Source organism: Mesocricetus auratus, unplaced genomic scaffold, assembly GCF_017639785.1.
Source record: "Mesocricetus auratus isolate SY011 unplaced genomic scaffold, BCM_Maur_2.0 Super-Scaffold_100007, whole genome shotgun sequence".
NCBI lineage: Eukaryota > Metazoa > Chordata > Mammalia > Rodentia > Cricetidae > Mesocricetus > Mesocricetus auratus.
The window spans coordinates 73,072,169-73,198,960 of record NW_024429191.1 but is presented as its reverse complement, the minus strand read 5'-3'; the positions used below and the strand labels follow the sequence as shown (position 1 = coordinate 73,198,960).

At 47.2% G+C, this 126,792-nt stretch overlaps 2 protein-coding genes and 1 long non-coding RNA gene across 5 annotated transcripts; 1 reads left to right on the top strand and 2 right to left on the bottom strand.

The window, feature by feature from the left end:
• Nucleotides 1-21,962: 21,962 nt before the first annotated feature.
• On the top strand, nt 21,963-59,786 carry Kat7 (lysine acetyltransferase 7). Of its 2 annotated transcripts, XM_040749540.1 has the most exons (15): nt 21,963-22,630; nt 26,915-27,062; nt 29,573-29,749; nt 33,242-33,481; nt 38,349-38,431; nt 41,692-41,781; nt 43,873-43,971; nt 45,473-45,583; nt 47,414-47,605; nt 50,511-50,600; nt 50,812-50,952; nt 53,545-53,638; nt 56,285-56,431; nt 57,471-57,577; nt 58,147-59,786. In XM_040749540.1, the coding sequence occupies exons 1-15, from the start codon at nt 22,616-22,618 to the stop codon at nt 58,246-58,248; spliced, it is 1,836 nt and encodes a 611-aa protein (XP_040605474.1). In that variant the 5' UTR covers nt 21,963-22,615; the 3' UTR covers nt 58,249-59,786. The 2 variants fall into 2 exon arrangements, with proteins under 2 accessions (XP_040605474.1, XP_040605476.1); XM_040749542.1 differs by lacking the exon at nt 41,692-41,781.
• Nucleotides 59,787-64,945: 5,159 nt separating this feature from the next.
• Nucleotides 64,946-73,263, bottom strand: Tac4 (tachykinin precursor 4). 2 transcript variants are annotated; one of them, XM_005076014.4, is made up of 5 exons: nt 72,903-73,258; nt 69,407-69,500; nt 67,567-67,599; nt 66,485-66,544; nt 64,946-65,419 (listed from the first exon to the last, which is right to left on the bottom strand). In XM_005076014.4, exons 1-5 carry the CDS (start codon nt 73,020-73,022, stop codon nt 65,262-65,264), a joined length of 465 nt encoding a protein of 154 aa, XP_005076071.2. In that variant the 5' UTR covers nt 73,023-73,258; the 3' UTR covers nt 64,946-65,261. The 2 variants fall into 2 exon arrangements, with proteins under 2 accessions (XP_005076071.2, XP_040605473.1); XM_040749539.1 differs by lacking the exon at nt 67,567-67,599 and having other exon boundaries at nt 72,903-73,263.
• A 1,171-nt stretch (nt 73,264-74,434) lies between these two features.
• Nucleotides 74,435-76,171, bottom strand: LOC121141469. The gene is made up of 2 exons (XR_005878400.1): nt 75,972-76,171; nt 74,435-75,809 (listed from the first exon to the last, which is right to left on the bottom strand). It is a non-coding gene; the product is annotated as an uncharacterized LOC121141469 (long non-coding RNA).
• Between the last annotated feature and the right edge of the window lie 50,621 nt (nt 76,172-126,792).

Here is a 126,792-nt window from a genome sequence, read left to right as displayed (position 1 = left end):
ATAATGACTCCATTAGGAAATTTTGGTCTTCCCAGCTCAGAGCTCTCTGACCTACAAGTCAAAGTAAGAACGGATGGTCCCCAAAGAGAATACTTGCATTGTGAAAATTATACGGTATATAAATACATGTGAAGGCATTTGCAGGAGGGGGAAAGGCATTTAAGATATTATTAAAACATATTGCTTCTCAAAAGAACAATAGAGGGGCTGAAGAGATGGCTCAGAGGTTAAGAGCACTGGCTGCTCTTCCAGAGGTCCTGAGTTCAATTCCCAGCAACCACATGGTGGCTCACAACCATCTGCAATTCAATCTGGTGCCCTCTTCTGGCATGTAGACAGAACACTGTATATGTAATAAATAAATAAATCTTTAAAAAAAAAAGAACAATAGATTACCCTTGGTATTTTGTTCTATATATGGCAGACACAAAGTCAACCAAACCCGAGTTGTCAGTGAGAAGGGACCATCCAAGTAATTGGATAATTCCCTCTAGATTTATATTTAGTTATGAATTCTAATTTTGACCTTGCTACCGATTTGTCTTTCTATTTCGGTCTTTGCTGAGTTCAGTGTTAAAAGAAAGGCATTCCCCTGGAGTCACACTTACTAATCAGAGGAGAGGAAGTAAACTAGGAGTGTGCTATGAGCGTCACTGTGGGATTAAATACTGAAAGCAGATAATACTCAATGTGGGAATTCAAGAGTTGTTAGATATTAAAATCAGCCTATGAACATGGAACAAATGGAGGCGAGAGAACACTCTGTAGAAGTTTTCCTTTGCAAAGACACTACTATCGTGTTTGTTGCTTCAAGATCTGACATGTAGATTCTTCACAACTAAAGAGAACTACCCCCTTTCCATGAAGAGGACAATCTTATCAAATGCAGATAGGAATGAACAGAACCTGATGATCTGAATTAAAACCCAGCCACTATCAAGTCAGTTCAGCTTAAAAATTATACATCTTATGTCTGGGAATGGAGGTCAGAGGAACAGCCCTTACCTGGCATGCTTAAAGCCCTAGGTTTGATTTCTGGCATGGGGGAGGGGGGGTAAGGGCAACTTGTGTTCCCAATTTCAATTAGTTCAACATTTTGTACACCCTCACGACTATCTGATAAGGGTAAAACATAAATTGATACATGGTACAAGCAGAAAAACTGAGGTTCAAAGAGTTCTTTTGATTCCTATCTCAGTCCTCTATGGAGTCTTAGTCCACTACTGTGCCTCACACCCTCACTAATAAAATCAATACCAAACAGCATTCAGTCTCTAGTGGGTTCCTTTCTCTGTGCCAGGTAAATATCAAGTACTGTGCACATTATCCTATTTAGGGCTTATGACTGCAACTATAAGGTTCCTATTATATCCACTCTACTGAGTCTTTGAAAAGAAGCATCAGGCTCATGGCTATCCTGTAGGCTGACCCACAGAGCTGAGCCTTGCTTGATCTCTATGCTTATAAAGCTTTTTCATTAACTTTTTCTCTAGCACTACATATCTGGCTGGCATGCTGACATCTGTCCAGTGCTTTACAGTTTTCACATCATCATCTTTGTTAATTCTCACAACAGACATGGAATGTAGAAAATGCAAATGATTGTCTTCACTCTACAAGAGTTAGGTCACAGTGGCTGGACTACTTGCCCAAGATCTTTCAGGAGACACAGAAATTACAGCCTAGGTTTTTCACTCCAGCTTCAAATATTTTCCCAACTAACACTCAACTTCCTGACCAGTAGAACTGTCTCTTTAATAGTTGTCTGATAATGTATATTTTAGGACTCTTCACGTGTATATATATACATATATATATATATATCCTTAGAGAGTCTCAGGCCATGATGAGTAGTTTCTAATGGATGAGTATTTTAAGTGTGTGTTAGTGATAAAAGCCTTGAACTGAGGGATTTCGAAACACATTAGGCAAGTGGCTTCTTCTCTCTGTGCAAGAATCACCCCCATCCATCAACATTACAGACTTGTAAGAATAAATAGACACATTACTTTATAGATGTAATTTTGCCTTGGAGAGAGAAGTTAGACAGTTCAGAGAAACAAAATTTAAAAATTTTTCCAAAGCCAAGGTAGCAGTATTGAGAAGCTGGATGATAAAGTGTTACTAAAGGTGACACAAGTGAAGAGTTGGATCTTCCGAGTACAGAAAGCTATGGTCTTTCCTGATAAGTTGCTGGCAAAAGACACTGAAGTTGACCCAAGTTCAAGGCATAGAAGAGCAGGCATGAATATAACTCTTGTCCTCTATTAGGTATCATGCCCAAACAGCTGTCTCTTGTTCACTTCTCTAACCTGATAGCTTCTCCTAGCATGGGCATGATGGCAGGATAAGGACCTCATCTGAAGATTGGCCCTTGTCTGCTTCTACTAATGACAGAGTCCAAAGTCAAGGCTCTGGAGAGGCTGTGTGATGCTAAGGGGAGATGCTTCCCATTACAAAGCACCTTCTTGCTTGTTATTGTTTTCATTGTTATCCTTATTAATATCATTGCCAGCAATTTCTTCTTCACAGATTTGCTGAAATGACCACTATGAGTCATATTCTGAGCTTATGGAATAGCAAAAATATTCCCAGGACCAGGGAGATGACTCAGCAAATACCATCAAGCCTGGATTTGATTGTAGGTTTGACCCACATAATGGAAGGAGAGAGCTGACTTCCACAGTTGTCCTCTGTACCTCCAAAAGCATGTCAGGGCACACACACCCACAAAGTAAATCTTTAGAGAGAGACAGAAAAAGGCCATCCTAGGTATTCTATGTTTGAAACTTCAGGTTTTGCATCTCTCAAAGTGACCTTTAACAATGCCAAGAGGAGCCTGGTATTGGTGGCGCACACCTTTAATCCCAGCACTCGGGAGGCAGAAGCAGGCGGATCTCTGTGAGTTTGAGGTCAGCCTGGTCTACCAAGCGAGTTCCAGGACAGCTTCCAAAACAACACAGAGAAACCCTGTCTCCAGAAACCAAATATATAAATAAATATTAAAAAAAAACAATGCCAAGAGGACTTTGCAGCAGTACCTGAAGGGAATACACTTTTAAAAGAGGAGACTGAGCCAGGCATGGCATTTAATCCCAGCACTCAGGAGGCAGAGGCAGGTGGATCTCTGTGAGTTTGAGGTCAGCCTGGTCTACAGAGTGAGTTCTAGGACAGTCAAGACTATACAGAGAAACCCTGTCTTGAAAAAAAAACAAACAAAAAACCAACTAATTAACCAAAAGAACAACAAAACAAACAACGGCTGTGGTTTAATAAGAAAAGCAGATTCTTACTGAGTATACCAAATGAGAATTAGGGAGAGGGAAAGTGAAGAGGGAAGGAGAGGGAAAAGTGAAAAGAACTAACAGAAAAAGACAGATTGTGTGGGCCATAGCAAGGAATGAAATGTGTCAGAGAGAATTTAGAAGGTCAAAATCCAGGCCAGCTGGTTATTGTGGGAGTAAGGGAAGGGATACAGGGAGAGAGAAGCTACCAGAATGGGAAAAGTTGCTAAAGGATAGGACCCCCCCCTTCTGTTCCCATAACCTCATTCATTTCCTTAACCCTCCTTTCCAGGCCCTCTCAGGCTGCTCTGCTCCTTTAGCTCTGACCCCATTTCCTCAGGATTTAGTTCCCTGAGGAGCTGAGCCTGACATTTCAGACAGAGGCTGAGAAAAGCAGGTAGGTCAGAAAGAGACACTGAGTGTCTTCGTCATCTTATATTCTGCTTTATTATTTTTGGAACTATGGGGCCGAAGATGTAAGCATGCAGACATTTGCTAGGAAGTTCAGAGCTGGTTCCGGGGGGGGGGGGGGGGCACGGACACGGCTATCAAGACTTCTCTACTGTCTGCTGAACAATTCATTGCTACTGGTTGTCATATTTTGGAAGGTAGAAATGCCATATTTGTGGCATAAATGGACAAGCAGGATAGAACTCGAGCCTTCAGGATTGTGATGTTCTCCTTGGCTATGACAACTGTATCCTTTCTTGATCCCGTGGCCACTAGGTAAGGCCTCCCTGCTGACTCTGACCTGTAAGTTTTCCCAGAGCCTTTTTATCCTAGGCAATCCCTCAGGGTCTTCTACGGCCCCAGACCTTTATAGTGTCTGCTTGAGGTATGGCTATCCTGACTATGCCTGTAGGAAAAATAAACCCAGTTCCTTGAGTTCTTATCTGCAGCAGCTGTGGGCATCCCAAGAGCAATCTGAGATTAAGGGTCTTCTGGATTTGCTGTTAGAACCCCTTAAACACAAGGTGTGGCAGTACGCACTTTCAATCCCAGCACTTGGAAATCAAAGGCAGGCTGATCTCTATGAGGCCAGCCTGCTCTATATAGGGTTTCAAGCCAGTCAGGATTCTATAATGCGACTGTCTAAAAAACAAACAAAAGTCTTAAACAATTTAGTTTGCAATAGATAAAAGACTACTGATCTACATATACTTACTGTATGTAACCCTCCACTTCTGATGTTCTGTAGTACCCGATCTCAGTTGTTATTGTTCTTTTTGTTGGTAACAGAGTCTGATTCTCTCTCCCTCCCTCCCTCCCTCCCTCGCTCCCTCGCTCGCTCCCTCCCTCCCTCCCTCCCTCCCTCCCTCCCTCCCTCCCTCCCTCCCTCTCTCTCTCTCTCTCTCTCTCTCTGAGACAGGGTTTCCCTGTGTGGCTTTAGAGCCTGTCCTGGAACAAGCTCTTGTAGACCAGGCTGGTCTCAAACTCACAGAGATCCACCTGCCTCTGCCTTCCAAGTGCTGGGATTAATGGTGTGCATCTCTATGACTTGACACCTTTTTTTTTTTTTTAAGACCAGGCTGGCCTTAAACTCACAGAGATCTACCCGCCTCTGGGATTAAAGACGTGCACCACCACTGCCCAGCTGTAACAGAGTCTTATGTGTCCTGGAATGGCCAAGGATGATCCTAAACTATTAATCTTCCTTCCTGATCCTCCGTGCAAGACTAACAGACATGCGTGAATAATCATACTCAGTTTGATGTGGTACTGGGGATGGAACCCGGGAGTCAAGCATTTTGCTGACTGAGCTACATCTCATCCAAAGTCTCTGAAAGCAGAAACCACATCATGACTTCCTATTGGAATAGTACTTAGCCTATACCATTCCTATGTAGAAGCTTCAAAACCTGCTGGGCTATGAATCCCACCCAAGCTAGGAACCGCATCTTTTTATTTTTAATTGTGTGTGTGTGTGTGTGTATGTGTGTGTGTGTGTGTGAGTGTGTGAGTGTGTGAGTACACATGTATGCAGGTGCCAGCAGAGGGTGCGAACCATTTGCATGATGTGGAGTGCTAGGGACTCAACTCTGGTCATTTAGAAGAGTAGCAAGTGCTCCTAACTGCTACTCCAGCTCCAAGATTTCTCATTTTTGAAACTAGATAAGCTTCCTAAGAAAAGGTTATCTTGCTTTTGCTTTATGTGTATAAGCATTTTTAGTGCATGCAAGTATGTGTACCACATGAGAGTCTGGTGCCCCTGGAGACCAGAAAAGGGTGTTGGGTAACTCCACTGGCATTAGAGTCATGGACAGTTGTGATCTACCATGTGAGTGCTGCACCTGTGTCCTCTGCAAGGGCAGCAGTCACCCCTAACCACCAAGCCATATTTCCATCGTCTTGCTTTCATGTTTGCTTGTTTTGGGAGACAGAATTTCTCTATATTGCTTTGGAGGCTGTCCTGGAAGTCGATCTGTAGACCAGACTGGCCTCAAACTCACAGAGAACTGTCTGCCTATGCCTCCTAAGTGCTGAGATTAAAGGTGTGTGCCACCAAATCCTTATAGAGCAGGCTGCTCTTGAATTCCTGATCCTCTTGCCTTCACCTCCCAAGAGCTACCATGCCCAGCTTAAAACAGGTGTCCTACTCATTACTTCAAGCCTATCACTGTGACCAGCATGCAGAGTGTGATTCACGACAAAAATAAGTTAAAATATACTTTAGGGCAGGTGATACGGCTCAGCAGGTGAAGATGCTTGTGGCCAAGCTTAAAAACCTAAGTTTGGGGCTGGAGAGATGGCTCAAAGGTTAAGAGCACTGGCTGCTCTTCCAGAGGTCCTGAGTTCAATTCCCAGCAACCACATGATGGCTCACAAACATCCATAATGAGACCTGGTGCCCTCTTCTGGCCTGCAGGGATATGTGCAGACACAACACTGTATACATAATAAATAAATATTTTTTTAAAAAACCCTAAGTTTGGCCCGGCGGTGGTGGCGCATGCCTTTAATCCCAGCACTCGGGAGGAAGAGGCGCCCGGATCTCTGTGAGTTTGAAGCCAGGCTGGACCAACAGCCTCCAAAACAATACAAAACCAAAAAAAAAAAAAAAAACCTCACAAAAACAAAAACAACAACAAAAAAAACAACCTAAGTTTGATTCTTAGAACCCATATGGTAAAAGAAGAGAACCACTGGTATGGTGTGGCTTGCTTATGCCCCTCCCCCACGTGTGCTAAATAAATAAAAATACACTTTAGGGAGCTGAAGAGATTGCTTGGCAGTTAGGAGAGCTTGTGGTTCTTACAGAGGATTTGAATTCAGTTCCCAGCACCCACATCAGGTGACTCACAAACTCTTGTGACTCCAACTCCTGGGAGTCTGATGGCATCTTCTGGCCTCTGTGGGCACCCACAATCACATGCACATCCTCAAGTACATATGCACAATAAAAAATAATAATCGTTATAAGTACACTTTAAAGCTGGGTGTGGTGGTTCGTGCCTTTAAATCCCTGCACTTGGGAGGCAGAAGCAGGTGGATCTCTGTGAGTTCAAGGCCAGCCTGGTCTAGCCAGGACAGGACTGGCTGTCAGCCAAGACTGCACAGAAAACAAAATAAACAAACAAGATGGGAGATGCCATTCTGTAAATCTGTCTCTTATTGGTTGTTGAATAAAGCACTGTTGACCAATAGGAAAGTAAAATAGGTGGGACTAGGAGTCGAGCAAGATTCTGGGAAGGAGAAATACAGGGAGTCATCATGTAGCTGCCATAGGGGTAAGAAGTCCAGACCCTTTTCTCCCGTAAGAGAAATACTTAGATTAACAATTATGGAGTAAATACTTAAGTCAGAGCTAGCCAGTAAGAAACAAGCAAGGTCAACAGCTTCATAATTAATATAGCCTCCAGTGTGTTCATTTGGGACTGATGCGGCTCTGGAACCAGGCTGGTGGGAAGGCTTCCTCTACATATAAACTGTAGGTTCATCATGCTACCTTGGAGGAAGCAGTTGGCACCAGCACCCCACATCTAACTCCTGCTTCAAGATGGAAGTATACACGTGTTGGTTCAGTGTGCTCTCAGGGGACTGTGTATAAGCCAAAAGACATACTTGCTTGGTCCCTACTTTAGAGTTCTCTCTACTCGACCACTGTTCTCATTTATATCCTTTATGTCTGCCTCAAAAATGTAATTGCCCCTGGGGCAAAATGCTGCAACACTCCATCTGATTTCCCATGCAGTCTCTCTCTTACTCTCATACCATTCATCAAGTCAGGCATCAAAATCCTATCACAGACACTGTAAGTGTAACAACAGGGAGGAGGGTTTCAAAGTTTGTTTTTAGTCTGATTTCCTTCACACCCAGAGCTTAAGCTTGCAGCTCACTTATGGAACCCAAATTATTTTCTACATGGGCTTTAGGAGTTAGTAGCATGGTGCACACCTTTAACCCCAGAACTTGAGACATGAAAGCAGGTGAATTCCTGGTACTTCGAGACCACCCTGGTTTACATAGCAAGTTGTAGGCTAGCCAGGGCTACACAATGAGATCTTGTTTAAAATAAATAAAATGTAAAGACTTTTGTAGTAAATAACAGTGGAGTGAAGGTATAGATTTATTTATTTATTTTTGAGACACAGTCTTGCTGTGTAGCCTTGGCTGGTCTAGAACTTTTGATGTAGACCAGGCTGGCCTCAAACTCATGAAGCTCTGCCCACCTCTGCCTCCCGAGTATCAGTTTTGATCTCCTGAAGCTTGATCAATGAGCATTTGCTCTGTGACTCTATCTTCTTCAACACTAATTCTTTCCACCTCTATCCCAGTCTCTACACGTTCCCTGGCCAATTTTATCAGATACTAACTATCCTCTCGGGACAAAGGGACTTTATAGCCTGTTAATTCATTTCATACTAGCTTCTAGGCACCTTTATTACTTCTGCCAAGCATAGTGTATGTGTGTTTGTCCTTTCTCTCTAACTCTGAGTAATGGGACCTCTGCTATCTCATCGGCAACAAATGCAAGCCCCTGCATCCAGCAAGGCTGAGGTGATGTCGGTTAAGTATCTATTATTTCTCTAACATTTCTGGAAACTATTGGATGAAAGCTAAAAAAGTTATACAGACCAAAACCAAAGAAGGCTCCAGGTTTTGTGAGGTCTAATGTTATTATTGATTATTTTTCTCTTCTCTCCTCTTCTGCTCCTCCTTTTTCTTTTGTGTATGCTAGGTAAGTGCTCTACCACTAAGCAACAGTGCCAAGTCTTAAAGAAAAAACATCCGTGTGTGTGTGTGTGTGTGTGTGTGTGTGTGTGTGCGCGCTGTGTGTGTGGTGTGTGTGTGTGTGTGTGTGGTGTGTGTGTTATGCACATGTGTGCTTGTGGATGTGTGTTCCCATGCATTTTGGGGATCTGCAGGAAGTTGCCAGGTGCCCTGCTCTATCATTTTCTACCTCATTCCCTTCTTAACGAACCTGGAGCTAGACTGACAGACAGCAAGCCCCAGTAATCTCCACACCCTTAAAATGCTAGAGTACCAGGCACCCAGATATGCCTGGCTTTTTACATGGGTGTTGGGGATTTGAACTCAAGTCCCCAGCAAGCATTCTCACCCATGGAGCTATCTCCCCAGTCCTAATCCTAGCTCTTGTGGTTTTGTTTGTTTGTTTTTCCAAGACAGGGTTTCTCTGTGTAGCCTTGGCTGTCCTGAAACTTGCTCTGTAGATCAGGCTGGCCTCAAACTCACAGAGACCAGCCTGCCTCTGCCTCCCGAGTGCTGGGATTAAAGGCATGTGCCACCAATGCCTGACCTCCCAGTTATTTTTCTTAATCATTTTGGTGTTCCTCATAAAACCCTTTTAAAGTTATTAATGTAGAATTAGGTGGAGAGCCTTGAAAGAGACCTTCCACACTGTTTCATTGGCATCTTGGTAAATCTGTTCTGACTGAAGGAATAAAGCCTGCTTACATCCCAGCCAACTCTTCAGATCGGACTGAATTCAGTGCTTATTCCTGGCTTTTCCTGTGGATTTCCTGTACCCAACACATTTATTCCACAAAACGGCTCTGGCACAACTAAAAGGCCTTGACAGCCAAGTCTCTGGCTAATGAAAAATCCCAATGTGCCAGGTTACCACTCCTCCTACTTAGGTTACCTAGTGGCACTTAGAACAACGTTGTTTTCAGAGCAGGTGGCTTGTCCTGCTACATACAGGAGATCTAAGAATGGCCACTCCACCAGTGGTCTCCAAGAGGTCCTGCTTCCATTCACCTCTGGCAGAAGCCTCATAGTTTATGGAGTAGTTTGTATTCTGTTTGGGGAGGAAGCAGCTTAGCCTTGCTTTTCCCATGCCACTTTGATAATATCACACAAGCTGGCACCTTTCCTGGAGATCCCACCCAAATGTTCTGTCCAAGTCTCTGGCCTCCTGAGTTGGCCCAGAATGTTGAGTCAGAGTACAAATACCAACTCTTGTTTGGTTTCATGGCTCTAAACACCCAATTCTGAATTTTCCCAAACACATTAGAAATCCTAGGCTTCCTGATTCAGTGAGAACATCTGTGAAAGCTCAGGGAGCCCCTCTACCTACATTAACATCAGGCTCCAGACACAAGGTAACTATAATGCCATGCTCTATGAGCCCCTACCTCACAGAACAGAAGACAGTAAGCCTCTTGCACAATATCATATTTAATTATCCTGCTGTCTTCATGATTACTCTATATAGCAGGCACTGTTACCCTCAACTCAGGGAAGTTAGGAAACATAATGATGAGTGACAAAGTGACACTTCCACCCATTTTCAAAGGCTGCGGCATAGTCACTACTTGAGGAGACAGTGTACTGGATCAGAGGCACCCAGACCCACAGGTGTACTCCTGACGCAGAGGTAAGGGTCAACATTAGGCCATACAGACCATACTAGTCACGATATAATAAAACTCCTTCTGTGTCCCATACACCTAAACTCTGAAACTCTAATTTTGTTTATGCTGCTCAGAAATTATGGAGGCGCGTCTGATAAAATCTAACTGCTCTAGGCACAGGAGTTTAATTTCTCCACTAAAACATTGTGTGCTTTGGTGGCTAGGTTAAGGTCAAATCCATTTTTCTCTGATTCCTACCTTGGAAAAGGAGAGAAGATTGGGAGTAGGGGGTTTACACTAAAGAGAAACCAGAAATAGACCAAGGGAGTCAGTAGCATAGTGTAGCATAGTATGACTCTTTAAGGCCTGCCAGAACAATTGAGCCAGAACTCCTTAAGAAGCATAGGTCGTGTGCCAGGGCAAGTGGGAGAACTCATTGTGGGATCAAAGAGAAGCTGTTAGAGGAAGCCCTGGGAAAGGCTTGGATGGGAAGAATCACAGTGAAGAGAAGATTCTATCCAGATTCAGAAGGCAGAGGCAGGTGAATCTCTGTGAGTTTGAGGACAGTTTGGTTTACATAATGAGTTCCAGAATAGCCAGTGCTACATAGAGAGCCCTTGTTTTAAAACAAAACAAAAAGAATCCATTCGGGGATGAAAGTGTGTTTTAACTCTGAAACCACTATAAATTAAAAGAGAAAAGGATTTGTCCCTTCATTCTGTCTCCCTATCTTGAACAGCAAAGCCTGATTGGACTGTGTTCCCTCCAGAGCCAGAAAACCCTGGCTGCAGTGCCTGCCTGGCCTGCCAAAATGCTGCCAGGCATAGTGACTGGCCACCACTCTGGTTGATAAGTGAAGGGTACCCGTTTGTTGCCTTTCTCTTTGCTCCCTGCTTAGTGTACAATCTCTGCCTGGCAGGGAGCCTCCAAGCAGGGGTTGTAGAGTAAGACCCTCCAGACAGTATTTAAAACACAGTGATTTATGAGCTCCTCTAAGGGCCTAGGTGAGAAAGCAGAGAAGACTCCAGACTAGTTTACACAAAGTTTCAGCATCCCACTGACAAGAGTCAAGATATTCATCTTGATGCTTGTGACTTCAGGCCAACTTTGGGTCAGAGTATAACCTTCAATTTTCCTAGGACCCAAGATCCTGGTTCTGTGATGAATAAGACCAGTGGAACTGGCTGGAATAAGACTAATGGGTTTGTGGAAGTCCTTAACCTTGAAATAAGTAAAGTGAGCAGCCCAGTAATTCGAGTTTTGTAGGATTTTTTTTTTTACATGAAAGAATTCTTTTGAACCCTCCATGGCTCCAAGAAAAGCTATTTGAAATGTCCCTTCTTATGGGGCCATAGGGTTAAGTGCCAAGGATGGTAGGCTAAATGCCAGGGATGCTGGTTGCATGGATCTTGGGAGCAAGGCTAATGGCATCCCTGCTGTGGACTCAGGAATACCAAGCCCAGGCACTGGTTGCCCAGAGAGATGCAGCCATTTTGACTTCTAACTGAAGGACACTGCCTTCTGGGATTTCCCCTTCTGTGGTGGGAAACAGAGAAGCAGATACCCAAAGGATCAATGAGACCTATACCCCAAGTGTACAGGCTGGGAAGGAGATCACGTGAGAGCCCAGGGCAGGGTGATTTATGTAGTTCAGAATTCGGTTCCTGCTGGTGGAAAGAAGATGCATTTGTGAGTGCTGCATGGTAATTGCCCTTCATAAGGATGATCTCAAAAGGTCAAGGGATGGGTCTTCAATAGCCCTAATGTCCCTGAAACAGTCCATTGTGTAGCTATTGTCTATATATGTAAAGGAACTCTTCTTGACCCTATTCATACTTTTCTCTTTGGGGCCCCTGAGTTTCCCAAGAGAATAATTACATACTACGTTATTCCAGAGCAAAGTCTATCTCTTTTCAACAAAAAATAGTTCAATGAACATTTCTTGAGCTCCTACTATGTATCAGGTATTATGCTAGGTTATGGGACATACAGATGAATAATACATGCTCATCTTTGGAGGAAGTCTGAACCCTGATTTTCAAAACATTTCCCAATGACCTTTGGAATTTAGTGAGCAAATCTGCATCTATCCCTTTCTATTTCATACACATGGATTACAAATCAGCCTCTGTCCCCCTGTAATCCTTTTAAAAAACTCTTATTTATGTGTATATGATTGCATGAGTTTATGTGCACAACATTTATACAAGTGCCCACAGAGGCCAGAAGAGGATGCTAGATCCTAGGGAACTGCAATTCCAGGTCATTGTGAGATGCCTGATGTAGGTGCTGGGAACAGAATCTGGGTCCTCCACAAGAGCAGTAAATGCTCTTAACAGCTGAGCCATTGGTTCCGTCTTACAATCTTTTAATTTGGCCTCATATGGTAACCTTCACTTTGATGAATTTGGATGGCTTTCTCTGTACTCTAATATGTCTTCCTTAGCAGACAGGGTAACCAGAATTAGGCACTATCTTTTAAATGCAAATACTATGTGTACATTGCTAAGTGAATTTATTTCCTTTATCCACTCCTTATTCATTTATATACCAGCAGTTATTGAATGCCTGCTGGGTGTCATGCACTCTACTAAGTGAATGTAGTAGACACCAACTTCATGGAAGCCACCATCTGGGTATATGTTTGGGAAATAGAAGGTAAAGTCTCTAAATACTACACAAATAAATATGTAACTACAAACTGAGACAAATGTTATGAAGAAAGTACAGGGTGCTATGAGTGTGAAAGTGCTATGTGGTATAGTCTAGAAGGCTTAGGGAAGGGTCTCTTGAGGAAATGACACTTGAGTTGAGATCTGGAAGATTAGTGGAGAGAGAATATTGGAAAGGATGTTCCAAGAGAAGTGAAGAGCACATACGAAGGTCCTGTGAGAAGGTGAAGCAGTGAACCTCGAGAACTGCAGGAAGCACAGAGCATGGTCAAGGCTGTATGAGAAGGATATGTATGGAAAGTCAGCCAGAGCACAGCCCATGAACATGCTACAGGTCTTTCCCACTGTGCAAAGGCACATGCAATGAATGTTTGTACAAACAGAGTCAAAAGTCACTCCCTCCTCAGATTATTGTTGCTTTGAATCGCTAAGAACTTTCCTAGTGTCCTACTATAGTGTTGCTATGCCTGGGTGGCAGAAGATGCCCCCAAACTATTGGGTCAGTCTCTGCCAATGTGGACAGAAGAGCAGGGCGGAGGGTGGGTGGAGTGCTTTGCCGGTGGTATCAGCTCCACAGTGATGTTTGGAACGGCCCCAAGACTATAGTCCTTCTTCCCAGATAACTCTATCGCATGTGCCCTCCCACCCCCACTGAAATGCTCCACCTGCCCTGCCTCCCTGCAGCAGCTTTGCTCCCCACCCAAACTGGGGAAGGCATCCGGATAAGAATTCTGACTCTGCCCAGCTCCTTGAGTCTTGTTCTGAGGAGCTTAGGCCACAGTTTTGTTGGGAAGTGTGTATATATACATATCCTTAACTCTTTCCCAGAGGTACTAATGGAGGCCATTGGGAAAGAGGGTCATAATGGTCACATTTGGCTTTTGGAAAACCCTTCCTCTCATCCTGACTTATCTTGGGAGAATGTGGCTTTATGCAGTGACATCTGCTGGCAAGGCTGGGCAGGTAATAAAATGACCAGATGCCCACTCATCCTCATGTGACTTCTAGAGTATGTCATCACAGCAGACCTGATGGTGTAAGCTTGTCATCCTAGCTATGCACAGGGAGAGGCAGGAGGGCAAGTCCAAAGGCCTGCCTGAACTATGGAGTGAATTCAAGGCCACCAAGGGCAATTTAGTAAGATGTTGTCTCAAAAAAAAAAAAGCAAAAATAAATAAATAAAAAAGTTAAGGATATATATTACTCAGTAGTAGGGTACTTGCCTAACATTTGTGAGGTGCTGGGTTCAATCTCCAGTACCACACATACTTCTGAGATTGGACTGGAGCCAGTTGGTTGGTACAAAGCTGAGGGGACCAGGCTGGAGAGATGGCAACACTCACATACATACATTTTTTAAAAATAAAGAAAAGAAGATGAAAGGAAGTAAATGAACAAAACATATCCTAAAATAAAGTTTTAAAAGGCAGAAAAGTCTAAAGCTGTAGGCGTGAACCATAAACTAGTTTGTGTTAAGTGATGAGAATGCCTTTTCTAGTGGTAGCTCACAACTCTCATGTTATCCAGTTGATTCTCATTTAGGTACAGTTAGTCACAGAAGAAGTTTGGGTAAACACATGTAAATGACTCAGGAGGATCCATTCCTACTCATTTCTGGGAAAGTTTATTTCCACAAATAAAAAGGCTCATATTTTAAAAAATAAGAGAGGCCAGGCGATGATGGCACACTATTTCAACCCCAGCACTGGGGAGGCAGAGACAGGTAGATCTCTGTGAGTTCAGGCCAGCCTGGTCTACTGAGTGAGTTCCAAGGACAGCCTCCAAAGCTGCAAAGAAACCCTGTCTTGAAAAACCAACCAACCAATCAATCATAGAAGACAAAGTTTTTTTTTCTATTTTTAATTAATGAATTTATTTTTATTTATTGAGACATAATCTCTCTGCAGTTTTGGCTGTCCTGGAACTCTCTATGTAGACTAGGCTGGCCTCCAATTCACCGAGATTCACCTATCTCTGCCTCCCAAGTGCTGGGATTAAAGACCTGTATCACCATGCCCATCAAGTCTATTTTTTTTTTTAATTTCCTTGAAATAGACCAGTTGTCAACCAAACATTTTCATGGTTCTTACAATGGATAACAAGGATGCAGCTTTTTGTTTTCAGTCCTGGGGATAGCACCTCACAATAGGCAGACAAACACTCCATCATGGAGATATAACCAGATCATCTAAGGTGAACCCTTAATAGGATGTGGAATAATATATAACCCGCCTCTCTGATTTCATGTGCTTCATGTATGCATTCTGTTCAGTTACACTCATTATCATCATGCATAGTTGACAGAGTTCAGCAGTGGTGTGATTGGGAAGCCAAAGAAAAAGAGAGAGCAGATAATACTAGAGAAATAATTATGAAGCAGATTTTCTGTCTTAGTAACAATTCCTCTGTAATTAAAATGGCCACCCCAGCCTCAATCTCTATTTCTCATTCAAACTTAAGAATCAAGAGTCTACTCGAGAAGTTAGAAATGAACAGGATTTCACAGAAGTCTCTCTCTCTCTCTTCTCTCTCTCTCTCTCTCTCTCTCTCTCTCTCTCTCTCTCTCACACACACACACACACACACACACACACACACACACACACACCCCTAGAGTCCCATCCTACTAAGAAACTAAACCAAAAGTACATTTGAGAGACTGGCGATGTGGCTCAGTTGGTAGAGAGTGCTGGGCTCGATTCCTAGTACAGTATAAAAACAGGCGTGGTGGCATATGCCTGTAATTTTATCACTTGGGAAGTGGATGAGTTTGAGATCGGCCTGGGTGACATGAGGCTCTTCCTCATTAAATAAATGTATAAAATAAAACAAATAAAACCAATATTTTTGCACTATAATTTAAAATTTTAATTCTGGAACTATCTTTGGTTTTTTTTGTTTGTTTGTTTGTTTGTTTTTCGAGACAGGGTTTCTCTATAATGTTTTGGAGGCTGTCCTGGAACTTGCTCTGTTGACCAGGATGGCCTCGAACTCACAGAGATCCACTTACCTCTGCCTCCCGAGTGCTGGGATTAAAGGCCTGCGCCACCAACGCCTGGCTCTGGAACTATCTTAAATGGGCACCCTTACACTAGTGACTACACACAAATCTTCAAGGGAAGAAATAAAAAAACACATTTGAAGGAGACATAAAAGCTGGAGGGAGCCAAAGGTGCAAGCAGACACTGCAATGTTCTGACATAAAAGACCCTTACCACCAGGGAAATGAGAACACATTATACTTCAGAACCATAGTGCAATGACACATGGTAGTCACAGCTTCAGTTATGAAGACCATAGAGAACTATAGAAGACAATGAGTGTTCCAGCTTGCTTGTTACTGTGGTAAACTCCAGGACCAAATGCAATTGGGGAAGGAAAAGGTTCATCTGGCGTACAGGTCACAGTTCTGGGGAAGCCAAGGCAGGAACTGAAGCAGAGCTTCCCTTGGCCACCTTTTTTTCACACAGCCTAGGATGACCTGCCCATGAGTAACACTGCTCGCTTTGTGTTGGGCCCTCCCACATCAACCGTACCCCATAAGAGGGCTAGAGAAAAGGCTCAGTGGTTAAGAAGGCTCACCAGCTGCTCTCCCAGAGGACCTGGGTTCAATTTCTTGCATCTATGTGCTACATGGTGGCTCACAACCATTTGTAATTCCATTTCCAAAGGACCCAATAATACCCTCTTCAAACCTCTGAGAGCATCAGGCATGAACATGGTGCACAAACATACATTAATCAAAGTATTCATACACATAAAATCTTGCCTGCGTGCGTGCATGTGTGCGTGCGCGTCTCTAAAGCAGCAGTACACTTTAGAAAGTCTGACTTTTCTCATCAGCTGTCTTGTGTTGTTACACGGGGTTAACTTTGGAAGGCAGAGGGCACTGCAGGAGGTGAAAGTGGTGCTTCACAGCCCCTCCTCTAAGCAGTTCTCCCAAGCTGATGACTTATTCGCTGTGTATTCTCAGTTCCCAGCTCAATGCCTAGCATATGTCAGATGCTTAATATCTGCTTGATGAATAAATGAAAATGCCTGCAATCTACAGTCTCAATCTATGCTATGTGCATTCCACCTCGAAGTATAAAAAGGAATCCAAAAAATGAAGGACCATCCATAATGACAATTCCTTGGTCTTCTTGATAAGTGAATTTGGGCACAGAGAACCCTAGGAGAGACAGTCTGTTAGAGAAAACCCAATTATGCCGAGGAACATATGTTGCCCTGAGGCCTCTGCTGCCATAACAACATCATGTAACTATAACTACAGCCCTGGAGGGCCCTGGCCCCGTCAAATATGGAAAAGGATGTCTTCATCATAAGACAGCTTTGTGCTCGGATGACTTCCCTGGAGGGCTTGGATCAGGGAAGGGAGATAAATTAAGTGGCAGAAAAGGGGGGATGGAGGTCAGGAGAGAAGAACTGCTCTAAAGCAGCATAATGATTTTTTTAAAGCAATTTTCAAAACGTGGTTATTTGACTGTTTAGCTTTGGTAGTTATTTATAACCCCAGCTGGAGAGGCGGGAAGCTGTGCTGGCGCCTCCTGGGATCTATCCAATAACTTCCCCCAGGGTGGGCTGAGAGTGGGGACTAAGGATGATACAAGAACCAACTTACCCAGTGATTAGAACATTAAGAGAAGCTCCAGGCCATATCCAGAAGGGGAAAGAAAGGCCCACCACTGACTCATTTTTGTTTTTATTCTTTTGTTAAGACAGGGTCTGTCTAGCTCTTGATGACCTGGAACTCCATGTAGACAAGGCTGGCCTCCAACTGCTTGCATCTGCCTGCTGGTGCTGGTATTAAAGGTATGAAGTACAACAACTTGCTATCCCCACCACAAAGCCCTCTCCCCTTTCAACTGTGTCTTGCTATGTTAAGTCTGGCAAATCTGGAACTTACTGTGTAGATCAGGCTGGCCTTGAATTTGCAGTGATCTGAACTTGTCTGTGCGTTGAGATTGCTGGCATTAGAGGTGTGCTCCACCAAGCCAGACTGACCCTATTATTAAGGCAGATGTAAAGAAAAAAAGTTTTAATATGAATTATGGTGACATCAGCAACCTCTGAGATTCTCTTAAAGGGATGGAGGATAGATCAACACTTTTAGCTAGAAGTTAAAGATGAGATGGGTCTAGTTACAGTAGCATTGTCTCGAAAAGGTTCTCTTACTTTACAAGACAGTATCTGCACACAGAGGGGATATCTTCTCCCTAATCCTGCCAAGATATACACCTGGTCAGAGAAGAGAGGATGACTAGTTATTTGCAAGTCTTTCTTAGCTAGTCATCCGTGGCAGTGGGGTCAGGAACATTGAATTCTGCACTACTCCATTTACTGAGTTCCTTAGACGGCAAGCAGCAAGAGTGAAGCTGGAGACTAGGACCAGCCAAAGTTCCCAGCTTTTAGGAACTGGAAGGTTTCTGAAGCAGGCAATGAACAAGTACACTTGTATTTGAAATAAGGTACCTATCGTTTTACTGGCAGAGAACTTTTTTTTTCTCTTTGAACTACTTTTAATAAAATCACTTTGTTGTAATGCACTCACAAATAAAACATCACACAGCTAGACTAAGGAAGCTGCTCAAACACTTGCTGGGTCCCAAACTCTCTCTCAAGCTCAGTGAGCTTCCACAGTTGGAAAGGCTATTCAGAAGCACTGAAAGTGGGCTCAAGATTTTACATTTTCACTATCAGATACATTTTTTATTCACCTGCTCACTGAAAAAGAAAAACTATGATAGAATTGAAACCAGGGAAAAAATTAGCCATATACCCTCTTTCACGACTCCTGTCCTTCCTTGTCACCTAATATTACCCTTTGTTGGTAGATTTTAAAGGAAACCCAGGAACTTTTTAGGGCACTCAGAAATGTTAACTGAGGAAACAAGATACAGATACAAGTAAAACAATATAAAAGGTGCGTCTTTGGCTAAGGAGACTGCAACATCATTTTAACTAATCTACTTTGGGCTTCCCTGCCACTGTGATCATTCCTGTAAAAGCTGTCAGAAGTAAATCTCTAAAACGCAAGTCTGATCATGGGACTTCTCTGCGTAAATAGCTCAGTACCAGCCCACTACCTCCAATCCAGTCTCCCGACCAAGGCATAGAAAATTCTGCATGAATTGGTTCCCAGCACCATTTTGGCAAACATCTCACTCCCTCTTGCCAAGTAAGTTACCCCAAACATGATGCTTGCTCCACACCTCACTTCTGAACATGATGTACTCTTTGCATGGAAAGTCCCTATGTTCTGTGTCATTCTATTAAATTCCATTTTCACTCACTCTTTTTATGAATCTTCTCCTAAAGTTTCAAGACGAAATACTCCACCCAATTCTCTGTAGCCAGTGGAGCTTCCCTATCCTTCTATTTTTTCATTCTCCATAGAATTTTAGAACTATGAACCTACTGGCCAGTTTCCTTCACTAGACTCACAGCTCCACTGAGGGAAAATGGTGTTTTCTGCATCTGGGTGTGATGTGATGTCTGCATTAATTGCTGGGTTTTTAAAGCTGAAGAGAACTTAAATAGATAATTGCAATCACTGACACCACGTGAAAATACCAAACATTAGGATGTTGTAGTCATGATTAGGGAGACTACAAACACAAAAGATGTGTTTTGAGTCCTTATTCTATCTCAGGAACTTGCTGAGTATTTCAAAACATTCATTTCCTTTATTGCTTACAACCACTTAGTAAGCTAGCTGGTCATTAGCACTGACAAAGATGAGAAAACTCAGATCAACTTAAAAACTTGTCCAAGAGCAACACAGAAAAAAAAATGATAGAGCTTATTCAAATCTGTATCTGACATCAAAGCCCTGGACTCAATGCTAGTAAAGTTGATGGGTGAGGGGAATAGGAATTTTATTCCTCTGGGCTGTGAAATGAGTGGGGAACAAAATATCTACCACACTTTAAGAGAATGTACAGTAGTCACTGCAAAATAATGTCACTATGCTCTATTACCTTACAAAGAGTACACCAGGACAGGCTTTCTGAAGAAAGAAAAGCATTTATGGAGGGTTGGAAGATGCATCCAGGCAGGAAAACCATATAAAGAATAAAGGCAGGCAGAACAGAAGGGAGTGCTTAGGTGGGCTGCCAGATAAGGACAAGTAGAGGCGTCTGGGTGAAGGATTTGAAACCAACAGTCATAATGAAAATAACTCTTAAAGATTGTAACTGGAGAGAGTGGAAAAAGTAAGATTTAAAAAGAAGAGAGGGAGAAAGGGAGATAGAGAAAAGGAGAGAGAATGAATGCAAGAGAAAATACCTTTAAGAGTCTACTTTCCTTATTCTAAAGACTCCTAGCTGATCTACTTTCAAGAACACTTTTTTTTTTTGCCATATGATCATATTTCTATCCTAGTGGTGTTAGTTTTTTTCATCTTTTCTACAGAGTACATTTTCTTGTTTTAAATTTATTTGGTTTTATTTTATGTGCATTTGTGTGAGGGTGTCAGATCCCCAGGAACTGGAGTTACACACAGTTGTTAGCTTCCATGTGAGTACTGGGAATTGAACCCAGGTCCTCTGGAAGAAAAGCAGTCAGTGCTCTTAACCACTAAGCCATCTCTCCAGCCCCCACAGAATACATTCTCAAAAGATAAGAACCATATCTAAACAAGACTGTAAACTGACAAAAATACTGAACACCTGTAATGATGTAAGTGGTAATAATTATCTGATTGAGTAGCAAGTATTCACTGTGGCTTGAACATGGACTGGGGATTCTAGAAAGGCTGGTACAGAAAATAATACATGTATTTCTCTTCTCTTTTGGCAGAAGGGAGTGTTGTTTTTTGAGACAGTGTCTTGTGTAGCTCAGGCTGCCCTAGAACCATATAGCTGATAACCTAATTAAACTGAATCTCCTACCTTCTGCTCCAAGTACTAGGATTACAGATGTGTAATCAATTTAAAATGATATCATTCAAATACAGTTAGAACATTTAAGAACAGTAATAGCATGGAATTAAACACACAAACGCTCAAAAAATACAGAGGAAGAAATGTGAGCTACTTTCAAAGCAGGTTTTTATGTGCAGTGCAGCTCACATAGATTAGTCAAAGGTTATTTATGCTAAGAACTAAATGTGAGATAGGAAATGCTGCCTGTGTCAACAATGGCTCAAGCTACCCCCAAGGAGTGTGGTTAAGGGTTTGGAATTTTTAACTCTAAAGAGTCCTCTGCTTAGCATATCAATCAGGTGTTTGTATTCTGTTCTTTAACTCTCTCTCCAGAGGTTAGCTGGGCTCAGATTGAAATCCTGATAAGGGGCTTGTGAAATGGTTCCTTGGATAAAGGCACTTGTTCTTTCAGCAAGCCTGGTGACCTGAGTTTGATCCCTGAGACCCCATAAAGGTGACAGGAGAGAATCTACTCCACAAAGTTGTTCTCTGAGCACTAACCCAGTCATGCGTGTACACACACTCGCGCGCGCACACACACGCGCACATGTACACACACACACACACATAAACAAACTTGGAACCAGAATACTAATTTGGTAACTGACCTTGCTTTGATCCCACCAAGTCACTCCTGGCCAAGCCCCAATTCTCTCAAGTCTCCTGAGGTTAAAACTTCAAGGCCTGCTAACCACTTTCCTACTTTTTCTATTTTGAAACATGGTCTGGCTTGGGTGGATCAGGTTAGCCTTGAACTCAGAGATCTGCCTGCCTAAAAAAGCACGCACCGCCACGCCCGCCCGGTTCCAGGCTTTTCTTATGGCTCTTCTGCCAGCCTTTAACCTACTTCCCTTTCCTATGACCTTTTATTATTATTTATTATTTAGATACCCATTCCTCTTTGGGGGCTCCAGTGCCTTTAAAAATGCTACTTCTTTCTCCACCTCTCATCCCTGATTCTTGGCTCCTGCAGTTGGGCTACGGAGGTCCCAGGGACTGAATGGAGTCCAACGCTTCTCCGACTTTGACACATCACCTCCTCGCGCTCTCTCCAGCCACCCAAAGCTCGCAAACCAAAGCAGAAAACTGATAGGCCGGGGGCGTTTCACCGCAGAGCTAAAGTGGGAATTTTTTGGCGCTACGGCATTCGGAGAACGGCTCTGCATCGTCCTGTAACGTGAACGTAACTTACTTGCTGTTCTCTTAACGCAAGGACAGTGTCTCCTCTACCAGACAGGAAACTTCATGACCGACAGAACCCTGCCAATCCTTTATTCAAACCCCATTCACCCCACTGCGGCACACAGAATAGCTTAGAACAGTTCCTTCGGCAAAATGTTTCTTCCCAGCTCGGAGTTTACATGATAAACGGAAACGTCCTTTGATCGACTAGGAGACGAAAGGGTTAAGGCTCGACAACCTGATGGATTCTGAGGTTTTCCTTCCTCCACGCCAGAAATTAAAACGACCAGGAAGGGAGATTTTGCCCAAGGTAAAGATGAAAACGGTTAACTTCAACTGTCAGACGTCTGCCCCCAACAATCATGGCTACCTAATCCCACAAAGGATGCCACACACCTATCTAAAAATGGCTTGTTCAAGGTTTCTCTACCCGTGTCGTTTCCTGCCCAACTCCAAAATGGCGCTCGCGGGCCTCTCTGAAAGTTGCAAGCTTCCCAGTATCCTCTCCGGCCTAAACGTCAGGTGACGCGAGCCTCAGCCGGAAGTGAAGGAAAAAGCGCTTCAGCCCGCGGCGCTTGCGCAGAACGCTTTAGACGCTGAGAGGCAGGAGGCACTTGGGATCGTCCGCAGGGTTTGGGACTGCTACAGAGGCCGCCACGGAGCCCGCCGGAGCCCCCGTTCCTGCCGCTGGTGCTGCCGCCGCCCGAATCGGAACCGTCGGGCTGCAGCCGCCGGCAATGCCGCGAAGGAAGGTGAGAAATGGCAGAGAAGGGCTGGCGGGTTTGAGGCGAGCCGACTGAGCAACGTGACGCAGCTGGCCACGCCTCGCAGTGGTTGGGTTCCAACTTCCCGCTCCCCCAAACCTAGCCTAGCCACCCTGTCTGCTCTCGGTACCAGACAGAAAAAAGTGGGCCCGACCCTGGCCGCGGCCTATGCTTCTAACTATTCCCGCCCTCTGCTTGCCTGGGTCGGAGGTGTTCTTCCTGTTAATTGGTCGCTGAAACGTCTCGAAGCATATTGATTGGATGGTGACGCCGCCTATTTGGGCCCAACGGTCACCTCCCCGCGTGCGTGGGCGGTGTCTGGCCCCGGCCCCGGTGCTCTGCGACTGGCTGTGGCGAACCCTCGCCCTTTTCCTCATTGGCCCAACTTCGCAGTCTGTTCTTGTGGCGGGTGCGATTTAGCAAGGCCTGGATTGGGTCGCACAAGGCTCCGCCCTTCCGGATAGAGATGGCGATAGGTGCAAAGGCGAGTTGCGGAGACCACTTTCCCTTCCAGGCGGGGGGCACAACAGAGCAGAGGAATGGGTGGTGGAAAAACCAGCGCCCACTCCCAAGGGATACCTTGCAGGCCTTTTGCTTTCTCAGACATATTCTTCCACTTATTTCTTCAGTTTGACATTTCCTGGAAAGGGCATTCTGGAAAAATAGCACAAAACTTCGTGGAATTGGAAGGGTCTTTGGAATTTTGAAATCACACAGGAAATGCACGATCCTGTGTGTGGTGCATGCACTTGAGTGTGCAGGCGCGGGGACTGACAGGGTGCCAAGGCCTGAGCTGGACAGCTTCCTCTGTGGCTTTCTTACTCATCCAGAAGCTAGGTTGACTGGCTTCAGTGCTAGGGTTCTAGGCTCGTGCAATTTTTTTTTAATGCGTGCTGGGAATCTGTACTGAGGCTTTTGTGCTAACAGCAGAGCGTGTGCTCTCGTCAGCTAAGCCATCTCCGCAGCCCCGACCTTGCTCTTTGCACTCTACAGTTGAACATAGGATAGCTGAACTGCGTCTAGACTGCTTGTCAAGCAAAGGCAAGCCAGAACTACAGAACAGATGTAATGCAGGTCCACAACTTGCTACAGGTTGGTTGCTAGGGATTCAGGAATTATAAGTGATCACAGTTGAGCGGAGAACACAGGCAAAGAAGTAAGCACAGAAGGCTGCAGTACAGGCTCTGCCTGAAAATTATCTACACTGTAAGAGAGCAGTTAACTCAGGGTTAAGCCAGGTAGAACTGGTGGAAGGTCATGGATTCCCATCTGGGTCATTGAATGAGGTGACCTTAAAGATTGCCTTTTATTTTAGTGATACTCTGTGACTCTGGAGCCTTTCCTCGTTTATGGTCAGATTATGAATGAAATATATGGGTGGATAGGTGGTTGGCATTCTTATTTCTGCAGAAATCATTCTTCATGGAGGCTTTGCAAGTTGAATATTTACATTAATGTCTTTTAAAATGACTGGAGTTGACAGGTTGTGTTTATGACCAGGCAAACCAAATGAAGAGACATACAACATACATACTGGTTATGTTGGAATAGGTCCAGTTTCCTTTTAACATTTTCCAAATAACCAGAGTCCTGGAAAATGTAAATTTTTACAGGGTGTTAATGGCACAAACCATTAATCCCAGCACTTGGGAGGTGAATCTCTCTAGTTCGAGGTACATCTGGTCTACATGCTGAGAGAGATCCTATCACAAAAAGAAAAAGAAGAAATGTAGTGGTACACACATATAGTCCTAACACTCTGGAAGCGGAGGCAGGAGGATCACCATGACTCAAGGAAAACCTGGGCTATGTGGTAAATTCCAGGCTAGCCTGAGCTATGTAGCAAGATCCTGCCTGTCTCAAAACCAACAAAACCTAAATGTAAATATGTTAGTAACTTGTTTGATGGCAAATCTTTCGTAAACTATTCTTAGGCTATTTATTTTTTATATGTCTCATTTAGTGTAACACTACATTTGTATTTGCAATAGAAACATTATTGTGTTTAGTGTGGGGGTTATTTGCAGAATATGTGTTCTTTCTAAAAATCTAAGAATGATTACCTCCAAACATACTTGGCCCTCCTACAGCTTATTGTGTGAATAACAAAATTTTGACCTGGAGCTAGGGTGTAGCTCACTGGTGTGTGGTTAGCGCCTTGAAGCCTGAAGTTCAGTCCCCAGTGCATCCCATTCCCTGCCCCTCGAAGATAAGAACTGAAGTTTGAGGTGTTGTAGTGATTTCAGCAAATTTTCTTCTAGTTCTGGCCTAGAAAAGGGCATAGTTAAGTTCTTAAAAGATAAAAGTAATTGTGGGGCTGGAGAGATGGCTCAGTGGCTAAGAGCACTGACTGCTCTTCCAAAGGACCTGGATTCAATTCCCAGCACCTGCATGGCAGTTCACAACTGTCTAACTCCAGTTATAGGGCACCCCCCCACACACACACACCCTCACATAGATATTCATGCAGGCTAAACACCAATGCACATAAAATAAAGGTAGATACATTTTTAAAAAAATAATCTTAATGACTAATCACTCCTCAGGAGGCTATCTGACAATTATGACTGGGCTGTGAAGTGGGTTTTCTAAAAACTGCCATATGGGGCAGATGGGATGGCTCAGTGGTTCAGAGCACTTGTTGCTCTTTCAAAGCACTTGGGTTCTGTTCCAGTACCCACATGGTGGCTCAAAACCATTTGTGACTTCAGTTCCAGGGGGTTTGACAACCTCCCTTGAACTCTAAGGGCTTGTATGTGATACACAGGCATATAGGCAAAACTGTCATTGAATAAAATCTAATTTTTTTGTTTTTTGATTTTTCGAGACAGGGTTTCTCTGTGGCTTTGGAGGCTGTCCTGGAACTCACTTTATAGACCAGGCTGGCCTCGAACTCACAGAGATCCGCCTGCCTCTGCCTCCCGAGTGCTGGGATTATAGGCGTGCGCCACCAACGCCCGGCAAAATCTAATTTTTTTTAAAACCTGTTTTTCACTACCTGTAAGTCTTTACTATAAATTCCGTTTCCAGCACTTATAACATTTATGTGGAGAAACTTCAAAGACAGGTGGCTAAGAAAATAATTTGTATCTTTTTTCTGCATAAATTCTTTTGGAATTAGAGTTATAAACCCTAACATGTTTATTTAGCGTAATGTTTTTAAAGATCTTTTTGCTTGTTTAATGTTTGTATGTGTATATGTGTGTGTATATAGGTTCATCACAGATATGTAGAGACGCTAACCACACTGCAGGGGCCAGAGGAGCTTGTTGAAGCTCCTAGAACTGGGTTACAGGCAGTTGTGAGTCACTGTGTGGGTTTGGAATCAAACCCAGGTCGTCCGCAAGAGCAGCACATGCTCTTGACCAGGGAGCCATCTCTTCTGCCCCAAGACCATATTTTGAAATGATGTATTTTTGAATGTGGTTTGTTTTTGTTGTTGTTGTTGTGTGTTTTTTGTTTTTGTTTTGAGTCAGGATCTCTTGTAGCTCTAGTTCTAGGTGTTCTGTAACTCATGTAGACCAGGCTGGCCTAGATTTCACATAAATCTTCCTACTTCTGCTGGGATTAAAGGCATGTGCCACCATGTCCAGCTAATGTGATTTTTGTTGATGGAAAGTTTGAACAAAATTTACCCTGAAGTTAAAAGGGGCCCTGCATTAACATTTTATACACTGTCTTGAACTTTTCTTTTTTTAAAAAAGATTAGTTATATTTTCTTAACTCTGTGTATGTATGTATGAGTACAGGTGCCCCAGGAGGTTGGGGGCATTGGTTCCCATGGAGCTGGAGTTGCAGGCAGTTGTGAGCCACCATGTAGGTGCGGGGAATTGAACTCAGGTCCTCAGTCCGAGATGTATACACCCTTAGCCACTGGGCCATCTCTGCTTTTTCTTTTTCTTTTCTTTTTTCTGACATGGCTTTGCTAGCCAGACCATTTTGATTTGGATGTTTTGTTGTTGGGTTAGATGCTTTTATTTCCAATTTGTGCTAATATCTTATGAGAGATCTAATGATTCAGTCTGAATTGTTTCAGAATTAGGGATAATACAGTAAAAATCACTTCTGTCTCCAAGTTGGTTTACTTGTAGGTTATCCCACCAAAGTGTCTGAAATGAAGGATAGTTCCTCTGAGCAGGGAGGGAGATTGTGGTGGAGCCTTTCTTACACTGGAACTTGGTGCTTCAGCCTCACGGTTCATTTTACTTCCAGTGCTGATAGAAACCCGAAGTAAATTCTTCCATGCTAATGTCTGGATCTGTGGTATTACAGAGAAATGCAGGCAGTAGTTCAGATGGAACCGAAGATTCCGATTTTTCTACAGATCTCGAGCACACAGACAGTTCAGAGAGTGATGGCACATCACGACGATCTGCCCGAGTCACCCGCTCTTCGGCCAGGCTAAGTCAGAGTTCTCAAGGTAAAAGTCTTTTTTTTCTCTCACTGTTCCTCACAGTGGACAGATTGATACCGTTTTAATGTGCTAGTTCATAGGGAGATTGGTCTTTTGGCTTTGTGTAGGTGATAGAATGTCAATGTGTAAGGCAAATTCAAAAATACCTGGTCTTCAAAATTATTTCTGTCAGATACCATGCTCTGTGTATAGGCAGTGGCTTGCATAAATGTGAGACATGGGTGTCTTGAGTCTTTTTTTTTTTTTTAAGATTTTATGGTGTTATCAGTTATTATAAGTGGCAAAATGACTTAGGGACCTAGATGCCTATTGAATGTATTAGTGAGGCTTATTGCTTCTAAAAGCACGCTTACTTTAAAATGTAGACTCACATTTGGTAGATATAACAGTGTGTAAATAAATACCCAGAATTTTGCTTTGGTAGTGAAAAAACAAAAGGCGTGTGTTTCAAGGTAAGTGGAAGACTCTAGTGTACTTAGCCATTTGGGCTTATTTGGTGGGTAGCCTTTTGCCCCTCAGTTCTATTCAGTGTGGAAGAAAGGTTTTAGCTAATACACAAAAGTGATTATCAATCTTCAGTGATAGAGTAAATAGAAAACTTATAACATGGGGCTGGGTGTGGTGGTGCATGCCTTGAATCCCAGCACTTTGGAAACAGAGGAGTGCAGATCTCTGAATTCAAGGTCAGCCTGGTCTAATAGAGAGTTCAAAGCTAGGCAGAGATACATACCAAGACTCTGCCCCCCCCCCCAAAAATACCCAAAAGTCTGTTTATGTATGTATTATCTATCTCTGATAGCTATAGGTATATGGGTGGGTGGGTGTGCATGAATGTGCGTGCCCAGATAAATGTGATTTGTTAAGGAATCCTGTGGAAACCCAGAGGTGGGGCAACTGTATTGTTGTATGGTAAGAATCTAGTAGGATTTTACAAATTGAAAGATGCGAAAAATGTTTTAGGTAGAAAGAACCATATATGCAAAGAATCTTAAGGGTTTCTTAGAAACTGTAATTAGCTGTGTCCTAAAGGTTATGGTATTCAAAACAATTAGACACATAAGCTTGGCAACGCCTCCCCCACACTATTATTTTTTTTCCTAGCCATGGAGCTGCACAACTCTTGAGCATCAGCCACAGGATAAGACCACCCTCCCTAATGCCCTCCCTAATGTGAAATTGTGAAATATAGACAGACTTGTGAAAAGAGCCCCTGGAAATATATGGATTTGGGAACCTGGCTCTGTACTCATTTACTGTCTCCTGACAGCTTGAGAATTTCAACTCATATTTCACATATTTTCATACGATGTTGTTGTTTAAAATATTCTTCAGTTTCAGTTTTAAATCTATTTCCTTGTTGGAGATGTGAAAGGTCTATGAAGGCTTCAGAGTAGGTTTCTCTATGGGAAGAACATAAGGGGCTGAAGTGATGGCTCAGCGATTAAGACACTTAGTTGCTCTTTCAGAGGACCTGGGTTCAACTCCCAGCACCCATGTGGTGGCTCATGCCATTAGTAACTCCAGGGAATCCAATGCCCTTTTCTGCTCATACACACAAAAATAAAGCTTAAAAAAACCTCACACGAGGCAGAGGCAGGCGGATCTCTGTGAGTTCGAGACCAGCCTGGACTACCAAGCGAGTTCCAGGACAGCCTCCAAAGCCACAGAGAAACCCTGTCTCGAAAAACCAAAAAAAAAAAAAAAAAAAACCTCACACACACACATGCCAGGCGGTGGTGGCGCACGCCTTTAATCCCAGCACTCAAACTCAGAGACCAGCCTGGTCTACAAGAGCTAGTTCCAGGACAGCCTCCAAAGCCACAGAGAAACCCTGTCTCGAAAAACAAAACAAAACACACACATAAAACACACACACTCACAAAACCAAACTTATATAATCTTCTTTTGTTTTGTTAGGTAGCCCAGGCTGGCCTGCAAGTTACTATCATTCTGCCTCAGACTCCAAAGTACTAGGAATACTTAGGTCACTGGGTCTGTCTTAAAAATTTTTGTACATTTAGAATCCATTGTGACTTCAAATAAGAATATAAGGGTAATCAGAAAGAATAAGTATCCCCCATACAGTATTTATGTATTATTCTGTTTTAGGATATCTGTATTATGATGGGTTGCAACAAGGGAATAGGTAATGTAGTTAATACTGGTAAAGAGCTTTCCTCACAATAAGCTTGAGTAGTATGTTGCTTCTCTCTCTCTCTCTCTCTCTCTCTCTCTCTCTCTCTCTCTCTCTCTCTCTCTCTCTCTCCCTCTCTCCCTCCTTCCTCTCTCACCTTCACTAGAGAACCTAAATTCCCATGTTCTGTTATTATATTGTTACACCAGAGCTAAACTCTTTTGTCATGTGTTATTTAGTGAGATCGATATATTCTAAGAACTTTTTGGTTTTGTGAAATATGAGAAGGAACTGCACTTTTATTAATCATGTGAATGGGAATAAAATGTTTATTTATTTTTCTTTTTTCCTTTATCTTATGACCTTTTAAAACTGGGATCAGACTCCAGCCCTGTTCGAAATTTGCCATCTTTTGGCACTGAGGAGCCCGCCTATTCTACCAGAAGAGTGACCCGTAGTCAGCAGCAGCCCAACCCAGTGACTCCAAAAAAGTACCCTCTTCGGCAGACTCGCTCATCTGGCTCTGAAACAGAACAGGTGGTTGATTTTTCAGATAGAGGTAAGTGGGCATGTATGACCTGTTTGTCAGAGGATCTGGTCAGTTTTCTTTTAAGGAAGGCTTTGGCACTGCAGACAGATACTGTCAGACACTGTTTACCTGATTCCTTTTTGTTTGCTTGTTTGGGGTTTGTGGTTTATAAAACAGGGTTTGAAGTACATATCCTCAAACCTGTGATCCTCCTACCTCAACTTCCAGAGTTGCTGGAACTACAGATGTGTGCCACCATGCTCAATTTATCTAATTTCTTATTGTCTTGCACAGTCTATTTTGAATGCTAGTGTTAAAGTCCAAGCAACTGGAGTGAATTAGATTGGATGTATAATTGGGAAAAGAAGGTAGAGCCTCCTGAACCCCAACATGAAGAAGGTGTGACCCAGATTTTATTAGAGCTGTGACTACTAGTCCAGACTGTTGACTAGAAGAGACTTTGGGAATAGGCAGTGGTAAGTTACTGACCACTGTGACCCTGTAGTTGAAGAGCCTTAGAGCAGGAGGCCTTAGGAGAGATCTATAAGCTACTGAGGTTCTTCAACCCAGGCAACATGGTTGGTTGGTTTGCACAGTTTCAAATGGTTCGCCCAGTTTCAGATTTCTTTTTTAAACTCTTGGAAGTACAAAAATTTTCATATAAAAATCTGTACTAATTTTTAAATTTCCGTTTAAATTAAGGTGTATTGATGTTTGGTCTGCACGTAAGCTTGTGAACCACATTTATGCCTGGTACCCATGGAAGTCAGGAAAGGGCATAAGATCCCTTGGGATGGGAGTTAAAATTGTGGGTTCCTGTGTGGGTGCTGGTAATGAAACCCAGGTAGGTCCTCTGAAGAATAGCCCCAGTGATCTTAACCAATGAGTCATCTTTCCAGCCCCAATACTTAATACTTGTTATTTGTTTTGTTGTTTTGTTTGAAACAGGATCTCTATGTAGCCCTGGATATCCTAGAATTCACTATCTAGATCAGGCTGACTTTGAAATCACAGATCAATAGTTAAAATTAATTTTTATTTATTTGTTTTTTTTTTTTCCCGAGACAGGGTTTCTCTGTACTCTGTATTGTTTTGGAGGCTGTCCTGGAATTCGCTCTGTAGACCAGGCTGCCTCTGCCTCCCAGTGCTGGGATTAAAGCGCCACCACCGACCGGCCAATAGTTAAATTTTAAAACAGGAAAGATCTGGAAATATTGGGTGGCCATTTATCCACAGTAATTATTATCTGGAGCTGAATAGTAGTTGTCACCTTTGGATAGACAATGAGATTGTTTGGCCATGTCCAACCCTGTAGTAATCTGGATTGTAATCCTTGATTTACAGATGTGTTGGTGCACCCCTTTAATCCTAGCCCTCGGGAGGCAGAGGCAGACAGATCTCTGTGAGTTCGAGGCCAGCCTGGTCTACAAGAACTAGTTCCAGGACAACCTCCAAAGCCACAGAGAAACCCTGTCTCGAAAAACCAAAAGAAAAAAAAGGAAAAAAAAAGAGTGAAGTTTCTGGGGCCAGAGACATGGTTCAGTTGTCAAGACCATGTACTGCTCTTTTTTTTTTTTTGCCACAAGGGGGGGTCTCTCTACATATCCCTGGCTGTCTTGAAACTCACTATGTAGACCAGGCTGGCCTTAAGCTCCCAGAGCTCTGAATGCCTTTGCTTCCCAAGTGCCACCACACACAACACAAACAGTGCTTGCTCTTATAGAGAATCTGTGTTAGGTTCCCAACATACATGTCTGGTGGCTCACAACTGCCTGTAACACCAACTCTAGGACATCTAACACCCTGTCTGGCCTCTGCCAGCATCTACATTTTGCCCACATACACATAATTAAAAATAAAATCTTTAAAAGAAAAAGAAGAGTATAGTATCTTTAAATTGCAGCATTTGGGAGGTAGACGCAGGTGGATCCCTATGTGTTTAGGGCCATCTTGCTCTACATAGAAAGTTCCAGGCTGACCGGGGATAAATAGTGAGATTCTGTCTTTTTTAAAGAAAAAAAGAAAAAAGTATGAATTTCAAGATGTGAGATCCCAGTAACTTCAGAACCAGACATGTTGGTAATATACACATATGCATTCAGAAAACATTAGTATTAAAAAATTTAAGTTTCGCTGGGCAGTGGTGGCACACGCCTTTCATCCCAGCACTCGGGAGGCAGAGGCAGGTGGATCTCTGTGAGTTCGAGGCCAAGCTGGACCGACAGCCTCCAAAACAATACAGAGAAACCTGTCTCGTGAAACCAAAAAAAAAAAAAATTTAAGTTTCATTTCTTTTTTTGTGTGTGTGTGTGTGTGTGGTGTTGATTTTGAGACAGGGTCTTTCTTTTTTTTAAGTTCAGAGGTTTTTTAAAAATATTTTATTTATTTATTGTGTATACAAGCCTTCTGCCTGCAGGCCAGCAGAAGGTACTAGATCTCATTCAAAGTGGTTGTGAGCCACCATGTGGTTACCAGGAATTGAACTCAGGACCTCTGGAAGAACAGTCAGTGCTCTTAACCACTGTCTCCAGCCCTGTCTCCAGCCCAAGACAGGGTCTTTCTATGTAGTCTTGCTTTGTTGTCTAGACTGGCCTTGAACTCCCATAGAGAAAGCCTGCTTCTGCCTCCTGAGTACTGGGATTATAGGAACATACCACCACATCAAGCTTTTTTTTTTTTTTTTTTGTCTTGTGTATCTCCAGGAAGGGAAATGGATTGGTTATTTATTTACTTTTTTTTTCCAGTAAAGAGCATAATATTAACACATTTGGTGAATTTGTAAAATGACAATAAATAGTCTTGTTTTACTACTAAACAATACTTGGAATGGTGAGAACACAGTTTTATCCTACTTGGGTGCTTTTGATAATTTCTCAAAGACTTTATTTATATTCAGTTTTTGATTGCTTAGGAGAAACATAGAGAAGTAACATGTAGTAAGGGAACCCCAAATTTACATTCGGCAGAATGTAAAGTTACACCAAAGTGATGATTTCAATGTCTTATAGCAGATAAGTAAGTAAAAATTACTGGTTAGATCTTGGAGGGCTATAGATGTAGCTCATTTGTAGACTGCTGGCATAGCATGTATAAGGCCTTGATTTTGTTCCCTAGCACTGCAAAAAACTAGGTATGGTGGTACATGCCTGTAAGCTCAGAAGTAGGGCAATACAAGCAGGAGAATCACATATTCAAGGTCATTCTTAGCTACCTAGAGAGTTTGGGCTATGTGATACCTTGTCTTTTAAAAAAAGCTGTAGGTCGCTGGGCGTTGGTGGCACACGCCTGTAATCCCAACACTCAGGAGGCAGAGGCCAGCAGATCTCTGTGAGTTCGAGACCAGTCTGATCTACAGAGCTTGTTCCAGGATGCCTCCAAAGCCACAGAGCAAATCCTGTCTCTGACCCCCCCCCCAAAAAAAAAGCTGTAGAAAAAGACTGCAAAGTTCATAAACTCTTCAATCCAGAGACTCTTCAGGTAAAGGGACCCACTCATCAGCTCTACCAATTGCTTTTCGTTTAGAAACTAAAAATACGGCTGATCATGATGAGTCACCACCTCGAACTCCAACTGGAAATGCACCTTCTTCTGAGTCTGACATAGACATCTCTAGCCCCAATGTGTCTCACGATGAGAGCATTGCCAAGGACATGTCCCTGAAAGACTCAGGCAGCGATCTCTCTCACCGTCCCAAGCGCCGTCGATTTCATGAAAGCTACAATTTCAATATGAAGTGTCCTACGCCAGGCTGCAACTCTCTAGGTGAGTGCCCCAGCTTCGTGACTGTTCTGTGGTACAAGGATTCCATTGTGATCTAGCTTTTCAGACCCTTCAGTGGTTGTGTATTCAGAGCAATCATGAAGGAAAACTGTTCTTGGCCTATTGTCTGTGCATAATAACAGATTTCGTTATAAGAAAGTATAACTGATTAACCGTTCACTTCAATGCGTGCTTTTCCCAGTGAAAAATTCCCACCTGTCCTTAGCAGAAATGAAAATGGAAGACAAGTTCTCCTGAAATGCCTCATCATGACCTGGGCATTGGTGGCACACCTTTAGTCCCAGCACTTGGGAGACAGTGGCAGGTGGAACTCTGTGAGTTCGAGGCCAGCCTGGTCTACAGAGCGAGTTCCAGGACAGGCTCCAAAGCTACACACAGAAACCCTGTCTTGAAAAAAACAACAACAAGAAAAAGAAATGCCTCATCATGAGGCACATGATCCATGCTGATGAAGACTGATTCAGTGTAAGATAAAAACTAATAATGAATTCATGACCACAACTAATAAGGAAACGAGGAAAACAGAGTTCCTAAGAGGCCATACATCTAAGAGCATATGCCTGAGACCTGGCCTTTTAATGACCAGGAGTTTCTAATTCCTGTGGCTTTGTGTAATCAGTTAGTATAAATGACAGAAACTTCTCTGATAAGTGTCTTGTTTTCTCAAGGCTTTCAACTTTTAGTGAGTCACTTTAGGAATTCTTGTAGTGATTTAAAGATTATTTGTACTACTTGAGTGAGCTGAGGGGTAACTCTTGTGATTGAGCCTTTGCCTGAAGTTGGAAGGTGCTGGCTTTTCAATATGGATTTATCTTTATGCTTATACTGTGGTCTATGAAGCATGCCAGCAGTGTTGTTTTTTAAAAGTAAATACTTTTAAACATGCTTTGTTAAAGATACTAGTGATTAGAAGCAGTTGGGAAATTGGTGTCACCAGACTTGCTAAACTACTGCAGCAACCTTCAGTTTGTAAAACATTCAGCCTCTGAAAGCAGGCTTACGAAGTAGTGACACTATACTCGATATGTGGTGTTTAATCAGAGATTAGTTTTTCTCTGTCTTAAGAAATGACCTCATTGCGGCGCACGCCTTTAATCCCAGCACTCGGGAGGCAGAGGCAGGCAGATCTCTGTGAGTTCCAGACCAGCCTGGACTACCAAGCGAGTTCCAGGACAGCCTCCAAAGCCACAGAGAAACCCTGTCTCGAAAAACCAAAAAAAAAAAAGAAATGACCTCATAGCCAGGTGTTGGTGACACACACCTTTAATCCTAGCACTCAGGAGGCAGAGGCAGGTGGATCTCTGTGAGTTTGAGGCCAGCCTGGTCTACAGAGCGAGTTCCAGAACAGCCTCCAAAACAATGCAGAGAAAACCTGTCTCAAAAAACCAAAAAAGAGAGAGAAGGGGAGAGGGGGAGAGAGAGAGAGAGAGAGAGAAGAAATGACCTCATAGTGCTTAATTTGTACAGAGACTCAATACACTCAACATATATGTGATGGTTGCTAGTGTAACTTGGATGCTGCTTCACTGTAAACTTTTTTATTAAACAGAAAGACTGAAATAAGAATGAGCTGGTAGAAAAAGAAACAAAACAAACAAAAAAAGAATGAGCTAGTATGGTGGCAAGTGCCTTAACTTCAGCACTCGGGAGGCCTAGGTAGAAGGTGGTTGAGTTCAAGCCTGGTCTGGGCTGTCTAGTGTGACTGTCTCTAAATAAATAAGAAAATGATGGAAAATATAATGCTCTAAACCAATAACATAGTTGCTAATGTTGTTAGTCATTATGTGCTGTGTATATCAGTGTGACCACAAATACATGAGCTGTGCATCCAACTTTATAGTTGTAGCAGCCACAATATCATAAACTGATAGGAACTTTTCAGTCTCACTATAATATTATGGAGCCCTCATTTGTATGATCTGCTGTTTTTGTTTTTAGAGGCCCATTGTTTACTGAAACATTAAGTAGTGTGTGACTGTAACGGTGTGCCTCTCTATAGTTATAATCTGTTTCCTCTCATCTTAAGTTTTTGAGATAGATTCTTGCTATTTGGCCCTGACTGGCCTGATAGTCACTGTGTAGCCTACACTGACCTCACATTTATAGAAATTCTCTTTTTAAAAACATTTTTTTGTTGTTGTTTTTAAGATTTCTTTTAACATGTATATTATGTTTTACCTGTATATATGTATGTATACCACACTTGTGTCTGGTTCCTGAAGAGGTCTAAAAAGGTTGTGGGATCCAAACCAGAGTTTACAGGTGGTTGTGGTGCTCAGCTCCGAACCTGGGTCCTCTGGAAGAGTAATAAGTATTCAGAATTTCTGAGTCATCTCTCCAGCCCCCAGATAAGTTGTTCCAGTCTGCCAAGTTCTAGCATTACAGGCATGTTCTACCATGCCTTGCTTACTAAAATACAGTCCCAGAGAACTGACAGCCTGAATGTCTTAAATACCATTCCTTCATAATTAGATTATTTTCATCCTTCAAAGCTTACTCTATGGATTATGCTGTGGTTTTTGTTTTTTATTTATTTTTGAGAGTTTCATGCTACATATTTTGGTCATATCCTTTCCCTCAACTCCTCCCAGATTTAACCCCACTTCCTGCTGTATCATTTTTAAAATTCCAGTGTTTCCTAACCCAAAAATTACAATTTTTCACCAGGAAAGAATGGTGAACTTTTTGAAAGAAAATAGTGTGGTGTGTGTGCAGATGTATGAGGCAAGTGCACACCTGTGGCAGCTAGACGAGAAAGCTGAGGGTTCTTAGAAAGGTGAGGGTTTGTGTAGGCTTGCAGTTTAACTTGACAAGTATCTTCTTACCTCATTAGCATTGTCTCTCTGCTCTTTGAGTCACTGGTGTTTTATAATCCTCTTGGAAGAGATGGGTAGCAAGGAAATAATGTTGGGTTTTCTGTATTTTTGAAGTTTATTATATGTGTAGGGTGGGTACACTTGTCACAGCATGGGTGTAGAGGACAGAGGACATATTTTTGGAGGCTGTTCGGTCTTTCACATTTATGTGGGTTCCAGGGGTCGAATTCATGTTGCCAAGTTTGATTTTGGACAGCCAGAACTAGAGACCCTGTCTCAGAACAGACAGAGACAGACAGACTGCCTGAGGGACCCAGGAAGATGGCTCTGTGGGCAAAAGTGCTTGCCTGTGGCAAGCCTGGCAATGGGATCCTCATAGAGTATTCCTACTACTCTGATAGGAGGCAGAGATAGGACTCCTGCTGGAAGCCGGAGAGCCAAGGATATCGATACACAGCACCCAGAACAAGAAAGATCTTGCCTCAACAAGTGGAAGGCAAAAAAACAAACACATCATGTTCTCCATCATCTTCAGATCTTTTTATACATGTAAACAAATGTACATATGGGCACAAAGTAACATGAAAAACAAGAAAGGGTAAATATTAAGTGAAGGACTAAATGCAAATAATGGATACTTAAGTCACAAAAGAGGATATAAAACTAATTTCCTAGTTTTAACTCTATCATGGGTTGTTTTTGGTTGAAGATAAGCACATATATTTAATAGTGAAAGTGTAAAATCCAATGTGAAATTTCACACCTTCAGATTGGTTATCCTACTGTACAGAAATTCATTGGAATATCTGGTTGTTCCCTGTGTGATTTTTTTTGGGGGGGGGGTTGGTATGCAGGCTCTTTATAATATAAAGTTTTAATAAATTATGAACAACAACAAAAAATAAAACCACCAAGGTAGAAGGTAAGAACTAGTTTCCAAAAGTTATCCTCTTCAGCACATACACTCATTGATGATAATAATAACACCTGTCCAGCTCAGTGTGGTGGCACACACCTTTAAACTCAGGAGGCAGAGGCAGGTGGATCTCTGTAAGTTCAAGGCCGGCCTAGTCTTATGGAGTGAGTTCCTGGACAGCCAAGGCTACACAATGAAAGTCTGTCTCAAAGAACAAAACAAAAAACTGTCTGAAAAATATAAAAATGAGTAGAAATATAGCTCTGTGATAGAGTGCTTGTCTAGCTTAGGCTAGGCCCTGGGTTCCATTCCCACATGCCACTGTGAAGAATAAAAAAGAAGGGAGAAGGAGCAAGAGGAAGACTGCTCTTTAGTTAGAAGTGTTTCCCCCAAGAAAGACTTAGGCTAATTGCCCTGTCTTAGAATTTAGGTATAAGGCGGGCGGTGGTGGTGCACGCCTTTAATCCCAACACTCGGGAGGCAGAGGCAGGTGGATCTCTTTGAGTTCGAGGCTGGGCTGGACCAACAGCCTCCAAAACAATACAGAGAAACCCTGTCTCGTAAAAACCAAAAAAAAAAAAAAAAAAAAAAAAGAATTTAGGTATAGAAGTCCAAATCTTTAAATATTCATTCTTTAAAAAGAAGTGTGTTGAATCTTGTTCAAGATTATCAAAATATGTTTCCATATTGTAGAGATGGCCGTTTTCTTCATTTTTTAATGAATTTCTTTTGATTATTGAAAGGAGTTAAATACTAGTTTTGCATAGTAGAAAGAATAGTATACTTCTTTTAAATTCCTTAGACTGGATTAATTTAACAAAGGGTTTGCTTGTTTGTTTTTTGAGACAGGGTTTCTTTGTGTAGCCCTGGCTATCCAAGAATTCACTCTGTAGACCAGGCTGGCCTCAAATCAGATCTGCCTGCCTCTGCCTTCTGAGTGCTGGGATTAAAGGTCTGCACCATCACCCAGTTACAAATCATGAACTTCACAGCACTTCCTTTTGGTAACATTTATTTGTTTAAACAGAACAGTAAAATAACAGATTTGTTGTCAAGACAATCTCGCTTCTAAGTGTGCATGTTCTTCCTGGAAATTAAGTTTTCCCTCCTTTAACAGGACATCTTACAGGAAAACACGAGAGACATTTCTCCATCTCAGGATGTCCGCTCTATCATAACCTCTCAGCTGATGAATGCAAGGTAACTGTTCTTTATTCAGAGTGTGCTGATTGCTTGCTACTTGACTGGCACTTTGCTAAGCACTAAGGGTACAGCAGTAAAAAGGGGACAAGGTCTTGCTCTTACATGTCAGTAGAGGAAGCTGTGAAAAAATGTTTTTTAAACAGAAGTTAGCTACATAAACAAAAGAATTATGTGATGAGTGTTAGGGAAGAAATTAATAGGGAGATTTGGGAACTTCATCACTAACACGTTCATTTCCTTGGTAACTGACTTCATCTTCTGCTAGGGATAGATCTTTTCTACTCAGGCAGAATTAGAATTTGCATAGTTAGCTGACCCCTGTGTTTTACCTTACGTTTTAACAAATCTGTGAAGTTGTTTTGCTTTTCAACCATTTTCAAATGTTCCTCTTCTGTTCATTTCTGCAGAATACTGTTCCTCTCTGTTCCTATTAGTCACATCTGTTCTTGGCTAGTTCTTAGATTGTTCAAAAATACAGTTCCTGAATAACCTGGGGCACTTGGGATTGATGTGTTTGATACTCAAGCCTAAGGTCCTGTTTTGTGCATGCCTGTGTGGGTTCCCGCTACCAGGGTGGAATCATGCTAATTATGGGGAAGCAAGAATTGCAAATAGTAATTAAATAGAGGTCTCAGGTAGTCTTTGGACAAGTTATCCAAACTAAGTACTTTGACTACACCAAAGTGTTGGTTGCCTTTTTGTTGTTGTTCCTTTGCTCACAAGGCCTGGGTCACAGGTTTATGCTTGTGTGAGCAAGTCTCATTTGGAAAAGAATTCAATTTCCTGTTCTCGTTGCTTCAGGAACTTGTTCATATTTACAAGGTCTCGGGATGGAGTTGGGAAAGTTGTTTCTTCACATGTTTAAATGTTCACCAAGTAAACCTTGAAATGATTACATCATGTATTTTTCATGTTGTTAAAGACCCTGCTCTTTGTTTTCATTCCAAATCTATCTGTAGGAAACAGCTTCTGTGTTGTCTCTTCCTTTTGTCTTCCTTCAGCTGCCTGAGAGCAGCGTGGCTGTGTCAGCACCGATTCAGAAGCTGACCAAACACTTGTACTTCTTTCTCTGAAAATAACTGTGATAGTATTTTATAATGTGCCTCTATTGCTTATCTGATAGTGCTTTGTTTTACATCAACCTTCCTGAAGCATAACTTTGAAGAGCATGACTTGAAGCAATATCTATAAAAGTACCTTAAGCAATTTATTTTAGAAATTTGAGGAAACTTTCAGACCAGGGAAGAAAATCCTAAATAAAGGGAAACATTTCTGCCGTAAATTTTTCGTTTGTGTCCTGTGTGAGGAAATGAGATGACACCATCCTTTTTACTGCTGGACTGTGTGCTTGGAGGAAGGCACTGGGTGGGAATCAGGGCCTTTGTACATGCTAGGCAAGGCTGCCAGTGTTGAGCTACTACCCTGGCCTGATGAAAGCTCTTAAATTTTAAATGGCATGCATATACATGATTGCTCTTGCATTTGCTAGTAAACCTTTTTGTTGTCTTACATTTTTTTTGTGACTGCATGTAACTTTTTATGGATAACAAAGGATTTAGCTGATGAAGATTAAAAAAATAAAAAACTGAGCCAGGTGGTGATGCATGCCTTTAATCCCAGTACTCGAGAGGCAGATCTATGTGAGTACAAGTCCAGCTTGGTCTACAAAGTGAGTCCCAGGACAGCTAAGGATACATATATAAAGAAACCCTGTTGTTGTTGTTGTTGTTTTGCAAGGGGGGGTGTCAAAAACCTGTGATCTAGGAGTTTGCATTCTCATGGGAAACCTGTAAGTTAATAAGTAAATACAAGTTTATGTAATGGTAAACACCATGAGAAACAAAAAGAGAAAGAGAGGAAGTTTTCCAAAGTGGAAGTAACATACTGCTTTTGGTAGAGGAGGTCAAGGAAGCCCTCCCTGAGATTGGCATACAATCTAGAATGTGGATGATGTCAGTAAGTAACAATATGTAAAGACCCAGGAGTGGAGATAGCTAAGAAGATATAGTAAGTGCTGTAAGTAGGTTGTGTGGTTGGAGCATGATAGGAGATGAAGAAGCAGGAATGAGATCATAAGGGCCTGTAGACCTTAGCACAAGGATTATGTTTTTATTCTGATGGCAGTGGAAGCATTTGGAGGGTCCTCTAGCGGAAGAAAGTGTCGTTGAAACAACTGTTGAGCATGCGGAGAATGACTGGGAAAGAAAGCAGTGACGCAGAATAGATGGGTTGGAAGCCTTACTTGTTCTTGCAGGAAGTGGTAGCTTGGACTAGTGTGGTGTTGATAAAATGTCTAAGAAAAGATTGGATTTAGGATGTGTTTTGGAGGGGAGCAAGCTAGTAAGAGAAAGACATGAAGAATTACATCCAAATTTTGAATTGATCAGCTGTTGAGATGGTGCCATTTGTTGGTATTGGAGAGAAGTGGAATGGAGCAGATATGAGAAATACTGGTGGTTCTGCTTTGAGCCTCCTAAGTGATTGAGCCTAATAGGCAGGTAGATGTGAGGTGTCAGTTCCCCAGGGATGAAACTGAAGCCAATGAGAGCTGATGTGATTTCTCTGGGTTCTTTTTTTGTTTGTTTGTTTGTTTGTTTGTTTGTTTTGGTTTTTCGAGACAAGGTTTCTCTGTGTAGCCCTAGCTGTCCTACAACTAGCTCTTGTAGACCAGGCTGCCTCTGCTTCCTGAGTGCTGGGGTTAAAGGCATGGACCACCACTGCCCGGCCATATCTGGGGTCTTGTATTTACAGAGTTCTGTTTGCCTCTGGTCTTGAATTTAGGTTTTCTCCTCTTTCCGTTTCTTCAATCCCCCCATCCTCTTTCCCAGTCCATGAGGCAGGGTCTTGCCTCCTGATGCTGCATAGGCTGCTCTTGAACTCCTCTAAACTGTCTCAACTAGTCTGCTAGCTAGCACTGGGCAAATGTCAGCAAGCCCATCGTGAACCCAGATTTTTCTGATGTCTCTCACTCTTTGTACCTCTTCACAGTTTCCTATCAGCTTAGTGAAAGGAGTTCGGGCCAGAGTCATCTTCGTTACCAAAAGTCTCTACTTCACATTTAGCTGTGATCATTTCTTTTCCTTGATATTTAGTGGCTGATAAAGCACTGTGTGAGCATTGCCTCATCTCTTTCTAATTAATAAGAATATTTTTACTTTCAAAGAATAGTGCAAATACAAGGGATTATCACTTCTTATGCTTTAAGTATATGTAGTCTTAGAAGCAGGTGAATTTATTGACATTGTTGATGGTTGCAGGTGAGAGCACAGAGCCGGGATAAGCAGATAGAAGAAAGGATGCTGTCCCACAGGCAAGATGACAACAACAGGCATGCAACCAGGCACCAGGTATGGGCCTTGTGAAAGCTCTGGCCAGCCAGTTTGAGGTCTGTTTTTTGGATCTCCTTTGCCCCTTTAACTGTCTTTATAGGCAATTCATGCCTCTTGTTTCCCATGGCACATCAAAATCACTGGTCTTGCAGACATCAACTTGAAATCATGTTTGGCTTTCAACTAGTGATTTTTCATAAAGCATACACTTCTCATAAGTGGAAGAATCAAGCTATTTATAATAATAATAGCAGTAGTAATAGTATACAAATATTTGGTTATTTGAAAGGTTACATTACATTTACATTTCCTCACTTTGCATCCTTATTTTAGCCCCTTGTGATTGGCTTTAAGCACTTTTGCTGGCTGCTGGCGTATTTTCAACATCACCATTGGCATTTCCTCCGTATTTGACACCTGTCAGCTGTGCCAGCTTTTACTTCTTTTCTGTGATTTGCGGAAAGCATCCTTGTTCTGTCCTAATCTTCCTCTCTGAACATTCAGGCTGCATAGCTTGCACTTAATTCCTTGCTTCTTCGTAAATGACTTTGATCTTTCTGAGAACTTTATATCATTACCAAGAAGAGATTACATATATATCCTTCAAGGCTTGGAGCAAGTCTTAGCTCTTATAGGAATTCTGAAATCTTCTGCATATAGTAAACCTTTCTCATGTATTCTTCCCCTAAATGTCAGCCTTTGTAAAGTATTAGTCATAGCTGTCATCTAAGTGTCTGTTTCTGCAGTTAGGTTATAGGTGACTAGCAGAGGAGGCAAAGTGGTAAGAAAAGACAGTTGCCTTTGGAGGCAGATATCTGGATCTGAATACTCTGGTTCTCTTGTTAGATGTGTTGTCCTGGGCAGGCCAGCTGGTAAACTTTATTTCTTTGTTAATATGAAGGAGTGAATGATGCCCACCTGTCAGGGTAGTCATCTAAGGAATATATAGTACCTAACCTCAGTGCTTGGCAGGCAGAAACAATCTGTAACTATTCTTATAAATTTTTTTATTCTGTCATAGGTTTTATTTTTGCTGTACTTTTAAAAATATCTTCATTGATGAAACATTAAGTGATGGTACTCAAAATCAGTATTTATGCAGTTAAAATGATTTTTATTTCTCTTTTGATAGAGATTTCTATCTTATTTTAGGTTTTTTTTTGTTGTTGTTGTTGTTGGTTTTTTTGAGACAGGGTTTCTCTTTGTAGCTTTGGAACCTATCCTGGAACTTGGCTCTGTAGACCAGGCTGGTTTCGAACTCACAGAGATGCGCCTGTCTCTGCCTCCCAGGTGCTGGGATTAAAGGCGTGCGCCATCACCACCCTGCCCTTATTTCAGTTTTTAAATGGGAATCTTGCTGTATAGCCCTTAAGGCCTGAAACTGGCTATGTAGACCAGACTGTCCTGGAATTTATAGCAATCATTCTGCTTCATTCATATTAATTAAAATAAATTTGCATTCCTGAAAGGGCGTGAGAACAATGATTGGGTTTGTAAAAGAACCTAACAATTTATAATTATAAAATTAGCATATTATTTATGGTGTGGCTGTACTGTTTCTGGCCATTGTTTTCTTTAGTATTTTTTTTTTTTTAGAACTCAGTATGGTACCCATACCTATAATCCCAGCACTCTAGAGACTAGAAAGAAGGATTGCCAGCCAGGACTATGGAGAGAAGACTCTTTTTCTGTCTTTAAAAAAAAAAAGCAAAAAGTGGGCTGGAGACATGACTCAGCGGTTAAGCAGTTAGGAGCACTGCCTGCTCTTCTGGAGGTCCTGAGTTCGATTCCCAGCAACCACATGATGGCTTACAACCAGCTGTAATGAGATCTGGTGCCCTCTTCTGGCCTGCAGGGATACATGCAGTCAGAACACTGTAACACTGTATACACAATAAATAAATAAATCTTAAGCAAAGAGTCTGACATGGTAGATTGGATTTGTAATCCTAGCACTTGGGAGGGAGAAACAAGAACAGAAGTTCCAGGTTTGAGGCCAGCTTGGGTTACATGAGATCCTAAAGAAGAGGAAAAAAACCTTAAGAGAATTTTTTTTTGATGTTCATAATGAGTTTTCTAACTAGCTTCTCTGTTTTGTTTTTCTTTTAGACACCAACAGAGAGACAGCTACGGTATAAGGAAAAGGTGGCTGAACTCAGGAAGAAAAGGAATTCTGGACTAAGCAAAGAGCAGAAAGAGAAATACATGGTAAGGAGAAAATCAGGTCTGTACTTACCCTGAACTCCCAGCATACCTGAGTCTAAGTTGTACCTTTCAGATATCTAGTTGTTTCCTACAAGAGGATCCAGTGAATTCTAAGGGGCTCTTTTCTGTCACCTAGTACCCTCCCCCAAGTTGGAGCTCTTGCATGGAGACAAAGGGGCTTATACCGGTGAAAGAGTTTTTATTTTTTAAAATTTCATCCTCTAGGCCTGGGAATACATACAGCTCAGTTAGTAGAATCCGTTCACTGTAGTTTTAAGTAATCACATTTAAGGAGGTGTGGCTCTTATCCCAACTGTTCTGAAGATGAGGCAAGAGGCCTACCTGGCTACCAAGTGAGTTCCAGGCCAACCTCAGCAATCTCAAGATCCTGTCCCCAAGTGAAAACTGAGGGACTAGTCATATACCTCAAAGTGGTAGCACGTGCAAAGACCTGGGTACAATCTGCAGTGCTGGAGGAGAGGAGCAAATCTGCCTACTTGAACAAAGACTGATGACATTAGAAATGTCTGTATGTGATAAAGTGTTCAGGGGCTAGAGATAGAGCTGAGCAGCAGAGCACTAATTTTGAATATATTATGCATTTTATAATAAAGAAAAATGAGGAATAGCAAGCAGAAGATTAACCTACCTAAAAATAGCCACAATGAGCTTTTTATGAAGTTTCTAGCTTTTTTGTTGTTTTTTCGAGACTGAGTTTTTTTGTGTAGCTTTGGAGTGTGTCCTGGAATCTCTTTGTAGACCAGGCTGGCCTTGAACTCACAGAGATCCACCTGCTTCTGCCTCCCGAGTGCTGGGATTAAAGGTGTGCCCCACCATTGCCCAGCCTTTTTTTGGGGGGGGTTGTTTGTGTTTTTTAAGGTTTATTTATTTTATATATATGGTGCTCTACCTACATATAGAGACTACATGGAGGAAGAGGGCATCAGATCCCATTACAGATGGCTGTGAGCCACCATGTGGTTACTGGGAATTGAACTCAGGACCCCTGGAAGAGCAGCCATTGCTCTTAACCTCTGAGCCATCTCTCCAGCACTTTTTTTTTTTTTTTTTTTTTTTGACACAGGGTTTCTCTGTGTAGTCCTGGCTGTCCTGGAACTCCGTAGACTAGGCTGACCTAGAACTAAGAGAGATCCACCTACCTAAAGGCATGTGCCACTGCCTCTGAGTTAACTTTCTGTAGTGTAACTATGTAATTTGTCATTTTCATAGTTATGCCAAGGCACTTGGTTGTCCATCTTTTCAGTTAAAGACCTTGAACTAATGTCCGATGTTAAAGTCACCAGACTTTCCTTTATGTTATTCAGATCCATAGGGTGAGGAGGGGCAGCCTCTGACAGACACTGACCTGTTACCAGTTTGCCTGAGCTCAGTTTCCCACACCGAGTGTGTAGGTATTTGTAAATAGCTTCTAGCTCAGCTTGGCATCCATGGGAATGAAATAACCAAGTTCTATAGACAGTATCACCCGTGTTGTTTTTCCTAGGAACACAGACAGACCTATGGAAACACTCGGGAGCCTCTCTTGGAAAACCTGACAAGTGAATATGACTTAGATCTTTTCCGAAGAGCACAAGCCCGGGCTTCTGAGGATTTGGTGAGTATTAAAAACCCCAGGCTGAGGGGAGGACCCTTATGAGAAGCCCTTAGCACTGCCAAGAAAAGTGATTAGCAACTAGTCTGATGGAGTATGGTACTTTACTGCTTAAATATCTTCCTTTCCCCTCGTCTTTAGAGATAGTCTTCCCATTTCCATGTAAAATACATCACCCTCTGCTAATCCCTTTTTCTTAAAAATTTTCTCTGTCTCCCTCAACTGAAAGATCCATTTTGGCTTGAGGTAGTGAGGTTGGTTAAAACTCTGGTTGCCCTTTTTTCTCAGTTGGATAAAATTTGCAATTCGGAGAACCTCAGGACTTGGGTGGCTGCATCACCATTCTTTTGTAGGGTTTCTTCCCATTTCAATAAACTTATCCTGAAAGCATGAAAATAACTGTGAAGAAAAATGGTGAGGTAGACTACAATCAGATATTTTACTGAATTTATTGGTTTTTGACAAGGGTGTCTCATCTTGTTCAAGCAAGTTTGAAACTTTTAGGCTCATGCCATCCTCCCACTGACTATAGGTACACTCCATATCCTTGCAGAAATGCCCCTTTTTGTTTGTTTTTTTTTTTTTAAATATGGTCCTGTTATATACATGTGGCTGGCCTAGAATTCACTAATTCTGGCCACTGTCTCTACTGCTAAGATTGCAGGCATGTTCAACCATGTCCATTACCTAGACAGAATTTTTAACAGTCTTAGGAGCTGTGATTTTACCTGTGATAAAACAATTTAATGTGCTCAAGAAAATACAGATTGTAGTGTTAATTTCATCTCCTCCACTCCTTTTATTATGTCAATTGCAGGAGGCATAGTTTGGTGGCTGCTTTGGGCTGAAATAGTTATTGGTTGCCACTTCCTGCTTTTCTTTTCCATCGTGAAGACAATGCCTAAGGCCAGCCTTTCCCAGTTTTCTCGATTATTACTACAACAAGTAATTGCCTAGTGTCCACTTTGTAATCGTAGCCCTTGTGAGGTAGAGGAAGGAAGACCAGGAGGACACCTGCTGACAAACAGGCCTAACCTGAGTTCAGGCCTGAATTGATCCTCAAGATCCTTGTAAGGAGAGAATTGACTCCCTACAAGCTGTCCTCTGTCATCTACTTGCATTTATATACACACAATATAATTAAAAAATAATTAAAAATTAAAAGCAAACAGAACCAGGAATGGGCTAAGATTGTAGCTCTTTTGGTAGAGTGCTTACCTGGGATCCAAGAAACCCTGGGTTCCATCTCCAACCTCATACAACTCAGTATGATGGTGTATACCTGTAGTTGCTGCATCTAGAAACAAAGGCAGAAGAATCAAGAGCTCAGGGTCATCCTCATTACTGAGTGCATTTGAGACTGAGCTAAAATACAAGAGACTTTTTTTTTCTTCTTAAAGATTCCTGGGTAGTATAGCTGGCAAATTTTCTGTGTGAGCCGACACATGGATTTTCCATGCTCAGGTAACTCTCATTAGTGGCCAGCTCATGGATAGAGGCCAAATCTGGCTGATTATTGTCATAGCTTAGCTGCTGGCCTTGCAGAGGCTTTTAAGAACAAGGATAATAGGGGTTAGAAATCCCTCAGTGGTTAAGAACACTTGATTTTTTTGCAGAGAACCACATTCGGTTCCCAGCACCCACCTGGTGGCACCAATTTCAGGCATCTGATGCTCTTTTCTGACCTCTACAGGCACTAGACATGCATATGGAGCACATATGTGTATGCAAACAACATATCCATACACATTATATAGATAAGAATCTTATTTTGAAATCAAAGATAAGGAATCCTAATCCTTATTTGTTGTTTTGGTTTCTTCTTGGCAATAGGAGAAGTTAAGGCTTCAAGGCCAAATAACAGAGGGAAGCAACATGATTAAAACAATTGCTTTTGGTCGCTATGAGTTGGATACTTGGTACCATTCTCCCTATCCTGAAGAATATGCACGACTGGGACGTCTCTACATGTGTGAATTCTGTTTAAAATACATGAAGAGCCAAACAATACTCCGCAGACATATGGTATGTTCTCTTGAGTTCCACTGTTGTGATCATGGTCATGAGGGTGATGTTACTTGATTTCCCAATTATGGCCTAGATATGACATAAGTGTACAAGAGATGACATCTCCCAAGTGCCCATAGCATAGCAATGGAGTGGAGACCAAAGGAATTGAAAGTTACATTTCAGGGTGTTCCTCTGCCAGGACGAGTGCTGCTTGGCACCTTAACTACATCCTGTTCACATTTTTTTCTTTTTCCTGTCTTTCGTTTCTTCTCAGAATATGAATTACCTCTCCCTATGGTTTGTGCTTGTTCCAAACTCCCAACAAGATATGTATGTTTCATTAGATAAGACAGGACAGTGTGGCTCATATTTTAGGTGGTGGGTGTCTATGAAATGTGTGTTGAATGAATGCATGTGTAAGGGAAATCCACTTAGATGGATGATGAAAGTAACAAAATTGATTGGTAGTGTGTATTTCTGAACATTCTTTGTATTAAGATAGAATGTACACACTTTGGTCTAGTGAATTATGAATATAAAAGCAAGACTTCAGAAATGTAAGTTTGTTTCCATTGTATCAGGTGTAATACTTGTGGCCACTGAAATGGCCTCTTTGGCTAGGCTAATGTTTTTTTTTTGGTTTTTTTTTTGTTTGTTTGTTTGTTTTTGTTTTTAGAGACAGGGTTTCTCTGTGGCTTTTGGAGGCTGTCCTGGAACTCGCTTGGTAGTCCAGGCTGGTCTCGAACTCACAGAGATCCTCCTGCCTCTGCCTCCCGAGTGCTGGGATTAAAGGCATACGCCACCAACACTCGGCGGCTAATGTTTTAAACAAATAGCTATTTCCTTGGTTTGGCTATCATGGAAAGAACTAGCAGGAATAAGTGTAGCAGGCTTTCTTGAACTGCCAGTCCCCAAATTGTGACAGGAGACTTAGTTATGAAAGCTTGGCCTTAGCTTAGGCTTATCTCGTCAGCTCTTATAACTTATTTTAACCTGTTTCTCTTCATCTCCATTTGCCTCAGGGCTTTTTAGCTTTCACTCTGTATGTGCTACTTTCCTGCTTCCTTCGTGTCTGGTTGACTGGTAGCTGGCTGGCTGGCCCCCAGTGTCTCCCCTCTTTCTCCCTTGTTCTCTCCCCAGCCTAGGTTCCTCCTCCTCCTTGTTCTCTCTGCCCACCAGCCCTGCCTATCCCTCTGCTGCCTAGCTATTGGCCTTTTAGCTTTTCATTAGGCCAATCACGTGCCTTAGGCAGGCAAGATAAAACAAATGAAACACATCTTTACATAGTTAAATAAGAAATATTCTATTCCTGAACAAATAAGGGGAAGAGATAGGAACATAGATGGAGCTTTGAAACAATTCCAGAAGTAAGTTTTTTAGTTACCTGCAAAAGTTAGAACATGATACAATGCCTTAAACACACACACATGCACACATTCTAGCACCTCTGCTAGGGAGGGAACACGGCCTCATACTTACTGGGTGGTACATACTGTACCACCGAGCTACATTCCCAAATGGGGAACATAATTCTTAGAGGGTGTGTATATGATTGTTTGTTTCTGATAGGGTCTTTAGCTCAGGCTAGTCTCAAACTTGTATCTGTTTTCCTTTCTCTGTCTCTTGAGTACTGACACTACCAGTGTGGACCAACCACTATGTCCAGTACAACTTTATTCTTGAGTTGTAAAAAGGTGTAGTACATTGTTTAATAAGAATTTTTCTGTATGTGTGAACGTGTGTGTGTGTGTTTATTTTTAGTGTGCACATGAAGATAAAAGAACAACTTGTGGGAGTCAGTTCTCTCTTGCTATGTAAGTTCCCAGAATTGATTTTGAGTCATCAGGCGTGGCAGCAAACACCTGTACCTGCTTGGAACTTTTCACTGGCAATGTATGAGAACTTGGCTTGCTGCCTAAGATGCTGGGTACTAGCCTCAGCACCATTGATCGAACATTTTGAGAATAAGAAAAGGGGGTTACAGCCGAGCAGTGGTGGCACACGCCTTAATCCCAGCACTCGGGAGGCAGAGGCAGGGGATCTCTGTGAGTTCAAGACCAACCTGGTCTACCAGAGCTAGTTCCAGGACAGCCTCCAAAGCCTCAGAGAAACCCTGTCTCGTGTCTCAGAAAAAAAACAAAAACAAAAAGGAAAGAAAAGAGGGTTACTTTGGAACTAAGTGCCTTCCAGCTTCCTGCTGCTTAGCCAGGCCTCCTCCCTCTTAAAATAAGCCATCAAAGGGCTTTCTCTTTGTAACATATGGCAGGAGGTGGGCAGATAGTGAGTGGCTCCTGATCTTCAGCATTGTGGATCTATTTTGCAGTCTGGAAACAGATGATGAAGGTAGGATGGTAATGGGAAGTGACTGGTAAAGGTGAGCGTAACTTACTTAGCAACACTAAGCTGCCAATATAAGCTGCTTAAGAATTTCCTGTTGGCATGGGACATTTTATTGTAAGCAAGGCTATTCTTATCTATCTGTCTTTTACGTTGTAGGTGATTTAATATCTTGGCCTGAGATAATGCCAAAAATAATCCAGAGAACTTGATCCAAACATCCATAGAATTGCCATAGATACATTACGGCAGCTTAAGAAGGCTTTTAACTTTTCTGAAAACAATCAATTTCATTGTCCTCAAGTGTGTTCAACTGTCCATTAACTCAGTTAACCAATTCTGCTTGTTTGTTTGTTTTTGTTTTTTCGAGACAGGGTTTCCCTGTGTAGCTTTGGAGGCTGTCCTGGAACTAGCTCTGTAGACCAGGCTGGTCTTGAACTCGGAGAGATCCACCTGCCTCTGCCTCCCAAGTGCTATGATTAAAGGCCAGTTAACCAATTTTAGCCTGCAGTTCCTTTTCCCTCTTAAGGAACAGGGTTGTAGGAAAATCTGGTTGCTTCATGTGAACTCCATTCTCTTGTAGGCCAAGTGTGTGTGGAAACACCCCCCTGGTGATGAGATATACCGCAAAGGCTCCATCTCTGTGTTTGAAGTAGATGGCAAGAAAAACAAGGTAAAAAGTGAACTTGAGAGAAAGAGATGCTAGTGTCAAGTATTGATGGGGTTCCAAAGGATTATTTTGTTGTCACAAAAGGTGTGTAGGACTAGGGATTAGTTCTGTTTCAGGATAGTGCTGGCGTGGTAATTCTTTTAGTCTTTGCTTTGGGTGTTTTCTGAACTCTTCTGGTCATTGGCCCCTATGCAAACTCTTTCTTTGCTTCTAGATCTACTGCCAAAACCTGTGCCTTTTGGCGAAGCTTTTTCTGGACCATAAGACATTATACTATGACGTGGAGCCTTTCCTATTCTACGTTATGACTGAAGCGGACAATACTGGCTGTCATCTGATTGGATATTTTTCTAAGGTCAGCAGGATATGGTCATTGAAGCTTAAAAACCACAGCAGCATTATGGGTATTGGTGTTAGAGGACTCAGATCTCTGATGGGGAAGCAGATGATGGTGATAGGCTTCCTGTAAGCAAAAGTAGAAAGGCAGGCACATGTATTACAGATAGCTTCATGAAAATATTCTGTTCCGGCTCTTCCTCTGTTACCCAGGCAGGCCTGGAATTATTATGCAGCCTAAGCTGGCATTAAACCCAGGGCAGTCTTCTGCCTCAACCTCCAAAGGGCTGGGATTACAGACATGAGCTGGGACACCTGGCTGATACTGTCATTAGAAGATTCTAGTTTATTTGTTTCTGTGTTTGTGGATTGGAGCTATTAATTACTGGCCTGGACCCTCCCTGTGAATTTAAAACATCTTGTAGTCGAGCCAACTCTTCTGGCTTTGCCTTCCTCTTTGTTATTAGGTTAAAACCAGAAACGTACTCTAGTTGCTTGTTCTCCAACTGGGTTCATTATAGCATGGCTAGTCCCTTTCATGGTAATACCTCTTTGTCTTTAAGCAAGACCAGCACCGTGGTCTCTAGCACTATTTCAAAAGTACTTTTGTCCATCTGTTCTCTGTGTGATCCCAATCCAGATGACCTTTTAATTCCTGAAATTTCTTGGATCTATAAAACAAAGAAAAGTACAACAGAACAGCTCGGGAATGGACTCAGAAGTATGCAGTGTAAAGAAATTATTGGATAACCTCTACAAATATAGCTAGGGAACTCTGAAAGAGAAAGCCCTTTTGATTTCCATTTGACTGCTTTCTGTGAGCCCACACCTCATCTTTCCCTGTGCACATTTACCTGACGCAGCAGTGCTGCCTGTTGTACATACTTGGAACAACAAACCATAAATACTGTACTACTGTACCAACATTGCCTCCTGGCAGAGATGTGTGTGTGTGAGAAGCCAGTTCTTCAGGTGTAAGCTAGGTGTGAGACTAAAAGCTTTCGTTATTGATCTAAATTGGGATAATGGCAAGATGTAAGGGATGCTAGGTCACAGTGTGTGCTTGGATGGGAAGAAGAATGTTCTAGTGACCTGTAGGAAATTGTTCTTAAGTGGAGTCCATCCCATCTCAAACAGTCATAAAAACACCAGGTGAAGAACATGAAGCTGTTTCTATATTAATTCCACCCTGAAGGGCCTACAACTTAGGTGAAAGCTGTGACCAGACATTAAACTCTACGTACATGCTGTATTTTTTCCTTTCTTCTTATTATTATTTAATTTTAAATAGCTTGTTTTACATGTCAATCCCAGTTCCCTCTCCCTCCCCTCCTCTCGCAACCCCCCACTATCCCCCCTCTATTTTAAGGTCTAAATTTAACTGATGAACATGTAAATGGACTGGAGTATAGTGGGCTTTATTTCCAACACTCTCACATCTCCCTGGGCTTTCAGCTTTTCTCAGTTTAGCTCCTTTCCATAATCTTTGGTTTGCATGTGGTTTCTCAGTTAATACATAGCCAATAGTGCTTACTTTTCTTATGTTTTTAACTGCAGTGGCCTATTTCAATGTAAGGGTGAAAATTCATTTGATGGAAATATTTGTGTATATTTAAAAACCCAGTTGCTTCTCTGGACCTTGTATGTTCAAGAATGATTAATCTGTATAATTAAACTGATTGCTGCAGTGTGTATATATATGGCCAGATCCAGCTTATGACTTTATTTTGTGGAGGCAGGGTCTTCCTATGTAGACCTGGCTAACCTACCTCCACCTGCTTTTGCCTCCTCGGTGCTGGAATTAAAGGCCACCACAGCTGTGGTTATGGGTTTTAATGTAATGTAACAACTTAATTAAAAGGCAGTGTGTCATACAATTCATCTCTTAAACTGTGCAGGGCAGAGACTTCTAGTATAATGACAAATTTTGTGACTGGTGTAGTCCTCAGTTTCCATTATTTCAAGAAATTGCAGTCTGTCCCCATTTCCTCTTGATCCTTCCAGGCCCTCTTCTACAAATTGGCTTATTCTGGATATTTATAAACAGAATCAGGTATTGTGTGATTTGGTTGTATTTAGACCTTTCAGGGGGAATTCTGTTTGGTTTTCTGTCTTCCTAATGGGCAAGCTATCTTCTGGAACAATGTTTCTTTTGGGAGGGGGTCGAGACAGGGTTTCTCTGTGTCTTTGGAGGCTGTCTGGAACTCTCTCTGTAGACCAGGGTGGTCTCCAACTCACAGAGATCCGCCTGCCTCTGGCTCCCAAGTGCTGAGATTAAAGGCGTGCACCACCACCGCCCAGCAGAAACAAAGTTTCTTAAAGAGGGCTCCTAGTAGGTCTTCTCAGCAATCTTGGCTTTGGCATGTTTTTGGAGTTACTCTCCCTAAATTGGCACTGGAGTTCTGAGCTAGAGAGATCCTTAGGTTAATACCTTTGGCCATCATGATGTGGTAGCAGCTGTGAGCCTCATAGCCACTTCCTAGGGCTAACAGTAAATTAATTTTGCAAAGCCTTATGGCTTTTTTTTTCCTAAGTCTAGGATGGAGTGATAGTGGTGGTGAAACTTTTGGTCTCAGTGCCTCATGATCTGCTTGTCTGTTCTTGATTTTAGGAGAAGAATTCATTTCTCAACTACAATGTATCCTGTATCCTCACCATGCCTCAGTATATGAGACAGGGCTATGGCAAAATGCTCATTGATTTCAGTAAGTGATGCTGCTGACATCAGCTCTTCAAGGCTGGGACCCTGGGGGTGTTGTGTGCTCTTGATAGTGCCTAACTTGTAGTGGAAGGAAGTACCTTGAGAACTGTTAGTGAATGAGCATTTATCAATGAATATAGAACCTGGAGTTGATGCTGAATTAGTAGCGGATGCAGAGAATAATAAAGTAAGCTCGCCAGGATTATCCCATTTGAGACTGAAATAGCACAGATGCGTGCTTAAGGCTTAAAGCTGTCCTTTGATGCTTGGGATTTCACTTATGTAAGTACTTGTGGAGGTAATCCATGTACCTGATTTAGGCTTCGGATATTATACTCACTCTTCATTAATCATGGGTATCAGGTTTGAATTTGTCTGCCCAATAATGTGTACCTCTCTGATTCATGGGTCTTACTACATTTGCTTGTTGGTTTAGAGCATACACGTGGAGGTCAGAGGACAACTTGCATGAGTCTTCTCTCTCCTCCATGTGGGTCCTGGGTTTGAACTAAGATTATCAGCTTGGTGACAAGTGCCCTAAACTGTTCGTTTAAAATGTCTGTAAGCATTGTGCTGAAGTGACCAATTCAAACTCTGTCCATTTGTTTCACACCCTCAAAACCCACTTCAGGGGCATTACAGATCTCTCAAGACTGATCAGTTTGTGCAAGTAAACCATGTTTCTTTTAAAAAGACTTGTGCACTTGCCCAAAATCAAGGATATTAAAATCTAGCACATAAAGTCCATTACTAGAGGTAGAAATACAGGAAATATACTAGTTGTAAGATGTTTTTAAACAGAAAAGGGCATTAGACATAGAAAATTTGATGGCTCTGGCCAGAGGCTGTCAGGAAGCAAACTGTACTCTCCTGTGAGTAGTGGTTCAACATTTATTCCCAAGTCAGCATTCCCAGTGCCTATTGAGCATAGCCACTGTGACAAATGAGAACCAGCTGTGTGCTACCAGCATCTATGTCACGGAATTTTAGTCAAAGAAAGAATGGCTCAGTGGCTAAGAGCACTGGCTGCTCTTGCAGAGAACACAGGTTCAGTTTCCAGCACCCACATGGCAGCTCACAGCTGTAACTCTAGTTCCAGAGTGTCAGATGCCTTCTTCTGGCCTCCACACATGGTACACATACATAAAAATTCATACGTGTAGGCAGACACCCATACACACAATACAAATAAATGTTTTTAAGTCTTTTTTTTTTTTTTTTTGGTCATGAGTATATATGATGCACTTGTGTATGTTCACATGTGATAACCAGAAGTTGATAGTGTCTTCCTCTGCTTTTGATTTATTTATGGACAGAGCATCTCATTAAACTGAGAACTCTCTTCGACTAGCTAGCCTGCATGTCCTGGAGATCCCATCTATGCCTCCAGAAAGCTGAGCTTACTGGCAGCCACCATGCTTGGCCTACTTCTATGAGGATTCTGGGGGATCCACACTCTGGCTTTTATGATTACATGGAAAGTACTTTATTTGCTGAGCCATTTCCCTAGCCCCTATAAAAATTTTAAATTAATGTTTATTTGTTTGTTTGAGGCAAGGTTTCACTGTATAACAGCTCTAACTATCCTGGAACCCACTCTGTAGATCAGACTGGCCTCGAACTCACAAGATCCGCCTGTCTCTGCCTCCAAGGTACTGGGATTAAAGGCAAGCGCCGCCACCACCTGGCCATACTTATTTTATGTACATTGATGTTTTGCCTGTGTACATGTTAGGTGTCCTGGAAGTGGAATTACAGTTGTGAGTGGGTTCTGGGAATTGAATCTTAATTGTTTGGAAGAGCAGTCAGTACTCTTAACTGCAAAGCCATTTCTCCAACCCCAAGTAAAAAATTTTTTAACTAGACTTGGTGGATGGAACATATAATGCTAACACTCCTGTCTCTAGAGGATTGCCACACATTTATGGCCAGCTTGATTTAACTTGAAAGAAAGGAAGGGAGGGAGGGTTGTTGTATTTTGTAATTTGGATCTACAACACAGATATGGAAGGACTTCTATCTCTGTTCTTAGCAAATACCCATACAGTTGCTGTTAAAGCCTTTTGTGAAGGCTTCCAGGGTTGTATCTAAGTGCCTTGTAATAGGCACTTACACATTCCTCCACTCTTGTTTATATAAAGCCAGTATGTTTTCAGCAGCCACACAGAGCATACTCTGTTGAATGGCTGCCTCTGTGGTCCTGCAAAGCAGATGTCCTTAAATCTTCTGTGTTTGCACTGGTTTTTGCTGTTAGAATGAGATTTAGTGTTGCTTGGAAAAGTCTGACTGGGCTTCCCAACCATATGGAAGCAGAGACAGTGGGAAACATTTCACTGCAGATTCATGGTCAGCCTGGTCTATATATAGTGCATTATAGGCCGGCTATACTACATATTGAGACCTTGTCTCTAAAAAGCCCCCTCACCCAAGGGCTGGTGACATAGCTCAGTGGGTAAAGACACTTGCTGCCAAACCTAAGGACCTGAGTTTGATTCTCAGTACCCACACAGTAGAAGGAGAGAACCAATTCCTGCAAGTTGTTGTTTGATTTGCACACCAGCAAGCACACAGAATAAGTAAGCAATTTTTTAAGGCCCTCTCCCCAAATAAAAAGAAAAAGAAACCAAGTTTGTGGTTTTTTTCTTGGCAGGTTATTTACTTTCCAAAGTGGAAGAGAAAGTTGGCTCTCCAGAGCGCCCCCTGTCAGACCTGGGACTCATAAGCTACCGAAGCTACTGGAAGGAAGTGCTGCTCCGTTATCTGCACAACTTCCAGGGCAAGGAGATTTCCATCAAAGGTGGGTTGCACTTGATGACCGTGACCTCCATTCTGTTTAATCTGACTGTGACTGGAGAGCACTGCAGAGACCCTCAGTGCAGGGCTGAAGATCCTGGAACATTGGGTCCTGAGAATGGTCATAAAGTGGTTTTTCCCATCTGGAGTTGTTAACACTCAATTCTTGTAAAAACCAAGGGGAGGAGGGCCGGGCAGTGGTGGCACACGCCTTTATTCCCAGCACTCAGGAGGCAGAGGTGGTGGATCTCTGTGAGTTCGAGACCAGCCTGGTCTACAAGAGCTAGTTCCAAGACAGCCTCCAAAGCCACAGAGAAACTCTGTCTGGAAAAACCTAAAAAAGAAAGAAAAAACCCGGAGCCATGGCTCAGCAGTTAAGAGTACTGACTGCTCTTCTGGAGGAATCTGGGTCAATTCATAGCATCCATATTGTGGCCCAAAACTGTAATGCAACTGTATGTAACCCCAGTTCTAGACATACATGTGGGTATGTAGACATACATCCAGGCAAAACACCTATATACATAAAATACATACATACACACGTGAATATATGTCATTTCTTTTAAAAATCAGGAACATTTCAAGTATTTTGAAGCATTGGAATTTTAGGAAAGACATCTGGCCCTTTCACAGGAAGAATTTCTCTTTTGGGGGTGGTTTGGAGACTGGGTTCTTCTGTAGCTTTGGAGGCTGTCCTGGAACTAGTTCTTGTAGACCAGGCTGGTCTTGAACTCATAGAGATCTGCCTGCCTCTGCCTCCTGAGTACTAGGATTAAAGGAATTCGTGTGTGAGTGCGTGTGTGCCTCCACCGCCACCCGGCCACAGGAAGAATTTCTGATCAAGATTGACCTTGATTTCTAAGTGGCCCAGAGTAGCTCCTTGCCATTAAATCTGTTTTTGGACTGGTCAAACATTTTGATTAGGTAGCCTAAGTGCCACAGATTTGGGCTCTGGAAAACTACATGAAAGGGGGGCCTTGGGAGACATTGGTGTGGGGGTCTGTGCTTCAGTTGAGATCTCAGTAGCGCCTTTGTTACAGAAATCAGCCAGGAAACAGCTGTGAATCCCGTGGACATTGTCAGCACTCTGCAAGCCCTTCAGATGCTCAAGTATTGGAAAGGCAAGCACCTAGTTTTAAAGAGACAGGTGAGAGTTCCCTCAGCTGCCGGTGGTGTCCTCAGAGCTTAACAAAGCTTAGTGTGGCTGTACTACCCACAGCTTACTTCTCTTAGAGGGTGTGATTGGAAGCTCTTAGCCTTGTTCCAGCTGGCAGTGAGAGCCTCGTGGCCTTTGTTGCTAAGCTTATTTCCTCCCTTGTCCTTATCTGAGCTTTGGGTAATCTCTGTCAGATCTGAATGACACAACTAAGCATCTTTGTGTGGCCTAACACTTCTGCCCATCCATGCGAGTTCTCATAAGTTCTAGGATTCTCATAAGTGGTTTGGGATTATTTTGTCAAATGCCACCTCAGCTCATTCCATTTTTCATTTTTAGTTACGTACATGTAATAAGCATAAATGAATTAATAGTTTTCAGTTCTCGTTGAATGCAGAAATAGGAAGAAATAGATTAGAGAGGAAGGCAGTTTGCAAATTCAAAGATAATATCGTGATTTACCTCTAATATATTATTGGAACCTGGATGAATCTGTCTCTAATCATTTTGGAATCTGTTTTAAAGTGTGTATGTTATAGTTGCTCCTTTATTCTTCACAGGACCTGATAGATGAATGGATAGCCAAAGAGGCCAAAAGGTCCAACTCCAATAAAACCATGGATCCAAGCTGCTTAAAATGGACCCCTCCCAAGGGCACTTAAAGTGACCTGTCATTCTGAGCCAGCGAGCCCCAGCAGTAGGAATCCGTACCCTAGGGATCTGTCTGTCATTTCTGTTGCTCTTGTGATTGGCAAGTACAGTATCCTTTGGGAAGGCCACCCCCCTCAGGACTGTCCTGGCTCCGACCTTCGTGTACACTGCAGACACTAGTTCTGAGGAACTGTTGTTTCGGCCTCAGTGAGGTTGCCTGGACGGATCTGTATTAGGCTCAAGTACAGATCCTTATAGCACTGACCCAAGGAGTTGTGTTATGGTACTGTACCTGTCCAGTCACTGGTTCTTTCCTCATGTTCTTTAGCCCCGTGAGGTTTGTGTCCTGAACTTTGTGCTAGTGCTTTCTCCTGCCTGGTCACCAGACCTCCAAACACGGTTGCCACCGAAGGCCCTTTGCAGTTATTCCTTACACATTCTTCATGAAGGGTGGGGAAGAGGCAGCACTTGTGAGTATATGTATGTCTACTGGGAGGGGTCCATTCATCCTGGATTTCATCTCATTCATGGTTGCTTTTTTTCTCCATTTTTGTCAAATGGCTTGTCTTTGGTCAGGATCAGACTGACCTGAGCTAGGTACTCCTGAAGTGTTTCCCAGGAGATCACAGCACCTGGTCCATCTGAATGAGACGGGGTGAAGAGGAAGAAGAGGTGGTGATTTCATGTTTCCTTTGTATTCCCTTATGGGCACTAGGGCAGTATCTTGTTGGAAGGAAATGGTTAATTTTTTTTCCACAGCAGAAAATGCCCCCTCTTTCTTTTTTTATTTCCTGCCCCCTTTTATGTAACAGTTTCCCTTCATGTTAATTGGTTAATCACACTGCAGATATTCCCACCTGCCTTTGCCAGTCTGGTATAGGGTGGCTGTACTTCCACATAAGTTGCACTGATTTTGTCCAGAGCTTCCTGGGAGAAGTGGAAAGTGCTTGAAAATGACTTCTGTTTCTCAGCCCATGACTCAGCAAGACAGAGTGGCCACACCGCCTTGGTTTGCTTCCCCTTTCAACAGTGCCTCCCCCTACAACAGGCTGAAGTGCTTCTGTCCCTCCAAGAACTTCATTTCCCTTTTGGGACTTGCCACCATCATCCTGTTCTCTGGTTTCCTATTTTTGGTGGTGTTAAGTGAAGGAAGAACTGTTCCCTCTAATTTCTCCCTGTCCCGTTATATAACCTGCTATCTTGGGGCAGCTTTTGATGTCTGACATGTCACCCTTCCCAGCGTGGTCTCCTCCAGCACTGCTGTCTTCATGTGGCACCCTCACCACAACCCTAACTCTGGTCATTTGTGCCTTTCTCTTGTCATCGCTGTACACTACTAATACTCACTGTGGGTTGGAGGGAGCTGATTTTAAGCATGTTCAGTGGCAGCTCTCCTCCAGTTTCAGTGTCACTGTTAAAATTTATCCAAATGCCGCTTCACTGGGGGTTTTTCTTAAGGGTAAAGGCCTTTTACAGATGCTGAACCCTTCCCCACATGTGGTAGAATGTGCTCTTCTGTATCTATTCAATAAAGCATGTTCTCTGCTCATGTCTGATTAATCTGAGGCTTGTTTATATGTGGAAGTGGCGTGATTGATCTGTGGCTAATGGCTCAGTTAAGTATTAGGAGTGGGGTTTGTAGCTGTGGATCATTTTCCCCAGTGAAACAGATTGTTGACAGAGTGAGCATTTACTCTGTACTCAATTGGTAGAACAAATTGAATCTGCCTCTATTTGGCTCCAGGAACTAGTTGTGCACAACAGTGGCTAGCTAGTGTAACATTCTTAGACTCTTCTGCCTCTTGTTTGGGGGTGGAACTAGTGGGAGGTTGAGGTAGGTGGGGGTACCATGAATGCTTATAGGAGGCAGAAACAAATATGTTTTTTTTTTCTCCACTATGTCCACCAGTTGCGAGCCCTGCCATCTCTAATCATTACCCAGCCCAGATTGTGCTTCTGGAATAGTCATATTTTGCTTGTGTTTACTCGTGCAGGAATAGGGAGGTTCAGTGCTACCATTTGTATGGTGGAAGAGGAGCTATGTTTGCTGAAGTAGTTTTGCTCACTGGCAGACTTTCCTACTGCAGTTGGGAAATGCAGTGAAGAAAAATTGCTTCCCCTTCTATTCATCTTAGAACAGGATTTGTTCAAATTTCCGTGTTGTAAACATTTACAAAGGGAAATTTTGTTTGTTTACAGATTAAAAGGTAATTAACAGCCAGGCGGTGGTGGCGCATGCTTTTTATTCCAACACTTGGGAGGCAGAGGCAGGCGAATCTCTGTGAATTCGAGGCCAGCCTGGTCTACAAAGCTACACAGAGAAACCCTGACTTGAAAAAAAAATCCAAATAAATAAATAAATGATTAGTTAAAGTGCTTGTTCTTCTAACAGTGTCAAGCAGCAGGGCTCTGAGCCACCATCTTCTTTTCTGTTTGTTTCTGGCCTTTGGGAAGCTGAAAAACAAATTAAGGTGTGTGTTTGTACACCTATGCAAATATGCACACATCTGTTTATAGTTCAGGAAATTGCCTTTGCTGTCCCTTCCCAGACATGGGAAGCCTAATTTGAGAAGCCTACTTTGGTTAAAGTAGGAAACATTTCGGCTGCTTTGTCCTGACTCAGGACTCTGAACTAGTTCTTGGAATGTGCTTGAATGCAAAGAACCAGTTCTGGTGAGTATGAAGTATAGAGGAAGGTCTTGCTCACTGGCTGCTGGGCCTCACAGGGTGTCTTGAGAATAGAAGATGAAAACACCTTTGCTAAATAATAGCATGTGATGTGTGCTAGGAATTGGATCTCAACTGGTTTTACTTTCAGGTCTTTTGGCCACAAGCTTGCAAATGACTGCCTCTCCCAGACTGATGGGGGGAGTGTAAATTGCTCACTTCCTTTGTGGTCTCTTAAGCAGTGCCAATGAATGTCACTAAACCAGAAACAAGGCTGGGCAGTGAGGAAAATGCCCCCCTGAGCGAAGCGTCAGTTTGTTGTTCTCCTGTGCCGTGTCTTCAGGTACATGTTCGGACGCCCAGGCTTTGTTTACTTGAGCCTTGGAGTAGAGAAAATAACCTGGGCTGTTGACCACTTTAGCTCTGTGGTGCCTCCCAAGTGTTACTTGTGAGAGATAAACATCTCTATTCTCTACAAGTCACGTTCCAGTAGAGTTTGTTTCTGGAAACGGCTTACCGTGGACTTCTTACCTCACAGTATAGAGTGTGCTAGATACTGCTGCATCCCTGTGTGTGTGGAGGCCCTTGAGAGTGGCTCACTTTCCTCAAGTGTGAGTCCGACTTGGGATTTTGAAGTGGTAGTTTGGTGCTTGTAGACTAGAAGCAGAAACTGGCCTGCAGCATTTGGAGAGACTAGGCAGGACTGAGGCACCCCAACTGACAGCACCAAAAACCCACACTTGGGGCTCTTGAAGATGTCACTCCCAACCTAGCTCAGGAATTCACAGGTTGTCCTTGAATTTCTGATCCTCCTGCCTCCACCTCGAATGTTGGGGTTTTAGGTCTGTGGCACCACACTCACTTGAGACTGACTTACTGAGTTTCAGAACTATAACTGTCTACTCGGGGTAGCCACTATTTTAGTTACCTATACTGTGTAGCTCTCTGGAGACTGATTCCTCGGAAACACCACTATACTGAGGGACGAGCTCAGTACTTGGAGCACCAACATCGTTTTACCACTTAGCAGAATGGGCCTGGAAAGAAGTGGAGAACACTGAGAGGCAGCCGAACGCATGGATCCTGACTAGAAACCTTTACAAGGAAACTGGTGTGGCCACTGCACTAGAAATCACTCAGATGGAAAGTGTTGTATGCAGAGATGAGGAACTTGGGTAACATGCCAGGTTTGAAAGGAGGTAAGTGCACACAAGTAGGCTTTCAGAGTGGGTACATCTCAGCTCTCCCAAAAGCCATCAAGGCTTCCAAGACTTTCAAATTCTCAGTGGTGTCTGAGCTCCCATCAGGTACTAGCCTACCCCATGAATTTTATTTTTCCTAAACCTCCCAAACTTGAAACATCAGAATAAAAGACGTCTCCCTTGCTGAGTCTCAAGTGGGGTGACTGTAGGGACCCATCCTGGGATGACAGCCAAGGTGGGGTGTGTGTGCATCTGTGGTTAGAATGTACACCTGGGATGCAGCGTTACCAACTGGGAGATTCTGCTGCAAAGACACTCTCCGAGGAAGAAGCCCACACTGTCCCCTACTCTCCTATTCATCCCTATGTGTGAGAAGGAAGAAATGCTTGAGGTTGGCTTGGACCTTTAGGTAAACAGGAAGTCTTAGAGCAGGTTTATTATAGGTCTAGTAAAAGCAGGCTGGCTGGGAATGGTGTACAGAGCTGTAATCTAGCACTCAGGAGGCTGAACTTGGAGGAGGATTGCAAGTTCAGATTTCTTAGGCTGCCCTGTCCCAAGAAAAAAGGAAAGCAAAGACTTTTTTTGTTTGTTTTCGAGACAGGGTTTCTCTGTGGCTTTGGAGGCTGTCCTGGAACTCTCTTTGTAGACCAGGCTGGTCTCGAACTCACAGATCTGCCTGCCTCTGCCTCCCAAGTACTGGGATTAAAAGTGTATGCCGCCACTACCTGACCCACAAAGACTATTTTTTTTTTTTTTTTTTGAGACAGGGTTTCTGTATTGTTTTGGAGCCTGTCCTGGAACTCACTCGGTAGACCAGGCTTGGTCTCGAACTCACAGAGATCCACCTGCCTCTGCCTCCCGAGTGCTGGGATTAAAGGCTTGCGCCACCACCGTTTGACCACAAAGACTATCTTAATGGTAGTCTTGATTAATTTAGTCACCTCCCTCCAGTAGCCTCTGCTGTCACCACCCAGGCATTCAAATGTCTACCTTCCTGTTCAATATACCCTACCCCCACCCACCCCTGTCACACAGAGAGGAGACCAAGTGCCCAGGGGAAATAATCATTTTCTCTTTGGAATGAGGGACACAGAAGATAAACATTTTTTTTTTTTGGTGGGCCAATGAATGAGCTAATGAACTTCATTTGCTGTTAACCCTACCCACATAATTTCAGTGGATTTCTGGTTTAGCCCCTATCATTTATGTTCCCGTGTGTATACACAACATAAGAAGGCTAGAAAACAATTCTTGAGTATTGTTTCTCAGGTGCCAAACACTTGTGGTTTTGTTTGGTTGGTTGGTTTTTGTTTTTTTCGAGACAGGGTTTTCTCTGTATTGTTTTGGAGCCTGTCCTGGAACTCACTCGGTAGACCAGGCTTGGTCTCGAACTCACAGAGATCCACCTGCCTCTGCCTCCCGAGTGCTGGGATTAAAGGCTTGCGCCACCACCGCCCGGCTCAAACACTTGGCGTTTTAAGGCCAGGTCTCTCTGGCATAGAGCTCACCTGTCTCTGCCCTCTGCCCCCAGCACCATGATTACAAACACTATCATACCCTGTTTCTTTTTGTTGTTGTTTGTTATGTTTGTTTGTTTATAGTTTTTTGAGATGGTTTCTCTGTGTAGCCCTGGCTGTCCTGGAACTTGCTCTGTAGGCTAGACTGGCCTCAAACTCATAGAGATCTGCCTGCCTCTGCCTCCTGAGTGCTGGGATCAAAGGTGTGTGCCACCATTATTATAAATTCTGGGGACCAAACTGAGGTCTTTATGCTTGTATGGCAAGTACTTTGCTGGCTGAGTTCATCTTCCATTCCGTTAGCAATCTTATTTCCAGTGTTTCCCCTTGGATTTCATTCTGATTAAGAGACTTAAAAAATAACTGGGCATGGTGGTACATGCCTTTAATCCTAGTACTCAAGAGGGGATCTCTGTGAATTCAAGGTCAGCCTGGTCTGTGTGTTCCAGGACAGCCAGGGCAACACAGAGAAACCCTGTCTTGAAAAATTAAAAAAGGAAAAAAAATACGTTTACTTATTTGTATGTGTGTATATACATGTGTGGCTATCACGTATCGTGATCAGAGGATACGTTTTGAGAATCAGGTTTGGCAGCAAGCGCTCGATGGAACAGCAGCTTTATTTTTTCAGATAGAGCCTCAGCCTCCTAGGGTTGATACTGCAGATAAGTAGCACCATGCATAGCTTCTGATGTTGTTAAACATCTCAGGGTCCTCTGTCTTAGGAAAGAGTTTCCCCTACTAGATTGGGGCTCTCTGAGATTGGAGCTATTCTGTCTTTCTGGAGCTCTACCCTGAATGGGGACAGCTAACTGTCCTAAAAGCAAAGCCCTTATACAGGAGGACTGATGAATGACCTGGGACCAAATTGCAGTCAGGAGGACTGAATTGGAGAGGGTAACTCCTTTTAAAACAATTCCTTTATTTTGTGTGTGCATATTGGTACACACATGCCATGACACACATGTAGAGGTCAAAGGACAACTTGGAAATGTTTACTTTTTCCCTGTGTGGGTCCTAGGGATTGAACTCAAGTTGTCAGGTTTGGCAACAAGTGCCTTAACCCACTAAGTCGTATCATCAGCCCAGTGACCTCCTTCGGCAGGAGTATCCGGAATCGAAAAGGGTGCCTGGCCCCACTCCTTCCCACCCCAAATGCATGCAGTGCCTTCCCCACCAGGGTATTTTTGTTTCTGTCACCATCCTTAGCCAGGCCCCGAGTTCTTTTCCCACCTGAGGATGGCCCTTGGCAGAGAGTAATCTTCCTCTCTGCTATTCTGACATCTTGCCCTCTATCCCACATGCTCAAGGAAGCTACTCCATACTGCTCACTCATTTATTGAGCTCCACTGTGTGTTGGGCATGGGATACAGAGTGTGAAACCCACCCTGTAATACATAGACATGAGAGCCTGGGTGCAGGGGCGAGCTGGGTCACTCCCTCCTGTGAGGCAGCACTACGTTGTGTGCCATTGCTACCTGAAGCCAAGAATTGTGGAAGAAATGCAGGGTTCTGTGCAGGCCTGGCATGAAATGCCCAAGCTGAGGACAGAAGACACTGGACCGTTGGCCTTAGGCTCTTCAGCTGTGATGCTCAGGGATTATGGACATGGCATCCTTTGGGAAGCATATTTGGGGCTCACTCGGAACCCTGGCCATCCTCTTCTGTGTCCAGGGAGAGAGCTACACGTTGCTCGTGACTGAGAGGGTCTGGTCTCCCTCTTTGACTCTGAAGGCCTTCTGTGGCCACTGTGCCGGGCCCTGCACTCTGGTGGTGTGTCTCCTGTCTGCAGGTTCCTAGAGCAGTGGAATTATAGGTTCATCTGCCATATCTCCAGCCAGCCCTCAGTCATCCTCTACAGAAAGGGGAATGGTATCCTAAAGTCTGGAAGATTTTCTTGGGACAAGGAACACTGCCCAGGAAACTGATTTTGTTACTAGCTCACTGTGCGGCTTAGGACAAATTACTTTCTGTCCCCAGAAAATGATGTCTAAGGGACCAGCTTACCCCATGTATGTAGACCATTCATTTCAACAATATTGCAGGGAGTTCCAGAGACCCTCTGAAAGACTCACCCTGAGAAAATCTCAGGGGAAAAAAGACAGTTTCTTCCCAGTAGCCAATGTTCCATCAGGAAAGAGGGAGGAGCCAGAAGTCAGGTATAACATTGAAATAGCATAGAGCTCAGTGTGACCTGCATCTGGTCACTGTTGGGTCCACTGCCCTCCTTGTGATGGCTCTCTGCACCTCCCCCAACCTGGATTATTTATTTTCATGCCTGGATTCAGGGACCACTTGAGGGTACAGTTCCTGCTTGGGGGCACAGGGTGTTAGCTGCTTTTAGGGTATCACCTCTCGCATAGGGCTGCTCACTTAATGGCAGTTGTTGACTAAGAATCTCTTTAAGACTAAATTCCTGACCTGGGGATCAACAACTAGGTCTTCCCAGACAGAAGATTGGGGATGCTGCAGGACATCATATCCTGTGACTCCACTGAACCTTAAAGGGGACATGAGCTGGGGAGGATAAAACTTCAAGATCATCAGGGCTGGCAAAATGGCTCAAAAGGTATCTGTCACCATGTGACCACTGGAGTTGGGTCTCTGGCACATGATGGAAGAAGAAAACCAACTCTTGCAAGTTGACCTCTGACATCTACACACATTCTGTGGCACACACAAGCACACAGATATTCAGAAGACCAGCAGGGGCCTCTCCCATCCCTTGTACCACAGCTCCCCCCTCCTGTGGACCCTTCTGCTGGATAGAATGGTATGGGAAACTATTCTATCTGATGGCAGCAGAATGTCTGGCTGTTTTCCCATGATACCCTTGTCACCCTTTAGATGCCTTCTCCTACCTTCCATGGACAGACCTCTTTCGCCAAGGAGGTCCTGCGTTATTCGTCCCAGCTGATACCCTGGTGAGGAAGAGAGAAGGGGTAGAGAAAAAAGGAGAAGTAAAGGAAGGTTGCCTTAGGCATGGGGTTGCCTAAGGACAGGCAGGGTAGAGCTGGGCCTTCCAAATGTGGCCATTCTCCCTCGGGAGGTGAAGAAATGCCCTGGATCCCTTCATTCATCCATGGCTTTAGTCATCAAATCCTCCCTCTTGCTAGTCCTCTCACCAATATTTCTATGTTCAGAAACTAGGCTGAGTATTAAGGATGCAGATTGACCAAAGCCCTGGGTCTTCCTGTGGGGAGTTTCCAGGCTGGGAACAACCATGGGACACCCACAGGACTGCACAATGCAGTGTGCCTAGGAGACCATCATTCCCAGGCCATGGACACAAGCTACCTGCTCAGGAGGGGCAGTCCCACGATAACCTGCTAAGGATGGGGCTGTGAAATCAGTAACGGCCCCAAAACGCATGAAGGGGCTAAGTATGATTCATACAGCATTCAGCAGTTGTGGGTACAGCTGGTGTTTTCTGTGTTGTTTCAATTCATTTGAGACAGGCTCTTGCTTTGTAGTTCAGGCTGGTCTATACCTTGTAATCCCTCTGCTTCTGCCTCAGCTTCCCAAGTGCTGGGATTACAAGTGTGAGCCATCACACCCAGCCCCTCTTGTGATCCCCTTTCTACTGAAGGGCTTAAGCAGAATAAAGCAGATCTGGATTTACAGTTCTAACATCCTCAAGGAGCAAGGGGTTGAATTGATGAGCTCTTCCTGGTTGATTGATTTGCTTAACTGGTAATTCTGAAACTCTGGCCCTGTCTCCTACCTCTGCAGGCACTCCCTGGGCATGCATTTCCCACGCTCTAGGGAAATAACCAGAAAATCCATCTTCTGGTCAAGTCATAGCAGTCCTTTGATGGTACAGCAGTGCCAGCCAGGCATGCCCCCAGCCAGAGCTTCACTGTTTATTCCAGGATGGCTAATGGCCAGCACAGTGTTCTCCACCCCAGGGAGTATGCTGAGGGTAGACCAGGGCAGCACTCACCCATTCTTTCCTTTGGCTGGGTCGGATGTATTCCTGGGAGGAGAAAGGGGATGAAGATTGTGTTGCTTTCCTGGAGGCCTGGTGAGAGCTGTGAGGGGCTTTAATGGGAACTCTAACCACCCCCTTGTCCTTGCATGACCGTGGGGAATGTGCCCATAGGAGGCAGTAGAGTATGCATAGACTGGCATCACTGGGACTTGGCACCAGCCAGGAGGCGTCCTTGGGAAAAGTACTTACTATCAGAACTTCAGTCACCTACTGGCTCTTGGGGGTGTTGTTGACATAGAGGTCTGGCCATGGTGAGGGAAAGAAAAAATGTCTCTCACCATGTAGTCTAGGCTGGCCTGGAACTTGCAGTGAGTGTCCTGTTCTGCCTCCCAAGTGCTAAGATTACTGGCATGTGTCACCCAGCCTGCTTCAGCATTTTGTTTTGTTTATTGGTGTGTGTGTGTGTGCATGTGTGTGTGTGTGTGTGTGTGTGTGTGTGTGTGTGTGTGTGTCCGTCCATACTAATTTGGCAGGGCCTGTCACTGAACCTGATGCTTGCCAGTTTGTTTGACTGGCTGCCAGCAAGGCCAGAATATTGTCCCGGTCTTTACTTCCCCAGTGCTGGGATTACAAGTGTACTCCTAGCTTTTCATGTGGGCGTCGAGTCTTAAATTCAGGGTCTCATGCTTGTGTGGCAGCACTTTACTGATTGAGTCATCTCCCTGATTACCCCCCCCTTTTTTGAGACAGAATCTCATGTAGCATAGGCTAGCCTCAAACTCACTATGTAGCCAAAAAAAAAAAAAATGACCTTGAACTTCTTATCATTTTGTGTCTACCTACCGAGTGCTGGGATTACAGGCATCGTCACCATGTCCCATTTATGTTCCATATTTTGACCTTTCCCCCACTGGTGGTCTTATGTTTTACAAATTCTTGCTGTTATGAACAACTTAGTAATGAACCCTTTAGTACAAACATTTCAGAGGTCATGTGACATTCTCATACAAACCTGAGATTCTCTGACGTGAAACTATTAGTCAAAAGTGTACACCAGGTGTTGATGGTACACACATGCCTTTTATCCCAGCACTCAGGAGGCAGAGGCAGGCGAATCTCTGAGTTTGAGGCCAGCCTGATCTACAGAGTGAGTTTCAGGAAAGCGAAGGCTACCCAGAGAAACCCTGTCTGGAAAAACAACAAAAAGTGCACGCAGTTCCTACTTTGATGGATGCAGCCAATGGCTCCAAATGACAGAGAAAGTGCCTGAGCAGGACTACTCAGGACATGGCTGGGAAAAACAAAACAAAAAACAGCAAGCCAAGAGAAACCTAACTGTGTCCAGTATGACTTCTGTCTCCAAGAGAAACCTAACTGTGTCCAGTATGACTTCTGTCTCCAAGAGAAACCTAACTGTGTCCAGTATGACTTCTGTCTCCAAGAGAAACCTAACTGTGTCCAGTATGACTTCTGTCTCCAAGAGAAACCTAACTGTGTCCAGTATGACTTCTGTCTCCTGGGACAGCTTCCTTGTTTCCAGGACCCCGGGCATACAGCAGCTGTGCTTGAACTGCCCTGAACTAGATGGGAAGCCGGCCTTGCTCATATCTAGATGCTGCTGTCCATCTCACAACACTCCGCATCAGCCAGGTGTGGAACCAGGGTGTAAAGCCTCAGCCCCACTCCTCATGTGCTGAACAGCCCATGTGTACCTGTTGCCAGTGTCCCTCCTCAAAGCATCCTGCACGAATGAAGACTGATAGGGACAGTGTCCCTCGCCATCCCATGGACATCCCTCTCCTTGGTGTTGCAGAAACCGGTCAGAACCATGCCCACCGGCTTTGTCACTCACCCTGCACCCGCTTCCCCATCAGACCGTAGAACTGGCGAGTTCTGCTTCTCTTCATCTCCTGAAGCTGGAGCTCAATGCTGGCAATTGGGATTCCCTGGAGAAGCAGAGGGTTAGCATTAGAGTATGGAGCTGAAAAAGAGACAGGGGAGCCATACCTTCTCAACAACAGCCTGGCACTAGATTCTTTTGCATATTTACCCCAAACATTTTATTTATTTTTCTGAGACAGGGTTTCTCTGTGGCTTTGGAGGCTGTCCTGGAACTAGCTCTTGTAGACCAGGCTGGTCTTGAACTCACAGAGATCCTCCTGCCTTTGCCTCCCGAGTGCTGGGATTACAGGCATGTGCCACCTCAGCTAAACATTGTATTTTATAAAAAGATTTATTTTGTATACTGTGTTCTGCCTGCATTCGAGAAAAGGGCACCAAATCTCATTAAGGATGGTTGTGAGCCACCATGTGGTTGTTGGGAATTGAGCTCAGGACCTCTGGAAGAGCAGCCAGTGCTTCTAATCTCTGAGCCATCTCTCCAATACCCCAAACATTGTATTGATGATGATGTAAAATTTCACCAGCTGTGTTCCTGGTACTGTCCTAAGCATTTTCATTTAGTAACTAATTCTCTCACCCAAACCTCATGAAAATAGCCCAATATTATTGCTGTCAACATTTTACAGATAAAGGCATACAGGTACATAGAGATGAATTAATTATGTCCAAAAACAACTGAGAAATTGAGTCAGAACTTGAACTTAAGCTATCTGGATCAAAAGGCAGGCTTTCAAACACTCGGTTAAAAATTCAATATAAATATAATTACCATTAAGACTATGGAGCTGAGCATGATGGCATGTGATGGTAACCCCAGGACTTGAGTGGCTGAGGCAGGAGCATTGTCTGAGCCACATAGCCAAAGGCAGCAGCGAGAGGATTGCCGCCAACTGGACGTTAGACTAGTCTACATGGGTTCCAGGTGAGCTAGGAATACACATAGTAAGACTGTCTCAGAAAGAACATGCAGCCAGGTGGTGGTTGCACACACCTTTAGTGTCAGCACGACAGAGCTAATTTGAGGACAGCCAGGGCTACACAGAGAAAGCCTGTCTCGAGAAGGGGGGAAGGGGACATGTGACCCCTGTCCATTTTACATATGTGGAAACTGGGAGAGCTAGTAACCTTAATCAACGTAACACAGGAGAAGCTGAAGCAGGATTCAAAAGTCTTGAGAAATGTCAACAAAGACCAAAAGTGGCTGCCACTTAACATTGCAGAGCAACCAGGGCTAAATGGCTGTTCTCTTCTCTCCTCTATTGTCCCAGACTTACCCTTCCCAGAGCTGGGCATCCTGGAAGGAGTCCCACATGGGATCTGAGTGGAGCTATGGCCCTGGAAAAAGCCATTTTAATCCTCTAGCCTAGCCCAATTGGAAAATATCCATCCTAACAGCTGTAGACCTGAGTTCTCTCTCCCCCACTCCCTCTATGACCTTGAATCTCTTGGGGAGCACCTATGACCATCTCTGAACTGAGACAAGTAGGAACCACCTTTTCCAACAAGACTGAAGACAAGCCACCGCCTCCCTGGAGGCCGTACACTGGGAGCTGGGGACAGCTCAGTGACTGAGCTGGTGCAGGATCTCAGGACTCCAGGGAGTCAGGGAAGCCCCATAGGCTGTCTGGGGGCTTGCTGCGCCCTGTTTTCACGATAGATTGTTTTCTAAGTCTTGGCCTAATTCAGCCTCCCAATCTGTCTCCTCCCTGAGCTGTCAGTGGCTGGGGCAGCTGTCGCCAGCTGGAGTCACCCAGCCTAGCCAGAAACCAGAGAAAAGTCTCTTTGGAGATTTAGGCCCATCTTTGAAAAGCTCACAAAAACCACTTTGTCTTAATAAAGAGCATCCTCCAAGCACAAACTGGAAAGAGTGGTCTTTTACGAATTCAATTGAGCAGATCCTTCTACCCACCAGGTTCCTGCTAGGGGAGGAGAAACATTAGGAGGACTATCCTATTTTATCCAGGAAACCCAGGGGTGACTGCAGGCAGGGCACCCTGGGAACTGAAGGAATGAGTTCATGCCATTTGTAATGATACTTAGCAACCCGCAGAGTCAGTCTGTGAGGACTTCTGGTCATCTAACCTAGCCTCTCCTCTCCTTGAGAGGCAGAGAGGCACTGAAGGAGAGAGGAGGGGGACAAGATTCACCCCGCAGGATGAGCTAATTGACTGCAGGTGGAAACCAGAACTGCCAATGCCTGTGAAATTGATGACACTTCCATGTGTCCACGCCCAGTGTCCGCTCTGCTCCAACAGAACTTTTCACACATTGCATGTCTGTCATTGACTCAGAAGACGTCCCAGCTGCAGAATGAGCGAGGAGTTATTTTCTCTCCCCTCCATCTTGCAGGGGAGGCATTGAGGTTAAGAGAAGCAGGAGTCACTGGAGAAGATGAGACTTGAACCCAGGTCTCCCAGATCTGCTGTCCTCTCCCACTACCCACATTTCCCTAGAGAGGAAACTAGAGTGGACCCCTCGGCAGAGCTGTCTATGCATGGCTTTTCCTGGGGTCCCGTTTTGAGCCCTCCTCTTCTCCCTAGGCTGACCTTGAACTCCCTATAGAGTCAAGAATGACCCTGGACTTGTAATCCTCCTGTCTGAACCTCCTGAGTGCTGGGATGACAGGCACACCACCATGCCGTTTTATGCGGTGTTGGGGATTGAACCCAAGGCTGCATGTTTACTAAGCCCTTTACCAACTGAGCCACATCCCTAGTCCCCCAATTCTAATAGTGTCCAGGGACCTCACATGGCTCAGCAACATAAACCAACATCAGCCGAGTGACTTTTCCAGGACTGTTGGGAGGAGACAGGCTCCAGTTATTCTCCTGGTTCCCTGGTCAGGGATTGGGAGCTCTAAGGTCAGAGGTATGGGATCTCAGAGTAGGTTGGCGCTCCAACTTTTAGATTTCTTTCCAGTGACAGTACCAGGGAGTTTATCAGACACCACTATGGTCAAACACTGGTGCTTGTCAGGAGACAAAAGTGAGACAAAATAGTGATCCTGCTCCAGTAGGTCCCTTGAAAAGAAATTCCCTGGTGCTCAGATGCAGAGTCAGCACCTAGCTAAGGTGGAAGCTGTACATCTCAGACAAGCTCCTTTCCCTCAGTACCTCAGTTTTTCTCATCTGTGAAATGGGGATAACAATGGTAGTTTCCCCATGAAGTTGAAACAAGTTACTGTTTATGATACAGACAGTACAGCACAAGGAACGTAGTAGGTGTTAACTAAGTGTTTCTATACACACAGCACACATTATTGCTCACACGTGCAAGCCAAATGTGCCTCTGATGGCTGGACCGATCAGGGCTCATGCCCTTGACTCTCCCTACTCAGGGGAGTTTACCAGCCTGTCTTTCAGGGTTCGGGGTACACTCTGCTAGCCTGGCAGCCTCAGAAGGGATCTCCCAGCCCTCCGCCACGGGTCATCATCTCAGAAAGGTACCTTCAGGTTCACGGTCACCCAGGACTCTGCTTCTGTGCCAAGACTCAGTCGCTTTCTGTCTCCTGTTGTAGTGCACACCGACGGCCCAACCAGGAGAAGCAGGGCAAGGAGGGGCAGCATGGTGAGCAGGTGCTGCTCTGTCTGGGAGTCCGGGAAGCCCCTCGGCCTGAGCCACCTCCTTCAGCAGCGTGGGAGGGAAGTCTCCCCTGCTCTCCAGGCCTTCCAGCCCCTCTGCTTCCTTCCTGTGGCTAATCCCATCTTTGAGCTCCTTCACCAACAGTCGCTCTCCCTGGCTGATTGAGCCAATGCCATCAAGAGCCTAGACCTCTCCATAGCCACCCCTAACATTTGATCCCAAGGCTTAACACTGATGCAATACCAGCCTTACCTTTGGCTGGGTTCCCTCCTGTTACAGCTTGCCAGGGACACCCCCAGGGGAGTATCTCTAAAGCTGGAGCTGGGAAGAGGGCTACATGGTGCCAGCGTGTCACTGCTGATCAACCACTCCCCTCTCATCCCTTCTCTTTCTGCACTCGCCCATCCCAGCCCCCATGCGTCCTTAGAACACACTGCTGGCCCTGAGAGGCACCGTCGGTAAAGTGAGGCTTCCTGCAAGCAGAAATTGAGATTTGCCAGAAAATGGCCTCTGACCCCAAATGTCAGCCATTGGCCCTCAGTGAGTTTCCACGATTGCCAAAATGACATTCTAACCCTGAACCACCCTTATCCCCTCTGCTTGTAGCCCCTGTGCATTCCTTCTTCAAACTCCAAACTCCTCAGTATGCTCAGCCCCTGTCCAGATTCTCCTTCTCTCTGCCTGGCCATCCGTCCGTCCGTCATCTGTCTGTCAGTCTAGAACAAGGGCTCTGTGTTCAGAGACCCAGAATCTACTTGAAGCATCACTGCTGAGTTTTGTGACCTCTGGTTATTACTTAACCCCTCTAACCCTTAGGACCCTCCTGGGTAACACAAGGCTGGGGATGCACAGACATAACGCATGCGGAACATTCAGCACAGTGTGGAATGGTAAATATTTAATGTCTGTTAACTACTGTTATTGTTACTTTTGTTTTTTGAGATAAGAGTTTCTCTGTAAGTTGGGCATTAGTGGCATAGGCCTTTAATCCCAGCTCTCGGGAGGCAGAGGCAGGCAGATCTCTGTGAGTTCGAGGCCAGCCTGGTCTACACAGCAAGTTCCAGAACAGCCTCCAAAACAATACAAAGAAACCCTGTCTTGAAAAACAAAACAAAACAAAACAAAAAAAGCTTCTCTGTGTAGCCCTGGGTTTCCCAGAACTCTCTCTGTAGACCAGGCTGGCTTTGAAATCAGAGATCCACCTGCCTCTGCCTTCTGAGAGTTGATTAAAGGCAGGTGCCACCATGACCTGCTAACCATTATTACTATTATTGGGACTGCATGGGAAGATGACGAAGGAAGACACTGTGCCTGACCCCATCACCAGAAATCTCTGATGGGTTACAATGAAGTTGTTTTAGAACGCCAGCACATGCTACAATGAGGACTTTCTGGCTCAGGAAGTCACCCTGTCTTTTATTTAGTGCCCCCATGGGCAAGACATCAATGCCTCCACCCTCTTCTCTTGTTTGGGGCTTTCTATCATCTTCCTTAACTAATTCTTCCTTAAAGTCACCACTTTTCCCCTCTTCGTTTTACAGATGTGGAAACAGGCAGGTCAGGCTTGATCATCCTAGATACCAGTGCCAGGCCTGGGAGATAGCCTTCCCACTGCAGGAACAGTCAGATTGATTTTAGCCCGTGGAGAGTTTCTGAGTCTGAGTTTCCCGGTCTGTAAACCTCCTAGGGTGGGTGGGTCAAGTAGTTCACGAATGATTGGGTAAAGTGCTCGCAGGCTCAGCACTGGTCTTGAGGCTCCCCAGCTCGCTGGCGAAGGAACCACCATGCCTGGGGCAGGATGTGGTGGACGCACTGTGGACGAGGCGGGATACATCGGTCAGATGAGAGGGCGGAGAGAAGAGAGAGAAAACCCCAAAGGTCCGGAAGGCCGAGAGGGAGGCAGGACACCAGCTGGAAACCGCGGCTATTTGCAGCATCGCCCTAGGTTTGCGGTCAGGCAGGGGCTGGAATGCCCGGCGACCGGGTTCGCAGCCCCACCCCAGTGTCGTCGGCCACCCGGGCGAGGCTCTGGCCGATGAGTCCCCTTCGCTGCAACGTTGAGGTCCGGGAGGCTGCTGGGCTGGGGCACCGAAGGAGGACAAGCCCACCGGAGGGGAAACGCGTGCCTGTCTAGTTGGGTAAGATTCTCGGAAAAACGCAGCGTGGGCGGGGTCCAGTAGGCTGGGGTAGGCGGGGCCCCGGCAGGTTTGGGTAGGCGGGGCTTCGGCAGGTAGAGACTCCCTCACTACCCATAGAAGTCGTGCTCACGCGGGCAGACAGCGCCCTCCATCGACCGAGCTGGGCAGCGCCCAGGACCGACCGAGCTGAGCAGTGCACCCTATCGGTTGAGGCCGGCAGCAGCCCTCACCCACCGATGCCGGCTGGCTCAGGTCCGGAACAACCGCGTGTGGGCGGCTGGTACGGGGCGGCGCTCTGGCCGCGGGGCGGGCCGCGGCAGCGGTGAGGCTCGCTGGGCGCCGGGTGGGCGCGAAGGATTGCTAAAGGCTGCGGTTTGGCCAAGATTGCGGAGAAGAAAAAGATGCAAGCGAGAAGGGATTAAAAAAAAAAAAAAAGACGAGGAAGAAAAGGGAAACACTAGATCCCGCGGGCGAGCTGCGGGCAGGAAGCCGACGCTTCCAAGCGCCCACTCGGCCAGAGGAGGGGGGTCGTGGGCCCGTTGCACAGGCCGGTTCCAGGAGGCCAGGCGCCATGGGTGGCAGAGTTGGAACTCGAACCTGGATCTGCATTGGGCTCCAGTGTTCGTTCACCTCCTAGAGCAAGGAATCGGAATGGGGGATGGCAGGGTTGGGAACTAGGGTAAGAGGTCTCGGCTGCCGAGAAGACGCTGTGGGTCTGGGGACGCCACCGAACCCAACTTCCGTCCTTCCTACGCCCTTCCAGCGCCCCCACGTGGAAGCTTCCGACCGACTCACCGCCCCTCCTAGACCGCCGTGTCGCAGGCGTGTCGGGAGCTGCGTACTGGCCTCTGATGATCTGTTCTTTGCATAGAAGGACAATGGGTTTCTTCCTTTGACGTGGAATAAAGTGGTGCAGGTTACCCCGGAGTCCAGACCTGGGAAACATCAACAAATATAAACTCTGTGCTTGGAGCTCTCCTTTGCAGCAGCTTGGACACGCCTCTCCCTCACCCCATTACATTACTGCTGCTTCTCATGGATTTACTTGATACAGCAGGGCATCTGCAGAAGAACAGGCACACTGGGCAGACCTCTCCATCTCTATTCATTCTGGGAAATGGAGCAGAGCCCTGGCCCTTCCACCAGACTTGGGGTGGGCAGATATTTGCTTACACTTGGAGGATTTAACCCAAATCTCTCATGTTCTTGGCATCTCTAGTCCTGTTAGGCTGTCGGCCTCTGCCTCCCCCCATCTCTGGAAGGGTCTTGAAAATGCCTGATGTGTTGCCAAGTCTACTGCTAGCAGATCAGAATTTTGCTGTTTTTTTTTTTAGTTCTTTTAACCTTTTGTTTTATGTGTATGGGTGCTTTTGTGCACTAGATGTAGTCTCTGCCCGAGGAGGCCAGAAAAGGGTGTTGTGAGCCACACTGTGAATTCCGGAAATGGAACCAGGATCCTTTGGAAGAACAACCAGTGTGCTCTTCACTGAGCTGTCTCTAGAACATTCAGATCACAATTTTGAGAAGAATCACGAGGAGCCCTGTTCTCCACCAGTCCTTCCCTCGCCATCAAAGACACAGGCTCAGGGTTGCAGGAGCCTGGGGCCTTCCCTTGGCTCCTTTCCTCTCACATCTGGGGGGCCTCCTGACACACATCCCTTTAAAGTAAGGCACCGGCAGGAAAAAGGAGCACAGGGTGGGTGTAAACCCAGAGAATCAGAGTAGGGTGTTCAGGTTCAAGTGACAGAAGTTACAGCCTGGTCACTTAACCATGGATGGCTGGCTACCTTAGATAAGGTACCTAACTGTTTTGAGCTTCCCTTACTGTAGGAGAGAGAGAGAGAGAGAGAGAGAGAGACAGAGACAGAGACAGAGACAGAGACAGAGACAGAGACAGAGACAGAGACAGAGACAGAGACACAGAGAGAGAGAGACAGAGAGAGAGAGACAGAGAGAGAGAATATGGTTATGGGGGCTAAAATGATAACACAAGAACTTTGTGGAGCATTTGTGTAGCTGGCTGTCAGCATATAATAAATGGCAGCAATTACTGCTGTTAATAATATAATTAAGCGACAACATCCATCTACATTCCCTGGGAAAGCCCAGATTAAAGAAAGTCATCGGGGCATTCCCTGATGTTTCGCCAGGATGGAGACTAGGTGCCTGCCATCAGACTGGGTCTCCCTGTGTGAAGTCTCTTCTTTAGACAAAGTTCAGCACTCTCGATCTTAAAGGGTGGGCCCAGGGAGGCTGGTGAAGCCTGGTATCAGGAGTTCTAGGTTCTAGTACTGCCCCTTACCTCAAGGGGAACCCAGGAACCTCTCTGAAGTGCTCACCTGTCTCTGTGCCTGCAAGCCTTAACCCCTCTAGTCTGACCCCATTAGTGAGGGGAGGGACGCTCTGTTTAAAGTCTGCCCTCTCTTCCTGGAGTCTGAGTGCTGGAGGAGAATGAACGCTAATTGAAAGTGTTTATAATGCATTACCCCTGGTTTACCCAATGGAGCCTCCAGTTCCCACCGTCTGCTGAACAGCTTGTTGCTGCTGTCTAAATAGACTCTGGTGTGGAAACAGTGCCTTGGAGCGGGAGCCTGGCTGGCTGGACTCAAGAGGGGCCTGGAGCTAACCTTGTAGGACCCTCCTGGGTCCTTCCTGGATCTGCTCAACCCTTCTATGGTCTGAGATGAACATGGGACAGATGGGGAGAACTGGGGTTGGGGGAGAATTCCAAGCCATTTTCTGGCCCGTTGTGAGCACCTAGGACTGGAACAGAGGTGGCCATGGAAGTTAAAGTCAAGACACTTTTAGTAGCTTGGCCCTACTAGGCCTGGAGCTGGGACCTAGGCTCTGCCACTCCTAGTGGTCCTAATCCCTGTTCCTGCAGTTCTGACCTTGCAGATACAGACAGCCAAGGTTCGGTTCACATCCCATCTCTGCTCAGCCCTTAGGGCCTACACAGTCTTTTCTTTACCTGTATGGGGGTTTTGTCTATGTATATGTCTGTGTAGCACTTGTATACCTAGTGCACACTGGAGTTAAAGAAGGTTGTGAGCCACCATGTGGCTGCTGGGAACCTAACCATTGTCCTTTGGAAGAGCAGCCAGTGCTCTTAACTGCTAAGACACCTCTACAGATCCCTGTTTTGATTTTTGAGACAGTCTTACTCTGTAGACCAGGCTGGTCTTGAACTCAATCTTTCTGTTTCTGTTTCTCTAGTGCTAGGATTACAGGCATGTTCTACCATGCCCAGCTGATCCTCTCTTTAAAAAAATAAAAAGTTAACAAACAAGGATCTTGGACTTCCAGTCAACCTGGGCCATGCATGTGTCTCTTCAGCAGGTGCTGTGGAATTTTGTCCAGAGCATGTAGGTACCTATAAGGTGGCGTGGAATCAGGTCACTGGAAAAGCCCAAGGACTACCTGGAGTGGGGCTGGGAGAGGCCAGTCCTGAGCTAGAGAAGAGAGGGCTGAGCTCAGCGACAGCAGAGGGTGTCCTGGGTTTGAGGTCTGGAGGACAGGAAATGGGATGATGTAAGAAAATGTGTCCAAGGACAGTTGGACAGTTTGAAATGCCTCACTGTCCAGGGGGAGGTACACGGAATAATGTGAGGCCAGCACATGGGGCTATTAGGGAACACCAAGAAACACCCCAATGACCACGGAGATGACTCAGTTTGAGGACCTGAGTGCAAATACCAAGAACCTACATACAAGCCAGAGAGAGAGGCTGGAGTCTGCAGTCCACACAAGATGGGAGTCAGAGACAGGAGAATTACTAGAGAAGTCCAGGGACAGATAGCCTGGCATGCCCTATCAGGGAGGAAGGCAAGCGCTGACCCCTGAGGCTGTCCTCTGACCTCAGTGACGAACACATGTTTGGGGGGGCAGCAGGGGACGCCCAAAGAAATGTGAATGAATGGACTGAAGATGACGACTGTGTAATACTACATCGGTGAAATGGATCAAATAGAGCGGTACAGCAATTAGATAAATCTAAAAGGGGGGGAGGCTGGCACAGTCTAAGGTGTCTCTAATGTGATTGCATCTGTTTAATAACATGAAGAACATGTCCATTTATAAATGGATACATGCAGAAGCCATGAAATAATCAACCCCTTTTGAGAATAATGGATGAATCTGGGAAGCAGAGTGGGAAGGAGAAGGGAGCTGGAAGGGACACAGGCTGACTCCATTTTTCTCTGCAAAAGGGTTGGTTTGTAGTTTTTTAGTTGGTACATTTATTGTTTGTATGTGTGTTCATGGGGCGGGAGCATGCCCGTGTCACAGTGTGTGTGGTCAGAGAACAACTGTGGGAGTTGGTTCTCTCCCTCCGTCATATGGGTCCCAGAGACTAAACTCAGGTCATCAGAGTTGAAAACAAGCAGTCATTTTACCAGCCCAAGTTCTGCTGTTTTAAGCTGGGGTGTGAGTCTGGTTTTGCACACTTTGGTGTGCCTTATGCAATGAGTAAATTCTGGAAAGGAAGACTGCAGTGGAATCTGAGAACCATGGAGGAGAGCTTCAAATGTGACTGGGGTAGAGTGTTTGCCTGGCATGCCTGAGGCTGTGAGTTCAATTTCCAGCAACAAGCAGGGGTGGGAGGGGGTGGTTTGTTTCAGGACTTAAGGGAGTGTCAGTGACCTCACTAGCCAGTAAAACTGGAGGGGTAGTTAACCCCGAGGCAGGGGGATGACCATTCTGAATTCTGCAGGAGTCATTGAGTCTCCAGTGCCCAGGGGTTGGTGGGCAAGAACAGTGTTGAGGCTTGAAGATTTGGGGAGGATAAAGCCAAGCCCCGGTGCCTGGGCATGGAGAGTGGGTGATGCCCGGTCTTGGCAGGCAGCAGGGTGAAGGATGTGGTGCCAAGCTGGGCAGAGGGGCTGCCAGGGTAGAAGATCAGAGGAGTGGATGGGGGTGCTGGGGCATTGTCAGGGCTTGAAGCAGGAGGCTGATGGGGTGGAGTGTGGGGGATCAGCAGAGCTCGGGGGAGGCCAAGAGGAAGTGGGTACTGCCAAGTGTGTGGTGGGAAGCAGTTGGTGCCAGCTTGGGGCTGGGGGGCAGAGGGCAGAGGTGGGTACCCTAGGCCTCGTCTCCCCAGGACTCCTCCAGCTGCTCAGTTTTGTAACATATACAGTTTTGCTGTTACCATATTGTAGTATCCTGGAGCTTCAGGGTCATAGGACCTTTGGGACCCTCTGTACAGAAAAAGGCAGCCATGCCCAGGTCTGGGGAGATTGGCCTAGGCAAGGCCAACCTGTGAGGCTAGTGACAAGACCTGGATTGGAGCTACCTCCGTGTTTGGACGTGTGCAAACCCTGTCGGTTGCATGGTGGGAAGGGGGGCATACACGAGGGAGGTGTGAGGAAGGACTCCATGCTGACCCAGAGCCAAAAGCCCTGCTGCCCAGCAACGAGACCCAAATACTTCCAAACGGGGCAGACAGAAGGCCACGGACACTACTGGGTGCATGTTCTAGGCCAGCAGTGGAGTGGACCTTGTAATTCTGGGCCTTAGAGAAGGGGGTTCCACAGAATCTGTAGCTGTTATGGAGCAGCAAAAAGTGAGAAGCTTTATATGCAGTATTTATTTATTTGTTTGTTTTTTGAGACAGGGTCTCCATATGTAGTCCTGGCTGTCCTAAAACTCACTCTGTAGACCAGGTTGGTCTTGAACTCAGAGATCCATCTGCCTCTACTTCCAGAATGCTGGGATCAAAGGTGTGCACCACAAAACCACCTTTAGAATTTATTTTCAGGGGCCGGAGATATGACTCAGTGGTTAAAAGCACTGGGTGCTATTCCGGAGGAACCAGGTTCAATTCCCAGCACCCACATGGCAGCTCACAACTGTCTGTAACTTCAGTTCCACAGGACCCAACACCTTCACACAGACACACATGTGGGCAAAACACCAATGCACATAAAATTAAAATAAACAAATCTCTAAAAAAGGAATTTATTTTCAGAGCTGAGTGTTAATCCAAACACCCAGGAACCTGAATCTTGAAGGATTAACATGGGTGCTTGGAAATTAATGGAAGTCGAACGTCAGACTTTGAAAGGCAAAACACATTGGGAAGATGACATTGGTAAGTGTCTGAGACTGTCCTTGTTAGTCAGCCTGTTCCAAGCGAGTCAGGACCTGGGTCTCTGAGGAACAGAGAGATTTCTGAGGCCTCCTTACCTGCCTGGGGACAGAGATACAGGCTTCTCTCAAGTGTCCTCTGCTGTGACCCCAGGAGCAAGAACTGGAGGTCAATGGCAGAGGTCAGTTGGCATGTGCCCCCTGAAGGACTTGAAGCCCCTCCCTGCTTTACAGAACAGCAGATTAAGACCAAGGGAGAAGCCACACAACCCAAAAGTTTGTCAGAAGTGTGTTTAGGGCCAGTGACTGAAGGGGTCTGTGGCATTCTAGAAGGTACTGGCTTAAGCTAGGCTGTCTCTGGAGGCTAAGAACAGTCCTGAGAAGGACACTCAGGGGATCGAGCCTGGCTGGAGGAAGATGGAGCAGTATGGACTTTCCCGGTGTCCTGTGCCCAGAGGAGGAGCTGGTGGTGGCCTGAACCTTGTACCATCTCCACCCTCTCTCTCTTTGGCCCAGAGGGGCCTGACTGCTTTGGAAGGGCGGGGTATGCAGTGGCTCCTGGGGGCTGCAGGACAAGACCCATTTAGCCTCGGCAGTCATCTGACCCCTGTGACTCAGGCCTGGCCCTGCCCATGGAAGGCACAGGGCCAGTCTGAGCTCATCTCCACTGCCCGGAGCAGAAGTGGTAAACAAGCTCGGCTTCCACCTCCCACCCTGTGAGGAAGCAGAGACCAGAGTGTAGTGAGGGCCCCTAAGACGCTTGCATGTACCCCTGAGACTAGTTGGTGTGTCCTGGGCTCTTGCTGTGGGCGAGTGCCCACAACCAACCTTTGAGGACTGGAAGATGACCAGGGCTCCTGGAGAGGTTAGGACTCAACATTTGAAGATACATGGAGCACAGTCTAGGACTGGTGGTCACCACGGAGTAATACCTTATTTTACCGGAATCTTCCTGTGCCTGCACTCTATGGGCCCCTTGTGGCCTCCGGGAGTCCTTGAGACGTTATAGGAAAATATTCTTGATCTATTTCTCCAGCTTGCCTGGCTCACAGCAAAATGGCAGCGACCATTGTCCTCTGCTGTGCCTGCCCTCTCACTGAAGCTCCTTTCATCTCCTTCCTTTCCTGGCTCCTTTCTGCGTTTCTGGGCTTCCACTTTTCAGATCCCTCCCTCTCCCTCAGTCTAGGTGACTGTCATTGCCACTAGTAGCCACCAGATGGCAGCAGCACATCATATGTTCTCTCATTGCTGGCACTTGAGCACCTGACTCCAGGAGAACACACTATACTTTTTTTTTTTTTTAGACAGGGTTTCTCTGCTGTGTACCCCTGGCTGTGCTAGAACTCACTCTGTAGACCAGGCTGTCCTGGAGTATACACCAATCTTAACTGTCACAACATCCCCACCCTGCCCAGAGCCTCTGTGACACTTCAGGTCAGGACATGGCTGAAGACAGGAGCTCGCAGCTCCCTGGCCAAGGACTCTGCTGACTCCTCCAGGAGGACCCTGCCACGGGCTCAGAACACTTACTCCTCACAGCTCATCCTTCTCAGGTACACACTAAAGGAACAAAACTCGGAGAGATGAATGAAGATGGGACAGTACCTGTGTCCTGGAAGGGACTTAAATCTAAACTTTGTGTGTTTCAAACCCTGGGGGTTTCTTGAGTGTCAGGGGGTCCCCAGATCAGGTCATTGTCTCTCATACATAGTCTCTGCCAGCACCCCTGCCACAGACTGTTAGGTTTCCTTCAAATCTGCCCCGAGATGGGTTGTGATGATCCTGCACTGGATGCTGCGGGACTCGGAAACCTGGGTGTCCTGGAGCATCCGTCTGTCTCTGCAGCTGGGGATGGCAACTGTGCTCTAGGAGTCCCTGCTGGTGTGACACTGAGCTAGGGGAAGATGTCTAGGCAGGCTTCCTGGAGGAGGCAGTCATCAGGATAGGACAAGAGGACCTTCGGGCATGTATGTATAGGGAACAGGGAGGCCTGGCTGGCACAACCCTGGCGTCAGCCTGGGTTCCCTGCTCACCCCACCCCACCCCTCACTCCCTATCCCACTGGAAGGCCCCTGTGGACTGGGGGTGGAGTGGGGGCAGAGAGCAAGGGTGGAGTCCTTCCCTGGACCCGAACTGTATCCTGAACAGGCTGTGGCAGTGCCAGGAGGAGCCAGAGAGTAGCCACCACCCCCCATCCAGGGTCCCTCTGTAATTAGGGCTATTTTTAGGTCCCTCTTCCTTCCTATTTCAGGCCTCTGGACTAGGCTTGAGAGTGGGCTGTCCTGGGGCCGTGGCCTGGAGCCGCTAAAGTAAGCTGAGGCGTGGGAGCTCCAGCCACAGTGCAGACCACAGGTGGGCGGAGTCCTGGTCCAGGGAGCTCAAGACGTGGCCAGAGCAGGGCTGGGGGGGGGGAGGTGTGGACCCCTCACTGATCTGCTCCATACTGGCCCATCCATCCCTCTGCTCTCAACCCTGCTGGTCTGAACAGTTAGCCCTGGGCCTCAGTCTTTGCATCTAAGATTGGGTACCCATTATCTTTGGGACAGTGACCTTGCAAGGGAGGACACAGAATGTTCATATGAAACAATCACAATTTCATATGTGTGCATGCGTGTTTGTGCTGGTGTGTAAACTGATGTGTGCCCATATGGAGGCCAGAGATCAACTTCTTCCTCTATTGATCTCCACCTTTCAAAGGAAAAAAACTATTCTTTTAAAGAAAAAAAATATAGTCTCACTATGTAACCCTGGTTGGCCTGGAATTCATTATGTAGACAGGCTGGCTTCAAACTCACAGAAATCTACCTGTCTCTGTCTCATGAGGGCTGGAATCAAAGGTGAACACTACCATGCCTGGCCCATGTGGCCCTTTAAAAATACTTTTAAGTTCATTATTACTGTGAGTTTTTTCTTTTTCTTTTTTTTGTTTTGTTGTTGTTGTTGTTGTTGGTGGTGGTGTGTGTGTGTGTGTGTGTGTGTGTGCATGCGTGCGTGCGTGCGATGTATGTGTCTTTAAGTACATTTGGAGTCAGTTTTCTTTTGCCACAGTGGGTTCGTGGGGTCAAACTCAGGTCTCAGACTTGCAAGACTGGCACTTTTATTTACTGAGCTGTCTCCTGAATTCATCGATTGCTCAGACTGGCCCCCAATATTCTCCTGTCTCAGCCTCCCAGCGTTGGGGATACAGGAGCATGCTGCCATGCCCAGCTTTTTGTGTGGTACTGGAGATCCACACTCATGTTTATACAGCAAACACTTTGCTCTCTGAGCCATCCCCACAACCAAGACTGACGGAGCACTTACTGTGTCAGGTGCTATCCCAGCCCCTTTACCTGTATTAATTTACTGTTGACCACATTCTGAGGTCAGGATTACTTTATCCTTATTTTATAGATAGGGAAACTGAGGTGCTCAAATATTTTGTCACCATGACTGGACTTGGCCTCATGATTTGCTCTCTCATCCTTGTCTTTGATGGGGTTGGAGGAAGAAGGGCATCCAGACATTGATTTCTTCCTGGTCTATTTCCATACTCAGTTCCTTGGGTCTGGGGCTATTAGGCATGGTGTGGCTTCTTGTCTGTCCAGGGATGGCCCAAGGCCTGTCCTGCAGGAGGAAGGGTGAGTCTCGCCCAGCTGGTTCCAGTTAGGCTTCAGAAAGCTGGCCAGGGGTATATTTAGCCCTGGTTTCTTGAGGAGCCAGAGATCTTTCATCCTTGGAGACGCCGGCCACAGTGGGACTCGGCTTGCCACAGCTGGGACTCTGGGCTGCAGGGCAGGCAGGCTTCAGGGCAGGGAGGGAAGGGTCCAGTGTGAACAGGCCTCTCCCTGACACTAGGAGGTGGCGACAAACGCAGGTGTCAACTGGGCAACTGAACTTGACTTTGATGGTGAGAATCTGTCCCTGAGGGCTGAGGGCTACTGAATGTATTGGAGGCAACAGCAGCACCTGCTGTGTGTTCTTCTAGCCCAGGCACAGCCCAGCTTAGTTCTTCCCTAGGGCAGGCTTATCCTCTGCATTTAGTCCTGGCCAAAGCAGCAGGTCCATCCTTCATCAGGAGAGGCAGGCAGACAATAGAGCTTGGGACATAGGAAGGGAATCCTTTTTATTCCTTTAAAAAAAGATGTTTTAAAGATTTGCTTATTTTTAAAGATTTTATTTTATTTTAAAGTGTGTGTGTGAAGCCGGGCGTTGGTGGTGCACGCCTTTAATCCCAGCACTCGGGAGGCAGAGGCAGGCGGATCTCTTTGAGTTCGAGGCCAGCCTGGACTACCAAGCGAGTTCCAGGACAGCCTCCAAAGCCACAGAGAAACCCTGTCTCGAAAAACCAAAATAAGTAAATAAATAAATAAAGTGTGTGCGTGTTTGTGTGTGTACCCCTGAGTGCGCTGCCTAAGGAGACCAGAAGAGGGCATCAGATCCTATGGAGCTGGAGTCACAGGATTTGGGACTGGATGCTGGGGATCAAACACAGGTCTTCTGGAAGAGCAGGAAGTGCTCTTAACAGATCCGTCTTTCCAGGCCCTATTTATTAGTTTTGAGAGTCTCACAGAGCCCAGGTTGGCCTCCTGCCTCCAATTCATGAATGCTAGTGTCATAGGATGTGCCACGGCTCTCAGCTTATGCAGTGCTGGGAATCAAACCCAAGGCTTAGTCCATATTAAGCAAGCACTCTACTGAGCTACCTCCCAGCCCCTTTTCATTCCGTCTCAAGAGTCTCACTGATATGTTTGATGTTCATATTTGCAGAAGGTGAGAGGCTTAGGGGCCAGCATACATAGACAGCAGAAAGAGTGGTCATGGTGTGCTGCCTGCGTTGACTCTGTGGAAGGTGCTGGTGTTTCCTGTACATCCTCTCTGTGTGCCTGGGCATCATGGTGCCATGTGGGCTCTGGGCTGCAGCCCTGTTGCTGTGGAGGACTTTGCTGCTGGGTGTAAGTGACCTCCAGGTGACTGTGGCATTGCTCGCTGTGGGTAGCTAGGATGGTGGTGACTCCAGTGTGTGTTTCTGAGGGGCTCCTGCTGAGTGTGGTGGCAGAGGCCAGATGAGTCGCTTTAAACAGCACTGCTGTAAGTTTGCCTGTGTATGAGACTATAAACACATGGGGATGCTGGTTGGTTTACACTGTGTGTATGTGTGTGTGTGTGTCTGTGTGTGTGTGTTGACTCTAACTATGACTGGATATATGACTGCAGTGTCCTAGTAGCCACCCACGCCTTCCCACTGCACACAAGGCGTGATCCCAACTGAGGTTCATGCCCCATTGCCCTTCCGGGGACCCCCACCCAAAAGCCACAGACCTGTGGGTCTGTGAGAGGGAACCCTACTAGCTGGAAGCGTCTGTCTCTCCTCTAATCCTTTCACCCCCACTCCCTCCAACCCATCCTCCACAAGGCAGGCTTCTACCTGCCCTGGGGCGGAGGCTGGGAGAGAAAGAGGAGCCGGCTGCCTGCCCGCCTGCCCGCCGCCCTCTGTCGTCTCCCCTAGCAGACAAAGAGCTCACCCTGGTCTCTGTGGGCGTCTGGGAGACGCTGGGGGGATTAGCTCCCCGCGCCGCCCTCTCCCCATCTCATGCCAGCCCACCCAGCTGGCACCAACACCTCAAGCCCAGGGGTGGTGCCCTCGCCACAGCATCTGCATCTGTGTGTGTGTGTGCTTGTGTGTGTGTGTGTGTGTGTGTGTGTGTGCTTTACAGGCTACTGTGAGGTGGGTCCCAGGGCTTCGCCTCCATATCTGGTCTGGGTTAGGTCTCACTTTAGTTTCTCCTCTGCTTTCCCAGTCTTGGTGCTCGGTAGCTTAGGGATGCCTCAGTTGGTATCTGCTGCCCACTCACGCATGCTCTTTTTGTCTTGAGACAGGGAGGGTCTCATGGAGTTGAGACTGGCCTCAAACTTGTCTTGTAGCCAAACGTGGTTTTGAACTTCTGTTCTTCTTGCTTTCAGCTTCCCAGTGCTGGGATTACACATGTGCATGTCCACACCCAGTTTATGTGGCACCGGGGATCGAACCCAGCGAGGGCTTTGTGCATGCTAAGTAAGCATTCCACTAACCGAGCTACATTCCCCAGCCGCTTCAGCTGATATCCATGTTTTCAAACCTCCCATGACCTCATTTGTGCCCCTTCCCTACTGTTCATAGCGGCTCAGACTTCTCCCTCTTTGCCTTGTCTTTGTGGGGGAAGGCAGGATTGGCTGTGAGCAGAGAGAGGGAAGCTCTCTAGAGGGGTGCAACTCCAGATGGTGCTTGGGATGGCATTGGAAATGGCATCGGTGGCACTGGGAACTGCATTGGGGGTAGTATTGGGGTGACACTGGGTATTCTTTGGGGCTGGCATTGTGTCTGAGCTTTCTGGGGTAATCCCTGTGGTTTGTCTTCCATATGGAGATGTGAGATGATGGTTGGGACCTCCTTGACTTTTAGATCTTTGTATTGTGCAAAACTAGAGATGGTCTTCCAAGCCCTTCTGTGTGTACTGTGAGATTTCTGCAGCAGAAGCCTCCGATTCAGAGGTGTTTAATGCAAGGCTCTGAGCGTTAAGAGATTTACCCAAAGTCACTTACTTGAGAGTCTGAGCAACAGCATCTGCCCTGTGACCCAGGACCTCACTTCAGATGCCTCATAATCCGTGTCACCTGGCCCTTACCTCCTGAGGCCCTGTTTCCTCCACTCCTGTGTTCTTGGGAAACAGAATGGGGACAAGCCAGGGGGAGCTTGGAGAGATGCCTGCCCCTCCCTGAGTCACACCTCATCTTTAAATAGCTGAGGCCCATTCCATGGACAGTTCTCATTGTCCAGCCCATACTTTAGGAGTGTCCATGGAAACCTTCTCTCCTGCTTAATGAGCTGGCATCTCCTTTCTTCTTAAGACAGTCCCCCAGGGACTAGAGAGATGGCTAAGTGGTTAGGAGCACTTGATGCTCTTCCAGAGGACCTGGGTTTGATTCTCAGCACCCACATGGCAGCTTACAACCATCTGTAACTTTAGTTCCAAGGCTGGGATATCCCAATGCTTTCTTCTGGTTTCCGAGGGCATCAGATACACCCGTGCGTAACCATACATGCAGGCAAAAACACACATATTAAAACTAAACAAATAAAAAATTGAGGTTAAAAATGGTTATTCATATTCTTCTCCTCTATTAAATGCTGGTGTAAGCTTTGACCCCTGTCCTAGGTACAGTTTGTCTCCTTCTGTTTGGTCTTCCATGGAGTGTAGAGGAACTGGCCGTCTTTTCCCAGTAGTGTGCTACCAATTAGGAAGCTGGGATATCCCAATGAAGTGGGGGGGCCAGAGAGGCTGGGGTCCAGCCCAGCGTCTGGGATATAGGAGGTGATCCATAAAGGCAAATGAACATAGGGCTGAGCGGGCAGGTGGCCGTGTGGACGTGGGTAGGGTGGGGAGGAGGCTCATCAGGGCAGGCGTGTGGGTAAATAGGTCAGTGGATGGATATGTAAGATGGAGTGGGAGGGGAACAGGGTGTTTGAAGTCTGGGTGGGTCATTAAGTCATAGGTATGGGGGTGAATGAGAAATGGATGGATCGTTAGTGAATGGAAGCTGGATGGGCAGACCAAGGAAACCAGATGGATGAGAGAACAGGTGGCCTCTGGGAAGGTTTGGGGAGGGTCCTTTAGATCATAGGCTACACAGCGCACTGGGTGTGAAATTTTCTCGACCTTGGTCGGTTTTTGTTGTTTGGCTTTGGCCTTTTGAGCCAGTGTCTCAAGGGTGAGCTCTAACTTCCAACATCTTAAGTAGCTGAGGGTGACCTTGAATTCCTGAACCTCCAGTTTCCACCTCCAAGGTCTTGGGGATTTCAGGCATGTGCCCCCATATCTCATTTGCAACCTTGGTGTTGTTTTTTAAGCTCCTAATCATCTAGCATAGGGAGACTACGGTGCGGATGCCTGGTTCCATCCCAACCAAGGTCACATTCAGGGGTGACTTGAGGCCCTCCTTTGTGAGGAATGGGGGTCTGAACACTAGGCTGTGAAGGTGCTCAGGTGGGAATGGCTTGCTGGGGGTTCTGTTCTGACTCCTCTTGTGCTGACACCACTTCCTTCCCTGTGAGTACAGCACGTGACCTCAGTGGGTGAAAGTCCAGGCCAAACAGGTACAGTTCCACAGGTGCAATTCCAGAGCAGGAAGAAGGAATTGTCCACATAAGCATGGTGGCACAGGTGAAAAGAGGCTGGCCCAGCGGTGGGACATTGATGAGACAGTGACAAAATGGCCTGACAGCAGAGAGTGCCCCCAAGGGGAGGCAAGGCGTGAAGGGGGCGGGCTGGAGATGTGGTGTGGCACCTGGTGTGGGAGGCTTGCACTGTGCTGTGTAAATATTTCTCTGCCCTGCTGGAGTTCTGGTCCTATCCATAGGGAAGGGCCTCTTCTGCTCTCTTCTGGAAATAGCTCCCTCGGCAGTCTGTTGGTCCTCTGTCTATATAAGCACCACCGTGTCCCGATAACCTGCTGGAAGCCAGGCGCCTTCTATATTTAACGCTCACAACGTCCCTTTGAGGTAGAGATAGTGAGTGCCTCCCCCTCACACCTGAGGAAACAGAGGAAGCTAAGGAATGTGGGCTGGGGGCATAGCTCAGTCAGTAGTGTACTTGTGAGGTCCTTGGCTAGCTCCCCTGCACTATGCAGACTGAGTATAGCATGTACTTGTGCATATCTGTAGTCCCAGTGATTGGGAGGTAGCAGAAGTCCAAGATCATCCTTGATAACACTGCATTTGAGCTGACCTGGACCACTGAGACCCCATCTCAGAAGAAGATGAAGAAGAATGGGGAGAAAGAAGAGGAGGGCTGGGTGGTGGTGGCACACGCCTTTAATCCCAGCACTTGGGAGGCAGAGGCAGGCCTGGGAACAAGGAAATGGTCCAAGCGGGAGACCTCCCAGAATGGCGTGTTGAGCAGAGGCAACATGATTTAGGGTGAGATTCCTAGAAACCTTGTCTAGCCTGGAAGGGTGTAGAGCTCTGTAGGGATAGGGGTCAGTAAGGGGGATGACCACGTTCTTGGAAAGGCCATCTGCTGCATCCATGCACTGAGACCAACTTGCTGACCTGTGCCAGGAGAGTTCTTGGAGCCATCTTGGGATGTCCCTTTGCCACCCAGAGCGGTGGTATTCTCACTTGGGCATTCACTAGAAATCTCCGAAGCGTGGTGGTTTGGGATTTGAGGGAAAGAGAGTCGTGGGGACAGGTCCCAGGGTGTCAAAGCTGAGTGGATCAGAGCTCACCAGAGGACCCCAAATATGGGGCTGAGAGATGCCAAGGACACACTTCCTGGTGTCTGCGGGGACCGTGAGAGGAGCCCTTCCCAGGCCTGGACTGGCCTGAACAGCAGCTTGCCATGCCTCTGGAAGCCCGTGGCCCTGTCTATGACCAGGTAACTCAGGATTCAGTGCTCTTGCTGTGTGAGCATCTGGGCAGAGGCATGCTAGCTTGGCTAACAGGCGGGCGGTGTGGTCCTTCCTTCATCTCCCCTGCCTCTGGCCTGGCTCCTGGCCCTTTGATGCTTCCCTTGCCACAGACTTCAAACAGGCTGCCAGCCCTGCTGCCCTACCCGCCTGCCCGCCTGCTGTAATTAGAACTCCCCTGAGCTCAGCAGGCCCTCTACCAGGAATGTTCCTCCTTTCACTCATTCCTAGCCTCTGTTTTCTCCACCTGGCTCCCACTCTCTTTCCAGCTCTGTTCCTGGTCCTCTGTTTAGATCAGGGACCAGTTCTGGCTGGGAACCTTGAATTCCCATCTCTCCAGGACACTGACACTGATGGTAGTGTTTTCCAGTTGACAGTGTCCCACTTGGTCACAGGGGAACCTCAGTGTGTCCAACACAAGTGTGGCATGACTGACCATGTACACTGAGTTGGAAGCAGGCTCACACACTGCTCTCCATGGCCCCTCCTATATAGGGAAGGCAGAATGGCTGGTTTGGGGACTCAGGGCGCCCAGAAGTCAAGACTCAAGATAGGACACATGTCTCTGACTGGACCTCGCTTACTGGTTTTCAGTTTCAGGGAGTTTTTGCAGGTCCTAAGTGTTGTAATGGACATCTGTTGAGTGGACAGGAACTGAACAGATGAGGAGTTATAAACAGGGACTTTCATAAGAAGTCCTGCATGGGGAGTGTACAGGGATGCTTGGGACCAAAAGTTGTATAGACCTGGGCAAACAGGGCTAGACCCACCAACCACAGATGTGTGTTTGTATCTGTGTATGTGCATATTATGAGGGATGTGTCTGTAAGCAGAATGACCATGGGCATGCTCTGTATAAAAGGGAGGGTTTATAATATGTGTGCATGAGGGTGGTTGTGTAAGTGGATGGGGTGAGTGAGGGCAATTGTATCAACGGCTGAGTCCTGAGAAGTCCTGCCTGTGGGTATGACTGGATCCTGCCTCTGAGGGTGAGTGAACTGGAATGGATGAGGATGAGGATGAAGATGAGGATGGGGATGAGATGAGGATGAAGATGATGATGAGGAGGATGGGGATGAGGATGAAGATGAAGATGAGGATGAGGATGGGGATGAGATGAGGATGAGGATGATGATGATGGGGATGCGGATGAGGATGGGGATGAGATGAGGATGATGATGATGGGGATGAGGATGAGGATGGGATGAGGATGAAGATGAGGATGGGGATGGGGATGAAGATGGGGATGAGGATGGGATGAGGATGAGGATGGGATGAGGATGGGGATGAGATGAGGATGGGGATGGGGATGGGGATGAGGATGAGATGAGGATGAGGATGAGATGAGGATGAAGATGAGGATGAGGATGGGATGAGGATGAGGATGGGATGAGGATGAAGATGGGGATGGGGATGGGGATGAGGATGTAACTCATCTACCATGGACAAAGCCCTGAGTTGAATCCCCAGAAGAAACCCGGCAAGCTGGCACACATTCGTACTTGGGAAGTGGTGGCAGGAGGATCAGAAGTTCAAGGTAATCTTTGGTTACATAGAAAGTCTGAGGTCAGCTAGGGCTACATGAGACCTTAACTTTAAAACAAAAAGAGTCCGTGTAAGAGATGGGTGGGAATGTAGTGTGCATGGTGTGCTGCAGTGTGAGCTACGTGAGCACGTGCGCACACCCAATGCCTTGCCAACTACTGTGAGCCCCTCGGCACCGAACTGCTTTCTTTCTCTTTCTCTCTCCATTCCTTTCTCCCCTCTCCTTCCTTCTCTGCACCCATTGTATGAAGTTCTGCCCGCCCCCATCCCTGAGGCCACTCTTGCTCTCTTTACTAACAGAAAGTGAGGGGAACAGCCCACCCCAGCTCCAGCCCAGGGTCCCTCCGGGCTGTCTGGAAGCAGAGGAGTTAAAGGAAGGGGCTTCCTCTGCCTGCCTTTCCCCACATCACCCCCAAGCCCAGAGCTGTCATCTAGGCCCTGAGTGGAGCTCTGTGGGGTGAGGGCTCGTTCTCCTGTGGCCCGCAGCGGTTCCTGATGCTCTGAGTCCTGGGCCTTACCTGCAAGGGTCTGTCTACATTCTAAGACCTAGCTCGACCCTCTCCCCTCCTCAGCAGCATTGGCCTATTTCCCTGGCTCTGCCAGCGTGGCGGGGCCTGCGGTCTGAGGTTCTTGGCTGGGGAGGAGGCTGGAGGAGTGAGGGAGGTTTTTTTGCCTTTAGAAATCAGGGATTTGGGCTGAGGTTGGCTTGCTCATTCCAGACAGACTTGTCCAAGCACAGCTCTGCTGCATGGAGGGATTGGGCTCCGGCACTGGCCAGCTCCTGCTCCTCCTGCCACCTCTTGGGGGTGGCTGGCTGGTGGGTACACTGAGCGCTTGCCCTGGAGAATCCTACTGGGTTGAGGCCTGAAATGGGCCCAGGAACCCCTCAGTATGATGAGAGATCAGGCACCCTGGACTTCCGCAGAGCCGGGCACATACCCCCTGAAATAGGGGCTTGGGGCTAGACAGAACGAAGTACTGAGCTGACTCCTGTACTCCTATGGGGCTCAGGAGTCGGAGGCAGGAGGATTGTGAATTCAGGACCAGCCTAAACAAACAGCAAGACCCTGTCCCAGTGCCTTCCCTGCCCCATCTCCCCTTCTTCCCCAAGAAAACAACAAATGAAAGGAAGAGAGAATAGCAAGAGGGAATGAGAGGGTGAGGACAGCCTTTAGCAGGGACCTGAGCAGCTGCCTGAAAGCCACCAGGACATATGAACAACCCAGTCTGTTCCCTTAGAACCAGTCTTATTTTGGCCAAGGGGCCTCTCCAGAGTCTGAAGCCCAGGCCCTGTGACATCATTGTCTTTCTGCCTTAGTCTCCCATTGTTTTGGGGGAGACTTGCTACTAAGGAGCCCAGGGAACAGGTAAAGGGATATCCATGGTGCTCCCCCCAAACATTCAGTATTTTCTTTCTTTCATTGTTGCATTTTCCAGAAGTTATTTATTTATTTATTTTTTGGTTTTTACGAGACAGGGTTTCTCTGTATTGTTTTGGAGGCTATTGGTCCAGCCCGGCCTTGAACTCACAGAAATCCACCTGCCTCTGCCTCCCGAGTGCTGGGATTAAAGGCGTGTGCCACCACCGCCTGGCTATTTATTTATTTATTATTGTGTGTATGTGAGTGTAGGCGTGTAAGCCACAGAGAAGACATGGCTAAACTTTCAGGAGCCAATTGTCTCCTTCTTCCTGGGGTTGGGGGAATTGAACTCAGGTGATCAGGCTTGCCCAGCAAGTGCTTTCCAGGCCGAGCTGTCTCTCCTGCCCTGTTATTTTTTCCTCTACATATATATATTTAGTGAGGGTGGCATGTACATGCTACAGCGTACGTGTGGAGGTTAGAGATAGAGTCTTCTTCCACAGTGTGGGCCGTCTGAGGGACGGAACTCAGGTGTCTGTTCCTGGTGCACTCTTTCTCAAGCCTCCAACCCATTGTACCTCTGGCTCCAATTCCCTGTCTAAATGAGGATGACATTGAACTTACGATCCTCCTGCTCCTGAGTCCTAGGATGTGTGTCTGTCGTTCAGCTTTTGAGAAGGAGGCATGGTCCTCAGAACACAGGATGGGGGGCAGCTGGAGTCCCCATATCTGGTCATTGTGACAAAATAACCAACAGGAACAGTTTAATGGAGGGAAGATGTAGGCAGAGCAGCAGTGGGAGTGTGTGGCTGAGGCTGTTGACACAGTGGCAGATCAGGACACACACACACACACACAGAGAGAGAGAGAGAGAGAGAGAGAGAGAGAGAGAGAGAGAGAGAATGACCCTCGAAGCCCTCCTCCAGTGACCTCCTTTCCCAGCGAGACCCCTCCTCCTAGATAGTCTCCTGATTCTGATTCAAACAACAATCCACTCTCTTCCTCCCTAGACCCTAGAATCAGCCTCCTGGGGGTGGGGGTGGGGTAATAGGGCTGGGTGGGGGAGGGGTGAATTGCAGTGGAAAGAACTCCTGGGCTGCTTTGGGGGAGATCCAGAGGACAGAAACTTGGGGTTTCAGTGACTCACTCAGTGTGCTTTCAAGGCTGCCTGTAGCCTCTGAAATAAGGCAGTGGATGGACACAGACCCCAGGCATTCCCCCCTCCTCTATTCAGAGAATCACAGAGTGTGTATGCATCACTTAGTTCCTGCTTCAAGCAGGAAGGAGATGATGGGATGACCAAGCAAGGGCAGATCTAGAATAAAACCCAGGTGACAGATCCCCTCCTCACTCCCTCCTTGGTGGAAGGTCAAGGAGCTACTGGGTCAAAAGCAGGCTGGTTTCCCTCCCTCTAGAGTACTGGGGCTGGGACCAGTGAAGAATGGACAGTAGGAGCCAGACTCAAACCTCAGCAGTAGACCTCTGTGGGCTCAGTGCTCCCAACAGGAAGTCCTCTGCAGGCTCAGTGCTCCCAACAGGAAGTCCTCTGCAGGCTCAGTGCTCCCAACAGGAAGTCCCACTGGGTAGCTGCCCTCTTTCTCCCACAGATGGGGCCCAGCACCCCGACTCTAGGGGCCCCAGACAGAGATGCCTTTCCATGGCAAGTGGGATCTGGTTGCAGCCAGGAGCTCAGGTGTCAACGTGACCCCTTACTGATCATGCACCAGCCACTCTAGAGCACGTCCCTCCCGCTACAGCCCCTTGCAGGAGACCCCCTTCTTCTCCTGGCCCACTAAACCACTAAACATCAAGTTCATCTGCGAAGTCTCTCTCCTTCCTCTTTCTGCTCCGTACTGGGCTGTTACTGTGTGCCAGGCGTGTGTAGTAGGCACTTTATCCAGGTGATCTCATTAAGTCCACTTAATAGCAGGCATCAGTAATTCCCCCAGTTTGGGGATAAGGAGCTGAAGCTCAGGGAGGTGGAGTAACTTAGCCAAGGTCACAAGGTCTCCCTGCTAGGGAGTTAGTGGAGACAAGATCCAATGGGTCGGGTGCCCAGCAGGGCATAGAAGAAGTGGGCACAGAAGTGCTGAAGGGGAAGCTGGCAGCTTGGGAGGGGCTTCGGATGTCTAAGGAGGGGCAAGCCCCAGCTTGCTTTCATAGGTGTGGAGCATCTAAGCAGGAAAATTACACTGGGAGAGCTAAGAGCCAGACTGACTGAGTTTAGATCTTGCCTTCAACATCCGACTGTTTGACCTTAGGAAAGTTCCTAAACCTCTCTGTGCCTCATTCTCCGTTCTGTACAAAGAGAATAGCAATAGTGTCTTCCTCCCACGTTTGCTTGGAGGAGAGAGTTCTAGACACCAGCAATGCATGGCGCTAGTGCCGTGCGTGTTTGGACTACCTGCTACCTCTTAGATGCCCCTACCTCCCTCTCCTCTATCCTCTGTGAGGAACAAGTGACCCTGCCTTAAGTAAGGGTGTGGCCTGTGGGCTGAGCTCACAGGGACCTGCATCGCTTGCATGCTGCCCAAAGGTCGCTGCTGCCTCCTGACTGTCACCCTTGCTAGAGTTTGCGGGTGCCTGGTGGGCAGAAGGAACATGCATCTATCTCACAGAAAACTCACGCATTTAACACACAGAAAAGTCGGAAGAAGGAATGTGACCCAGTGGACTCCTGTATCTTCTTCTTTTCCTGATGCCTGGGTATGGCTAAGGATGCAGCCAGAGAGATTGGTGCACAAAGGAGGCCTGTGTTGGAGGAGAGAGCCCCCCTGGGGACTGGCATCATGGGGCAGCCTAGGACTAGGAGGGAGAGGGCTGGTGAGGGGCAGCCCAGGGGGAGAGGAGATGGTAAGTTGGGAGGTGAGGTGAGGGATAAGTCCCACAGGACAGGTGGATGAGCCTGCAAAGGGCCTGGCAGACAGCAAGGGAGATGACCCTAGCCCAGGTGGCAGATGAAGACATCTGTCTGGAGAGCCTTAGTCTGGCTTGCTCAGGAGAGCCTGGGCCTCCCCCGGCAAACGGGGCATGCTCCTCCTCAGCTCTGAGTCTTTTCCAACCATCATCAGCAAAGACTCTTGGACCAACCAGAAGGCAAGGAGCACTGGGCCGGCAGAACAGAGGGTTGGGTCCCTTTGACCTGGAAGGATGGTCAAGGCCTGAGGGACAGCAGAGTGGGGCTTGAGAGGAGCAAAGTCATAGGGGTCTCTACCATCCCTTTCCCCTTCCTCTCTCTCATCGTTTTCATTTCTTAAATCTTCGTTACCTGTATTTATTTATCTATCTATGTATTTATCTTTTTATTGGGGTGGGGAGGATTGTGTTGTGCCATGGCGCACATGTGTGCTCGTGCGTGCGTGTGTGTGTGTGTGTGTGTGTGTGTGTGTGTGTGTGTGTGTGTGGTCAGAGGACACTTGCAGGAATGGCTCTCCCCTTCCACCATAGGGGTCCTAGGGATCAAACTCAGGTTGCCAGACTTAGTAAGTGCCTTTGCCTTCTGAGTCATCTCCCTGGTGCCTATCAGTTGGTTTCAAGACAGAGTTTTGCCGTGGTAACCCGGATAGGCCTTGTACCTGGGGCTATCCTCCTGCCTCAGTTTCCTGGGTGATGGGCTTGTAGGTGTGTGTCACCACACTCGTGTCTTCCCTTTGATTCTTGTTCTAGCCCAGTGTCCAAGCACAGAGGCTCTGAGTGACTCTCACCCCACAAGCTGGGCTTAAGACAGATGGTCTGTGGTTTCTTCTGGGTCCTAAAGACGGTGATGGGACAGGAAGGAGCCCAATGGAGGCTGTGGGCCAGCTGCGTCCTCAGAGGAGATGGAGGAGGGGCTCCAGTTAGGCCCATACAAGTGAGTTTATCAACACACTTTGACTTTTCACATCAGTAAAGACTGGACCAGGGCAAGGGAGTAGAACTTGAAAGTGAATCCTCGCTAACAATTATCCAGTGAAAGAGACACAAGGAAAGTTCCAGAGATGTCCCTCAAATTCAGTGCCGTGCCTCCCATGGACCATCAACGGGAACCACCCATCGTCATTTTTGCACCTAAGACGTTTTTGGTGCCAAAAGATTTGATGTCAGTCCACACCGAACATTAAGCTCTGCCACTTACTAGGGGTGTGACTGGGGCCCATCCCCAAATCCCTGTGCCTCTGTTTCCTCACCTGTGAAATGGGGCTAATAGCACTTGCCTCATAGCGTTATTTGGAAAGGTGCCTGTGCATAGAAACTGCTTCGTGGATGTTTGTGACATGTGATAAGGAAAGATGCTTCGGAGCAGTAGTGCCTGTGATATCATGGTTTGGCACACACACATTAAAGCAGGGAGCTGAGGGTGGGGACGGAACTTAGTTAGTAGAGCACTAGCTAGCCTGCACCAGACCCTGGGTTCCATCCCTCACAACACATGAGCTGGGTGTGGTGGAATATGCCTGCAACCCAGCACTCGGGACGTGGGGACAAGAGGACCAGAAGTTTAAAGGCACTTTCATCTGGAGAGGAAGATGGAGGCTTGCCTAGGCAGCATGAGACCCTGTCTCATAACATGAATGTTTTTTCTTTTTAAATATAAAGAGACCTGTCAACAACTACCATGCCCAAAGATACCTTCCACACTCCCGCCTTCAGCAGCTGGTCCAGATGAGCCCCTCGCGGCCATTTTCCTGCCTCGGTCTTCTCCTGTGTGCTGGAGTTACAGGCATGTACCACCTTACCAGGAATGTGTTGCTTGGCTCCCATGGCCATGCTTTGCTACAGCGTCTGCTGTGGACCTCAGGGCTGTGGTTAGAATCACTGTTCTAGACAGAGCATCTATGCCGGTGGCATCTTCAGTCGGAAGTTCCCAGTAAGGCCCTCTATGTGACCTCTCATGAACCATGAAGAAAGGGGACTTGGGATGAGGAGTGTGATTGGGAGACTCCAAGCCTGGTACACCTTGCCTGCCATTCATCCTGCTGTTTGATTGGCTCAAACCCCTATAGAGGCGAGGATGTGAGAGGGTCCTCCGTAGAGCTCTCCCTGACCCCCAAAGCTGCCAGAGAGCCTGGTGGAATGTCAGTACATAGTACTCACTGCTCCAGTGCCCACAAGCTCTGCCCAGAAGCAAGGTTTCACAAGAAGAAGGTGGAATTGCAGCAGGCAGGGTTGAGGGCAGAAACCAGAGAAGACTTCCCACCAGCCCCTCGGCTGATAGGGTGTTCTAGCGGTAGCTAGTGACAGAGTTTTCTGGCATTGCTATGGGTTCAAGACAAGATGGCAGAGTTGGAGAGGAAGAGAGAGCCCCTGTGCGTGCATGCATGGTGGTGGGGGTTGTTAGTCTCCACTACCACGGCTCAGCATTTATGTGTGAGTTGGAGGGAGAGAGGAAGGGGTCTCCATCCCTTTAGCTCCTGGGACAGTGATACCTTCTCCACACTCTTGGGCTCCCTGAGGTCCTGATGCACCTGCCTGTCTACCTGCCTCAAGGCTGAGCTGTGGGTCCTGAGTCCCTGCCCACCACCCTCCCTTTCCTCCTCCCCACTACACACAGCAGCCCGCGGCCCGGGGCTCCCTTTGAAGAAGCTGAACAGAGCTATTCTAACCACATCAGCAGGGCAGCAGAGGAGAAGGGCTGAGTGAGGAGGATTTCCCAGGCCAGGGACCTGAGCAAGCCCGCCTCCCACCAGAGACAGTTTGGGCATCTCCCCACTAGCAGCTGTAGTGAGGGCCAACCCTGGGTGATGACTGTATTCCAGACACGGGGCATCTGTTCTCCCTTCCTGGCTGAGAAGAGCTGTGTGGTCCTCTGGCATCCAGTGTCCCATCAAGCTGTCTGCCTGTGGAAGCACTTGCCCTTCATACGTCTACCCATGGCGCAGATTGCAGCAGCCTCTCTCGATTTATGAAGAACGTTGGCTATACTGGTGGAGAAAGGATGATCTGGGTCAGACAGAAGGAAGAACTTCCCAGGTCAGAGCCTTACACGACACAGATCAAACGCACAGACTCTAGCTTGGAGGGTATTCGGTGTACTCGTTTCCGCAGGCTTTGCAGGGTCAGTCTGCTGGGTGGCGGCACATGCCAGTGCCTGAAGGGTTTGCTGGAAGGGACGTAATCGCAGGTCACATAAAATGCTGGGAAGAGCTATCCATAGTGGTGTATACCCAGCAGCCATGAGGTAGAGGCAGGCAGACCAGGAGTTCTGTGATCTCCTTGGGCTACCCTGAGCTAGCCGAGACACTGTCTCAAACAAATAAACGCAATCCCGAGTAAACAAAAGTGAGAAAGTGAGGTCCTTCCATGGTGCTAGGCTTGTCTGGCTTGGGGTGGACTCCGGAAAGCCACCCAGTTAGCCCTTGGGGTCACAGAGGAGGTCAACCCAGGTATGCTCTTGCCTCAGATTCATTGCTCCTTTGCTGGACCAGAAGGCAGCCCCTGTCTTAGCTTCTCCCCTTGCTGATCTTGGGCAGTTGTGTCCTTGGTTTCCTCATCCATGAGGCAAAGATGGTGGCTGTGTCTGCCTCCCTAAGGGTGAATTCCTGTTGGGCTCCCTCACAGTGCTTGGCACGTAAACGCTGTTTGGTGGGCACTGTTGTTCCTCCAAAGGCCCTTGCAGTCATTCACAGCCCTCTAGAAAGTTCTTTCTGCTGTCTGCCCTCCCCCCTCACCTGTGGTTGTGAGCTAATGTCATCGTTTTAGTTTCCATTAGGAAGTAAGGCAGGTGGGTGAGTTGGTCCCTTCTGGCCTCAGTTTCTCCCAGCTTAAAGCTGGTTCTGCATTGTTTCCCCCTCCTCCCACCCTGCCACTCACCCACCCACCCACCCACCAAGCCTGCATGGTGAGATAATGTCTAAGAGAGACTCTAAGTGACTTGGAGGAAGAGGCCAGACAGTGAGTGACCAGAGGTGATTATCTGGCGTGACTAAGGCAGTGGTTTCCCTCCCCCAGCTGAGCAGAGGGAGGGACATCTGAGGCTGCCTGCCGTGGGGGTGCTCCTTAGAAAGGGTTAGACCTGGGGAAGTGACCTCGGGGTGGAGGTGAGGGCGGGGTGAGGCTGGACACTGTTCCAGGTAGATTTTCATAGAAAGCAGAAACAATGCCTTCTATGCGAAGGCCTGGGCCAAATGGCCTCTTCCACCTCTGGATTTTATTCTTCTTTAGCTGGTTCTCTGAACTTCACCCTGTCCCTGGGGCCAGCCCAATCTTGACACCTAGGGCCAAGCAGCCTTGTCCTGCGGGGACCCAGCTATGGCAGCCCTGGCCTAGAGTTTGAGCTAGAAGCAGGTGAAGGCTGGGCCTTGCCCCACCCCGGCCCTGCCCTCTGAGGCCGCCCCGCCCCCTGGCGGGCCGCTCGCAGTTCCCACTCTGGCCTCTGGGTGCCGCTCGACGGCTGCGGTTGGTCCACTACCCCCATCCCCACCTCCCCAACCCCCTTGCGGGTTCTCACCTTCTCTCGACCTTTTTCTGGTCCTCCCATCCTGCCACCCCGCAGCGGCTGCTTGCATTTAGGAAAAGAGAAACAGCCAATCCTACGAAGTATTTTCACAAACACTTCATTTGATCCTTTTGTTGTTAGTGCACGGACTGTCGTCTCCTGGTCTCATATGTGCCTCTCTGAGACAGGAGGCCAGGTGGCCTCCCTCAGCTCCACATAAGAGGGAGAGCCTTCTTAGGAAGAGAGAATTGAGTCTTCAGAGCCAAGGGGGTGGGGGGCTCCCATGCCTGCTCTGACTTGTATGGGGTCCCAAGGAGGAGGAAAAGTGACTATGTGACCTTGGGCAAGGCCCTGCTCTGCTCTTTCCAACATGAGTTAGACTCTCCCCTTTGGAGGAAATCTATGCAAAGAAATCTGTTTAGAAAACAAACCCTAGGGGGCTGGAGAGATGGCTCAGTGGTTAAGAGCACTGGATGTTCTTCCAGAGGTCCTGAGTTCAATTCCCAGCAAACACATGGTGGCTCACAACCATCTGTAATGAGGTCTGGTGCCCTCTTCTGACATGCAGACAGAACACTGTATACATAATAAATAAATCTGAAAAAAAGAAAAAAAACCCTAAAAGCAACAGTTCATATATGGGCAGTTAAGGCCAGGTTGGGTGAAGGACCCTGTTCCCTGCCCCTAATCCCTGATTTAGTGTCCCTGCTCTCTTCCTGTCCCTGAGGATCCTGCACAGACCCTTTCCTGGGGCAGTGAAGAAAAATGGGGAGGAAGAGAAAGCCCAAGTTGGGAGCAGCTTTACAAGTGTTCACACACACACACACACACACACACTCCCCTATCCATATGGCAAGAAGAATGTCCCAGAAGTCATTGCTTCCTTCCTGTTGCTTCAAGAACCAGGCACGATCTCCCCTGACCTGCCTCAACTCCTCTCATCTACCCCTAAATTATATTTGTTTTAACAAAATATTTTGGAACATAGGGTGTAGCTCAGTGGTAGGCCTTGAGTTCAGTTCCCCAGGGCCCGAGGAGAAGAAGGAAAGGATGGCTTCATTTAAGAAGTTACAAACTGGGCCTGGTGGCTCAGGGCTGGAATCTCAGTTGCTGGGAAGCTGGGGTAGGAGAATCATGAATTCAAGACTTGCTTGGACTTCAGAGTGAGTGCCAGACCAGCCTAGACAGGCTAGTGAAGTAGACTCTGCATCAACAAATTTAAATGGGGGCTGGAGAAATGGCGTAGTGGTTGACAGCACTGGCTGCTTTTCCAGATGACCTGGGTTCAATTCCTAGCTCCCACATGGAAGCTCACAACCTTCTATGTCAGTTCCAGGGATCCGACACCCCCTTTTGGCCTTCACAGGCACTGTGTGCACAGGGTACACTGAGTTACATGCAGACAAAACACACACACACACACACATACATTTTTTTAATCAATAGTTTTTTGTTGTTGTTTTGTTTTTGAGACAAAGTTTCTTCTTTATGTAGTCCTGACTGTTCTGGAACTCGCTCTGTAGACCAGGCTGGTCTCCAATTCAGAGATCTGTGTCCCAAGTGTTTGGATTAAAAGCATGTACCACTATGACCTAGCTAATTGATAACTTTTTTAAAGAGCTGGAAAGATGGCTCAGTGGTTAAGAGCACTTACTACTCTTGCAGAATTCCCAGCATCCATATGGTGGCTTACAACTACCTGTAACTCAAATTCTAGATCTGATGGCCTCTTCTGACACATGGTACAGTTAAATACATGCAGATAAAAACTCATACATAAAACCAAAATAAATATTTTTTCAAAATAAATATTTTTAAAAATTTAAAATTAAATTGAAAAGTCTAGGGCTGCAACTCAGTGCTAAGTGCTTGTCTAGAGGCCTGAAGAAAGTGGCTTGGGTAGGGAGGTATTTCTATCACTGAGATCACAGCTGTGCTAGTGCCCTCAGATTATCACAAGCCTCAAACAGAAGTCAGCAGGGTTTAAGACATCCAGGCATCCTGAAGCCCCACCTCTGCCACAGGGATTAGAAAGATCCTTCCAGATCTTTCTAAATATTACAAAAACACCCACAGACCTATTCATCTCGGCAAATCGTTCCTTACTCCAGAGCTAGGTCTGAGCACACAAGACCAGCTCTCCCACGTAGCCACAGAGAGCCTGCTGTTGTGGGACTATATTCTGACTAGTTTGGCCTCTCTCGTTAGTAGGCATCCGCAACTTAGGTTCTATCCTCTAGGTGACACTGGGACAGAGTCTCCTAAGTCCTCACACTGGTGTGAGCATGCTCTGCCCAGCTGGCAGGACCTGCAGGGTGTGCACTGGATTCCTTAGTACTCTGTCCTCTTCCTTAAAGATACAACTCTAGGACAGGAAGGCCAGAAAGTTCTTCCTCTGGTCTAACCCAAAATCCATGGAAGGGAAGCTGAGCATTTTTCTTCCCAGATCCCCAGATCTGGTTCCTCATCTTTGAGGTGACAGTTGGCTGTGGTCTGGGGTAGATTCCCTATTCCTACAGACTGGTATTTTATGTGTTGGGAATGGAGGACCATTCCTCTCCTTATAGGACAATTCTTGCAGAAAGGAGAGAAAGGTCTGGAGAGGACCCAGGGAAATCAGGATAATGAGTACTGCCTTATTTTCTGAGCATTCTGGGTCATGGAGCCATGGGGACTTCCTGCCTCCCAGGTCCCAGTGTTTGAGAAGGATACCAAATCCTCTCAGCTAGGACTGGACATTTTGAAGCACTTAATCGGATTTATACGACTTCTCTCAAGTTTGAGGGGACAGTGGCTACTGCAAATGCCTGAGGGAGTGGAGGCAGAGCTTGGAAAGGAACCCAGCTGTCCCTCCCTCCTTAGTGGCTTTAGTCACTGGCTGGTTCTACCACCTGCTCCAATGTGAGGTTTTAGGTTGTAGATGTCACTGTGTCCATGTCTGTCTCTATGCTCACCAAGTAGCTCAGGACACCAAGGTGCTTGGGACTAAGGATGCAGGGAGGGGTCAGCATTAACCCTTTGGTAGTCCACAAGGCTAGGGCTACTCTGTTAAACCCCACAACTCAATACATGTGATATGAGCCCAGAGTTCCAGCACAGTGGCCCCCCCCCCCCCCCCCAGGTCACTGTCGGTTTGCTCCTGGTCTCTGCTCTTGGAACACTGTCCACATCTTCAAAGCAAAGCCCTGCTGAATGCATGCTGTGTTGTGTGGTGGTCTGGAAGCAGACAGGGGGGCCTATCCCACAGGCTATGGGAGGACAACCTGAAGAAATCACTGTTAGAAGCACATTCAAAGGGGCTGGAGAAATGGCTCCATGCTGAAGAACGCTTGCTCTTGTAGAAGACCTGGATTCAGTTACCAGCGGCACATGGGGGATCATATCCATTTATAACTCCAGTTCCAGAGGATCCAACACTCTCTTCTGGCCACTGTGGGCACCAGGCATTTACATGATACACATATATACATATAAGTAAAACATTGAGACAAAAGTTTTTGGGTTTTTCTGGTTTTGTTTTATCTGTTTGTTTGTTTTAAACACATTCAAGGCTGGGGCTGGGTGGTGTGTAGCTCAGCTGGAAGAGTGTTTGCCTAACATGCATGAGACCTTGGCTCATTAACACATTGCAGAGGCTCATGCCTGCAATCTTCCATGACAGCCTCTGACACTCAGTGATGCTCAGTGACCCCCCAGGAGATGTTAGCAAGTGGCTGCCAAATGACAGGCACTGGCCTGGCCTGTGGGGACACACCTGTTGTCTAGCTACTGGAGTGGCAGAGGAAGGAAAGCAGAGGGAGGGAGGGTTCAAGGCCCGTTTGGGCAACTTAACAAGACGCTGCTCTGAGCAAAAAGGAAAAGAGGGCTGGAGACAGAGTTTCGTGGATGGACATTCACCTACCAATGTGCAGGGCCCTGGTTCCCAACTTCAGCCCTTAAAGAGGTGGTGACCATGCCTCTATAATCCCAGCACTTGGGAGGCAGAGGCAGGAGGATCTCCATGAGTTCCAGGTCAGCCTGCTCTACAAAGAGTGAAAGGTTCAGGCATTACACTGGCCTGCCCTGTTACCTGGCAGGATACACTCAGGCAGCACTCTGGTCAGCCCAGAGTTCTGTGAGAACCACGCAGGTGCAAAGGACCCCTTTAAAGGACTGACCCCTGCCTGCTTAGGCTCTCTTACTCTTTTACTCTCTCTTACTCTCATCTCTCTCTCTCTCTCTCTCATCTCTCTCTGAGCTCTGCACAGGTTGGTTACCTCTCACCCCCCTTTCCCTCCCTGTCTACCAATAAACTCCACATGGAATCGTTGAGTCACGGTTTGTGTCTCGTTACTGGATAAACCTAGACATTTTAACAACAAAGAGAGTTGCAGGACATCGAGGACTGTCACATATAATAGATAAATAAATCAATAAATAAAAACTTTTTTAAAAAATGGGCTGGAGAGATGGCTTAGTACTTAAGAGCACTGGCTGCTCTTCCAGGGGACCCAGGTTCAATTCCCAGCACCCACATGGCAGCTCACAACTCTCTGTAACTCCAGTTCCAAAGGATCTGACACTCTCACACAGACACACACAGAGATAAAACAACACTGTGCATAAAGTAAATTAATTTAAAAAACAAGACTCAGGGGAGAGTGTGCATGCTCAGTCGCTTGCGGTGGAACTTTCCCCTCTTCTCACGGCTCAGCTTGCAGTCAGAGCTTGCAAAGGTTCTGCCCGCGGTCTAGATGGCCAGCCTTGGGAAATGGTGTCTAAGACCCCACCCACCCACCCCAGGCCAGCGGCTCATTGGCCTGGCCCCCCGAAGAGCTTCCTACACACTGTAGAAGCATGCTGGGCTTGGCAGTAGACAACGATTGGGCAACGCTGATAACATGCAGATTCCTGGATTGGACGCTCCCTGTCTAGGGTAGTAGGGTTCCATGCCTGTGTTTGCAAAATGCTAGCTTCATCCCTTCGGTGGGACTGTACCTGGTCTTTTTCTGTCTGGGAGGGACTTAGTTGGTTCCTGGAGAGGGACACTGGTAGAGCTGACATAGCCTGAGGGATGTGGCTGGTCCACTTCAACACCCCCCACTCCATGGCCAAGCATCTGCTGTGGCCTGGGAAGGAAATGGGGGATGGGGAGACACTTGCTCAGGAAATGGGGGATGGGGAGGCACTTGCTCAGGGGGAGGGGTTGGAAGGTGAGTAGGCCAGTTTGGGGATTGAATGGTCCCTCCTTTTCTCACCATCTCTTTTCCTGTACAGGTAGTGCTAGAGGCTGGGCATTTTCCTAGGGCCCTGAGGAATAGAAAAGACCTGTGAGGGGGGTGGAACAGTTTCCCACAGCGGTGCTGTGTGGGAATGATGAATTTGTCCTTCAGGGAAGTCCTTCTTAATGTCTAACTTCAAGTCTACCTGCTGACAAGAAAGACATCTTCCCCCTTAGGCTGGAGGAAGGAGAGAGGCCTGACTCACATCTGTTCTGTTTCTGAGCTGCTTAAAAATGCACACACACACACACACACACACACACACACACACACACACACACACACACCCCTCAACCCTGCCAAGCCATATTCTTTACTGGGCAGCGAGGCTTCTCGCTTGCTTACTCCTGGGCTTCTCTTGTCTCCACCCTCCTCCTATTCCCAACCCAGTGGAATGTCAGGAACCTCCTATTCCTGCCGACACCCTCTCCTCAACTCCTGGCTGCTGGGGGACGACGACGACCAGTTTTTCCAGCCAGCTCTGAGACAGTGGAGAGACCTGCCCGCCCCCAGGGGCTCTTCTGAGCCCAGTCGAAGGCAACCGAGGCCTCCTCGGAATGTGGCTGATCAGGCTCCTGCTGCCGCCCGACTGACTAAGGATGTTGAAGGTAGCCAGAGAGCAGAGTTTCAGCTAGATCCCTCTTTCCAGGCTGGGTTCCCACTCAGAGACACTACTTTTCACACCTGGCCCCCTTCACTGGAGGTTGGGTGGGGGACCTATATTTGCTTCTGGAACCAGCTTTGGGCTGTCCTCTCTGTCCACTTGGCACTTACTTGCCTCTAGGAGGCCCTCTGCAATTGAGAGTGTGGGGGTCACTGCTCCCTCCAGACGCAGGTACCCAGTGCTGACTCAGTCTCCATCCCTGACCTGAGGGCCGGCACAGGGCTTGGTACAGTTCACCTGGCTCACCTGTCCCAGCCTGTTCCTGCCAGCCAGGACTCAGAAAAGCATGTGAGGGGCTCCCTTGCCCCTTTGTTTCTTATCCTACGCCAAAACCCTGAGTCCTTTCCTTCCAGGAGCATCTCCTCCTCTGGGCCCCCTGGGAGGCCATCAGCCAGGATTCTCTCTAGAACCTTTCCTCCCTGGGTGAGCCTTGACCCTGGAGCCTGAGTCAAGCGCTCAGCAGCAGCCCATTCCTGACTTTCCCTGGGGGCTTTGGAGTCCCTGCTGGACCAGGACTGCTCAGTCTGAGGCGTGTGGTCACTTTGGAGTGCGCTGCAGGCCAAGCAGGTGGTGTGGTGGAGGGGCAAAGGCTGAATTCCTGCAGGGCAGGGACCCATTCAGTTTGTGACAGTCAGGCTGCCCTCGGGGCATGTGGTCTGTAGATGCAGTTGCTTCAGTGAAATGATGTTAATATCAGCAGCCATGAGACCTGCCACATGCTGTGTGCTTACAGTATGCCATGTCCCAAGCCCTTCCAAGAGCAATTTCATGTAAGCCTCATGACCACCTTACACAGAAGGTACTATTATATTATTGTCCTTTTACAGATGAGCAAACCGGGCTTTTAGCTCCCAGGTTGGAGGGGCGCATCTCAGTCTGTGAGCTGTGTTCTTACCGCCGCCTGTGCTTCGTGCTGGCTCCACGCAGAGGCCTAGCCTTCCCCTCTCAGCGCCAGCGATTCCATAATCGAGGGTGGAGCCAGGCTGGAGGCTTGCTTCCCCTGCGTCTGTTTCCTAAGGATTCCGAGAGGTGGAGACAATGTCAGGAGGAAGTTTGCAAATCAAGACAGCCCAGAGGCCCCGGAGCCCACGTGTTTCGCCCCAGATAGGGAGCGCCACGGGCGCATGTGGGGGCAGGTGTGTTCCAGGTTGGGAGGTGGGGAGCTGCGAGCAGACCTGACCCTCGGTGCCTGGGTTCTGGGATTCCTGTCTGAGGTCTTCTGCCGGTGCCCTTGGGGCATCTCTGGTGGGTGGGGTTGCTGTCAGGCTTCTGTTGTGATGTTCTGGGCGGGAGGGCGGGTGCAGCACAGGCCCTGACCTGGTTGGGCAGGTTGGCCCACCCTGAGTGGCACCTGTGACCAGGCGCCAACCCCACCCATCGCCCTTTGAAGTCATCCTGCTGCACTCAAAGCCCAGCCCCAATTCTGGGTCGCCTCCCCAAAAGGGCTTGTGGGGTCCTCTCAGGAGAAAGCTGCTTCTGCCTGGGGGAGGTGGGGGGGGCGGATAAGGCAGGCCCGGACCTGGTTGGAGCAGGGCTATCCCTCCCCCACACCACAGTCAGCCCCTTTGGAGCTTGGGGCTGGGGTCTGCCGGGATTGACAGGAGCCTGGGGTGGGGGGGGGGGGAGAAAGAGAGAGAGGGGGAGAGATGAGCAAGGGGAGGGGCTAAGGAACAGAGGGTTTAAATTCAGGAACCTAGCGAGGTGGGCGTGTAGGCTGGCCAGAGTGATGAAGCTCTGTCGAGGAGGCGGAGTCTCACGAATCGCGCCCCGCCCCCGCGCCCCGTGGACAGCTAGCGGTCAGAACACGCAGGTTGCGGTGCTTCCACCCCAGTCTTCATCAGCGCGCCCCTCGCGCTGTCCCCCTCCGTGGCTCCGAAGTTGGATTTGAGTCTTACGCGACGCCAAGAGCGGCCGCAGCTTTAGGAGGAGTGCCAGCGCCGCCTCTGGAACGTCGCCCCGCGTCTCCGTGCGCTGGCAGCGGGTTGGCTCAGCACAAAAGCCACCTGACTCCACCCATCCCTCTTGGCACGTGCGGAGTCCCGGTCTCTACCCTAGTCCTGGTCCGCCGCCTCGCCCCGAGGGGAGCGACCTCTAATCCCCCGGGCTCCTCAGAAAACCATTAGGCGGCGCGGCCGCACCCCGCGGGCCCCCACCCGGCCATTTGGTTGCCCGCTCCCGCCGCCCCTCCGTCGCACGCCACCACCGCCAGACTTCTACCGCGGCGGCTGCCTGCTCGAACCCGGGACCGCAAGGCTGGCCTCGTGCCTGTGCCTGTTGTGCCTATCCGGCGAGACCAGGAGCGCTGTGTCCACGCCTCGGCAATCTGCCACTTTCTGCCCTAGCCGGGCCAGTTTTGAGCTAGACTCTTTATCCCCCTACCCCAACCCGAGTGGCTAGCTTGGTGGGAAATGTCCAGAAGCCCAGTTTCTGCTCACCTTGGCATGACCCAACAACTTATCTCCCAGAGGTTGGAAGATAACTTTGTCGCTCTGAAGCTGTTTACCCAACTGTAAATTGGTGAATTAAGATATTGGATGAAGTTGGCTTAGTAAGTGAATGGGGATCTTACAGTGTAGCCAAAGTCGGGGACCTAGATCTCCCTCCAGACTAGTGGGCACCATCTGTGACCTTTGTCCACATAATATAGGGAGGGAGAAACAGTCACCAGTGACCTACTTGTCTCGAAGGTTCCAGGAACAGGAGGCAATGTTGTCTGCCCCTACAAGAAAAAAAAAAAAAAAAAAAAGAACTCCCAGAATGTGCATTAGACTTGGGGAGTGAGTGAGGAGGTAACCCCAGAATTCTCAGTTAAGAGGATCAAGGGGAGGATTCCTCAGGAGGGTAGAGCCTCGCTCATCCTCTTCTTCCCTTGGTTGTTACAGAAGATGATCGGCAGCTGGGGGAGGGGAGCTCCAAACCCATGTGACCAGGAAAGGGACACCTCATTAATGGTCCAAGCGTCTCTCTCAGGTTGGATGAGATCTGCTTGGAGAAGGTTAAGCCATGACAATTGCTGAGCAGGCTGAATTTTTGGAGCAAACATAGTGGAGTAAATCATTTTCTAATCAGGATGGATGACAGACACAGGAGAAATATCTACTGCATGAAGCAATATGTGTAATTTTAGCTGAATCTTGCTTTTCTCCTTGTGAAATTCCAGTCTTTATCAGTCAAGCCCACTGGTGTGTGTTTAATAATAACAGTTTTCACTTACTGTCACTTACCCAGTGCCCATGACTGTAAAAGCACTGGGCAGCATTCAGCTAGCTTCCTTTCCATACTTCACCTTATGTTTCTTTAGGATTAGTTCAGGGCCACCATGTATGTATGTATGTATGTACATGTATATATATATGTTTATATTATATAAGAGAGGGGAGCAGGAGGTTCTTGAGGTCCTGGGCTACAGAGGAAGACCCTAGTCTCAAAAGGCCTGGGGCTGGCTAGGGCTGTAGCCCAAAGATAGAGCACCTGTCTAGTTGTAAAATGTCCTGAGTTCCATCTAGAGTCCTGGAAAAAGAAAAGAGGTTAATGTAGGGAATATTTATCAAGTATCTACTCTGTGCCAGGCATTACGATAGGTGCCAAGCTGTGGATCCAGTAACAACAAGATCAATCAAGATCTCTGTCCTCTTAAATAGATATTCTGGTGAGAAAAGGAGAAAAAATAAGTAAGAAAATAAGTCAAGAATAGTGGTATACACACACACATACAACACATATGCATACACTTTGTTCTTTTGAAATAGGGTTTCACTGTGCAGATAGGATTTCATTGTGCAGCCCTGGCTGTCTTAGAACTCACTATGTAGACCAGCCTGTCCTTGAACTCACAGATCCATCATCTTTATCTCCCTAGCACTAGGATTAAACCAGGCAGGCATGTATAATCTCAGTATCTGGATAGCTGAAGCAGGAGGATTCAAAGTTCAAGGCCATCTGAGACTACATAGCAAGACTATTATTATTATTATTATTATTATTATTATTATTATTATTATTATTGAGGCAGGGTGTCTTTGTGTAGCCCTGGCTGTCCTGGAACTCACTCTGTAGACCAGGCTGGTCTTAAACTCACAGAGATCCACCTGCCTGTGTCTCCTGAGTGCTGGGACTAAAGGCCAGCACCGCCACCACTGCCCTGCTATTTTTTTTTTAAGACATGGTCTCGTATATCCCAGTCTGCCCTCAAACTCAATATGTAGTCAAAGATGACGTTCAACTTCTGATGCTCTTGCTCCTATCTTCTGAGCTCTAAATTACAGGTGTGCACTACCATGCTCAGTTTATATAGTGCTGGAGATCAAACCCAGGGCCTTGTTCATGCTAGGCAAACTCTACAAACTGAATTACATCCTGAGTCTCAACAACCAGTCCCTCACCTAATCTTGGCCTTCTGTATCAAGTGGAAAAAGAGGTAGGTTCCAATACAGGGTCTTACATTTGAGTCTTGGGTGCTTTCTTACCTGTAGCCCTGATACGTGGCATGGGGCAAGACATACAGTAATTTCATAGTAAATGTTTGTAGAACAAATGGCAGGATATTAGCGAGGTGGAGAGACTGAATTTTCCACCAAAGCCTCAAATTTCTAGAAGGAGATTAAGTTGCTTGCTATGGGAGGAATCTTTATAGACCTGAATTGAACCCCATAACTCTACACAGGAGGAAACTGAGGTGCCGAGTGATGAGATGAAGAAAGACGCTGTGTGGGAGGATGTGAGGTGTGCCAGCCTCTTTTTCGGTACTCCCCAGAATTGGAACTGCCAACGGCTCTTCTCTGGGCAGGAACCACTGCTCGGATCAGCTGGAAATGGGAACACTGAGGTGCGTGCGAATTCAAGTTCATCTACACTGTGGAAAAATGTGAGATAAATTCCCCACTGGGGAATTGGGTGGGATACTTGGTCCTAGATACAGGTCCAATTATTGATGGAAGAAATGATGGAGAATCGGTCTCAAGGAAGGTTACTAGAATTCCCCCCACTGTCTCCTACCCACTTGCTCAGTGTGTCCATCCAGATCTATCTTCCCTATTTTCTCAGTCCAGGCACCTGAGTCATAAACACAGGGCACACACCAGGAGATCCCCAAGCCATGGTGTGTCTTTCTGACATATCTGATGCACCTAAAGAGTTTTCAAGAAAAAAATTCAGCTAGAGATGTTTTAGAAGACTCTCTGCTGGGTAGTGGTGGCGCACACCTTTGATCCCAGCACTGGGGAGGCAGAGGCAGGAAGATCTCTGAGTCTGAGGCCAGCCTGGTCTACAGAATGAGTTCCAGGACAGCCAGGGCTACATGGGGAAAACCTTTGTTGAAAAATCTGTATTGAAAACCAAAATTCTCTTTTTATTAAAGCACATTTGGAAACAGCATAAGAGTGAAAGGTGTATGCACATAAATACACTTTTGTTGTAAAGATAAGGTATAAGGGCTGGGGATGTACCTCGCTTGGTAGGGTGCTGCCTCTTAGTCATGAAGCACTGGGTTCAATCTCTGGTAATGAATAAACAGGGCACAGTGCGGTAGATGACCATAATCTCAGCATTAAGGAGATAGAGGCAGGAAGATTTGACTTTCAAGGTCACTGGGTGTGGTGGCTCATGCCTTTGATCCCAGTGCTCAGAAGGCAGGTGGATCTCTGTGAGTGTGAGGCCATCCTAGGGAACATAGAGAGTTCCAGGACAGCCAGAGCGGTGTAGAGAGGCCCTGTCTCAAAAATCAAAAGAAGAAGGAGGATTAGGAGGAGGAGGAAGAGAAATTAGAAATTGTACAGGGTCATGCTCAGCTACATAGTGACTTTGAGGCAGACTGGATACCTGAGACCATGTATCAAAAATAAATAAATGAATCAGGGTGGGACCTCTATGAGTTCAAAGCCAGCCTGGTCTACAGAGCATGTTCCAGGACCACCAAAGTTACAGGGAAACCCTGTCTCAAAAACCAAAACCAACCAACTGAACAAAAAAAAAAAAAAACAAGATGGCACAGTGGGTAATGGTGTCTGCTGCCAAAGTCTGGTGATCTGAGTTCGCTCTCACAGCCCACATGGTAGGAGAACATTAACTCATGAAAGTTGTCTTTTGGCCTCCACATGTGTGCTCCACATGTATGACTCCCCCTCCAAATAAATGCATAAATAAGTGTAAACAAACAGATGAAAGGTAAAACAGAAGCCGGGATCAGATCTAAGAGCTCAGTAATCCTGGGCCTAGGTACCATCTTCCTTCACTTTTTCCTCAACTCTTGCTCATAGAGGTGTCCCAAGCTCAATTCTGAGAACTATTGTTTGAAATACAGTCCACTGTATTTCATTTTCTTGGGACAGGGGTCACGCCAGAATGAGGCTGTTATCCTCAGAGGCATAGACAGAGCCAAGGCAGACTCTGGGCACCACTCCTGGTATCAAGCTGGCAGCGCCCTCCTTGGATAGGAGCAATAAGAGGGAGTGCTGGTTTCTAGGGAAAGCTGTTTGGAGCTTAGCACTTCCCCAGAGGCAGCGGAAGAGGATGAGTGTGTGTCCACAGGCTTGGGAGGTGGCAGGTTTCAGCAAGAGGAGGCCTGAGCTGCTGGCACCAGCTGGCCCCAGCACCCAATGCTCCGCCCAAGGCCTAGTGCAGACTTGGTCTGCACGATACCACTCACTGTACCACCCTAGGGAGAAGTGGCTGGGTGCCAGAGGGGTGGCACGAAGACTCAGAGACAAGGAGGAGGAGGTCACAGGTTGCGAGCAGGGCAGGGACACCAAGAGGGCCAGTCCTGGAGACAGTCAGTTGTCATCACCAGCCTTGCTGGGTGGAACCAGACAGACAGTCTGCCATCCCTGGGTCTTGGTGAGAATGGCTCTGGGAAACTTTCAGAAGACAAGGCTTTTTGATAGCTCCTGGGGGGAGGTCGGGGCTGGGGGCAATCAGGAGAGAGAGAGAGAGAGAGAGAGAGAGAGAGAGAGAGAGAGAGAGAGACAGAGACAGAGACAGAGACAGAGACAGAGACAGAGAGACAGAGAGAGACAGAGAGAGAGAGAGAGAGGGAGAGAGGGAGAGGGAGAGGGAGAGGACCCCAGAGCCGTGGGACAGTGTTCAAGCCTGGTGACCCTAAACTGGTGTATCTAAGGGAGGGTCCTGCTTTGCAAGTTGGGCAAAACAGCTTTGAACGGATGATACAGGCTCGCTGAAGTCCTAGGCAGCACAAGACCCTGCTCTAAGGTCTTCAGCAGGACTAATTCATTTCATCCTCACAATAACCTAGGAGGCAGGGATGTTGAGTGTTGACCACCTTGTAGGCAAGCACAGAGACATGGGAAGTTTAAGTCGTTCGCCTTGCTCTGGGGAGATGGCTCAGGGAGTAATGTGCTTGCCACACAAGCATGAGAACCTGAGTTTGGTCTTCAGTATTTAAAAGCTAGGCGTGCCTATCTGTAATCCCAGAACTGGGAGGCAGAGATAAATGGATCCTGGGTACTTATGGCCGGCCAGCCTAGCCTAAATGGCCAATGTTCAGTGAGAGACTCTGTCTCAGATAAGATGGCTCAGAGAAGAATAAACGGTACTTGCCACCAAGCCTCACAACCCAGGATCCATCCCCAGAGCCTACACAGTGTAAGAAGAAAAACAACACCCATAAATTGTGGAGCCTTGGAATGCATATGTCTGTGTACATGGGAGTGTGTGCACATACCCCAAATAACAAATAAATGTGAGAAACAAAAGCGGTGGCATGGACCTTTTCCTCAGTACTCAGGAGCGAGAGAGAGAGAGAGAGAGAGAGAGAGAGAGAGAGAGAGAGAGAGAGAGAGAGAGAGAGAGAGGGCTGGGAAGATGATTCAGCACGTAAAGGCGCTTGCCACACAAGCCTGGCAATCTGAGTTCAGTCCCTGGAACCCACATAAAGGTGGAAAGAGAGAACCTACTCCACACAGTGGTTACCTGACCTGAACAGCCTCCCACCCCCCCATAAACACACATATATACAACAAGAAAATAAATAAGGTAGAAACTAACAGGGGAAGACACCCAATATTAGCTCTGGCCTCTACATTTGTATAAATACCAGCACATAACTTGCACTGTTGGAAGACACTTATTTGTGGTGGCATCTGAGACTCTATGACAAAGGCAGACAAAACATAAAGTCCTTCAAGACTCTCTCTGTCTCTCTGTCTCTGTCTGTGTGTGTGTGTGTGTGTGTGTGTGTGTGTGTGTGTGTGTGTGTTTAAAACAGAGTCTCATACAGACCTTGAACTTGGTAGGTAGCCAAGATTCAAGATCAATGATCTTGAACTCATGACCCTCCTGCCTCTGCCTCCCAAGCGCTGGGATTGTGAGCTCTTGCCACCATGCCAGCTTTTTCACTCCTACTCTTCTTCCTTCCCTCTCCTTCATCCTCCCTCCTCCTCTGCTTTCTTCTTTTGACAGTAGCCAGGCTGGTCTTGGGTTTGCTATCCTTCTACCTTAAGCCTGAGTTCTGGGGTGACAGGCATGCCCACCATGCCTATTACTTACTGAACGGAGCTACTGTGTGTGTGTGTAGTGGGCCCCCCATAGTTGGCCCATGTGAGTGGCTGCAGTTCTCATAGTTATACGAAATATATTTCCTACTTCACAAATGAGGAAACTGGTGTCCAGAGAGATTACACACCTCATGGTGACATAAGACTAGGTGGTGGTCACAGAGCAAGGAAGTTGACAGAACTAGAATCCAAACCCAGGTCAAGGGACTCTGGGCCTGAGAAAGAAACCTGTTAGTGAAGGTGGTTCCATAGACCAGCTAGGAACCCGGCATGCAACTCATATAGAAGGTATTTCTAATAGAAATGCAGAGGAGTCTGGGATGGTGGCTAAAGTCTATAATCCCAGCACTCTGGAGGCAGGCAGAGTTCAAGGCCAGTCTGATCTACAGAGTAAGTTCCATACCAGCCTGAGCTAAATAGTAAGACCTGGTTTTGTTTTGTTTAAAATCAGTCAATAAAAGAAACCCAGATGGGACTGAAGCAAAAGGCTTGCCATGAAGCCAGCCTGGGCTACAGAGTGAGACGCTGTCTTCAGAACCCCAAAATATATAAATAAACAAAAAATAAGAAGGACATGGGTGGTGGTGGCACATGTCTTTAATCCCAGCACTCAGGAGGCAGAGACAGTGGATATCTGTGAGTTCCAGGCCAGCCTGATGTACAGAATGAGTTTCAGGACAGCCAGGCTACACAGAGAAACCCTGTCTCAACAACAACAACAACAACAAAACAAAAACAAAAGAAGAAGAAGAAGAAGAAGAAGAAGAAGAGGGGGAGGGGGAGGGGGAGGGGAAGGGTGAGAGGAAGGGTGAGGGGAAGAGAGAGAAAAAAGAGGGAGAAGCCCAGTGTTCCAAGGCATTCCTGTGTCTGGAATCCAGTTTATGGCCATGCCCAGAGGGGGCGCTCTGTTACCCAGGGAGGACTAGAAAGGAGCAAAGCTAAGTGCCCAGATTTAGGGCATCAGGGACATGGTCAGTGGGGGTGGGGTAGAGTTTTACCTGCTCAGAAGGTCTGAGTAAACCCTGAGGCCTTTACTTCCCCAAATCCTTAGGCAGGTACTGGGGCCCTCAGCCTCACGCTCCTTAGCCTGGTCCTTAATGCCTCTGTGTCCCTTACTGTCCTCAAGGGTCAATAATACCCTTAGTCTGCCACTTCCCAGCAAGACCCCCACCACCACCACACACACACACACACAACACGCCCTGGGAGAGGGATTTGTACATCCAGAGGAGGCTTGCTTTACCCCTTTCTAGACCCTGAACCCCAGAAGTCCTGCTTAAATTGTTGGGACACTGGCTGGGTCTGCTGGCTTTCTGTATTTCATCTTCCCCAAACACATTCTCATGAAGCTTTCAAGACTCAGGTGTATATGGGGTGGGTGTTAGGGAACCAGAGGGTGAACCACAACACCAAGCCCTTTGGTCAGCAGGGCACCCCTTCCTGGTGTAAAACAAGAAGATGCTGTAAGGACCAAGGCTATTCATACCCTGCCTGTCTGACCCTCACCTCTGTGTTCCTAGTCTGCCTTCCGAAACCCAGTGAGGGGCAGATGGGGGTGTTCTGTGCCCAGAGCAGTCCCCTGCCACAGTCTGAGCTACTAGCAGGTATTTTATCCTTTTATCTTTTTTTTTTTTTTTCCAGTGATGGGGATCAAGTCCAGGGCTTCACACATGCTAGACAAGTGCTCTAACAGGGAGCTAAGCTGTCAGCCACGGCATGTGTTTCTGGTGCAAGAGTCCAAGGGGTAAACCAGGCATGGTGACACTCTCTCTTTTTTGTTTTTGTTTTTTCGAGACAGGGTTTCTCTGTATTGTTTTGGAGGCTGTCCTGGAGCTCGAACTCACAGAGATTCGCCTGCCTCTGCCTCCCAAGTGCTGGGATTAAAGGTGTGCGATGGTGGCACTTTCTTATAATCCCAGTACTTGTGGGGCTGAGGTACAAAGGTTGTGAGTTCAAGGCCAGCCTGGGCTGAGTCCTTAGCCTGGGGGGCGGGGGCAGGCCTAGGGGTACAGTGAATGTTGGCTGGAGTTCTCTTGCTCACTTCAGCAGTCTGTGAGCTTGTGTCTTGAGGGGACCTGACAAAACTGCTGTTGCTAAGAGGTGATCCAGTCTTGCTCTACAGTATCCCTTGTCTCTCCTGGAAATCCTCTCTGCTCATCCTCAAATTGCTGACTCTCTTGTTCCCACCTCGGCTGCCTGCTTCCAGGGAGCAGATGCTTCAGTCCCCTTCCTTCTCCCCAGGATCTCTAAACAGGGTGACACCCAGCACCCAGGGCTCGGGGTTGGCAGTGACAGAGGATCAGCAAGCCCAAGCCAGCTTCTGTGTCTCCAGAGAGGAAGGCTGGCCCCAGCTCTGAAGCAAAAGTGCTTCCATGCAGGAGGGAGGGAAGCCGGCTCAGCGGGAGAAAGATGAAGCTGGTCCCCCACGTGTCAGTGAACAAATTGGGCCAATTTGGTGTGATTAGTGAAGAATTCACATCTGGCCAGCAGAGGCCTCCCCCAGCCCAGCCCAGCCTGGCTCCTGCTCCCCATTACAAGCTATTTTCTCTGACGGCTCCATTTGTCTCTGGAGTGGGGGATTTGACAGCTCCCTGGCCAGCCTGGGGGGCCTGGCTGTGAGTGAGAGGCCCAAGGCCAGGCCGCCTGCCCACTGTGAGATCTGATGCCTCGCAATGCCATACTTCCTGCAGGTCCAGACACCTGTCTGTCTCATCTCTGTGCTGGGCGAGAGCACCCTCAGTGAGTCTGGGGTGCACTGCCACTGAGCTCTCCCACCCAGGTCTCCCTTGGGTCACAGTTGGTTTCTCTCTTTGCACCACAATGGTTATGTGTTGAGTTTGACAGAGCCTTTGTGTAGAAGAGCCAAGGGTCTGGTGTTTTCTGAAAAAAAAAAAAAAAAGCAGCTGGGCATGGGGGGGGAGTGCCTGCTCCCCACTTCCTCACCCCTTCTGCATCTGCACCCCTCCCATAATGCCTCTGATGCGGCCACTCCTCCGGAATGCCTGTGGAAGGCTGCTGTACAGCTGGAGGGCTCACCCCAGAAATGGCTTCAAGGTAGTATGGGGGTGTGGCCTTCAAAGTCTTGGGTCTTTCTCCCCCAGCAGTGACCCCAGGTTGCCTGTGTCAAAGACAATTTGGGGCTGTTTAAAGGAGTCCGACCTAGGGGTCACCTGGGCAAATCTCCTTGAGGAATTACCACCAGATGGCAACCTGGGGCTTGTCTCCTCCAAGGTGCTGCCTGGTTGACCAGGCATCTCCAGGCTCTGCTCTGTGTGTGTGTGTGTGTGTGTGTGTGTGTGTGTGTGTGTGCGCGCGCGCGTGCCATGCAGACATGTGTGCCTGTATGTGAGGTCTACATGTGTATAGGTGTACTATGTCTATGGCAAGGTATGTGTACATTCATGTATGTATGTGCATATACATATGCATGCATGTGTATGTATGTGTTTGCACACATGTATATTGACCTAGGACATCAGTCCCTGGATGACAAGCATCACTGGATAATAAAGGAAGAGGTCCTAGATTCCTGTGCAGTGGCGGGTGAGTGGCTTTGTTGTGATGACGCATCTTTGGGGGTGGGCAGTGCAAGCATTTTGGGCCTCCAACATTCTGCGATGGCATGTGGGTGTTACAGAAGACAGGGCAGAGTGGAGAGACATCTGCAGCCTGTACCGTCGCCAGGCTTCAAACCTGAGTAGAGGAAGTCAGCATCCATCCCAGTTTGCTCCAGAGTGAAAACCTGCCTAGAGTCTGGGCCTTTCAGTATGAAAGCCAGGACAGTCTTAAGCAATCTCCAACAGCTGGTCACTGCCCCCTAAGCCCAAGCCTCAGAGGCCAGGCAGAGGGATGGAAGGGAAACCAGTTTTCTGCCTTGCTGTCTGCTTCCTTTTTAAAATTACATTTATTTAGTTAGTTATTCGTTTATTTATTTATTGTGTGTGCGCGCGCACGTTCACATGTGGAGGTCAGAGGACAACTTGCTGGACTCAGTTCTCTCCTTCTACCACATGGAGCCTGGGGATCAAACTCAGGTTGTCAGGCTTGAATGTAGCTTGGTTCTCTGTTATTATTCCTAGGCTCACAACTGTTTTTGTTTTTTCAGGGTGGTGCCTGGGATGGTGGGAGGAGGTTCTTAGAGGGGTTGGGTGGTTTATCTCATTCAAGCTGAGAACCACAGCTTGGGGTGGATCCTAGCGGTCAGATGGCCCTGCCCTCCCAGGGCACCGACCACCCAACACCCATCTCTAATTACCAGATACACCTTCAGAACACCCACTGTTTGGCTGCTGGAGTTATTATCCCATTTTAGAGATGGGATAACGGAGGTGGAGTCAGAGGCCTCAAGGCTGAATTGGGGGAGAGAGAAGCAAGGTCTCCTGGCTGTCATTCCCTGCCTGCGAGTCCTCTACTCTGAAAAAACAAACTGTTCTCTTTTCTTCCTTCTATTTATTTTTTTTTTTTTGAGGCATGGTCTCATATAACCCACGCTGGCCTCAAACTCACTGTGTAGCCAAGGGTGACCTTAAACTCCTGATCCTCCTGCCTCCATCTCCCAAATGCTGAGATTACAAGCATAGGCCACACAGGCCTGGTGGATAGCTCTTTTCTTGAGGCTAGTAGTAAGTTCTGTCCCTGGCATCAGGTAACCTGCCTGTCCTTCCAGAAAAAGTGTTCTGGGCTTCACTCTCCAGACATCACAGACATAATTAAAGATGGGAGAGGAGTCACCCTGGCAAAATAGCAAAGGCAGCGAGCTTTAGAAAAACGTAGATGTTAGACCCAACTCCAGCCTTTGTTCACAGTGGCCTCCAGGAAAGGAAACTGAGCAAGAGGCCATTTAAAATGTTTTGAAGTCCAGGAAGTGGTGGCGCACGCCTTTAATCCCAGCACTCAGGAGGCAGAGGCAGGCACTCTGTGAGTTCGAGTCCAGCCTGGACTACAAAGACAATTCCAGGACAGCTAGGTCTGTTACACACACACACACACACACACACACACACACACACACACACACACACACACACAGAGAGTTTTGAAAAGAGAAGTCTGTACCATGTGTCTGCAGCCTCCCTCACCTCTCTCCACAAGCCCTTGCCCCAAGCGCTTCTCTGAAGTTGGCTCTGCATGGTCATGGGGCCCGTAGACTCTATGAGGACCGGAAGCTGGGCTGAGCTTGCCCCTTCAGTTCAGGGTTCGAAGCAGGGTTTCAAAGAGTCCACTTTTGCTAGCTCACTGTGCACCTGAGGACACTCAGGTATGAGTCTAGAGCCCCAAGCATCCTAGGCAAGTTCTCTACCTTGAGACTGGAATCAGTGAATCACAGCTCAGGGTCACTCAGCCCCCTTTTCTAGGCTGAGGGCTTGAGTGGGCCTTGGGATTTTTAGCTGGCAGGAGAGGGTCTGGACATCTTCGGGAGCTGATGCTGGGCCTGGGGCTGAGCTTGTATCCTGGGAAGGATCATCTTGGGAACTGACCCCTCTGCAAAGGTCCCTCTGCAATCTTGATAAGGTTCTTGGGGAGCTCCCTGACCCTAACGCTGAAATAGGTTATACCCTCTCAGAGCGCAGTACTACAGCAGGGCACCCTGGTTCCATTTTGGAACTCAGTCAACCCAGCTTCTCCTGGAGGAGAAGCCTGTTTACACCCCGTTGAAGTTTGCTTCAAGCCTAAGGCAACTTCCTGTTTGTCCCAACAGGTCTAGAAGAGATCAAAGGCCAGGGCTGGTGAGTTCAGGGGCCAGGAATTGAGGATGGCCATCCAGCCACTGTGTCGTGGGAGGGTGGTAGCATCGGACTTCGGGAACAGAGCCCATCCCAGGGCCCTGGGCCTAGGCCTGGCTGGGTTCATCTTGTGGCGACATCTCTTCTCTGGGAAGCCCTGAACATGCAGCCATGCCTGGACGCTACCTTATCTGGGAGAGAGCACCACCACCTTTCTGATCTCTGGCAGTGTCCTGGCTCATCCAGATGTACTGACTCCCTCTTCTCACAGAGACCTCTCAGGCCCAAGGCCTCAGAAACAGGGGCACCCCCCCTACACACACACACACACACACACACACACACACACACACACACACACACACACACACACACACACACACACACACACACACACGCCACGGTGGACCAGCCCCCTGCCCCTCTCCGCGGCGGGCGTGGCCGCACGGCTGTCACTCACGGGGAGGAATGCAGACGGCAGGGCTGCCCTGTGGTCACGTCTCCGCCCCACAGGCGAGGTAGGCGCCCAGGTACCCAGCCTGTGGGCCTTGGGAGCCCGCCAAGCTGCTGATGAAAGGCGCTGCCAGATTAACCCTTTCTTGCCCGCACCCCCTCACTGCCGCCGGCTGCTGGGTGGTCGTTGACCTGGAGGTGCACTGGGCATGGAGCCTGAATGGGCAGGCTAGGATGGGAGAGGATGAGAGAGGCTTCAGCGTGCTGGCGGTGGGGAATCCCAGTGGCCACAGACACCCACCTCCCCCACCCTGGTGCACACTTCTCTGGAAACAGGCCTACCAGTTACAGAAGGACTCTCCATTAGGCACAGCTGAAGAGCCCAGGGCAGAGTCCAGAAAGTCTGCATCCCTCTTCGTTTTAGGGGCCGAGACTCAGCTCAGCTGTGATAAACGCCAGTGGGCTTTTAATTTCTCCCCAGGGTAGGGAATGACAGTCTGGATTGAAGGCTGGGGCCTGCCAGCTCTAGCAACCTCCATTCTGCTCCCAAGTGGAATCTCAGGCCGATACCTAGGCTATATATTCTAAAGGGGAGAGATTCTGGTTGAAGGTGGGTGGGAGGGTGGGGAGAGGGGGGTGTTCCTGCCATCCTGGCTCTGCCACTCTCCTGAGAAACACCACTCCCAGGACCCAGGACAGATTGGAAGCTAGGTATGGTGTAAGATAGGTTTCAGTATTGCCATCTTTCTGTCTTGCCTTTGTCAATACCTGCCAGAACTTTGGCAACCTGGGCATTAACTGAATGGTGGTGTGTGTGTGTGTGTGTGTGTGTGTGTGTGTGTGTGTGTGGTGGTGGTGGTGGTGGTGGTGGTCGTGAGAGTATTCTGTGTCCCTGGGGCTGTCTCCCTCTTCCTGGGTCTGAATGATGGGCTCCTATGAGGAGAGCTGTACCTTTGAACTTGAGGTCCTCATTCCTATCCTGTGTCCTGAAGCCTGGGCTCAGGGGCACACTTCACAGGTTGTTAGACCCAGCACACTGCCAGGTGGAGCCATGCTCATGTTCCATAACCCATCCAAACCCTCCTCTCTTATTGTTCTGTGAGTTCTAAGGATCCAGGGGCAAGGGGAAACCTTTTGTTCTAACTTGTGCACTGGAGTATGTGGTGGGCAGATGAGGAGAGCAGGGCTGAACCTGCTGAACCTCAGCCCTCCCTAAGCTCCGCCCCCTACCTGCCAGACAGTCTTCCACAGATAAAATCACATCAGTGGGCCACGGCCTGAGAGCTCCCGGCTCCCCTCACCTCTCTACCTATGAGGGGCAGGAGATAGGTGGTCAAAGGAGGAGGCGAACAGTCCCCACTGCCTCCCCTTTCCCCAAGGACCTCTAAGGACCTCACACTCTGGGGGAGCCATGACACCCTGGAGAGAGGGTTCCAGGAGACCGGATGCCATGGGTTTGGGTTACAGTAGAGTTGGAGTTAAGACACCACAAAGAACTTCCTGATCTGTGTGTTCAAATGTAACACCTCGAACACTGGTACCTTGGGTAGGCCTAGTCAGCCTAAAGGTGTTACCACCTCCAAGACAGGCCCGCAAATGTGAAAGGCATTTATTTATTTGATAGGTTAGGTTCAGGCTGGTCTCAAACTCAGTATATAGGCCAGGCTGGTTCCAAATCCACAATCCTCCTGCTTCTAGAGTGCTAGAATTATGGGCGTGAGCTGCCAAGCCCGGCATGCGGGTCATCCTCAGCGCCCCATTCCCCTTTCCAGTCCCATCTTTTCTGTAGCTGCTACTTTAGTCGGTGAGAAGGGTTCCTGTCTCTCTCCCGACCCACTTCAGCCTGTTCTCACCAGTTCCTGAGACTATTGCAACAGCGGCTATTTCCCCTAGCTGCAGGGAGCACCCCCCATCCTCCCTTCCCTCCTCCGCACTGCACTAAGAGACATCCTAGAACACAGGTTGGAGCATGCAGTCTTACACTCAGAAACCTTTGATGGCTCCCCGTTGCCGGCAGGATGCAGTCCCAGCATTGCCTGGCACTTACGGTCGCCCTGATCTGGTGCCAGTTTACCTTGCCAGCCTGGGTCCCCCATCTCTACTTCATCCCCTTCCCACATCCTATGGTGCACCTTACCTCAGATCTGCTGTGTGTGCTCAGGGCCGACCACCTTGGCATACACACAGATGGGCATGTTCCTGGCTCGTAGGGTGTTGTGGGGGAGGAAGATTAATCCCATAATCTCATAAATAAATATGTCTTTACATACTCTCCTAAGCTCAGCCTGTCCTTAGGAACTCACTCACGGAGAAGCTAGAATAGGGACTGAGCAGATTCAGATGGGGTCCCAGAGAAGGCTTTGAAGTGTTGGAGGTACCTGGTGGTTGGGGATTCAAGTTACCCCTTGACTGGTGGGGCTGAGAGTTTATTTTATGTCTTCCCTTCAGAATGAATGTCTCCATTTGTACACTAGTTTCTTGATATGCCCTACCTAGCCTGGTTTTCATTCTTGAGTCTTTTTGGAGCATGACTCCAAGATTGAGCGACTGAGGAGAGATTGCTGCTCAGTTGTTCCAGTGCCACCTTTGCACACAGTAGGCCTTTAACAGCCATTTCATACTTCTGAAGTGCTAACACGCCGTCTCCTGTTCTGAACAAGCATAGCAACGACCTTTAGACAGGAAGTGGTTTTCCAGGAGGTGTTCCACAAGGTTTGGCACAGACGCACAGGATGGACGAGGAGTTAATCTCTTGGGTGTTCCTTTTAGTGAAGTTCTGTTCTTTCTCCATCCAAATGTGCCCTCCGTCAAGCCTGTCCCTTCCCAGGTATCTTGGAGAACTTTTTGAACGTTGGCCCCATGGCTCTCTCTTCAGAGAGGTCATCCTGTGGGATGGAGAGAGACTATGGGGAGCCATGGTGTAACCATGGTTTCCTAAAGTTGGTAACTCAATTCCCCAGCCATCTGGGGTACCCCTTGTAGGCTCCTTTGCCAGCTGACTACAGATTAGGAGAGAAAAGTGCCCTTTCTCTCTTGACTGTTTCCGGCTGTGAAATACCTCAAGTTCTGTACTACCCCATCACATAGGAATGGAGGGGGCTGGGAGAGAGACAGGAGGGCAAGCTTATCTGGGAATAACCCTGAACTAGGGTTCTCTTGCCCCATCTTCTCCTGCCCCACCAGGCAATTTCCCTTGTTTCCTAGTTCTGATAGCTGCCCCATCCCTTCCCGGGACTTTTCCATCATGGTGTGAAACTTGAGTCAAGCAAGATGGAGAAACCTGTTGAAGCCATGGAGGTGGGAGGCTGACCCACCTGATGTCAGTCTAGTCCCTTTGGACCAGGTTCTTGGTGTGAGCTCCCCCTTTGGGGAATCCTTTATTCTAACAATGGGTGCCCAATCTCTGCCTGCAGGGGACGTGAGTTCTAGACTCAGGAAGCTTCCTAGTCTGAGACCATGGAACAGCTCCCAGGCTATGAGAGACACAGGACAAACCAGGACATGGACCCGAAGCACCACTGTGTCAGTCAGCAGTGAGGTGTCCAGCCGAGTGTCCACGTCTCCCAGATCCTTCCTTTCCTCAGAGAGCCATGTCTGGTCACCACCCCACACTGCCTTGCTTTGGAGTCTAGGCCAGTGGTGGGACTGGAGATACAGGTGGCCAGCAGGTGGTGAGATCCAGGAAGGAGGAATGTGCCTGGGGCCTGGGCAGGATGCCACTGGACCTTCCCAGCCGATCCTCCTCCTCCCATGACCTGCTCACCCTATCTCCTGCCAGCCACCATCATAGTCCCTGTGCTAAGGGTCATGACCAGGCCCCAGCTTCCGTGACCAGCCATTCCCAGGAGGAGACCTGGCCTCTAGACACAAGGAGCATCTTGTGGGGCATTAGTCATTGCTGTAACTGCCACTTCATTAACCCTGACCCTGTGCTAGCTTATTTAAATACTGGATGACCCTCATTTGACAGGTGGAGACACAGGAGGACACTTGGGGAGATGGAGTTAGGATACAATGTCCTTTTGCAGCCTATCCTGAGGAAGCTGTGGGTGGGGCTCCTGGGGGCTGGGGGAGGAGCCAATAGCAGACCTACAGCTCCAAGGGGGTTTGCTTTCAGCTCAGGAAGGAATTTGTCCCTGCAGTGAGAGGAATTGGACTTGGCTGGGGGTGGGCACACTGGGAGGGGGAGCCGGTTCAGTGAACAGGCATGCTGTCCCCAGCACCTCCTAGTCAGGGCCCCTCTTCTCTCCCTTCCCCAAGCTGAGGAAGCAGGTGGGAGACAGAGGCTCCCTGGAATCCCAGGTTAGCCTAGGCAGAGAGCCTGCGCCCTGCTGTGGCAGCCCAGATGCCCCCACTGTCTTGAGGCTGCCTGTGGCCCAGGCTTCTCCTTGGGGTTGGATGCCTCTATTGCATGGCAGGGGCCCAGCTGAAGAAAGCCGGGAGGATTCAGCTTTGTTCCTCAAGGCTTCTGCTCCCTGCTGCCCCCCCTTCCCTGCTCCTACCAGCTTTTCCTCCCAAATACTCATCCAACCCCCAGACCACCTACAAACCACCCATTTGCCCAGACCACACAGCTCCTCTGCCCAGCTCAGCTCCCCACCCCCACCCACTCAGCCTGTACCCCCAAGCCTAATTACTACCTTGGCACCTCCAGGGCAGGGGCAGGGGGGCACTGACCTCTGTTTATGCCTGACGTTCTCTAAGGCAGAGGAGGCTTGTTTTCCTCTGGACATCAAGGGACAGAAGCAAATTAGAGAGAGACCCTCAACCGGACCCCCTCTGGTTGGTGCCTCCCAAACCAAAGAATGCCACCACCTGGTTCCTGGTTCCAGGCTGCTGAGATGGGGCTGGGCAGGAAAGCAAGATGGTGAAGGCCTGATGTTTGCTGGTCCATTCTTCTGGGCATGGTGAGGGGACAGAGGAAAGACCAGACTCTGGTTCTGCACTTTGGGTGTGGTACCAGGGAGCACTACATACACACACACACACACACACACACACACACCCGTGCACACATTCATGTGAGCACAGGAAAAACACTGCACCGGTGTCTACCAGTGACTTGTGCTATTCCTTCAGGGACCAGCTCCCGAGTGGGAAGGACAAAGCTGGTCACCATGGTTTCTAAGCACTCTTCCAGCTGAGGGTACCTGAAAGAGGCCAACTGATATAAGGGGTCTT

Excerpts from the sequence above, each read along its gene's own strand:
- Kat7 (XM_040749540.1), top strand. Across the intron at positions 27,063-29,572 it reads GCTAAGTCAGAGTTCTCAAG|ACTCCAGCCCTGTTCGAAAT; the intron begins GTAAAAGTCTTT and ends AACTGGGATCAG. Across the intron at positions 50,601-50,811 it reads TAGATGGCAAGAAAAACAAG|ATCTACTGCCAAAACCTGTG; the intron begins GTAAAAAGTGAA and ends CTTTGCTTCTAG.
- Tac4 (XM_005076014.4), bottom strand. The coding sequence starts at position 73,022 with ATGCTGCCCCTCCTTGCCCTGCTTCTCCTGGTTGGGCCGTCGGTGTGC. Across the intron at positions 69,501-72,902 it reads GGGTGACCGTGAACCTGAAG|GGAATCCCAATTGCCAGCAT; the intron begins GTACCTTTCTGA and ends CTGCTTCTCCAG. Across the intron at positions 67,600-69,406 it reads GATGGGGAAGCGGGTGCAGG|GAATACATCCGACCCAGCCA; the intron begins GTGAGTGACAAA and ends TTCTCCTCCCAG.